A 117,201-nucleotide genomic window follows, 5' to 3' on the forward strand; every position below is an offset into this window, starting at 1 on the left:
TGTTGTTTTAGTAAATAACCTTGAACACATTTTTCCGTTGTGATTCTGACATAGCGTGACATACCGCTGCTGGCTAGCAAATACACTGCTTCTCACACATTCCTCGTTCTATTTTCATTCGTGATTGAGTTAACTGAGATCTAAAACAAATATTATTTACATTCATAGACTGTGAGTGCGAATACCCCATACCTTGTTTTGGATTATACCACTGGAGCGTTCGTCGACACGTTTAAAAATTACCCAGTATTTATAATTGTGGATTTATTGTACCAGACTAAGGCTGAACACGCATCATTTTGGGCGAACTTAAGTAAAGTCCCGTTTTCATTGTATTTGTAACATTTAACTGGTATATATTAATATTACTAATGACTTTTATTAACTTTGTTGATACTTTTTGCGTTTATATATCGTCTGGTCCACCACAAGCTACTGTAAACTGGCTTATCTGTTTCAAGTCGCATCTTGTAGTAACCGTATGGTTAAAAATTTTCTGGTAGGTAGAATGACCGTTCAGTGGTATTACTCCAAGTGCATCCGACTGCTTTTCATGGTTAAGGATACCTTGAGTGTAAGGTGATGTGTTTGATTGCTGGGACAAGTAGCTAACATGTCACTGGAAGCTGACTGGATGGTTTCATGGTAAAAGTGTAAAACTCTAATGCAGATGACGAGTGGATAGACTCTAAAAACACAATCAATAAACTCGCCAAGCAAAAATACCATGACAACAAGGCTAAAGACAACATATCACGTCGAGCTTACCAATAAAGATGCCACAAGTATTCGGAGATTGACAACGCTTTTACACGTATCACCTTAATAATCAAAGGACAACAACCCAGTCAAATCAGAAGTCGGAAATGATGGGGTTCGAAGACATATTCCGAAATCTATCAATACGTTAGGGAGAGTTTGGTCTAAGCTGGCTAGTAGCTGCAAGGTACGCATAGTATGGATTACCCACTCGTGATCTAGTGAGGATGCGTCAGCAGGTGCGTTCGACTAAAGTGTGTCTGATAAAATTAGTGAATTGAACATTAATTTCAAACACGCACGGAACCTTTTCTTTTGAAAGTTTATTTATCGTCACTAATTCTACTCAGACCAAGCCATTAAATAGTGTATTGCAAGTTTTTAAATATAGTAGAAAGTGGAATTTTCCAGCATAATTCAACCTAATATATTGTGACTGAAGCTTTCAGAAGTTTAACTAATTGTTTTCTCTTTGGTTTGTGGTGATATTCAGCTTCGTATCCTCCTCTGTAGATTATCAGACAAATTCTACATGCTATTGTCCGATGAACTACCCATTAATGGGTTCTTTATCATACAGAATTTTTAAAATACAAGTGTACTCTAGTGGTTTCGGAGAAATTGATGAATTGGATGTATGTTGTTTCTGCTTAGTAACGACTCCTATGTACATTATTCGACGCCTAATTCGAAAACACAATATAAAATACGTGGAATCGTGAACATAATGTTCTGTCTGACTTGAGCCAGACAGCCCCGGAAATTTCTAGTTAGCGTGGCTACAAACAGCTGTATCGCATAAATACCCGACAGAACCAGAGTTCTTGAGTAATAATTCCGAGTTCGGACCTGGTATGCAACGTGTACGCGATGCTATTTTCGAAAAAAGACCATAAAAACTGCAATCATAATGCAATACTCGAACATAATCCGAATCATTAACCTTAGTGAATATCTGCATGAAAGTATTGTCCTTTATTTTTATCGATTTCGTTTATTTAACAACCGCACCTGGGAAGCATCTTATATGCAAATCAATGTTGTAAATCAAAGATCATGCTTGTAAAAATGTCGTGTACCCGCCTGGTCAGAAATATATCATAGTCAATTCGATTAATTATTGATACGACTGGATGACACAGTGGTTAGAAGATGTGAACGTAAAAGAGTGAATAGTGGGACGAATAATTGAATACTTTGGTCTCTGATTGTAGTGGCTTTTAAGGATATGATATAAAACATTTCTAAAAAACAAACGACCTAAAATGAATGAAGCTTGAGTCGCTTTGAGACTAGTTCGATCTGGAACCACGGAATATACGGATGACTGGAGGCACACTATTGGCTAATCACGCTGCAATAGGAACGTCACTCTCTTTTCTGTAAGAGCTCTTCTATGGGTCCTTCTAATATGGATTCTGAAAAATTCTCAAGCTTGTAAGTTTTTGATAGTTCATGAAAGATAAAAACTAAAAGAAAACAGAATTATTAGTGATGTTAGATCTCTAGACCTCATTTTGGCAATTTTATTCTGGAGGTTTGAATTTACTGTTTTCGTGCCAAAAGCTCTCCTTTTCATCTTCGTGTCGTATTTCGCATTCGGGAGGACCTTAAACGTCATTGATTTGTTACCGCTTTTAATATGTTGTTTTTCATCGTTTTCCTAGGACGTTTCTATACTGCATGTAGTCACTTGGATTGTGATTGTTGTTCGTACTTCTTACTGCTTGTAGAATACATTTTCCCGCTTCTGAACCTGTACTTCTGTTTCTGGTTAGCGGAGCTGGAACGTAATGGAACAGTTAGATTACTTGTCCATTTTGTCCTGAGACTTCGTTCCGTTTACAGATTAGGTGGACTCGTTATCTCTTCAAACATAACAAGAACATAACAAACATCCTACGATTTAATAGTTCTTTAAAATATTACCAAAAACATGTTAAAACAAAGCTGTCCCACTGTAAACAAAAGTCCTTATGAAAGATCTTGAATCGGTGCTGCATTTTTAGCTTACCGCCAAGGCATGGCAACAGAATTACAATGGACATTGAAAGGGTGAAAAATTAAATACACCTATAAGAGAACTCTCACTCTAAGAAACGCTGCACACAAAATTATGTCTACGAATTAAGCTGTGTCAATTGTTATGTGTCCTGTATTATAAATTTTTCCCATAACATCTCGACTCATGCCAAGGAACACTTAAGTTGCACAGAAAGACCTTATAATCCTGTAGAATTGAAGAATTTACAGGTTAAATTAGCATCAGTAGTACATGCTATATTCGATAACCACCAAAATGAGAATAAGCATATCAGAATATCAAAAGAATTCAGACAGGCTTTTCTAAATATAAAGAGAGGCAATAGTCGAAGCGCTTTATATAGTGCTAAATCTCTCTTCACTCAATAAGGAAGAAGGCCTGAATATTCACCCAACTTTGACAGATTATCCGAACAATCAAGTTTGTCCCTATTTCATTTCCACACAATTTACCCACACACTTGATTTCAACCCCACTACTTGATTTTACAATGCATGCATTTTTCATACCCACATCCTGAAGCACACGTCAACACAGTGATAGGTGATACAAATATATTATTTGGTTATATTGTTACTTCTGCTCGACTAGTGTTTAGCCTCTCCATTAGCTATTAAAATCAGAAGGGTTTAAGAATGGGTTTCATTCTTTATTATGCAATGCAGAGTACAAGTCGAATGTTGGATTTAACAAGTTTTAATATACAAGTGTTTCGCTACTCAACAGAGGAAAGTAGGAAAACATACAATGATTTATTTTGCTGGCATACCTCGTACAAACTGTCACCTTGGCGAGTGCACATCTCGCCAAAATTCACAATCGTGCGTTGAGATTTTGATGATACTAAATATTTGTTCAACGCAATTTTCTGATAACTTTCTGCTTTAAAGTAACGGATGGAAGGCGCTTTATATAAAGCGTGACCTTAACAAATAGGTTGCCAATCAAAGTATAGGCATCAAGGAGGGTATAATGCATGAGAGTTGTTTATTAAAGTAGGCGGAAAAGTAGGAGAATATATGAGTTATAGGTAAGGTAACGAGTGGTGAACTGAAACTAAGAGTAAGTAAACATAGTGCACAGGAAAGTGGAAAGCCGATGAAAAAAAGCAAGAAGGAACTCAGAATAACTTGTGGTTAATGTTGTTTTGTGCTATCCTAACCGGTCGATGGATAACAGGCTACATAGATGAAGGACCACTGGTAGTAGGCGGTTGATTGTGCAGTCCCCTTGACTTTCAGGGTAGTGGTGAGCGTCCCTTGGCGACTAACTTTAGTTGAGCAGCATCGATAAGTCCAGTGATTTACCTGTCCACTTCAAGTAAAAAATTAAGGAGGGAAGAGTGTCTGATACAATTGCAAAGTAGGAAAGTAATGCAAACTGAACTTATAGTTTAATCTGGGCTACACATGTAGAGAGCCTATAATATCTGAATGAAACGCAAATGTGTTCGATCAGTGCAAGTAAGTGCCTTTTCAGGAAGTCTTACAAACGTATATCATTTGTCTGCCATGTGTATTTCAAAAGAAAGACTGTTCCATACCAATGCGTACTTGATGAAGAAGAAGTTTTTCCAAGTCTTTGATCTGTATCACTCAACTTTGACCGTAGATACTTTGTCTGGAAGCTCGCATTCATATGAGTCCTGGGCAAGAACCATATTACATGTGGAGTAAGTAAGGTCGTTGAGGATTTTAAAGTAGAGAGTCAAATTAAACCTAAGCCTTCATTTCAAAGGGTTTCTAGACCTAAGATATGGTATCAGAAAATTTAGTTAATGAGTGAGTCAGTCGTAAGTATTTTGCGGGTGACATCCCTTTGTATTCCTTTCACCTTAAGTATATCGGACAGGTGTAATTTGAAAAATAAGAACAAACAGTATTCAACGATAGGTCTTACACATACCTTGTACAGAATGATTTTAGATTCATGTTGAAAGAAGTTACGAAGTATGAAGCCAAACAATTTCCTCATTTTGGATGCTTTGTTTGAGATATGTTCAGAGAAGTTAGAACTGTGTGAATAATGTGCCCCTAAATCAGTTACTAATGCGAGTTTGGTCAGTACGTTCTTATTAAGAATTAGTTTTATTTTAGGTATTACAAAACTAATTTGAGTGAGACAACGATATCAAAACAGAACTTAAGATAACAAGTGAGAACTTTAACGGTGTTTCCAAATAAGTCATTTGTAAACAGGTTTTGGTTCTCATGACGAAACTTGTTTGGACATCATCTGAGTAGTTCCTGTATTCAACTTTCTTTGTCTGATGTAAGTGCGTAGTATTATGTTTATGCATTCAGTACTTTTTTTAAAACATGAATACAACGCTCATACATCAAGAGCAGAAGTTCTGAGGAGGTTTGGTTAACATAATATTATAGACTACCACTTTTTGCTAATGTTATTGCTGTTGTTAGTGAAATAAAATATACGAAACGGTATGAGAAACGTTTTTTTAATAAACACATTTTAGGCTGCAGCCAAAACTGTGCATATTCTTGACTGGCTAATCTGCTCTGCCCATCTAACCTTTTTAGCCACCTGTGCAGATTTCTCGTTCTTACTTATCGATTCCGTAATTATCTTGTTAAGCAAACGTTCTAACAACAAATATGGCGGTTCATGATAGAAATAGGCCGGTTTTAGCCTATCATTACTTACGGAGTCCATGTTTCCGTGTTTTTCTACCACGAAATATTTAGATTTCCTTAAGACGACTTTCAAATGGAGGGCTAAGAGGTGCTTTTATTTTGTCACATCTTATCCAGACGTGCGTGCAGTTGCTTAGATTCTTAAGTACATATATGGCTCGCGATTGTTCACGAGCATTAACTGACTTGAATTTTGACACGTGGTTCCGCATTTGGTCTACGTAATTTTCTGAATTAGGCTTTTTTACTGTCGGTATGAGGGTTGATAAACTCACCCGGTAGTCTCAGAGTCGTTCAGAAAACTACTTTCACTGTTGAACACCGTGCGTCAGTTTTGACAGATGCTCGTATTACCAACATAACTAATGGTAAAAATTCTGTCCACCAATTGGTGTTTGAGTGCGATATAAAGGCAGACTTTAGTTGCCAGTGGAAACGTTAGCCTGAGGGTGATATTCGGTGCAGCTTATCCTATTAGAGTCCAAAAGTTTAGCTAAGTTTTTAAATAGTTCAGATTGTACTTTTCTATCCGTCCTTACTGTTATAGGTGTACCGATAATGGCAACGCAGTTCTGCATGAAAAATTTAGCCACTGTTTCAGCTGTGATGTCCATTATCGGTATGGCTACAGGGAATTTCGTCAATCGATCTATACATGTAAACAGATAATTAAAACCGTTAAAACGAGGTAAAGGAAATACTAAATCCATATATACATGGACGAAACGTGAATCTGGTTGTAAGAAAACGCCAATGGGTTAATTTGTGTGTTGATTAGCTTTTGATTGTTGAAACAACGAAAACTCTCTAACCCATTTGTGTACATTTTTTTGTAAATTTGGCCATACATATCTGGCGTCGATTAGTCTAGTCGAAGGTTTTGCATCAGGATGAGACAAAGAATGCAAGTTATTAAATATTAATTTTTTCACAATTTTTGGGACGAAAGGTCGCGCAATTGCCTTCGTCGTGTCACAGTAAATTAAAATACCGTCAATAAGCGATGGTAACTGCTTTAGTTCAAGACTCAACTTGTTTGTTGTGAGTAGTTTTCGTAGTTCTTGAGCCCCTTCTTGTCTGTCTCTCAATGTCTCGGAATTTACCGTAGATTGTTGTGTCACATCCATTTATAGCCGAGATAATGCATATGCTACCTGGTTGTTTTACCTTTAACACGTCAGATATCACTTGTGGACTGTATTATATGGCCAAGGTATCGGACTTTCCGAGGTGAGTATTTGTCATATCCCGCTTTTGGTGCACTGACCAGTGGTTTGTGATCCGTAAAAACTATGAAATTCCTACCTCCGATCACGTGTCGGAAATGCTTAATGGTCAGGTAGATTGCAAGAAGCTGTAGCCCGAAGGTAGAACGCCTTTGCTGAAGCGGATCTTTTTGAGAAGAAAGCAATTGATTTCCAGGAGTTTTTTACTAGTTGGTTAAGGGAACCGTTTACTGCTTTATCTGGAGCATCCACCATCAAAGCAACTGAGGAAAATGAATTCGGATACATCAACGAAGATGCTTGATCCAGTTTATCCTTTAGCTGTTTAATAGCCTCAACAGCCTCAGAGGTTCGCTTGAACTCTTTTGGTTTCCCTTTGAGTGAATTCGTCAAATGTTGAATTAATTTTGCACAACCGGGTATGAATCTACGATAAAATTTAGGTGGATTTATAAAACATATAATTTGTGTTAGAGAACCAGATATGGGGCATTGTTTGATGGTGTCCACCTCTTATTTGATCCGTGAAGAGGGATCAGTATCATCAGCACCTAAACCGTGTTGAACGAAACATGGGAGAGCTTGTCCCATCCTTGTTTTAGGAATGCTCCACACACTGTGTTGTCATACATTAAGACTTGGAGGTGACGTAAAAACTCTGACGGCGACCTATCACCTGATGTTTCTCCCCGGAAAAACCTTTGGATTCTCTGACGGTCTGACAGTCACAAACGGTCCATTATCCCTCGTCTCAAGGTGATGTATGGCTGTGGGGATGTCAGACCTAAAATGAAGTCACGGACGTCTTTGGCGACTGAAGAAGAGAGGACATAAGTCTCCATAGCGAATTCCTCCAGATTTGATCTTGTGTCCCATGGAATAATGGTCTAGTTGTGCAAACCACAACTTAGGGTCACTACGACCAAACTCTGGAAGTTGGGCCTTCGCAGTCATAACAGTGTCTAACTCCACTGGTGATAAATCTCTCAGGTTTTGGGTTTGTATTGAGTTTGATATAGAGTATAGGACAATATAGTAATGTAATAGGAGCGAAAAATGGTTACTAAAATTCGAAAACCTTGGTACAAAAATCTGTATATATATAGCTTTGGTTAAGGATAATCAGAAGGTCTAACTTTACAACTAAGTTAAAAAACTGTTACTAAATTAAATTAAATTCGTGTTCAACACAGAGCTCACCAGTTTCCTGCCTACTGGTAACCCTCGTTCTATTGCTAGAAGAAACCAGACTAGCAGTGAATAGTCCTTTATTTAGATCTTGGCACAGTCACAGATGAGCGGGGGATAACCTTTTCAAACACATAAAGCTTTTCCACATTCAGTATAAGATAATAGGAAATATATTGCTTATACAAAATAAGGAAGTGAATGAATACTTGAAGTCTATTGTTTTAACGTATACTTGGTCGTTTGAGAACAATTCTTAACCAATCAACTTAGGCTGTTACAAATCTACGGATATGACACCAGTAAGTACATGACTATTATTATTATTATTATTCACAAACATCTTATGGGTACATAAGCGTTGTGAAGAAACCATTTCGGGTTTCTCCAAAAAATGCAGTAATACACAATTTTCAATAATGTTAGCATTATACTTGCCATATTAAAAAAAGGTAATAATAGTAGGATATTAATAATAATAAATCGGGTCTGTGTAATTGAGGAGAATATTGAATCGAGTTTAAAGAAGGAAATGGAGAAAATAAGGGAATAGAAATAAAGGAGACGTGAAATACCCAAACAGTTTAATAAACGTGTTTATGAACACAGAACAAGAATAAACGACTATGTGTGTATCGTCAAATTAGTAACAGAAAATAATTAAGAAAAAACTACTTACTATCGCAGTAAGGTATGAGGCTAGAATAAATGTTTGTGCAGTTATAGTTTGGAGTGATGCTATGAAAGTCTCAATTATTAAGTGAAAAGGATAACCAAATATCAATATGTATGAGTCATATATGCATAGTGAAGATAAAACGAGTCTGAGAAGTTAAGTTTAGCACAAGTTATTGTCTTAATTACAAACTTCGTAATCTTAAGAATAATATTTATTTAGAGGGGAAAACGAGAGGGAGAAAAGAAGTGAACACCTAGTGAAAAGGTTAATCCATTTTAAGAATAATAATTGTGTAATGAATATCGACCTCAGAAGTAAACCAGCAATTGAGAAAAATGAAATAAAAACCCTTTAGTGCACTCGGATGAATACATTTAGATTTATGTAATAGTATACAGAGTGAAACCGGATATTAATATAAATATCTGTGCAATAATAATTAAGAATGATGCTATGAAAGTCAAAATCGACTTCAAAGGACAATCTGGCTGCTTTCCAGTCTTGTTTCGCAATAAATGAGTTGGTTGGGATAAATGCTGATTCCGAATCCCATGTTGACTGAGAGTTATTATAATAAGGATTTATCCCCAAATAATAGTCTGTTACATGATGCGCGACAGTTTGCAGGCAAGATGAAATTGTTACAATAGATACAGTCTTCACCTTGGCGGGTTACTCAGTTAGTTTGATAGTTTATAAAGTACATTTATCATAAAAGTATGGAGGATAACACTTCTGACATATGATTGCAAATAATATTAGTAACATCCGTATTGCCACTATAACAGTTGGTGTGCTTCGTGGAGGCTGCGTTACTACGTACAACTGATAGTCGGGAGTAAGTTCACGTAAATTTGAGACCTTCTATAAACCGTGACCTCATATCCCTCTGGAACATCTGAGGCATTAATGATGGCGTGAAACAAAGTCAACCGTTCCGTATGCATTATCGGTGGCATATATTGAGAGGGCTTAAAAAAGGGTAAGAAAAAGAAAGGACGAGATGCAAAACATACACATGCATATTGAAATTGTGTCATTTGAGGTGAAATAGTGAAGGTATGACTACTTAGTCAAATTTTCTATTATTAAGGTAGGTTAAAAAGGACAAGCGTAAATATGGTATGAATAGACAAAAAAACTGTACGAATGGAGATGGTTCAAAAAGAAGCTGAAGGTATAGGATTATGTGAAGTTTAAAAATATAGTACTGAAAACAGTATTCTGATACATAAATATCTGTCTAAATTTGTTTCAAAGCTATTTCAGCTCATTTTTATCTTTGTAGATTTTATAGGGATATGAGAACGTTTCGTCATTAGCGAATTGTATAGTTTTCCTTGTAATATTATTATTGATAGGATTACTCGGTAGGAAGTGAAACCATTTTGACCTCTTTTAAACGATTTTATGCGGCTTATTAACTTAAACCGAATTTTTAACGTAACTTATCCCCTAGTCAGGTTAGACTGAAAGGCTTGTGATTAAAGACGATCCGTCTCTTTCCATACACAAATAAAGGGCTAACTATAACATCCTTTCAATTCCTAGGGAAAGACATGTCGAACATCATGATAAAGGGCACTGAAATAGCGTCGGTGAGAGATAGACGTAACAGTAAATGTTGCCCATTAGGTGTGTAGTTATGAGAAGTGTTGCAAACAATACCCTCATTGTAGACTGCGATGGAATGGTTTGAATAAAGTCTCAGCCTTGACGAAATCTAACCCAGCTAATATATCTGAATTTCCGCTCAACAGTAGTTGATGAATTCCATCACTGCGTTTTGTTCTTCGTTGAATGTGCGGAAACCATCGTTTTTGAAAATTTAAAATTTCTGATGGTAATCGTTTCATAAGTGGCCGAAGTATAATTATGGTCTTTTGATATATATTCCGAATTTTTCAGATGGTAATCAAATAGTTCGTGGCATGTTAACAGGAACAATTCTCAGAAGTGTTTCCCACGCCTCAACATTTTTCGTGTTCGCTTATCTATCCATAAAGAGCAATAGCCTACTTGTTGACCATATGATGAACGGCAATGTTATGGACCTGAATATAGCTCTAAACCCATTTCATTCGTCTTCAATCAGTCCAAATATATTGACTGACCAATCTTTTGTAGTAGTTCATCTCCTAGTCAAACATATGTCACGGTTTTACTCTTGTGATTTGTTGCATGTTGTAGTTTAAATCGCCGTCCTGGTATAACGTATCCGCGACCAGTTAGTCGCTATTGGGCATTTAGCAAAATGAGGGATCCTCATCAATACACAGTCGATCCACTCCCATTGATACGAACAGGAGGACAAGGACCTGACGGTAAAATTCAACTAAAACACGTCACAACTGGATTAAATCGTCCATGGTTTATGGTAGATCACAATCGTTCCAGACAAGTTTTAACTAAAACTATCCATGAAGAATTAGTATTACAGGTCAAAAAACATGGTGGAGACATCCGTTTATTGCTTTAGTAGCCTCAGGTGAAGTGAAAAGATGGATTATTGCAACTGCTAGTATGAAACCTGGAGATATTATATGTTCACATGTAGATATCCCTACTATTCCAGTTGATCCAAAAGGTGATGCTTATCCAATCGGTGCATTACCAGTTGGCACAATTATCAGTCAATTTGAAATAAAACCTGGTAAAGGTGCTTTATTTTGTCGGACAGCAGAATCTAGTGCAACAATATTTCGACGTGGAAAATATGTTGGTTCAAAATTAAATGAAGAATTAAATTTCACATCTTTAACTGATGAACTAGGAGATGAATATGTTGTGTTTGTTAGATATGTCGGTTTTGCGATGTATGCACAGAAGCACACTAAATAATTGTTGGCAGCAGGATGACCCTGAACATATATTTGAAGCTGTAAGCTCTATCCAGTTGATGTGAGAAGCGTTGAATCTTTCAAAGGTGAGACAACAATAAGGTTTACTTCAGGAACAGATGTGATTTGAGACAAGATCTCCAGTAAATCACCGTAAGCAACGGCAAATTTCTTCTATATTCACTAATTCGTGTATAGATTCAACTGTAAGACAAACTACTTCACATGTACCGCTATATTGCGCATCTGATGTAATCAATTGTATACGGAAGTGGTTTATTACATATAATATTATCCCTCCTACCCTGCAAATTATAACCCCATCACTTTTAATACAGATATATACTATTACAAATAGAGAATAGCCTAGAGTCACACGAGCCACGTTTTCTTGACAACAACTATATCAGGACTTAATTCGTCAACCATCATACTTAGCTCAGAAAACATATTTGTGAGACTACAATTGTTTGTATAGCACATTTTACTGCGTGGTTTGGGGATCATTCCTTCCACCCCTAGTTCACAGGACTTATTTCTTGGATGACGAGTATTTGTACAAAAAAATCGCCTCAGATACGTTGGATGCTCATTCAAATATCGTATTACAAAATGAGTATCCATTTATGTACATTTAACATGTCTGAATTAAATACCGAAATCTTTCAAAATTTTCAAACCTTATCACATAAGAGACCATTCTTTTCTCGGACGACAATGAGCTGTTTAAAAACGCTTTACTCCCTCAACCCAAAGAACCAGCTAGTGATAATTTTCTAAACTCCTGACATATCGAGAGCACATAAAAACTCTGTAGGACGAAACTGGTGTTTATGTATTCCGTTAAAGGACTCAGCTCAAACGGTTTTTAGTCGTAAATATTTGATCAGAATGGAGTATTATGAGTCCTGAAAATGTTGTAGAATTAAGTCAGTAAGTTGGAAATAACCCCAAGAAGATTCATAAAGTTTTTGACTCGTTGTTTCATAACGCAACGTGAGTTAATTAAACATGGTAAAAAATGCAGTGGTAGGCACCTTCTCAAGACATAATACCTAGGTAACATTTAAACATCTGACAGACCTTCGGCTATTAGTAATTTAGAAGAGAAAGCAATATAGGCTGAACGTGAAACGGAAATGGGGTTTTAGGCCGACAGGTTTTGGACGTATGAATGTCTCGACTGCTTTTATTCATATACATTCAACTAGTTATCTACAAAATCGCTGACGTCAATTTGTGACCGACTATTGAAGTATTGATGTTTATCGGGGTTATTCACCATTAGAATGTTAATAATGAATAAATTAACAACCACGGTTTTCAAGCATATTTTTGTATATGCAAAATGAGATCTGTGAACCGATTTTTAGATTGTATTGTTCACATCAATCACTCACACATTTACCCATATTATATTGTGTCGGTTTGTTATAATGCGCTAGCCATATTTGTACTCTCGATCCAAGACCGGTGCGGCGTTTTATATGATGTACGTTTTATGTTTTCGAATCCAAAATCATTCTGTTTCATTTACGATTACTCGACTTTTTAGTTGTTGTTTTAAACCTATTTCTGTCTTTTGTCTGTTACAGTAGTGATACTTTTTTATTCGTTTTAGATTCATCGAACTGTTAGAGCTGAAATCACACAACTTTGTAATTTGTGTTTCGACGAAATTATCACCAGGCAGACTGAAGCTCATTTGAGGCCCAAAATTACATTCGATGAAAGATGAATCCCGCAAACTTGCTATCAGCCGCAAAGTCTGGAACCACTAGCAGTATATTGGATTTTCTACGGAAACCTGTCAGCATTCTGAGGCTTGTCTCAATCGTAAGCACTTTATTTTACTCGAACGCGTTTAATAACAGTTGGATGCAGTTGATATTTTAAAATGCATTTTTACATCTCATAATTGCTATATTATTGTCAGCACTAAAACTTAATATCAGCAATGTTTTTGAGTCTCGCAAGCGAATCCGTTGGTGCTTTTACGAAAGCCCTTCACATACGGAACTTGCAAAAAAAAACAATTGTGAGAGTGGTAGTGGTTTAATGGGGGACTATATTTGATAGTAGCTAGGGTTGGGTGGACGTCATAATAAAGAGCCGAACTTCTAGAGAAAAAACGGCGAGACTCTAATTTAAGGACGACCTTTGAACGAATTTTAAGTGACCTTGACAATTATTAGCCAATCAGAAGACAGTTAGTATAAAGTGAGAATATATTGTAAGTAAGTAATGAATTACAGTGGATATTCTTCTTTTACATGATTTAAAAACTTGTTAAGGTTTGATAAAGGTTCAGAGGCTCTGAATTCATAATGCATATTGTATAGAAACTCGTCCATAGGGTTAGTGGTTAGGGTTGTAGCCTGTAAGTAGACACATCTCTAAAATCCGATGTAAACCGATCGCATGTTAGCACCCTAATCCTAACCTAACCCTAACCTTAACCTAACCCTAATCTAACCCTAACCTTAACCTAACCCTAAACCCTAACCTTAACCTAACCCTAATCTAACCCTAACCTTAACCTAACCCTAAACCCTAATCTAACCCTAACCTTAACCTAACCCTAAACCCTAATCTAACCCTAACCTTAACCTAACCCTAAATCCTAATCTAACCCTAACCCTAACCTTAACCTAACCCTTAACCCTAATTTTAACCCCAGACCCTAACCCTATGGACGAGTTTCTATACAATATGCATTATGAATTCAGAATTTCTGAGTCTTTATCAAACCTCAACAGGTTTTTAAATCATGTAAAAGAAGAATATCCACTGTAATTCATTACTTTCTTGTAATATATTTTTACTTTATACTGTCTTCTGATTGGCTAATAATTGAAATTGCTCAAACGCTTCTCATTGGCTCGTCCCTAAAATAGAGTTTCGCCGTCCCATCCGTTGTAACCTCTCATTAATCACCTACAATCTAAAATCCGCTGTGAACCGATCGTATGTTAGCAGCGCGTGTTGAACTTGGCTCCGTGACCTTGAAATTGCTCAAACGCTTCTGATTGGCTCGTCCCTAAATTAGAGTCTCGCCGAAAAAACAATCACGTCCTTATTGGAATGTTTCAGAACACGGTCTCGAATTTTGATCGCGCACATCCAGATTTCAGTTCTCGTTAAAACGAGAGATTTTTGTCATTGTTGAGTATCTGCAAAGCTATTTTTATTCGGATGTTGATAAATGCTACACTTTTAATTAAGGTTGATTTCATGAAGCTTATTAGTAATGCTGGAAATGATAACTTCACAGAAACACAGATTTCAGCAAGCCAGTAGCTTGCTTCTTAGAGTTTTTTCCTTCAATATTTCTCTGGATAATGTCAAGTCCTTACTTCAACACTTGTCGATTTAAGTAATTAGTCATTTATTACCATTCTTAGTTTTGAATAACGTAAACTTAGATTGTATGGATACGGTTCCTTTATCGGGACATCAGAAGTCAATAATAGAAATTAAATTCATCATATGTTCCACGCGGTGTTCTCATTTCATACCTAAAATACAATCCAATATTTGGAGGTGTAAGTTTGCTTGGAATTTAGCACATTTTAATTATTTTGCTTTTCGTAGTACTTTGACTAACCTGTACTTATGAAGGTGAAGAAAATCTACGTCTTTATTATCTATTAAGAATCAAGAATGTCAGTTGTACTTGATCTTTAACTAGCTTGCTATATACCTTATCTCCCCTTTAGTGTGTTTGAATAATCCAATTTCGGAAATTGATTTAATTGATAACCTCTTCAGTTTTAATTTAAATTGATTGCCATAAAATTACTGCCGTTTTCATTCCACTTGGTAGTAGGTCGTGTGTAGTTGATCCAGTTTTGAGAGAAACGGATTCTCTATTGTTGTATGCAACTTCATATTGTTTGTAGAAAAACATTTATGTACCATATAATGTACTCGAGCGTTAGACGATTGACGTTCAAGTCACAATGTCAGTATTTACTTGCATGTTAAACATTTCTCACCAACAGGTACATTTATGACTTTTCATTTCAGCTAGTGTCTGTGATAGTCTTTGGTTCTATATCATCAGGTTGTTATACGCATCAAGGTATTTGCATTTTTGGCACAACGTCTAGTGCTTGTAATCTCCCCGTTGCAATCGGCGTCTTTGCCTTTCTTGGAGAAATTCTTTTTCTCATTACCGATTTTATGTTTGATTCAATTTCCAACATTAAAAGACGGAAACATATTATAATTGGTGATTTGGGTTTCTCAGGTACGTCCTCTGGGCAAAATTAAATTTAAAAATTATTTTAGAAGTTCATATAAAATATAATATTCGTTTCTTGGATGTATGTACCTGATTGATGACTAAATTAAGAAAGACAGAGATTTTAAAAGGGGAATATTTTTTTAAAATAATAAATGAAAGACTTGAAATCATATTTTCCTACTAAATGACAGCTACGTACCCACAACAGATATAAGAGTAGCTATTGATTAACCCGACTTGTTCTGATAAAAGATGATGCTGGATACCAGTTCTGTGAAACACTTTGACCCCATATGATATCCAAAATCTTTATTATTAGCTTGTATAAACCATTTGATTTTGCTCTCACTTCTTGTTGTTTCGGTACGGTCCCAGGTATTTTGTTATGTATAATGGGTGGTAGTTTAGCCACTTGACTGCACTAATTATAACCAATTTGACTAATCTTGACTAGTATAAAAAATTATCATTAGAATGCGTGTTTTTGGAAGTTGTGGTGACTTTTTAGTAGTTTAATTCATACCACAAGCCACTATTCTAATAATAATCATCATGTGCTCACTAGTGACTGGCTTTAAGATGAATTTCCTGGAGTTCTAATGAGAAGCCGTGACTAGTGAAGTCTGATCCGTGTCGAGTAGAGACAATTATCTACCTCAGACAATAGATGAATGGTTGCGCAAGATCACGGATTGATTGAAGTTAGACATAAACGCCGTCAGATGCCGGCTCAGTGGTCCAGTGGTTAAGCGTTCCCGCGTGGGACTGAAGGATCTTGGTCCGAGTCCCACATACTGGATGGTAAGTCTACACTTCTGAGTCCCATACTAGGGCGGAAAGCCGGTCCAGTGCTTCTAGGTTTCCAATGGTGGTGTAGCTTAAGTCGACTGATGAATTCAACTAATATTAAAGAAATGCTTATGTAATCAGTCTAGAGTTTTAGATAGTTTGAAGTAATGTAATTCTAACGACCCTTCATCTTATAAGTATAACTGATTGGACAGTAAATCTACACAAGTCCTTCAGTTGTATGTTTATAAAGTGTTTTATGCGTAATAAAATAGGTAGTTTGAGATACTTTGGCGTAAATACTAGGTTTATATTTTTGATTCTCATTCGTCTAATAGATCAATTAGTCAAATTATCATCCAGTTATGTGTGTAAATTGTTATTATTATTATTATCAGCGGAAGTATTATTATTATTATTATTATTATTATTATTATTATTATTATTATTATTATTATTATTATTATTATTATTATTATTAGATTCACTCTGAAAGTAAAATTCAGACATAAAACTCGTTCGGTGATTAGTAAATAGAAAGTACTCTGCGGACAGTATTAGTTCAAGTGGATGTTCATATTATTACTGAAGAAACTTAAAGTGGCCATCTTGATGTTTTAAACATTTCAATCTTCATGAAGGTGAATTCAGTACCATCATCTTTACTAGGTTTTTCCAATATAAAAGAAATTCTGCGACAAATGTACTAAACCTTTTAACATTCTTGAAGTAATCAAAAAAGTTACTTACTAAGGGTTATTTATAAACTAAAAGATATAAAAATCAACTCTAAAATTTTCGAGTAAAGACAATAAGTCATATTATTCATTTATTTGGATGAAAACTATGTGCTAGGTACAAGCTAGTAGACTAAAGCTGTTCAACGAGATTAATTGTTTTAAATCAGAATCTTCAATCCAAATGCATAGAGTAACATGTATATTGTGGGAAACTTAAAGCAAAGAATATTAGTAACTCTTGAAAATCTTAAGGTAATCAATCATGACATATTATTAAAGACAACTATAATCGAATACCTCTAAAAGGAATTTTCACTTGTCACTGACCTTTAGAGATGTCTTTTAAATCAACGTAGAATCCTAACCTTCAGCTAAACAATGTGAGAGTACATAGCAAGAAGTGGCAAAGTATATTTATTAATGTATATCTCATTCGATTATACTAATGGGTACCTAAATTCGTGTAATACTGTTGTCATAACTTTTAAATCACTTAGCAAATGAATATGTGACCAAATTATTTTAAACTTGATATCCGAATATTAATTAAATCTTGCATGAATAATGTCAGCTGAAAAATCCATACTGGGTCCCTGTATTGACGCCGAGAATCTATCATTAACTACGTCAAAAATTTACTCCACAGCTTATATAGATCACTGTTATTTACGCTAGAATCTTTCTATTCCAGTCACACCATGTACAAACACCAGTCAGGCTTTAGGTAATAAGTTGTTTTTGATGCTCCTCTGATTGGTACTGATAATTTGCACGATTTGATCAGGTTTTCAGAAATGCTATTCTCTTGATTAGGTACTGAGATTTATTAGATCATGTTCCCAAGTTGGAAATGTTGGACTTTCAAAATAACTATTTCCGTAAGATCTCACCAGATTATTGGTTAAAACTCCAATTCAACATTTAAATAACATATTTAACCGAATTACTTTCCATTTTCACTAGAAAACATCGGGACAGAAATGTTCTAGTAATAAGTAAAATAACGTAGTTAAATAGAACAACACGCTACGAGAGGGTAACGATATCTGTAAATTTAAACCTACAAGGAAATGGAAATTCGATCATTGGATGCATAAATTTTTAATTATCGTTTTTTGCAGTAAAGTTTTGATTGTAAAACTTTAGGAACTACGTTATTCAGTCTGATTTCCTTTTGCGAACCACGAAATATTGTTTTCTTTTACAAATCAGGTTAATCAACAGCTCCAGAAAATTAGATAGGACTGAATTTACATAGTTAATTTCAATTTTATTGAGGAGGCTTTAAGTGTTGGTTTATTTCCTGCAGGAGTAGTTTATAACAAATAACAGTCCACTGTTTATTGTTACACGTTGTTCACAGACTTAGAACTCAACATCAACAAGCAAATATTTCAACGTGAAACGTAATGAAGGGCTTCCACAAACTCTACGCTGGAAAATGTTTTTCCTCAAGACATGTGAATATATGATGACTGCTATTATTCCTTCATATTTTTATTTATCTGTCCTTAGTTCTATGTTTACTAAGTAATGCCAAAGTTTATATAATGATGACATTCATGTAGATGTACATTCATCAGATAGTTTTAAATAGATATCTCATAATTTACTGGTTTTATTTAATCATAGTCAAAATTTACCAAGTGCCTATACTTATACGTGAAGATCAGGTTCAATATTAAGATCATTCTACAAACTAAGTTGTCTGATTGAAAAGTACAAATTGTTTGGCTGAAGAAACTTTTCTTTTAATGGAATCAATATCATTTACTGAGTAGTCATGATATTTGTCTCTTTAGTTATGCAAAGGATTTTTCTTCCTCGTTTTACATTTAAATTTTTATCTTTCGATAGTGTAACAAGAATACGAAGATTATCAGAACTATCGGGATTTATCAAAGGAACTAATTGCTTTAAATTTTTATCGCTTTGCCCCCTTGCTTAATTTAATATCATATTTATTAGTAATATGTTTCGTAAAGACAAATAATATGCATTTCGAATAAATAGGTTTGTGGACATTTCTATGGTTTGTGAGCTTTTGTCTACTTGCTAACAAATGGACAAACACTTCTGACGAATGGCTTGGGCAACACAAAGTAGAAGGATGGCAGGAAAGTAATGCTCGCTCAGCGATTGTCTTCTCCTTCTTGTCCATTGCAATTTGGGTAGGTTTTATCTATTTATTCATAAAGTTTATTTTAATTTAAGGTTACTTTTTAGGGATATTCAAACAGCTATTTAGTTGAATGAGTCATAATACACTTTATTACTTGTTAAAATCAAAATTGTTCTCGAGGCTGTTGTTTGCAAACCCGCATAATTTTAGTCAATTGTTATATTTCATAGTTTACATCACAGATTGATCTTAGTTAGATAACCATTGAAAACCAAGAAGCACTAAACATGTTTTGTCTTAGTATAGGATACCTCAGCAGTTCACATTTACAACCACACCAGTGAGCGTTTCCTTGAATTTTGGGTCTTGTAGCAAGCGCATAACCATTGGATGCTGACTCAGTGGTTTAAATGTTAAACCTACGCCATGAGAATTGAAAGTTCTGAAACTCGATTCTCGATAGAGTCTAGAATAAGGACTCCTGAAGTATGCCATTCTACGAAAAAACAGCTGTCCTTATTTTTCAATGGTTATCTAAAACTGATCAATCCGTGATATAAATTATGAAATTTTATGATCTCCACCCACCCACTGTGATAATTTCTCGCAATAAGTTTACTTTCATTCACCTATTAATAATAATGGAAATAGTAGTCTAAAATTAAAAGAAAATATTTTTCAATGAGATGCATGGAAATCAAACATTTTACTCCGTTTTAATTACTAGAGAATTTGCTGACGAAGAACCAGTTTCTAAATACGAACAGAATAGTTCGTATTAACGTTTAACATTTTAAGATTATCAATCTTGAACTTGCTTCTACTTTGACTGATATGTTCATTCTATAGGAAATAGTCGGAAAACATTTTTAAAAAAGGAAACTTATAACAAAGATTTTTAGAATACAAGAGCTTTAATTGGTATTGATTAAAAATATGTCTAATTCTTATCATCAAAACAAAATTACACATATCCAAGAACACTAGACTAGAAAGTGTTGAACGCATGATTTTATTAATGAACAATCAATGAGATATAGAAGCATGGGGATTAAATTAAACATACTGAAACAAACTTAAACAATTGAGTGCTACAACCCAAATGTACAGTCTAATTGTATGGTTCATGAATAACTTTTCCACAATAGAATCATTTGTAGAAATGAACAACCGGATATTATAGAGTGAAATCCTTGTTCTGTCTGTTAACAATATCATTTTGATTTTATAGTCTAATCAATTGCAAGTTTCAATTTACCACCGAACACCAATTTCGATTGACTTACGTGATTGTTTATTAGAATATTCTCATCGTATAGTAGTTAAATAATTTTTATTTGACAAGAAATAGAGGAAATCTAACTAAGAGAATCTTACTCAATGGATTTATTTGGTTGTTTATTATTTGTCGATTTTAATTTCATTTGAATTAAGGGTGGAATCACATTTTTCGCATTGCAACGATTTCGAATAGGCCAAGCTGGTCTCACTCCAGAAGAAGGACTAGGTGAACCTGGTTCAACTATGGATCCAAATACTGGTATTCCAGGTCAGCCATATCCTGGTATGATGTCTGACCCGATGAGCCAGCAGCAGCAACAACCTTATGGTGGAAATATTCAACAGCCACCTGTAGGTGGTGTCAGCGGTCAATATTACGGACCAACCTATTAACAAACTAAAGGGCGTCCTAATCTAGAAGTTTAACAGCAATGATACTATTATTTGATTTTATGGTTTTGAGTTGAAACGTGGTTGAATCTTGACTTCTTATGTGTAGTTGATGTCGTTATTGTTATTTATCATTCCATTGGTTATTATTATTCTGAGTTCTTTTTATACCATTGACTTGATTTCATTTTTTATTTATATATTGCTCTACTTCTTTTATGACTGAAAATGGGGTCAGGGATGGGAGGGCACGAGTCAAACAATCGCAGAGACAAATCCATATCGTTAGTTTAAAATGTTTCTCCTCCGTTCTGTCAGACATTCCATTAAACCGTGATACATTATCTTGTGAATTTATATTTAAAGCATTTTTCAAACATATATATACATATACTTATATTTCTTGTTTCAGTGATGTTGTCCTTTTTATGTTCAGTTGCTTTTAGTCGTATTTAGCATAATATTTGAATATATAAACAAATATGCATAAAAAATGTATATCACCAACAGTAAATAAACAAGACTTCTATTAAATTTTATGCTTTCTATATACAATAATGGCGACAAACATGTTGGTTCCAGTGGTTGTTAACTGGAGTTATTGATTATATATATACATATATTCAAACCAGCAATGTTGACTATCCAGTAGCTTCTTGAGCTTCATATTGTGTTATGGCTTTAAGTTGAGGTCGATTTCTACCCTGTGTTATCGATCGATTACAGTGACACGTAAACACGTACGGACGGCCTAGAGTCTCGATTGGTCCCACTTCCCTGTCTAGCACAGTTAGTTGAGTCCAGAACACAAGTCACAGCCTCGGAGATATGAATCATTATATTTCAAACATACTTTGTTTATATACCAATCAAGCACACCACATCGTACCATAAAATAGAAAACAACATTTTGTACAATATTCAACAAGTGAACAGATATCGACTAATAGGAAATGTCCATTTAAAGTCTAAGGACACCATTGGACTTAACATGATAAATATTGGTCTATTCCTCTGCATCCACAACATATTGCAAACAAAATATTTATATCGTCAGTCCAGTAGTTTACTATTTAACAGTGCGAGTTAATTCATCACTTCATCATCCTTTCTGCATAACTGGGCAAAGGGAGAATTGACTGAAGATCTTTAGAAACTCGTGAAATGAACTTAAAAACTAAGACCAACTTATAGCCAGTCGGAATGCAGGTGATATAATTAAGTAGTTAGTTATGTAATATCCCCCAGAAACGCAAGAATTTAAGGTCAGAAGTTAGGCTTACCAGCTTGGATTGGGAAAGAGAAGTGGTCAGGAATACCGTGTAGCCATATGGATGAACAAATATGCATCTAGTTTTGTGGTTGTAGATAACAATCTTTATGTTCCCTCAGAAGAATCACAAATTATTATCCTAAAACTTCAGTCTTCATAAGTTGTCGATACAAACCATTTTGATGGAGTTTTGTTCTATGAGCTGGTAGACTTGTACCTGAAGTTTGTACTGAAAATGTCGTTCAGAACAACGATGAAAGCCCCACGACCAAACCATCCAGCTCAGAGAACAAAACTTTGTCAAAATCATCCACCTGAGCTACAAATCATCTTCATCATCTCAAAAAACCATCCTAATAACTTCACTTGGTGTTGTTTTACTTGTATCTTCCCATTGTTATTAAGGACTGCAATTGATCAGTCTTATGTTGGCATATGTGCGGATTGCCTCGATATAGCCTTAAGTCACAAGCTTTTTACGCATCCTAATAACTGATTATTGGTCATTTTTATTTAACTTTTAGTAAGGTACGAGTATCCACCACTAGATTTTGAAATCCGTGAGAAAATTTAATAGCCGATATCCTTAATCTGATTGGTTTGTTAGTAAAGTATACTTTTGGAAAATAAATGATTTATTTATTTCAACACATAGATATTGGTACAAAGAGGCACCAAATGCATATGCGCCACACAAATCTCATTCGATATGTGTGAGGGCTATGATACTGCCCGGGTGCCCAGACCGAAACAGACGGTTTTCTTAGGGGGCCACACCCCGAGCCTTTGACCTAAAGGTCTGACTCACAAGGCAGTGGAGCACCGTAAGGAGATGCAGTCACATGGTAGTCGGTGATCAATGATTGGTTCATACGCCATTTGTTCCTTCAAGACACTGGAGCCCATGTGCACCATTGGTTTGGGTCCGGTTAGAGCGCTGGATATTCGCTTTTCGTCCTCTCATTTTCGTAAACAACACCCCCGCCACGAGAAGGCAGTGAGTAGGACTTCCCTGGCAGAGGCTATATACACGTGGCCGTGTGAGAGCATTTCGAGAGGGAGAGCGGACTCTCCCCACTGTCGGCCGTACCAGGGTATTCGGGGGCGGAAAATAAATGAACTCAATAATCGTCCCATTTGTTTAATTATCAATTCACAACAACTAATTATACACATTTATTTGTGTAGAGCCATTATGACAAATTAATTTATTAATGAATCAAGCTGCTAGTCAAGGTTTCAGCCTACGTGTCCTCGTCTGGATCATATGTACAAATTTATGTATACTAATGATTTGTATACCTAAATATTCGGCTCTGCCAATTATAGCATTCTAGTTGTTTCTCAGTTTCTTCACTTACATGGGCAGTTGAGTAAACATATAAGAACCAAAGGTCGTTGATCATAATAGAAAGTTAGTGGTACTATCCTACTATCTAACTTGAATTGGTGTTAGAACATGAAATATATTGGTTTCATGGTTGAGTACAGCAATTATTAAACCATCATCGAGAATTAATACACGGAATTATTTCAAATGTAACCACTTTTTAATTCAAATATTTAAATTTTCATGTAATTTTCTTATAATTCGTAAATATATTGAACGAAAAACTAACAAGGGTGAAACAAAATGAAATCACTCTATTAACAAAAATAATGCATGTATATTTTGTAGTTATTTTTCTTTGAAAAGATCAAGAATGATACAAAACTGAAAGTTTGAAATAAAATATCCACAAATCTATCTATAAATATCCCATACAAGTAAACTACCTAATGCTCCACCATTTGCTGGAACAGATGTAATTAGAAAATGAGATTGTTTTGTAAATGTACATGATCGAATTAGTCTGGATTGTTGATCGATATTAGGTCCATGTGGTTGAGTCAGTGTTGTAGAACTCCACTCACCAATTAAACTCCCTTCATTTAAACTACCTAAACTAGATAGATAACCTAAAGATTTGATTTTAAGTAGATTATTTTTGAAATGCACGTCAATTAAACGTATTTTACCATCCCATTGACCAACTGCTAACAGACGACCATCATCACGCCATGCAAAACATGAAATACCAGTAATACAATCATTAAGTGATTTATGAATTTTAGACAATTTAAAATAATTTGACATTTGAGAATCGAATTCCAATTGTACAAAGGCTATGTTTCCATCGACCGATGTGTCTGTATCACAACTATCCACACTAGGTCCGCCCAAAACAACGAATTTGACATTTGTTTCCATTCGATTGGTACTTTCCTTACATAATTGTTGTTTAAAAACAGGTTGAATAGAAAGTGTCATAATGGGGATAGATTGGCCCAAAGGATAATTAAGCACACTTAACACTCGACCATCACCTAGTAAAATTAAGTGCCCAGATTCGAAGCCGGCCAATAGAATAGAATGTATTTGATTTATGGGGTAAGTTTTTTCAATTCCTTTTAATGTCATACACATGCCTAGATTTGTAACATTTTGACAAGAAGTTTGAATAGAATTAATTGACTGCTGACAAATAAATACAAATTGAGGCAACTGGATTATTTCGATAGACGGTTCTTTATTAGATGTTGAAGAATTATTATTATCATCATCATCTGTTTCTTCTTGACACAAATGGGCCAAGAAATAAACATCCGCTGAATTGTTGCTGTTACTACTACTCGTTGTAGTATATGCACGCCATAAATCGGAATTGCAAAATGAGATATCATATGTATGAATTTCACCAAAAACTGTAACACAATACAAAAAGAAAGCAAAACAAAACATATACAGTTTGACAAAGAAAATCATTTTGGGGGGAGTAGGAAGAAATTATGAAAACTCACAACATAACGACAATGTACAAACCTGGTGTGCGATGTTGAGTCACAACAATGAATGACGATAAACACTATAACCAACAGTTAATATTTGTTTTATTTATTTATTTGAACACATATATACTGGCACAGGAGTGCGCCAAATATATATGCGCCACACAAAACAATGAGAATTTAAGAAGAAAAAGAAAAAAAAGTGGGGAACGTACAAAAAAAACAATAACGAAGAGATTGGTGTAAGGTAGTGTAATAATAATAGTAATAGTAGGGGAACAGAAGGGTACAATCAGGAGAAATCTTTCAGTTAAGGAAGATACAACCACGTTTTATGAAGAAAGTAAAAGAAGGTTACAGCACGATCGCCACTGGCTTCTATTCTGAGCCATATCTGATAACGTCTCTAGCCACTGTGTTGTACCATCTCTCGGACACCAACCAAAGAGTCGTGAAGGACCGACAAAAGCCAGTCCTTTTCAGCTTTCTTTCATACCACGACACCATGTCATGCACTGACCACCTCTCCGCTTCTTCCAACCAGTCCCAGAGTCGGCAAATAATGCACGACGTGGAATTCTCTGGGACGACATTCGGAGAACATGTCCAAGCCACCGAAGTCGGTGTTTCAAGATGGTGACACCAATTGCATTATCGCCTCTGTGCCCGAACACACGATGCCGAACCTCTGCATTACTAACATGGTGTTGCTACTGGATGTCAGCAATCCTTCGGAGACAGCGATGATCGAACACAGAGAGTCGTCTAACGTCCTCAACTCGGAGAGACCAGGTTTCACAAGCATAGAGCAAAACTGCTCTCACCGACGCGTTGTAAATCCGACCTTTTACGGCCAGACTAACATCACGAAGGCGCCAAAGATGGCCCAGATTGGCATAAACCGCTCTGGCTTTCACTATACGTGCATTGATCTCATCACTCACACCCCCACCAGCACTTATGCAGCTACCCAGATACACAAACTTCTCGACTACTTCTATCTGCTCACTATCCAGGGTGAGTACAGGTTTGGAATCCTGACAGTCTTGTAGAAGTACTTTGCACTTCGAAGGTGCAAAGCACATACCATACCTACGGACACTGATTGCCAACTGATTAAGTGCGGATTGCATGCCTTGGGCATTATCGCACAGTAAGACAATATCATCCGCATACTCAAGGTCGAGAAGTCTTTCTCCAGGCAACAGATCCACACCGCCATTACTTACGTTCATCAGAGTTGTTTCCAGAATGTCATCGATGGCAAAGTTGAAGAGGAATGGTGAGATTAGGCAACCCTGCCTAACCCCACTGCTCGAATAGAACAATGGAGAAAGGTGGTTGTATGCCCTCACTCTGCCTGAGGTGTTTGTATTTAGGGCCTTTAGGATGTTAATAAACTTCTCAGGCACACCCTTCTTCAATAGACAATCTCAGAGAACAGTCCTATCCAACGAATCGAAGGCAGCTCTGATGTCAAGAAACACTACGATTGTTGGCCTTTGAAAAGTATGACGGTGTTCTAACATTTGGCGGAGGGTGAAGATATGATCAATACATCCTCGACCAGAACGAAACCCAGCCTGCTCCTCGCGAGCCAATCTTTCTCGGGTTTTGAACAATCTACGAAGTATGACGGAAGCCAATAGTTTGGACGCAATCTGAAGTAGAATTATCCCCCGATAGTTGTTACAGGAACGACGTGAACCCTTTTTAAAGATAGGGACAACTATCGACTCATTCCATGACGTTGGTACACTCTCTAGTTCCCAAACCTTTGTAAACAACGTCGTCAATTCCTTAGTCAAAAAGTCACCACCATCTTTAAAAAGAGCCGGAGGTAAGTCATCTGGGCAAGGTGATTTGTAACGCTTCAAGAGTTGGAGTTCCTTGAGGACTTCCTCCTCGTTTGGTGGATCAGTCGTCACCGGCCATGGAGGGCAGCACAGTCTGACCGATGTTGCCGGAGCAGCAGGCCAGTTGAACTGCCCTTCGAAAAATTCTGCCCATCGTCCAAGACGTCGATGGATGTTAGTGATTGGCATCCCATCATCCTCGCAGATTGTTTCACTCACACCAGACTTCTTGCTGCCAGTGGCTCGGATGAGTTGGAAGAGCTTCCGGTAATTACCAGATGCAGCTGCTGCTTCCAGCTCATTAGCACGCTTCGACCACCAGGCTTCTCGGTCCTTACGCAAGCTTTGCCCAATTTCATTACGTAACATCCTTCGTTTGTGGTCAAACTCACGGTCACCCGGAGTAGACCGACGGGCTTCAATGAGTTGTAAGGAACCTGCAGAAACCCAGTGCTTAAAAGCGGGACGTTTCGCGAACCCACAACTGACTGTACCCGCCATTTTCATGGCGTCATGCAATTGCAACCAATGCTCATCTATACTTTTCGGTGGAATGGTAGCTAGCTTAGAAGCTAGCTCGTTTCGATACTTACTAGCAACAGAAGTTGCAACCAACTTGCTGACATCAATCCCTTGGTGACGGTCACTTCGTTGTTCACTGAAAAGGCAAGATTGGCGCAGACCAAGGCATGGTCAGAGTCCAGATAGGTACTCCAAAAGGAGCGGCAGTCTTGTACACAACCACGCCGGCGGTAGCTGATCGCGATGTGATCAATCTGAGTCCAGGCTTGAGATGCAGAGGGAGGACGCCAGGTGGCACATCGGCGATGACTGTGCCGAAAGTTAGTGCTAGCCAGAAACAGGTTGTAGTCTGTGCACAGTTGCAGTAGACGGTCCCCGTTATCTGTCCTGTGACTAACAAGTCCCCATCGGCCACCTAAACGACCCTCTTCTGTGCCTAGACGCCCGACCTGAGCATTCAAGTCTCCGGCTAGTACTACAATATCTGTCGAACGCACTTTCTGGAGAAGAACAGATAACTGGTGGTAAAACTCATCCTTGATTGCATCCGGGCTGCAATCTGTCGAGGCATAGGCGGAGATGACGAAGAGACATCGTTTCTCACGCCGATTTCTTCTCACTTTGACGGAACTTTCTAATCTAACAGCACATAGCCGACTGTTAATGGGGATCCAATCGATTAGTGCTGCCTCAGATCTAGCGCTTAGTGCGACACCAACGCCGGCGAGACCAGACGAAGATGCCACAGGGTCCCCGGATAAGCGCACGTAAAACAAGCTTTTTGAAGCGACAGATGTACAGCGAATTTGTAGTACTTCACCAGAGTCTTGAATACGGGTCTCGGATAGACAACAGACATCAATATTAAGACTTTCTAAAGACATAGCCAGCCCTATCTGTTGTCCGACCTGCATAAATGTGCGAACGTTGAAGGCAGCCAGTTTGAATGGTGCACGTGGTTTCAGATAAACTGCTTCAGTACTCATATTCGGTGGTAACGTACAATTTTCAACCGGACAGTGACTCGAGAACGTTTAGATACAGTCGAATTCCCACCATAGACGAGCTGCTGTATAAGTCGAAAAAAATAAGTATAGACAGAGTAAGAATAAAAGAGGGTGAATAATGGCGTAGTAAATAATAATAATAATAATAATAATAATAATAATAATAATAATAATAATAACAATAATAATAATAATAGCAATAATAATAATTGAATCATTTGAATGTTCGTCGAAGAAAGAGAATTAGTTTCCATGATCATAGACAGTTCAGTTCATTAATTGCGTGTGGGCTGCTATACTGCCCGGGTGCCCAGACCGAAGCAGGTGGTTATCTTAGGGGGCCACACCCCGAGCCTTCGACCTGAAGGTCTGATCCACAAGGTAGTAGAGCATCGTAAGGAGATGCAGTCCCATGGAAGCCGGTGACCAACAATTGGTTCATACGCCATTTGTTCCCGCAGGATACTGGAGCCCATGTGCACCATAGATTTGGAATTCGGTTAAAGCACCGGGCATTCGCTTTCCGTCCTCTCATTTTCGTAAACAACACCCCCGCCACGAGAAGGCAGTGAGTAGGACTTCCCTGGCAGAGGCTGTATACGCGTATGCAAACAATCAGATCATAATGTTACGTAGGGATTACACTCTATTTATGTAGTAACTAACGAAAATACTCGATTATTTATCAGAAAGGTGGAGTGACCTGCACATATAATATTCAAAGCCTTTATAAAAAGGAATTATTGCTAACGGTAGAATCTAAAATCCACGTTTCATCCTATTTACGACTGGTCAGTCCGATGTACCTAGATCCCAGTGTGTTGACGTCTACACTGAAACTAGGACTCAGTACTTTTCGTATCAAGGTGATTAATAAACAATCGAATTTCAATCATTAGAGGTTTGCTGAAGCTTTGTCGAACAAACGTCTGAAATTAGATTTATATATTCAAAAAGAAACAATAATGAATTTTTCTTTACTTTAGTATTATTACATTTGTTTTATTGCATCATTCTTTACTTCAACTCTTCCTCAATTTTTGATTAAATCATTTTTATTTGTCCTAAATTCACAATTTTAATTCTAATTGACTGAATTCAGAACTAATATTATTCTTTACTACCATTTATCTGTTGTTTTTTTGTTTAGTTACTTCATTAAGCAACCATCTAAAGTTTCATACACATAGTTCCCTTTATCATTTTGAAAAGAGCAAGAACAAATATTCTAGCAGAATAGCATGAATTCATTTTATTTCGTAGGTCCTCGTCAGCTGCTTACAACCTGTGATATTTAAAAATCATAATTACATAATGGGTTTAAATTGCTTACATGAGAGGATTTGTTTGGAAGTTAAATTGAAGATATATTCGTAAAGTATTCCTATCAACGTTTATTCATTATGTAATCAATTGTTTCTAACCCCCTTTTGAACATCTAAAATTTATTAAATTTATTTGAATGTTAATCACTATTTTTTGATGTTTCGGAACTTTCTCTCTTATATTTTTATTTAGCTGAAACGATCTTATTATTAACATTATTGAAATCTTTGAAATATATTCATTTTTAATCACCTTCGTATTTATATGTATGTCAATTTCTATGACAATTTTAAAATATTATATAAGATGTTAGCAACTAATGAGAACCTAACAACATAAAATCATTTCATATTATTTTGTACTAATCTTTATTTTTACTCTCTTCGATACTCAAAATAGTAAATCACAGTCGGATAGCTTCTAATTTTATAAAATGGATTTATTCAAACCAGTTAACCTGAAAGTAGAATAATAGATCTAGTTAAGAAATCATTAACATTATTCATTGAAATATGTATATAGTTTAATGATAGAGAAAAAAACTGAAGAAGACAAATAACAGTAAGTGATTTACTCACCTTGATCAAAAGGTTTAAACACTTCGGTCGTATCAAATTGTAAATTGCTTAAATCCCAGAAACGTATAAAGCCATCACGACCATGAGATATTATCACACCATAATTATTATTTCGAGGCCAAAAATGCAAACTTGTAATTTGGTATCCATTATGCCCAATCCATTGACGTAAAGGACGATATTTTTTAATTGACCAAATAACTAACCAGCCATTTAAGTGACCAGATATTAAATAATTATCAGAGATTGATAAAATATATGTACATGGACCAATAGAATATGAAGTGATAGGATTATTATTTATATTAGAATTTGGTTGTGTAGGTATTAATATATGAACTGGTTCCTAATTATAACAGGGAAATAGGAAATAAATATAAAAGCATTAACGGATATAGTATCAGAATATATTAACAAATTATCTGAGTCTCATACAGGTGTTTCTTTTCGCTTATATAATATTTAGGATAAGATAATGGCTACTAAATTGGAGATAAAGTATAATTTAAGAGAGGATTTAAAAGACAGCAATTGAAAACCTACAGTAACCGAACGATATAAGCTTATATGTTATTCAATTTTCCTAGATTCTGCAGTTCATATCCATGAGTTAGGAATAAATGTCTTTTCATAATTAATAGCAGTTAGACATTAATATTCATTAGGAAATCTTGATCAGCTGACAATTTTCTTTCTTTCTTAACTAATACATAAAGAGGAATAGGTCTGACGGATTTTTATTGTATACAGTCACCTAAACTGCATCACGTCTGAATTCATTAACATTTTTAAAATCAACTCAGACTTATTAGCTGGTTGGTATAGGCAGGTGAAATTCGGAGGTCAATGACGTCGATGATCATTAGTGAACCGGATGTTCCTTATTCATTCCCTGGATTAGATCCGAATATTTCCAGATGGTTAATCATTAGTGTTTGAGATAGTTGAAGGTATACGAGAGAGAACCTTGAAGATGAAGTCTCAACATAGTGCTTTCGAGTCACTCACGTTAGTAGCGGAATCGCAACTTGACAAATATAATTAGCTCAACATTTAAAAGGACGAGACAAACATGATATTGATCACTACTCAGTCATTAATCAGTAGTAAATATATTCGTCCAACAGCAAGTCAGTCCCAACTTGAATACCTTACTAGCAAAATCTCAGGATGTAAAGGTGGGTGACTTGGGTTAAAAAAAACTCAATGGATCTTCAGTTTCCTTAAGATTGCAAGTACACATTGCCGACGAGTACCGGCTAGCAAGAAACCTATATTTACAGTCCTCTTACAATTACCTCCAGCCGCTTAGCATGGTCTCTGTCTATCTCAAGCTATCATTGGATCGAAGATGAATTTTGTTGTCAAAATGATGGATGAATCGACGTCCACGAGTTAAGCTCCAGGTTGATCCGAGACATGTGAAGTACAAATGTTTAAAAGGATACGTTGAGTAAACCCGTTATATAACTTTTGTTTTCAAAATACGTTTGCTGGACACTAGTAATCTGATGTTGTCAGTATATAAACATTTCAAAACATGTAGTGAGATTTTTAAAATAGAAGAGTATGAAGGAATGATTAATAAGACTCTCTATGAATAGCCCATGTAGCGGAGTTCCACTATAATGGGGCAGTTATTAACTAATTCTAAAATGGTTGAGAAATATCGAGAATTGATTGAAGTTAAACAAATAAATCATTGGATAACAACCCAATATTTTAAAGGTTAAGTACTTGCCGAGAGATGTTAAAGCCACAGGTTCGATCCATAGTGTGGTTATGGACACGTCCATACTAGAGCAAAAGATACTCGTTCAGCACTCCTTCGTTCTTGGTTGTTGTGCAACTAAGGCTAGTTTGTGATGTTAACTATGAAATTAAACAATCTCCAGAAATCCCTGATAATAATGGCCATTTGTATCTACTACCCAATGCGTTGTAACAAGTTACTGAATATTAACACTAATGAAAATCATTTACTGAACGGTGGTTATCGATTTTAAATGTAAACTATCTATCGTAATTAAAAAGATGAGAATTTTGAATTGTTCACCGAACGGAAAAAAAGCTCGTTATTTCAACTTAAAATTTGTCAAAACAAACACGTACACACGAGACCAGAAAAAATAGGTGCATAGTAAACCATAATATAATTTGCTATCTCCAATGGAAACTGCAACTTAACAACAAAATTCATTCAATATTAATAATAATGTATACAAGATATATGGCAAAATAGAGAATATTATAACAGTAGAGATGAAGGTGAGTATATGCTAACAAGTCAGATTACTAAAAGATTAGTAAGTATTGAGTTTCATATAAGTGTTATAGAGAAGCAATAACAATTGTAGTAAAATACGACCCAATTTTTAATAAATAAACAAATTCAACATGTGAAGAAAACAATCCTGTCTTAATGTTTAATAACTGTTATATCTGGCATTCTTCAGTTTGTTTAGTATGTCAGTGTTACATGTAAGAGTCTAAATTACACTTTAGACTTCATTTTAATAATTTATAGCTATCTATGTGTGTCTCATATGAACAGATTACTGAAGCACATCCCAACTTATCAGATGAATAAAGCAAATACAATGCACACATTTTGAACATTAAGAGGAAGATGCGCTGCGAATTCATGGAAACATGTCACATACCAATTCCACTGATAATGTCAAATTAAAGAAAGAATCAAGACGTACGTTGATGAAATATATTTGAGATGTTTAATTTATGTAAGTGTTTACTAGTAGAATAAATCAAAGCATGACACTCTTCCTTTTATCGCGAACACAACATATTACCCTACGAAACACATCTAATGATTTCGGATTTGTTTTTGGCATATGCTCTGTAAAAATACGGATATTTCACTGTATAAATAAATGGCATGCGAAGTGGAAAACCAGGCTTTCGCATTACTCTTGAAACATTCAAATACTTTCGAAATATTTACATCTTTTCGATGTTTTTCATTAGCAATACTGTGTAAGATGCATAACATAACATAAACAAAAACACATTTAACATAATGAGCTAATATATATATATATATATATATATATATATATATATATATATATATATATATATATATAATTCCGGTCGAAGCATTCAAGCCGATATGTATCATGATTTCGGAAAGAAATGATCGCAAATAAAACAAATAGAAAACGAAATATAATGTCATTATATGCCGCATAAACAAATTTGGAGCATGCAATTTCACAGCCCGCTAAGTGCTAATTTTTTTATTGTGGTAACCAGAACACTTTCCTAAAACACGCAGCAACTAAGCTGTCATGGTAACTTGTAGGATCGACAAAGAATGAATTGTCTAAGGCATTATGGTTGGAAAAACCTAATTATATGACGGACGTAATATTATCACCATCAATATGACATAGTTTGTTTAAACAAAATAAGAGATTGATATTACAGTAAACTATTTAACCTAAAAACACAAGTGAAATTATCAACAGAATCGTTAAAGAAAACAAAAATGTATGATAGCCTTCAACAGGATTAGTACATTACTGAGTTCACTGATAAGCAATTCACTTTAGATCAATAAGATAAATGGTATATACTTAAACAATAACACACATGGCCACTACCTATGAGTGAATAGCCTAACATTTATTGGTCCATGTAGCTCCTTCTATCACAAGTAGTTAATCAGAACACGAAAGGAGGCAACTAGCCCATTTATTTCCTTGTACTACGACTTAAAAAATCTTATGAAAAACTAAATCAATTATAAAATCACAACGCATCATAAATAGGAGATCTATATCACTTACGATAAAAAAGCTGGGTGATAGGTGCTTCGCTAATCGCTAACGACAACTTATGAACGGTAGAATATCTAGAAACAGTTAATGGCTTAAATGAAAGCTTATGAACAAACAATGATTATTTACACATATCTAAAACCATATCACAAAAGTAAATGAAAAAAGAAATATAGATTCCTACGAACGACTCCATAATCGGTTTGTTTTGCCTTCCTCTAACAAGATACATTTACAAGTGACTGGCTGAATAATCAGTTACACAATATGTTATTCATTTGGCTAACAAAGTATTGCCCAGTCTCGTAATTTTGTGAAATTAAACGATCTCTCTTGAATATTAGGTAAAATATTAAAAAAATAATCAAAGGTAATTATATAACAGTAATAATACAGGAATACAACAAAATAAAAAAAGAAAACTATAATTTCAACATATAATGGATATTTTTATTTGAAATGATTATTAAGAAAACAAGGTGAGAGAAAGTACATGTTTAAAAAAATATCCTAATTATTTGGTCAAAGAGAATAAAGAAAAAAATAAAACAAAGAATATAACACAGAATTACTATTAGTATTATTATTATTATTATGAACTCATCAACCACGTGTAGATTTATCTACTTGAGTATCAACTACACTCTAAGTATGAGGATTAGTGATATTACTACCAGGCTGACCAAAATGAAGTACTTTGAGCAAGGTTCGAATCCGTGACAAGATGAATCTCTTAACCATTGAGTCACTACTCCAAATTATAACTGGATCAGTTGAATATTATAACACCAAAGTACACATGGAATAAAAAAATGGCAAATTTTACTTGAGTTAAGATATTCATAATAATAATAGTAATAATAATAATAATAATAAATTATGCTATTCAATAGTAATAGTAACAATAATATTCAAATGGTTAGTTATAAACAGATGTATGGGGAATAATGTATCTTCTTTACAATTTAATTTTTGTCTATTTGCATATATAAAAGAGAATATCTTTAGATTTTCCATCACATAATAACGATAATAAGTTCAATGGTTGCAAATTCGTTTATTTCTTTATGAGTTCTTCTTTCACCGAACATCCTTTTTACCGAATGAAAATCCTGATTTACCTAAAAGAAAATAACAATGATAATAATAATAATAATAATAATAAAACACACAATGTTAGAAACAAACAAATGGTTTACTGAAACCAAAATGCATTATCATGTTAATTAGTGTGGTGTAGAGTAGAATAGGAGTATCTCATTGAATAAATAATTGATAATAAATGAAAGACGTTTCTCCGACCAAATTGAGATCACTAATCGATTAAAGTTACACAACCAATGAAAGCCTGGAAGCACTGAATAATCATTTCATCTTAATATGAGACTCTTCATCAGCCTGCATTTACGACTCTGAAACCAGGAACTAAACCCAAAACCTTCGGACACTTGGACCATTGGGCTGAAATAGAAAGTACTCGACTTCCATTGTCCTTGGTGTGTAACTTCCTCAAATATGATACGGTCTATTTGTCAGCACTGTTCACTAGAACTCTGTAAATTTCCTTACAAAGCTAGTCATTAGTGAGTGCAATTTCCAAAATCCCATAGTGATGATTATTACTAGCTCACTACTATTCTGCGAGCTGATCGACTTCATAAATTTAAGATTTTACTATAAGTGAAAGCATTAAAATACAGTCAGTTGTAAACAACGTAAAGTTTGATACAAGTTTGTTGATCCAAGTAGTAATATTACATCTGCACAACCAAATGAAACTAATAAAAGTAATAGTAAAAGAAATCGAAACAATCATAAAAAGAAGGACTAAACATTGGTATATGTTTTGAAGAGATGTAATGGAAAGGTATACATGAAAGGATTATGCGATTGAAGTTCCAGAGGAAGTCCTAACCATTTCAGTCGGTGGAAATTCACAACTTTAACATTGCTTACCCTAGGTTGAAACTGAACACAAATTTCTGTGCTGTTAATATCTGACAATGGTGATGAAATGATCAAAATTAATTATCACTAGGCATACTACCGAAGGACTCTTTAGATGAATCCATGTTTAATTCGTAATAAAACACTTTTCCATATTCACGAGTATTTGATTGTGATTTATTCGATTACAACGAAGATCACTAAATTGCTTATTTGGATGATGTTTTGTTTATGTAATTATCCTTTAAATTAAAAACCACTGAAACTAATTTAAACAAAAAATTCTAACTTCTAGTACATAGTTTTCTGATGAAAACTTAATTATGACAACTTCGAAGATAAGCTTTTTTCTTAGCTTTTATGCATTCAATTCGATAAAATATATATTGATACTATTTAAAGACAAAACACTGAACTATTGTTTAGTAGAAAACTCTGTGTTGGGTATTCACAAATATCCCTCAATGAAGTGTCTAGAAGCCTAGAAAAGATTAGAAATGTTTTATTCAATCAGCATTGAATGGAAGCATCTCAGAAACATAGAGAAAAATGAGAGATTATGCTCTGTTTAAATTGAATAACTATTTATGATATATTTAGTATATTAATAGATGCTTCAAGATTATAAAGCTCATACCAAAACCTATACATAAAATCAATTTTCTGTACAGAGCATAACTTTAAAGCAAAGCTTTCACTCATATTTCGTAACTTTTCTCTATTATTCGAGTTCAAATGTAAAAGTGCTATGGGTATATAGGAAAAGGTTTCGGTAGTCAGTAACAAGCGTTCAAGTAGAAAACTTATCATTCAGAAATTTATGAAACATAATGACTCATCCTAATAACATGCAACATTATTTAGGTTGAAATAAAACTAATTATTATCCTGAATGAAGGCCTGTACACGTCCAGATATCATGTCAAGTAGACAAAATTTCTGAAAATGATCTCAAATCATCTCATTTTTGACAAATTTATAGGAAATCTCATCTAAATGATCACACGGACTGTAATTTTCCCGAAAGTAACAACAAGGAAATAAATTCAGAGATGAAGTTACTTTACACTCTTCCATGTGGTTATCAATAATTATTATTAACACCATCCAAGTAAAATTTACATTTATCGTCACAAATATACCATGGATCCAAGATAGAATGATATCAAATAAAATCATCATACACAGAATTATATAAGTTTTAAGAGGAACCTTGAAAAAATAACAATAAAAGGCTTCAGAGGCGTAAAAAGCTTGACAAAAATGACTACTAAAAACTTTGAGAAAAAAACGCAAAATTTATCGATTTACGAACATTTCTACATTGTAAATTGATTCAGAACGAGATAATTAGAATGATTAGGACTGAATGGACTTAAATGTCATCTTATTCTTCTCACCACGGGAGTATGAGTTTAAAAACAGTCATGGAAATGCTACAACTCATCTTAACCTATCGATCCTTATCTTTAAAGATGTGATCTTAGAAGTGCTGAGCTAGCACATCAACAACCACTCAGAAAGTTGCCGTAAGTCGCCGGCTTCAAACAGTTGTCTTTTAACTATATGGTTACGAACCCAGGTTGTCAAGGCTATCCTTTACCCGATTTTTCCTCAGATACCTCAAGAAGTATTCTTCGACGTTTTGGGCAACCGGGAAATGACGACCTCTCTTATGTTTTTAACATCACTCAATATTATTCCTTTCATAATCATCATTTTTTCAAAAAGAAAAAAACGGAATGCACTTCAACATGCGAAACAAAAAACACAACAGCACATGACACAGCAAGAATAAATGCAAAACCTTTAGCCTTATGTAATAAAGCACAAAAAGGAAAATAGATATTATTCCATAGTACATATATACACATAAGTGCAATCTCCTTAGGTATGAAAATAATCATTGGAAAAAAAAAGGAAATACATTCCCAGTGTCTCTATAAACACAAAAGGACACACATCGAGAGCGGAACAGTCGTCATCAGTAAGATCTGATGATCACCGCACTATATCAGAAATTAGTTGACGTTGAAATTGTACCAACGAACACCAATGTAGTAGTTCTAACGGTTAAGGGTTTGTCATGACACCTATAGGCGTTAAGTTCTACTCCTCAACCATTAAGTTTACAAGACTGAATGATTGTAAGCTTAGTATTGTAAATGTATTGCCGTCAGAAATATCTTAGCTTCATAATTGCAATTTATACGTTTTCTCGTCGAAAATATGTGATGTAAGTAAACACTGTAATCCCCAATCTCAATCATTATTTATTCTCAGTTGTCAAATAGTTTGGATTTTATTGTTGTTTTGTTCTATTTTAAACAGATTCATTATGTAATGAAATTTGCTATATCTACAGCTATCCAAAACTTTCTTGAGGAAAAAACCCTGTTTTCCTCCTATTTATTGAGTTCAGTTACACAACTGAAGTGTTACTAGATTGCATTTTCATCAAGCCCTTGACTGGTATACTAGGCTTGTAACAAAAATACAACAAGCGCCCAATTACTATCTTATCAAGTGTGGGGCTCAATAATTATGCACTATTGAAATGAACATCTACGATGTCAGATACACAAATTTGCAACTATGAATTTCTGTTCATTAAATTACTACGAGTACTAAAACGATGATTCATTTATTTAAATATGTTGATTCGCTTGTACACAATCTCTCACTGCAACTCAAAGATGAATCAAGTGGTGATGAAATAACACCACTAGCCTTCAAACACAAATAATCGGTTTGTACCATTCCATTAATAATCTGTATGTAGTTGTTCCAGATAAAACATATTTTAAAGTGTGTATAATAGAAGATAACGGTTTCATTTATACAGATTGAAACATAAAGACAACCTAATCATAATGGTTATATTGCTTGTTGTGTAAAGCCGAGACTATGTTTTGTATTTGAACTGGTATGAGATACAGAAAGCATTTCAACCTTTAGAAAAATGATAGTTAGAATTACAAACATTGATTTGTTGAAAAATTCAGTGAAGCATTTGGGCATCACTGTTTACCAGAGTTAGAAATTAGATGAATATCAATAAAATAAAATGATCCCAAGGATATTACTCATTACATAAAGTAGTAGTGAAAATGACAGGATAAATTTCGAGTTACATTTTGCCTCATAATAGTTTCTATGAAAATTCAATAATATTCAGTATCATAATTTGATGTCAGGATTTCAAAAAATTAATATTTTCTCTACGAATTCATTTAGTAGAGAGGGTTTGAGGAAAGTGTTGAATTATATAGTTAACGTCACGTACTTAACTTAGTTAGACAACCAGTGAAAACCTCGGCGCAGTGGACGGCTGTGTTCAGTTCCAGTATGAGACTCAACAGTGGTGCGCATTTACAAACCCACTTAAGATCAAACCCAAGACCTTAATGTCTTGGAGTGAATAGGTAAATTTAAATCACTAAGTTAGGATAGGATAATTCACATTTCATATTATAATTAATTCATGACACAGCCTCAATTTCTTCAATGATGACTGGTTCATTATGAGTTATACCGGTCAAAAACTAGCACTATTAAAAAAATGCTGACTGATTTCAAGTGATAATTCATGTGACCACTGGAGATCGACCATGCCGGGAATGGGGCGGTTACTAACTAATTCTAAAATGGTTGAGCAATATCGAGAATTAAGTGAAATTAAACAAACAAACAAGCCATTGGATAATAACTTAGTATTTTATAGGTTAAGCACTGGTCAACAGACCTGAAGCCCATAGAGTCAGTTCGAAATAGGCTTATGAATGGATACTATGAGTCCCATACTAGGGCAAAATATCCCCGTCCAATGTCCCTTGGTCTTCAGTGGTTGTCTGACTAAGACCGGATTGTTATGTAAATTATAAAATCTACAAACCCTTCATACTAAAAACACAGTGTCCATGAATCTCCCACAAACTGAACACAAGCTTCAAAACCGGTGAGTAGTAAATTACCCGCTGGATATTCCAGTCTAAACTTAATATTAAAACGTAACCTGACTCGTCCTTACGGATAATGAACACTTCAGTTCCGGTAAGAAAGTACACGGATCTCTACAATAACTGTAAACCTTTACATAAAATATTAAATCAAACCTTAATCTATAATTAAAGCAGATTTTCGAAATTGCAATGATGTAAAATTACCAAGGAGAATCAATGGCTCCATGCGAAATAAAAAGAAATATAAACTTCACTCGTAAAATACAAAGCAAACATATTTAGAAAACAAACATATGTTAGCAAAATGAAATATCTTTAATAAATAAAAACTTCGAATAATTAATACTTTTATACGTAAGTCGTCTGTTGTCTAAAAAAAGTAAAAAATATTTCCGAATAGTTAATGCTCAAAGTGTTTGATTCTTTAAAAAGAGAAAAAAACTACGATTATGAATCAAAATAAGGTCTTAAGCAACCATAGATTGCTATTAAATAATTATATTTTATATGGATTAAGTTCAGTTATCGATTCATTCAACATGCAGAGAATACTACATAACAGCCTATTCAATATCCCTAACTATTCTACATTTCATTTGGATTGCGTGACATAATATAACAGACTGGATGATAGGCTGGGCGAACGCACGCAAATCCTGTGCCTGAGCTGACAACCTGTCTCAAGGTCAAGCATCAGATAGGTGATGAGTAAGGAATGCTAATGCATAAAGCCGACGATGCACTATTTAAAATTTTAAGCTTACATATCTGAGGGGTATATATATATATGCCGAGTTATGTACACTATTATTTGATTGCCAATTACAACTTAGCCTTGTCATCCAATCACCATGTTGGGTTAGTGCATAGCAAGCGTGTATATCAGTGTTTGAGCTGGATAACTTAGGGGTGAAACACTTGATTAACATGTTTAATATACAACATCAGTTATTTTTATAAACATGATACCTTTGTTGTTCACTGACTAGCTTGTTCAATGTCATTAGAATTAATAATTAGCTGATAAAATATATTTCACTAGGCAATAACAGTCATTTAGAATACTGTGCACAAATGTGATCCAAGACTAGGTTATAATTCACTTCAATGATACAAAGAAAAGACTTTTGTGGTTCCCTGTTTGATCATCATTGTATTCGAGGCACTGTTTACACCCGGTGACAATACCATGTTGGTAATTCTGAGGTTCAGTGATGTATTGTCTTGGGGCAGTAATGTTAATTTAGTTGCTAGTACCTCATTAAAACGCTGAATTCGGTTCCCTGTTCTTATTTTACGAATGTTATCTCTATAGTTTCCATATCAACTAATTAAAGAATATAGTAACTTGGTGAATGAAGCAAACAGGGTGCTCAGTTTATATGATGCCGTTGTGGGGAAGATAATGTATATGGTTACTATCTGTTAGTTCATCATGACTCTCTAGTTGGAGTCTTAGAAATCATGCAACTTAGTGGCTTGAGATTTTAACAGATATGGGTTGGGATAGAACCCAGAGGTGATCCTGTTGCAGTTTTCATCACAATGTGAACTGTCTTAACTGAAAGTCTTTTCGGGTATATTGTTAACTGAATTGTGTCTACTATCAAATACTCTTCTTATCCGTCAGTTAACTAATTGTTTAGCCCTTCAATCCTTTTTTCAAAACATTACCATTTTATTAGTTTTGCTTTTTTAGTGGCCTACTGTATTCGAATTCATGTGCTATAGAAAGTAGAAACAATTATCCCTAAAACATCTATGCAAGCAGAGAAAGGCCTAAAATATGTAAAACCAAACAGAGCCAGTAAATTTACAGTTTCTCCTGATTTCACTTGTCATACATATTAATTTTCTCAAAGGTTTTGACGGTTTTTCCGGAACTCTAAAGTTTCATGTAACCGAATGATTTATGTGTAAGAACCAAATTTGAGGTAAAGCTTCAGTCAATGTACCACGTTTTAATTTGTTTAGCATTTATCGACTGGTAAGAATCTATTTATCAGTTTAGTAAGCCGTAATCAAGCGTTCGTTAAAGAAACTCAACACTAAGATGTTTAAAAATGCTGAAAATAAGATATACGATCCAAGAAAAAAGAAAATGATAGCCATCAATGAAAATGAGTGAAGTTAAAAGATGAAAAAAGAGATAAATAAAACTAACCGCAATAATTTTTACATTTAAAAAAGTATAAAAGAGTAATTTCACCGTGTATGAATAATCATCCTTATCGATGTTTGATAAAGGTGTCATATCTAGCATTATTCTGTTCATTTAGTATATTACTTCAGCACATAAGAGTGTCATTCCACTAAAGATTTTATTTCAATCATTTAAAGCTATTTACATATGTCTTCTGTGAACAAGCTATTGCAGAGCATTCCAACTTGGCAGATCAAAAAAGCAAATAAACTGAAAGTTAGAATTTGAAATAAAATCCTCAATGAACAGAAAAATACTAGATATTACCCACATACTGAATACTTGAGAAGCAAATTCATTACAAATCCATAGACACATATCCCATTCCATTTTAACTATTTGAAAATTTCAAATTATTTTTTATGTATATAAAGACTAGAAATAATTACACGTTTTTTAAATGTATGTTTATCATCAATTACACAAGCATAAAACGATAGGTGTACATTGTTTATATACATCAAACATCAAACAAATAACTCAAAGAAAGAAATGATGTCGTTTTCTTAAAAGAAATAGACACGTAGTATTATTATTGTATCATCTTAATTAGTAATAGCATTTACAAAAGGATTTATCGATTGTAATTACCGTGTTCTGAGAAAAATTTGGGTCTTTTTTCGTTTAGACAACAAATTAAAAACAAGACATAACAGCCTACTTGTTTGTAAAACATCTCCAACTATGTGTGTATTATCGTGTATAATGAAACGGATAGATATGATATCACAACTGATATAATTATCGAACTGATTAATTTGAAGACAATTCTCAGCACAAAACTAATAACATGTGGAGAATTATAGATAATTGGGGAAAAATAGTTGAACACTTAAATTTATCTGGGATTAAACAAACAGACAATAATATTGTGAAAGAAGTATATCATTGTCAATGAAACTGGGAGTACTTTCGATACATCAGGAAGAGATATAGCTTGTCATATAAAGTTATTAATTTCTACAGTGTTGATTATTCTTCTAGCTAGAAGCTTTTCGCCTAACTCCGGCACGACTTACACTATACATCTTTTTGGAAATATGAGGAGATTTATTCAATCAACGCTTCACAACAGAGCAGGTGGCATTTTATTTTATGAAAATAATGAATTCAACGCGACTAATCACTTCAACTAGTGTTATCAAACTACGTAACATGAGAACTGACTAAATACTACCATCTTAAATTATCAAATTTAGCGAACTACTCGTCAGTTAGTTTTGTATTTCAAATGGTATCCAAAGAAACTCAGACACCTGTCGAACTTTTCTATCAAAAGGGTTATTGCATGTGTTCATCGAGGGACTTTTGAGAAAACAACGTCGTTCAGTATGGTTGTCAAAACAGCAAAGATGTGGTGAAAATGGTAGTCACCTGTGCATATCATTCAATGCCGTCAGCTGACATAACAACTAAATCCAAAAAAGGATAACGTGGTATAACTGTTCATTGCTTGCGTCATAAACAGTTAGATTTTTTTATGCCGGATACTGTCTAACGCTTAGAGTAGTGAATTATATTAGGTTGTCGTTAGGTATATGTGTATTCCAGATTTTGGCCAACGGTTACTTCATTTTCACCAGAAAATATTGGTTATTGGATTTTAGTCAGGTAAAACACCAACATCAAATTTAATGGATGCTAAGAAAATCTTGATTTTGAACAATCAAGTAATGTCAATTGCATTGCTTTAAAAGAAAAATTAACTAAGCTGGAAAAACTTCGGAACTCCTTTTCATTAACATTTTAAATGGTTTCAGTTTATGTTTAACTGTTGTTCTGAAAATGAATAGTATTTTAAATGTTGTATCTATGGGTTAAAAAGAGTTAAATATCAGGTTAATAAAGAGCTATGATATGTTTGTTATATTTTTACGTAACCGACTCACTTTGGGACTGAGTGATACGGGAAACAGTCCATGTGAATAAATTCATGAGTGATTGGCGGTCATACACAGTTGTTTCAAATATATTTGCCACTGAATTGAAAAAAAAAAGAGTGGAAAGTATCACTTTTGAAGTTCCAACAATCAAAAATACAACGTTTGGTGTAAATTGATTAGCAGAAAAAAGAAAACTTGTCCCCCTGGACAAATTAGTTATCAACAAACTCACTATACTAATAATGTAGCTACATGAAATTTAAAGAATGATTACAAAAAAATTAAAGAAGCTTGAATGATCTTAATTATCACAACACGAAACTTACTTGTTATTTATGTTTTAAGAGTAGTTAGGTTAAATGACTTTCAAAACGATGACAATATCAAGACTGACAGATATTTAGACCGAAAAAACCCACATAACAGCTAATAATCCTAAAACATTCTTTTTCTATGATTGACTAAAACATAGTATATATACAAATGCTTTGAATTAAGTAAAATTACTTTAAGAAATCAATCTATTAGTAAAAGAAGTGTGAAATTTGTATTCTTAGGACTTTAGAAATCTTTTACTATCTTAGCTTATGACTGACTTCTATCCAATGAGAATAAAGCTCTAAGTAGATGCCAAGAATGCGAAGACAAGTCGACTTCATGTTACTTTTTGTTGAAAGCATTCAATCAATTATTATCGGATAGTAGTAGAGACTCAGAGTCCTATATGTGTAAAATAGTTGAACCAATATGTAAACAAATAACTATTAATCATCCAGTTGGACAGATAATTAGGCACTACCCAAACAAGTCATTTGTAGCCTCTTGCTGTTATACAAGGTGATATATGTTTGAATCTATAGAAAAGACCTTATTTCTTTCAAAACCAATCTATTCTTATCTTTGTTACCACTTAGGAGCAAGAAAGTGATGCCCAAGGTTATTTGACAACTTTTTAACCGGTCAATTTTGTATCTACCTCTATGAACTTAACATTTACAAAAAATAAAGGTGCTTACTAAAAAAACAGTAAACTATCGAGATAAAAAAATTATTAATGTTTCAAGAATTTCTTTTATTATAATGGTTTTTAATCTATCGAATGAATGAACAGAGAATCATATCTTACAGTCTTAAGAAATGTTGTTATTTATTTACTTGATGAAAAAGAGTATACAAATCAATCAATAAATTTCGACTAATTTTCAGGAAAATTATAGATCGATAGAAGATGAAGTAGATTGATGTGATGAACAATATAATAATTATATTTTCTAATTATGTAAATTTCCTTTAGTGACAGTGAGAAGATAGATAGACATACTAATATAAAGCTAATCACTGAAGAGCAGGGATATTTTAGCTTTTGTTATTTGCCCAGAGAATCAAAACTAAAAAGAGCGTTTTCGAATTTTTGTAAAACACACGCTAGAAAAGAAGCTTGTTTACAGTTTCCGTCCAGATAACTCAGGTGAACAGAACAATTTAGCTAATAGTGTATACCTTATACAAAAAGGTAACTGCATTTTTTTTATCCTCGTTTACTCAATGAACTGATAAAACAGCTTACTTAATTACTTACGCCTGTTACTCCCAATGGAGCATAGGCCGCCGACCAGCATTCTCTAACCCACTCTGTCCTGGACCTTCTTTTCTAGTTACATCCAATTCTTGTTCATTTTTCTCATGTCTATCTCTATTTCCCGGCGTAATGTGTTCTTTGGTCTTCCTCTTCACATTTTGGCCTTGAGGGTTCCATATGAGGGCTTGTCTTGTGACGCAGTTGGGTGCTTTCCTCAATGTGTGTCCTATCCACTTCCAGCGCTTCTTCCTGACTTCTTCCTCTGTTGGGATCTGGTTTGTTCTCTCCCACAGTAGGTTGTTGCTAATAGTGTCCGGCCGACGGATCCAAAGTATTTTGCGTAGACAACTGTTAATAAACACCTGTATTTTCTGGATGATGGCTTTCGTAGTTCTCCAGGTTTCAGCCCCATACAGTAGAACTGTCTTGACATTTGTATTGAAAATCCTGACCTTGGTGTTGGTTGACAGTTGCTTTGAGTTCCAGATATTCTTCGGTTGTAAATATGCTGCTCTTGCTTTGCCGATCCGCGCCCTCACATCTGCATCAGATCCACCCTGTTCATCAATGATGCTACCCAGATAATGTAAAGGTTTTTACATCTTCCAAATCTTCGCCGTTAATTGTGATTGGATTGTTGCAACTTAATTTAAAGAAACTGGTTTCGTTAAACATCAAATCAGTATACTGAATAGGGATTATTTTTCTAGTCGATCATTTTGAGGTATGTACATTAAAACGGTGTATCGCCTCTGAATAATTGCTCACGCACCAAATAAATAATTCGGTATTTGTTCTTATAAATGTTAAACAAGTGCTTCGCAAAAATTATTTTATAAACAAAAGTGTGAAAAACAAAATTCCACTTTTCATTTATACTACACCTACACGCTGTACCTCTTGTTATCCAAGAAGCCAAGATAGAAGCTAGTACACAAAAACACAAACCACGTGGATTAATATACAAAACTAAGTTACCAGACAATTAATAGTGAGCAATGCCTGACTTTGAAATAGAGTATTAGGTAAAGATGGCAAACAGAATGATGAAGTAGTAAATCTTCATCAACTGAAATGGTTAAGACATGTTACGCATGCCCTATAATCGCCTACCTCCTCGATGGGTGATGTTTGCCGGTATAGGAGTAGCCCCCAAATGCCCTGGTACGGCCGAGAGTGGGGAGGGTCCGCTCTCCCTCTCGAAATGCTCTCACACGGCCACGCGTATATAGCCTCTGCCAGGGAAGTCCTACTCACTGCCTTCTCGTGGCGGGGGTGTTGTTTACGAAAATGAGAGGACGAAAAGCGAATGTCCGGTGCTTTAACCGGATTCCAAATCTATGGTGCACATGGGCTCCAGTATCCTGCGGGAACAAATGGCGTATGAACCAATTGTTGGTCACCGGCTTCCATGGGACTGCATCTCCTTACGATGCTCCACTGCCTTGTGGATCAGACCTTCAGGTCGAAGGCTCGGGGTGTGGCCCCCCAAGAAAACCACCTGCTTCGGTCTGGGCATCCTAGCAGTATCACAGCCCTCACACATATCGAATGAGATTTGTGTGGCGCATATGTATTTGGTGCCTCTTTGTACCATTATCTATGTGTTGAAATAAATAAATAATAATAATAGGAGTAGGGTGGAAGAAAGTTAGTGGCAGCCAAAACAAAATATGGCATCATTCCATCAAGTCATAGACGATTAAACTGAGCCATCTTAGGTGTAGTCTACCTGGTTAGGTTCTGTGTAATTATTAAAACAGACGTTCAAGGACTTTGAACAGCATGGCTCAAAATCGTTTGCAGTGGCGCAGGTGCATACACTCTTTGTGTTCTACGAAATTCTAATCTTCTGAATTCTTCACGTCCTTTATTTCTCTTTCGAAATTCATTTCACTGGATTATACTCCTTGAATAAAATCTTCAAATCCTAATCTTTCCGATTACCGCTTATAATTTTACTACCTCTACCACTACGGGATTTGAATCGACAGTTGTATCTCTGTGATAATGTGGTATGGCAACTTGAACTTATGTACGTACGTACGAAGTTCTACGTTGTCGCTGGCCGTTTGCAGTTGCTATTCATATATGTGTCTGCCTCCAATTACCAACACAATGTGTTCTTTGGTCTTCCTCTTTTTTTTCCATTCAGGACTCCAAGTGAGGACTTGCCTCGTGATATAGTCCGATGTTTTCCGTAATATATGTCCTATCCACTTCCATCGTCTTTCCCTAATTTCCTCTTCAGTTAGAAGCTGGTTTGTCCTTTCCCACAGGCTCTGACCCAAAAAATTAAATAAGGTTATAAGGAATTTGGGAAACAAATGGAAAGGAATGTCCAGGACAGAATTGGGTGGAGAATGCTGGTGGGTAGCCTATGCTCCTCCACGAGGGGTAACAGGGCCTAATTTATTTACTTTTTCTTCACTAATTATATTTCCTTCTCAAATCTCATTTTCGATGCCTTATCTTTTCCACTACCATTGAAACTGTTACTATCTCTACTACTCTGGGATTTGGTCTGACAATTTCATCTTTCTGCACTAATGGGGTATGGCACCTTGAACCGATGAGTGTACGTACCATATTTAACGTTGTGACTGACTGATTAGGCATCCACTCAACTCTCGAACAAGACATCGATTTTTTTGCTGCTGAGTTGGTCTATGGAAGGACGCTATATTTGCTTGGTGATTTTTTTAACCGTGCAACAAATATTCCAACAGACATAAGCAGAAATTAAGAAAACAGATTGAACCCATTAGATCTGTCAACCCGCAAACCCAGAAAGCAAGACCATTCGTGCTTATCGAATTAGAAAAATGCTCATATAAATTCGTCAGAAATGAAAAAGTATGACAGCCCTCTTAAAATCATCAAGAAAGACGGTAAAACAGTCAAAGCTGAAAGAGTATGTAAGACACTGTTAGCACCGATCGAGTTAAATCAACATTTCTAGAAAGTACTGAGCAACAAGCGATAAAATCACTAAAATCTACAGCAGGACAAGCAATAAATAAGCTAACTGCAACAAACGCTACCCTACACCAAAGTTCGACAACCACAGAAACCATGATAAGATCAGAAAGAAGAGGGAATTAGTTTGAAAGAGATGTGGCAACCACCATATTTACCTAAATCAAACCCTCGCATTATTATATAACTTTTATGTACATTTTCTTTTGTGTTATGATTGTTTTTGTTACTATTCTTAATTGGTACTACGGAATTTTATTATCTTTACATCTTAACCTTTCAGTTTTTTGGGACGTTAAGCATGTACACACTTCCCACATTCTGAAAATCATTATTTTGATAAGAATCACATCTGGACAGTAAGTCGAAGCGGTGTAGATATTCCTAGAAATGGGAAATGTTTGGAATTGACTACCTAATCGGTAGCGAACGAGATGTCCTAGTCATGTCAGTTTTCGAATACCTGCCAAATAAATGTGGCGAATTTGATTACGGTCAGACTTTTGAGACTTGTATATTTGAAAATCTGAAAGAAAACTCAAAGTAAATGAAGGTGAGGAACTGAAAACAGAGCTAAATACATCCAGATCACCGATAACTTGATGAGCTATACCTAATATTAACATGGATGAAAGATAATTAGCACCGATGGAAAGCTTTAAATCGTGTTTATTTGGATTAAGAATTCTATTTATCGAGAAACATCTTAGAAACACCACCCCAGCTATCTACGTCAAGCGTTTTTGAAAACACTAAAAACATAGCCTGTTACTAACAGTCAGTTTGACTGACGGGACATTTGACAAACCACTCTTCCACTAGTCATTCAAAGGAGACTATTGTCTTATGCGTCTAACCCTTCATCTTAATATTTGTGGAGCATCTCTTAGTGTTTCAAGTAGATTCCTTTCTGTAAAAAGTGGACACTTAACACCATGTATTACAACACATAGGACACAATTAGATTACCTTTCTCCGATTGAGACCATCGAGAAACTTCTGTAGAATCTAAAGTTGCATCTTTAGGTTTATCAACTTTGTGACAGCTAAGTACAATACATAAATCACGTTTCTCGCGATATCTGTCAATCTACGGAAACAAAAGTTATAGGATTTAGTAGGACAGATTTACGTCTTGTTTTAAACTTTGAACAGAGCTGAAAGATTTGGAATCGCTTATATCATATACCAAAATGAATGCATCAGCACAATTCACAAAATGTTTTTCCAATTTAGTCATCCCTCCAAGATCGTAAATTCGAACTTTTTCTTTAAAACCACGATCTGTCTCGACAACGGCATTATAAGTGTCTTCATAAGTCGAAATCTGGTAATTAAAATATATTCTTAAATGAATGATTATCATTTATACATAAGGAAATTATAAAGAAATTTTCAATATTTAGAGATAAGACTCATAAAACATTGATTTAATGTTTCGAAAAATGTAGTGATTTTGAAATAAGCTGTTGCTAGTCCAAACGACTAAAACTCAAAACATATTTGTTAGCTGCTTCATTTGAGCTTTGAACACCTTACGCAGTTTGTACCAACGATCTTCGCAATTCGTAGGAAACAAGATGGTATAGTCAGTAGGATAATATGGATTCATCGTACAAGTTCACAGTATGGGGCTATTACACAAAATCTGGTCACCCTAAGCGAATTTAAAATGAAAAAAACTAATGTCATAAGAAGTACACTTAGCCACCTTCGACAGGCCATACAGACAAAAGTTCCACAAGCAATATCTCATTTTCTTCGTTTTAAAGTCTTGTACACCTCACCTATGGTTCTCTTATCGATAAGGAAGGTCTAAGTAGATAGTACAGTCGCTCGATTTAAAAGGACAATGGTATTGTTTCTCGTTGAGTTAATTAGCTGTTTTGATCGTAAATTACGCATCAAAACTACTGTTTACACTTTAATCGCATCTACTCCAGTTAAAGTGATATTGTATTGAGTGTTTTGATTTTGCTTTTGTGTATTTATTGCATCGAAGCATACTTGGTCGACTTTTACTTGATTTATTTAGTTGAGGTTTGAGAATCCTTTTACATATCCTGTTTTTGTCACCGTTCTAGTTGTTTTTCAAGATGGCTAGATCTGCACATAAATGTGGACAACCATATTGCTTATTTCCCGGGGAGGAAGGGATGCAATGTGATGAGTGAAATAAGTGGTTCCATAAGATGTGCACCCGATTAAGCCTCACTGCATATAAAAGGTGCTCAAAGTCCAACTCTCATTGGCTTTGTAGTTTTTGTTGCTCGAGCAAAACACTACTCATCCAGGAAGCAGTTAGCCTCCTGATGTTGGCTAATAAGAAGGTTGATGAGGGCCGTACTGGTAACATTGGTACTGATGGCGAAGATTGCGTTAGTGTTGTAAGTGCTGTCACGGCGCAAGCCAGACATCTACCTGTGCAACCCGCAGTTAAACGTTCTCCCCCGAAACGATCAGTGAGTGACACCTCATTAAACGTTGGTGGCCATATTGCTACAGCAGCAACCGGTGACCCAGATAAAACAATTACTGTCCCGAGTTGTTCTAATGTAGATGTTTCGGCTGATGGAAAATGGATTACGCGAAAACGCAGAAGAGTAGGAAAGACAGCTAAAACTAATGACTGTTTACCTGATAAGTACTTGGTGGACTCTCAGATCAATCCACCAAAGCTCCAAAGTAAAGCTTCGTCTAACACTGTTGTGAGTCACTCACAGGACTCGGTTACAATAAAACCTAATCATAAGATACCAGTAGTTAATATGCAGGATCTATCGTCACGGTCGAAAGCTGTTAACACAATTTCAAAGGAAGCTAAACCCCTTCTTAGTTTAATTATTTGGAATCTAGAGGAGTCGAAAGATAACGACCCTGCTAGAAGACATACGCATGACCTGCGGTTAATGGAGTCTGTGGTAAGAAATGTACTACCTGAAGAGGTTTCAGGGGTACATATTACAAAGGTAATACGACTTGGTAAATGGGTTGGAGGCGAGACCCAACCAAGAAAAATCCTGAAGCTGGTTCTCGGGAGTTTCGAAGAAAGAGACATATTATTGAAAAACGCACCAAAAACTCGTGACTCAAATATCCGTATTCGACCAGATTGGCCGCTTGAGGATCGAATCAAGTGGAAGAATGCTCTTACGGAGTTGAGGACTCGCAAATTAAATGGCGAAAATAACCTTACCATTAAGGGTTTTCGGGTAGTCAGGTCTTGGAAGCCAATGCTTCCGAGGCCTGTATGGGTAGAATGATTGATTGCCAAAACACCTTAAGTGTGCGCTACACGAACGCTCGTAGTCTTAGAAATAAAACGTCCGAGCTAAGTCTGATGGTGGAAGAATTATGTCCCGATATAATCGTTGTTACAGAAACTTGGTTCACAGTAGATATAGACTGTTCTCCTTTCATTGCAGGCTATATCTGTATTAGAAGTGATAGAGTTTCAAGTCGCAAGGGGGGAGGTATAATATTATACGTTAAGGATCACTTTCGTATATAATCAACCATATCGGAGGCTCATATTAGTGGCAAATGTGAGGTTGCATGTTGAAAGATTAAATCTAGAAATGGGTTAGTGACTATAGGGGGAATATACCGTAGTCCGTTTTCTCTTGCTGACGACTTTATCCTAAGACACATATATTCTTGGAGTATGGCAGAATGTTGTCCGATCATTAGGGACTTCAACGCACCGCATATTAACCGGATAGAGCTTACAATTCGTATCTGCTCCACCCCGTCCCAATATCTGGCGAGCCAATATTCCGGAAATCAGAAACTGTGCTATCTCGACTGATTGGTCGGTCGACGCGGATGGATTGATCGAAGATGAATGGAATAAGTTTAAGGCTACATTCGAGTCCGTAACGTCGCCGTTTATCCCATGGTCAGCACGTAAGCTATCACATTGCCCTCCATGGATTAATAAGGAAACCCGGAAGCTGTTAAAGCGTAGGAAACATTTCTGGGACTTATTTTTGTTGACAGGTCATGCACCATTTAAGCGTGAGCACCAAAAAGTCCGTAATATCTGTAAGAAAACCGTAGCCAAATCCCGTACCACGTACGAACGACGTAGTGATGGTATTTCCCCGTTACTGTTACACGAAAATTCAGATTTACTGGCTGAATCAGATAGAGCAAAAGCTGAGACTATTTCAAACTATTTTAGCGAAGTCTACTCTACGTTTATTGTAGCAAATACTTGTCCTACTCACACCGAGATACTAACCATTGAATCTGTACAGGTGACTGAGGAAACTGTCCTACCGTTGATAACTAACCTCAAACCTAGTAAGATACCGGGCCCTGACGGGTTACATCCACGGTTGTTGTCATCTCTTGCAGACATTATTTCAAAACCGCTCGCGACACTCTTCAACATGTCCCTCTCACTCGCTCAACTCCCTAGAGATTGGAAGTACGCTATAGTCGGTCCTATATTTAAGGACGGTCAGACAGATAGTATCTAACTACCGGCCTGTCAGTCTAACTAGTATAGTCGTTAAGTTACTTTAAAAGATAATTCGGGTTAGGTTGCTAAGCCACATAGATTTACACAATCTGTTAGCTCCTAAGCAGCACAGATTTCGTAACAAGCGTTCATGCTTGATTAACTTGCTTATTGCGAGGGAGGATTGGACAGCAGCCCTAGATAACGGTCTGTCTGTCGATGTGATATTCATAGATTTTAGCAAAGCATTTGACAAGGTTTCACACGTAGGTCTTATGCAGAAGCTCACGAGCTTCGGAATAATAGGTACTGTACATGAGTGGATAGGAAATTTCTTACGTGACCGCAGACAGAGAGTGAGGGTCAACGGAACGCTATCCGATTGGAAGCCGGTCAAAAGTGGTGTACCCCAAGGCACCATCTTAGGCCCTCTGCTCTTCCTTCTCTACGTTAATGAGTTACCGCTGTTGCTTAGGTCGTCGACATTATTGTTTGCGGATGATGTAAAAATCTGGAGAATAAAAAGTGAGGCTGATCATCTAGATCTTCAAGCTGACTTAGACGATTTAGTTAGATGGGCTCGAGAGTAGGGCTTAGAAATCAATGCTAGGAAGAGTGTTCTAATGCACACCGGTCACGGTAATAGTTACCGTTACACTATTGAGGGTAAACCTCTTCCATGAGTTCAAGAGCATAAAGATTTAGGAGTAGTATTGTCATGATTTAAAAACAACTACGCATTGCAAAGCAGCTGCTGTCAAAGGTTTTCGTGCGTTATGGTCACTTCACTGAGCGTCCAAACCTTTTGACGAGGAAACGTTCCGAATTTTATATCCCACCTACATAATACCACATTTAGAGTACTGTATCCAAGCAGCTAGCCCATGTCTTGTAAAGGATACTAACTCACTAAAGCGTGTCCAGCGTGTGGGAACAAGACTAATGAAGGGTCTTTATAAACTCCCTTACGATGAGTGTTTAAAACGCCTAAACTTTTCCCCTTTGTCGTATCGTAGGACGCGAGGTGACCTTACGCTAGCATTTCGTATCTTTAATTATGATTTGGGTGTTAATATGTCTTATCTTTGTGCTCCCTCCAGAACTAATAATCTCCGAGGTCATAGCAAGAAATTTCACAAACCGCCATCTAGTAAACTCAAAGTAGGATCCCGTTTTTCTCATCGAGTAGTCAATGATTGGAACGCCTTACCCGAACAAGTGCTATCAGCCCCATCAGTGAATACTTTCAAAGAGAAGCTGGACCTTCACTGGAAAGCAGTGTGTCACGATTAATACAGGTTCACCAACCTACTATCCTTATTACTGAAGACAAGACAAGACAAGCTTGCCCAACCTCCCAATTTTGGGGAAAATTTGATCCATTTTGGGGGAGCCGCTGTTTAAAATTTTGAGGATTAAGGTGCAAAGCACTTTATTTCCAGATTATTTAAATAAAAAAGGCAGTTGGAGCTCTTAATAGTCACTGCACACTTGTCTTGAGATTGATTGTCGATAATGAACTCTGTTGCATTAGAAAATAGAACCAAGGTTAAAATCCTGAGAATGCTAGCATAACGATATAACTTACAAAGTCTTCCGGTTGCCTTTCAAAATAGTTCCCATATATGCAGTGTTCAATCAGAGAAGTTTTCCCAGAACCAGTCGGTCCACAAACAACCAACTTCGTAATCTTACCCATGAAAAATGTGGGTTAGACAGACCGGTTTCCTGAAGGTCGTCCCACCAATATACAATATCTTCATCATGAGATGGTAAAATCTTGTCTTTGCATTGAAGAATAGTTGAGGATTTCTGATAGCATCCGACTATGGACGAATAAACATCTATTTGATGACGAAAAGAAGAACTAGGGAAAAACCACAAAAAGAACTGTAGTACGTTTATAATAACTGTGAATATCATCCATACCCTCGATAGAATCAGCAGAAAGTATGCACTGTGTAAGAAGTAATTTCCTATAGACGTAATTCTGAACTATTCGATAGACTATCTAGAACAAAGTCTTCGTTCAGCCAAAGTCAGAACAAGTAAGCTATTTGACTTGGTAAACCTTACCTATTTTTAAATCGTAAATTAACACTGTTGATGTGGAAAATAAACAATTAATACAATCTATTAAACAGGAAAAAAGAGTGGCGTAAATAACATGCCGAATAGTAACTATAGGGTAGGAAAAATGAGACGATGAACTTAATACCCTTCATGATAATCATGAAATAATGATTGGTGAGATCAAAAGGATTTGATGTGTTGGTGAGCGTTTCGTGTTGTCATACCTTTCTTAACAAATGAAGCGTTTGTAGTAAACAACTGCTCATTCCATTTCAGTTACGGTACAACTACTTAGCACGTGTACGTTGTATTCTCCCTTTAACGCTACGCTGACACGTTCTTTTTTTACTTGTGCATACCAATGGCAGAGGCAAGAAGTTATAGTATACACACTATGTTTAGTACCTTCACTTATCACAAATTTCCACGAACATTTCCCTTGGGATTCTGAATTCACGGTCTCATGTGCATGCTCTAATGCAGTACGTATTGCAGATGGCTCAGTATGAAGTGGCTCATGACCAACAGTAATCATTTCTCTTGAAATATTTCTGCACCATATGCACGAGTTTATGGACCTTTGAAATCAAAAAAAAACTACTTCAGTATTGGCACTACCATAGTAATAGACCTGATCCTAAAATTGCAGACATCTCACGATGTGACTGCCTAATCTATAAGATCTTACGTGGAAGTCACATAATTGACTATTCTGACTAATCGTACCGTAAGAATCAGGTATATAATGTCTAGAATTCCCTAAGGACGCATTTCGGCGGGGTAGAAAATAATGTATTTAATACAAGATCAAAGAGGTTTTACATAGAGTGACCACGTTGTATGACCGAGCCATGCCATCGTAGAACTATGTTCTACGTCGTTATCAGTATTATTATAATAATGAGCATAATCCTAAAGTTGTCGATTTGTCATGGTGTAACTGTCTGATTAATAAGAACTTACGTGGAAGTGAAATCGCTGTCTACAATGACTTGTATCATCACAACTAACAATTTGATGTCCGGAGTTTCTAAAGAACACATTTAGGCTAAAAATAGAACAAAAAATTTAATCTGAGCAAAGATAAGTTATATAGAATGAGGACGCCTGATTGAATTCAATTAATTCCCCACGCCTTGTCCATCGTTGGTCTTCTCCCCGCGTTAAATATTGAATATCGATTATCCCAGCCACTTTGTGTTCATCTTTGAGGATTACGTGGCTAGAACCAATACCGCTACACCCTTTTGAACCCTTGTTCCAACGTTTGTCATTGTTGACCTTCTCTTAGCTTTACATGTTGGAAGTGGATCTTTTTGATAATTCTATGTTCAGCTTCGAAGATCGTGTGATTAGGGACCAATAACACTACAGACCCTTATTTCCTAACTTATAAGTATCTCGTTGGTTATTTTTCTGCGAAACTGTCATAAGACAGCAATAAGTTTCTCAATACTTTCCTGTTACTTTCTATAGAGTCATACATAATCATTGTAACCTGTTCCGTTAGATTGACGGTCAGATAGCCTAGACTTCTGGAGAGAAACAACATGATGACATATGCTTTGTCTACCTCAATTTAACAGATATGACGGCTGGAATACTTGGTAGATGTAATACGATCCGCTTTCTAAAATGGGAAACATGTAATGACGTGCATGAAATACTCATGATCCTCAAACAAACTTATTCTATGAACATGTGTTAGTTCTTATCCAATGTTTACGCGTCGACCTTGAGTGTCTTTTTGTATGAGCTTCCTATCCTCATATATAACTTAATTGAATGCCTACCTACACACTGTACCTCAAACTAGTTACTATCATTATTATTCACAAACATTTTATGGGTACATAAGTGCTGTGAAGAAAGCATTTCGGGTTTCGTTACAGTTTTAATTATGTTAGCACTAAACTTGCCGTACTTGAAATAAAGAGGAATTAATAAGAGAATGGAGTAATAATAATAAATCAGGCTCTGTATAATTGAGAAGAATATTGAGTTGACTTCAAATAAGGAAAGGGCGAAATACACAAATAGTTTAATAAGCCTGTTTATGAACACGACTGAGTAACAAAAATAAAATAGAATAAATAAATATGAGAAATAACTTGCTAATGCAGTAAAATATGACGTCGGAATAAGTGTTTGTGTAGTCATAGTTTGAAGTGATGCTATAAAAGTCTCGATTAAGTGCTAAGGACAACCAAATATCAATATGTATGAGTCATATATGCATAGTGAAGACCGAAAGAGTTTGAGAAATTAATTTAAGTGTAACACAAGTTATTGTCTCAATTACAAACTTCGAAATCTTAGAAATATTATTTATTTAGGAAGAGAAAAGGGATAGAAAAGGAATGAATACCTCGTGAGTGTGTTCGATCATGGTAATAAGAAGGTGATGAATATCGACTTCTGAAGCAAACCATTAATTTTGTTAGTTTTTTAGTGCACTCGGAAGAATATATGTAAAGTTATGCAATAGAACTCTGAGTTAAACTTGATACTTATATGAATATTCGTGCAATAACAATTAGGAATGATGGTATGAAAGTCACAGTTAATTGCAAGGGATAATCAAATATAAAGTTCTGTTTTATATATATGAGGTGAAGATGATATGAATCTGAGTACTTGATTTGCTTAAGTATAACATAAGATGATTTGTTTTTAGTTATAGATTTTGGATGTTTGAGAATAAAATATGTTTAGAAGGGAAAGAAGAGGCGAAAAAATATCTACTGTGTCGAGTTACCAATAATGATAATCAATTAAAAAAGAACAGTGTATTCGTCAAGATGTGCCAGCTATTTAGTAGTCAGGCTTATGCGTCAGTGTTGCACGATCAGTACAGACTTTATAATGTTTCAGAACTGGTGTCGCATTCATTTTGTGAATTCGGTAAACGCACAGCAGGTTCAAACTTGACATTAGTGTGTTAGAATTGTGGTAGTGCTATGTATTTATGCAATATAAATATCGACGATGTTTAAAGATATAATAAGGTCAGTATTAGGGCGCTTGATATGTGCTGTGACCTTAAAAGACATATACATTAAGTTCTTTTAACTTTATTCCTGGAGTAAGAAGCTCCATATCTGTACACTGAGAACGCGACGCTAAAAAATAACAAGACATGGGAAATATAAGGGGCACGGTATTTAGATATAAGCTCTCAATAATACTCAACAATTTGTAATGGAACAGACAAGGATATGTAAATTGGTAGATAGAAATAAAACAGGCTGCCGTTACTAGATTGAAATATGATCAAGTCTTGATATTAGAGAGTACGGTCATAAATAGCAGTGAGTTTTGATGTGTTATAAAATGGAATGGTTTCAAATGATAGAGGCGATTTCGGGGTTAATCAGAAAGGCTATTTTTTAAAATGGAAAGAGAACCAAAAGACAATGAAGTGCTAAGGAACGCTAACAACTACACCTTTTACGATGATATTTTTTTACTCTCACTTTTTATCTAATATCAGTCACTGGGGCATAATATTAAAGCCTGACTTAGAGTGTCATAGGTAATTATAGTGGGATAGAAAATCCAGCATAAGATTGAAAACATAAGTATGAATTGCGAGAGTAAGAGAACAACGATAGTATCACTGATTGATTGGCTCGTCCTTGGTCGTAAAAGGCCTGATACAAGCGGAATTTTCAACTCTGAAATCATTAGTAGATTAAAGTTATCGCCCTAACCCTCGACGCTTGCTTGTCAGCAACTCAATGGACCACCCTTAATTAGAATAAGTAGACTAATGTGTCAAATTCGTGCTACGTCTGCTTGCCCGTCGCTCATATACTTGTGTTTTTAGTTGCTTGTGTAAATAGAACGCATCGTCAATACATTTCGCAGTCCACTTTTTCCATTCAACATTATATTTACGTGACATACTAGTGGTTATTTGGATACGAGATACTCAGACAGTAAACTGAAATCAGTTGTAGTGCTATGAAAGTGATGATAGAGTTAATCCTAAAGAATGGCTTGACTACATCACTTTTGTCCACAAATGACATCCATCATTGACCGCTTTTAGTGGAAACAAGTTCTTAAAGTCTGGCCAATTATTATTCAATTGAATCCCAATTGATGGGCATCGATACTTACCGAAATCTTTATCTCACTAGACCTTAAGATTTTCTGCACACAGAAAGCATTGGGTTGATCATTGATAACCACTAAGAAAACTGGCCCAATGAAGTAACATTGTGTTGATCTACTCAAACATTCATAAATGTACAGGTTCAGACAGTGTTACAGTAGGTACTCCAAGTAGTTAACTTACCATGAACTGGTATTGTGAATATCATTTGTTAGTATTTTTCACATAATTGTATTACCGTAGCTTTGAACTTGGTTTGGACGCAATTTTAACCCTGAATGTTTGTTTGAAAACCAACTTTGGTCTGTTATCTTGCATTTTTGCCCTCGATACCTACAAATCAAAGATGTATATTGAGAATTACTATTATAATTACTTTTTAGAACTACACACCGATAATACTCAATTTATGAGTAAAACATAAATATTTTGAACTTAAATATTTAGACTGAAAGATACCAGTTATCAGTCAACCTTTTTTCAAGGACTGACAAAAGTGGAAATTTCAGGTGCAAAAATGAACTTCTGTTGTGGCGTCTAACTCTGTAGCTCTTGTTTCTCCAGCGAACATGTGTTAAATTCAAAAGTAAGTAACCCTGCAGTTTATTATGGGGATTTATGTGATATTAGTAATCCTGAACACCCACTAGATTGTAAGATGTTCACAATATTAGTTGTGATTCCATCATAACTAATTCTACTACTATATTCACGTGAAATCTGTACAACTATAATCTGAGTAAAAAATCTTAGGTGAAAGGGATGTATGAGTGTTAAGTCTAATTGAGTTCAAAAGATAATCTTCAAGTTGCACAACTTAATTGCTGAAAACATAAAGCGGTCAAAAAGTATGTTTGTTAGACTACCTGGTAAACTGAACATCATTATTTAGTTTCTGATTATATTAGAAAGTGTGAAGCTGTTGCCTTTGGAGAAGGAATAAAATTATCTCGACCGCTTCTCTGAAACCTTGTATAAATAAATGATTCGGGCTACTCTGGCCTCCAAACTGTCTATGCAATGCTCGTACCGTCAGTCTTAACAAGATTGCGGGTTCATCACTGGAATGTGCATCAGTTTGTGTATGAATTGACTATCCAGTATTGAACTGAGCCTGTTGTGGATCCCAGTGAAAAAACCTATTCAAGATATAACAACACAGTAATTAGTGATGTACTGAAAAAGACTCACACTACAGGCCAAAGTGTCTGTTTATGAGTAAAGAAAAACAGCAACTAATGGCATTTACGACTAAGTGGTATATTGAATAAAAAAGCTAACTATTGCTATGAATTGAGGGTTACTTGTAAGCTTCTTCTGAGACAACAACGACGAATGAGTTTGTTTGACTAGCAAACGTTCCTTTGCACGTGTTGGAACCGATGGAGTGACGAGATAGATAAGGCCAGTAGTATTATTAATCAATAATCCAGGTCAACGTTTCAGTGTAGTGTAAAACTGCCTAAAAGGATGCTGTAACACTATTATAATCTCCAATTAAGGACCTTGTTCAATAAAGTAAAAGAATAAACGACAGGGATATGGTGCATTTGAATAGCAACGCAAGCGTGTGTGTTGAGATCTTCCAAATAATCACATCTGTCTTACAGATGATACAGAGAAACTATAGATATTGCATATAAATGTGATTACATGTAGTGTCACGAATAAAAAATGTGGTCTGTTATGTCCCTATGACTCACTAACTAGCACATGACTAAATCGGCAATTAAAAACACCGAATTATACGTCCAGACCAATGACGTCTAAACCAGTACGAACAGTCTAGGGCCAACTCTGAGTTCATATTGGTCCCCAAAGACAGTAGCTTCTCGCCCAACCCGGCCGGTTTAGTCCACAACACCAAAACCAACCTCCACTATATGAATCATGTATTTCAAACATACATATTATATACAAGCAAATTAGACCCTATCGTGTCGTGAAATAGAAACTTACAATTATACAAGATCAGACCGAAAGTTTCTGTGGTTGTGAGAGACTGTGGCTAATAAATTTCGAATAACCTGAAAATGGTAAATCGTATAATAATGGTCAGTAGGTGAAACGGAAGCTCATTCTAAGAGAAATATGAATATACATATAATATAGTTATTTATTATTTATACGATAAGAATATGTATACATATATAGTAAAAATCCATAAATAGATCCGGACAGTTAACATTCACTTATTGTTCGTCCGCAAATAAAATGATTTTCATTTTTTCGTCAAAAAACCATCGAATATACATCTGAAGATAAGCTGAACACGCTGACCAACTAAATTCTACTTAATCTAATCCTTCACAATGCTCTTTAAGTTGATTTGTACTCAGTCTGTTATGATCAACCTCTTTTTTGAAGGAAAATACTTTGCCATGTGAACTAGATGTGCCTGTATGTTTGACCGTAAAGAAATGTGGATTATAGGTACTTTTAGTTTAATAATCTGAAGTCACTGCCATCCCACTACCGAGCTTAACTATTTAGATTCCTGGTCACCGTTGATTAACTTATGAAATTGATGTCTTCACAACTGATCATTCAGGTCAAAATAAGTAACTAGTCCTTTCGGCTGCATAGTACGAAGTATAATCGTGAGATTACGGAGAGATATGCTCTGAATTTGTAGCGGCTGGTACTAGTTTAAGCCCACGTAGGTTATTCGAGCTTCTGGACAGATCAATCTACTCATTCTTTTCAAGTCACATTTTTACCCTGTCGCTTATTCTCTTATCAACCTTGACCGTTTGTATGTAGACGTGTGTGTGGACTTCTTATCGGACTCATTACATGTTTGTAACTTATTTGTGGCTTATGCATAACGTTCCACGAGCGCATGAAAGCGTTCGGAACTGTTTCTAGACATCAGTAAGCCAGAGGAGAGAAAAAACTGTTTAAAATTACGACTAGGCTGCAGCTCAATCATTTTATTCAGTAAACTAGCGGCGTTCATATATAATCACTTGTACCTTCAGTTTGAAACGCGTGAGCCTCCAAGTCCTGTTTATCCGTATGAGCCTTATGCGAATAGACAGGTAATCTACCTACACAGGGTTTTCCAAGTTGGTACCCCCTTCCCTTTCTACGATGTTCTCATGGTCTTTACAGTCTATGAGTGGAATAGTCCGCTCTAATTCATTTTTATGCTTAATCCTTGCATCACGCCACCTATACGAATGCATGAGGAACCGACGTCTGTTGACACGCAATACTTAAGAAGTTGCAGCCACCATCTTAGCCATTGGATATTGAATGACCTTAGGTTTAAAGCGGCTCGCGCGCGGAGTAGTTGGGATCATTTTAATCAGGATGGAGTCACCTCAAGTTGCGGACAGTGATGGTTCTCTAGACAAAGTGGACGATAGTCATAGCGAATCTCCTCATAAAGAACGTAAGTTTGAAAGCCGAGTATTCTGTTCACGTTCGCTGATGGTAGCATGAATGTTCTCATCTCTAAAATGATAAGTATAATCTAAGCAGTAAGAATGTTCTTTCCGGTTCGTATGATATTTTTGTATTTACTTACCTGTCACTAGTGACGGTTTCATATTTTGATATCCAGGATCACGTCATTTTCTCGTGGCCTTGTTATTTCTTACCTAATCAGTCTAGTTCCTAAAGATATTGTAACATCAGTATGGTTCAGCGTATTAGACGGCACAACGAGTTAAATAATCGCACGGTAATTTGAGAGTGTGCATCAAATTTGTTTAAACCTATCTTGTATATTCCCAATTTCTAGAGCTTCACAGGTAATCACGGTGAGACTATAATTTGTGAACGACATTTGAGAGACGCTGAAGTGGCCTTGGGAATGTCCACCTAATATCCAGAACCAAATGAGAGTTATGAACCTGTGTGAAGAAGAGGAGTTATAATTTACAGTTCATGGTTTGGATTAGGAATATTTAAAGTTTTCATTACGAACTGACATCAGCGAAAGTCCCCAAACGCTTTTTATCCAAGTGGATGGGAGAATTTCGCGCCAAAATCCAATACATGTTTTAAACCGGATTGGTTCGTCCATAAATTATAGTCGCTAATGGACTTTAATTTTCGTAGTCTCTATAATGTGTCGTTCTAAAATTGGTTTTTCCTCATGAATGTAATTGATCGTTAGATGTATAAGTGCGCAAAACACTAAGAATTGTGTAGCGTTGATGTGCTTCTTCCTGGGTGAATCTCGCCGAGTTACTGACTATTTCGATAAGACGAAATTACATTTTAAAGAAACTAGCTCACGAAGATTTGTAACTATCATATTTACTTTCATCTGTGGAAATGCCAATAAGTTGTCCAATTAGATATGTCTAAATGTAATTTATTACCACTCGGATTCTTTCCATATTCTACTTTTGTATATCTTCAGAGTCCATCCTTGCAATATGGCAAACAACTACAGGTATACACTTCGCCCTATTTTATGGATTTCTGGTAGGGTAGCCTGAAGTTTGCAAAACTAATACAGCAGAGGCTACCTATTAAAATATCATATGTGATTGGCATTAAGCTGCTACTCTTTAGACCTAACCCTCTCACTTTTAGGTTGACATGACATTCACTTAATCTGGTTTCTTTTCTTGGTTTTAAGAATAAATACGTCTCCATAGCATCATATGGAAAACAACAATCACAACAATCAAGTTAATCCTATTCACAGTCGGATTTTCAGCTCAACCCATATTTTTCATGTTTGTTATCATTCCTCTTGCATCATTTTTGCACATACCACCCATGTTTCTGACCTTTTTATTTCAGAACCACTTAGGAATACGTACTGAAGCTGTTAGTAGTTAACATCAAGACTGTAGACTCTCATTCCGCTGATCTATACTGTGCTGAAACCCACATCCAGAATTATCTAACTATACCTATTCAATGTAGATAACCAGCACTATCTACCTTTCTAGTATCTGGTTATCCCCTATAGTTACTTCTGGTTCCTCGGACGCGGGCGTGTCACCGAGTTTGAAAGTGTAACAAGCATTCATGGCTGAATTTCAGTTGGACTTATCTTATACATTGTCCAGCTATGTGGTACAGTGATGTCAGTCAGCAACAACATAGAACTTCGTACGTACGAACATAAGTTCAAGTTGCCATACCACATTATCACAGAGATACAATTGTCGATTCAAATCCCATAGTGGTAGGGGTAGTCAAAGTATAAGTAGTAATCGGAAAGATTAAGATTTGACGATGTTATTTAAGGAATATAATCCAGTGGTACAGTGAAAACTTGGAGAAATAGGAATACACGCTGTTACGTGTTCGTAGTCTCTATCTACATCCCTGTTGGCTAACACCACCCTCAAGAACGTTGGGTACTCATCCCTGGTTAAAAACGTTGAGTAAAATAGCTCAAATTAGGTCCCAGTAACACAAATACTATGATCTTTCGTTTTTTAAATCCTAAGTGTAGATATAATCTCACTTTATTTATCTCCTCCCCATTTCACTCTTTCGAAACTATATTTGCCTTATTCAGTCTTCCCTTCTGTAATGTCGAAATGTTGTAGCGCTTCACTTGGTATATATGAACTGACCCTTATGAACTATTTTAATTAGCCGATCAATGGATTACCTATTGACATCCGTTCGTGTGGACATACTTTGTCGATTCATAGAACTCTTTTGAGAGTGTACCCCTTGGTCACTACCACTGGTGTTTCCAATCCAATAGATTTTCATATCCCTACATATCACCATAAGTCATTGACTGTCTATTTTTCTATTTCGTTCATTTCCAAGCCTTGTGGTTTGATTGTGAAGCCTTCGTTGTCTTTTTAGACAATATCACAAGTAAAAACCTTAAATAGGAAAAGTCTTTTAGAATCTTCATAACCAAAAAATTCGTTTTGTCGCATTACATCAAACAAACTGTCTGTTCGGATAAACATCAATTATCTATCAAATACGACGACATAAAGAATACAACGAAAACCAAATTTTTTTAGAAGTGTAGTACTTATGTCAATCAACAATCAATAGATATATAAATTAATCCAGTTTATCGGTCACTTAGATAAATGATGAGCAACTATAATCTCAAGAATTAGGTTCGTGAGGAAAGCAATCATAATAAATGTGCATCCGATGATAAGACAGATGAAAGCAACCAACTAAGTTTAATGTTAACAAAATATGTTAGTTATATATTTGGATATCCTAATTGGTGTTTTCTGTTTGAAGTTTGAACCGGTGATATCGTATGGAAGAATAATGAAAGCCTTACGATTAAAGCACCTAGTTCAGTAAACTCTACTCGTAACATTTTATCTAGTCTTTTATTTTTTAATTTGTTTCGGAACATGATGGGTCGAAATGGCACACTTTTTTCAAAGACTCCTCGTCTATTTACCTGTTAGTAAGTTAACCTCATTTTCAAATAGTCTTGCGGTAAAAAAACTTTCCAGAAGTGGGAAATCGTAAGTTCAAATTAGTATAAGCATTATTTTATCCATATTGTAACCGACTATTCAAGACAGGCTCTTCTCATTTTATTTTAAGATACTTCATCACGTTTACTTCTGATTTCACATATTTCCTGCCATATGATGCGTCTTATTCTTCTCTTGTTCACAATTTGATTTATATTATCTGAAGAAGGTATCTCAGTCTCTGAAGAAGAGGTTAAACAGCTCGAACCCATAAATGGACATGAAGTTGATACTGGTGAGAAAAGACAACGTAAGAAGGTTCAGAGATTATCTGAAACATGGAATCGAGCCCATGAGGCCAAGGAAGAGGAACGGATCAAAGCAGTCCAAGCAGTCTCAGCAGCATTTGAGGGGGCTACAGGGACGGCACTCGGTGAGATCCCACTCATTGAAGCTTCCATACGAAAAGCAAAACCTGCTAGCCTCAAATCACTGCATTTAATAATATATGGTAGACCTGGCTCTGCAAGCAAAATACGTAGCAATCTACGCAAATTTCGAGGTTTCGGTTTCGAAATGGGTTCTGAACCGTACGAAAAAAAATCAACATATATTCAACAGTAAGCTAGCTATTTGCTTATTTCAGCCCTATGTTAGTTGTGTCTGTCGTCTCATAGTTAAGGTATTATTAGCGCTAGAAGTAGTGGGTAATTCATCTAGGTAAATAGGAAAAAATATTGCACTTTTTTTTTAAATTTTCGATTTGCTTAACCAACCGTACGAAATTTATTTATTTATTTTAAACACACAAAAACCGGTACAAGAAGGCACCAAACTGATATGCGCCACATAAATCATTCGATTGGTGTGAGGGCTGGGATACTGCCTGCGTGCCCCTACGGAAGCAGGTGTTTTCTTAGGAGGCCAAACCCCGAGCCTTTGACACAAAGGTCCAATCCACAAAGCAGGGGAGCAACGTCAGGAGATGCAGTCCCATGGTAGCCGGTAACCAACACTAGGTTCATACGCCGTTTGTTTCCTCAGGATCCTGGAGCCCATGTGCACCAGTGGTTTGGAACCAGGGTTTTCCAACTCCCCTAGGTAGATCCTCCGTATCTATCAACCCGATTAAAGCACCGGACATTTGCTTTTCGTTTTCTCAATTTCGTAAACAACACCTCCGCTACGAGAAGGCAGTGAGTAAGACTTCTCCAGCAGTGGTTGTATTCACGTGACCACTTGAGAACATTTCGAGAGGGAGAGTTGACTCTCCCCACTCTCGACCGTACCAGGACTGCATTGTTGATATCTCAGCAGCCGTTGACATTGGTAACTGGAAATAAGCTCCTGTCGGTCAGAATCAATTGTAACGTAATAGTTTTATCAATATATCTTTGCTATGGATCTTATTTTATTATCCTTTCTGCCAATTGGCTTTCGATATCGAAAATCACTTATTAAATAGACTAATAGTAATTCAAATATTTACCCGAAAGAAATTTGTTGCATGACGATGTAATTTTTCGTAATATATCATTAAAAAGTCTACATTTGGAATCAAACAATCATGAGATGCATTCCCATTTCATTTTCTTAAGCCGTATTCTAAGTATCCTAAAAACATTTGTTGAGTTCAAAAACTTCATTCCTTAGTAACCTACCTACAGCTCAGTGAATTTATTTACACTCATAAACAAGGGTCGTCAAGACTTTTGGACATCCGTTTACACTACAAGAGCTTAAATTCTTATCGCTGGTTATCTCAATTAGAAATGTTGCTATCAGGCTATCCCAGAAGTGACTGATTTTCTGTAAGATATCAAACAATATTCATTGCGAAAACAAATCATTTAGATTCACTGATACATTATGAGCTTGACTGATATGTCGGGATCATCATCGAAAGCTAAATAACATGGCACCACTTCCCACCCACATAGTAATATTAACTTATCTGGTAAAGCGATGTAGGTCTTGTAACTTTCAGTACATTCATTTTCGTTGAAGTTCTGGTTAGGTCTCTAAACATCCCTATATATATATGAGAAGTTTAGTGATTGTAAATATGTTTGTATTGATTTATCTTTTGGAGAGGAAAAACTTGTTTTATCATTTTACTGTGGGTTCTTTTTGACAGACGTCCTGCTTGTGATCTACGCGAAGTTCTCCGCATCTTAAACCTAGAAGTTACAGGTACTCGAGAACAGTTGGCCTCTCGCTTACTGGAATTCCTACTCAAACCAACCGCTAATTCTGTGAAATGTAAAGGAAAGATCGTTAAAAAATATAAACAAAAAAATAAATCTAAAGATATTACCTCTAAAAAATCGAGATCAAAACCATCGAAAAAGAACACTATCTCAAATGAACCTAGCATAGATAATTCAAGTCAGCAGGATATTGATGAACCTGATGATATGTCGTCTGAATCTGAGAACTCAGAAAGTGATATATCAGATGCAGCTGAATCAATCGAAAAAAAGCAGCCACCAAAGAAACGTGCTTTAAGTCAACGACAAAAACAAAAACCTGTTAAACCTAGTATTAAACGAGCTAAAAAACATGAACTTAGTGATACAGAAGATGAAAATGATCATAAACATATTCCGACTAAAATGAAAAAAGAACTTGATTCTGATGAAGAAAATGTTCCTCTGTCTAATTTAACATCCACAAAAGTAACTACTCCAACTGATTCTGAATTAAAGAAAAATATAATTGATCTACTTAAAACAGTTAATTTAGAAGAGACATCTCTTAAAGTTGTTCGAGAAAAGGTAATCAAAGTATAATGCGTTATTAAAACGGATCTTTTCTCCTTATATAACATAATCTATTGATATTTTGTTGTATCACGATATGCTTTCGCATTGGACGCTTACTTTTTTTGTTAGCTCGTAGCTTACTGTTTCAAACTTTATTTTTGGTAAATCGGTCATAAGCAATGTAGAACATAGGATATACGTGTACGTATCGGTTCAAGTTGCCACGCTACATCTGGACCATGAGATAAAATTACTGGGACACATTTCAGAGTAGTAGAAGTAACAGTGGAACCAGTGGTGGTAGGAAAACGGAGATATAAGCAATATGATTCAGGTTGAATGGATGAATTTGGGGAGTTATAAGTTTGAAATAACTCTCGAATTCAAAATCTAAAAGAAAATCAAAGGTGAATGCATTTGCATAGTTGCTATCAATTCTAAACCATACCATCCAAAGACTCCAGCAATTGATCACAATGTTCACGAGGAAACCAATCATCAGTAATTCTGTAGACTATTACCACATCTTGGTTTGGTCGTTCTCATACTTTATTTTTCACAAATCCATGGTTTAAGTTACTAAATACTAATTTGTTTAGTTTTGGGCATCTTATCCCTAACTTTCTGACTGTTTTATCAAGGTCTCCCACGAATAACTGGATCAAATATACAATATACCATTTTATGTCATCAAGATCCTGAGCGTTAACGAGGTCATCAAAATGAATATGTTGTAAAACAATGTAAACTTAAAAACAGACTGATAGATCTCAACTATTTTATGGCCAATATCCACTAGTCTGTCAACATTCGTTTTCCTTCTCCGGAGAACTATTCAAGTAGCTATTACTTATGTAGAAATAGTAGTTTTTTTCTGCTTCCACAAAAAACAATGATATTTTACAATATGTTTTTTGACGTTTTGAATATGGCGTTAATTGCAGAAAAACAGTAAAAGACAATGTAAACAAAGGGAGTGGATTAAAGGTCACTATTGTAAGTACTTATTCTAAGCCTATAGGGTGATTTTGGAATAAAGTAGTAAGAATTCAAACTGGATAAATTTAAAACAATATTTTTGACTTAATAACAGTTGTAAAAAAATTCGACGGTCAACATAACACTTTCAGTATCAAGATTCAATTATACGAAAAATGGTTGGTGTATGAAACTAGTTTGTGTAGTACAATTTGACTTAGAAATGATATCAACTGTACAAGGTGGTTGTTTGCATTTCTCGGATGTTTTTCGTCTTTAAGTATGATTGTTTTTTAATGCTTAGATCAAGTGTTTAGCGAACTTGATTCGAATAACCTCATTCATCATAAAATAAAACGGCCTTTTTTGTAACAAAGGAGTTATGGTTTATTGTCGATCCTCTTGATAATGAAATTTTACTAATGGTTATTATAAATGTTAGTATAGAGCGTTGATTATTGTGTTCGTGTCCCGGGATCTATAACACACCGGTAAACGTTTATTGAAATGAATTTTTAATAGAATGTTATTTGTATATATGTGTTAATGTATTATACTAGTGTAAATAGTTATTGCATATACATTTCAATAAATAACGGAAGATACAGTCATGAAAACATATGAGGGTGCATAACATTCATTGAAAATACTTCTAACACGTTCTCAATCCATTAACCATCACCGACTGGTTGAAAATAAGTCAATCACTGTACTCTTAAACCTGATCCGGGCGTCAGATTGTCTGAACTGTATCCTATTAACACTTCTCTTTTTTGAATTTCGTTTCCAGTGCTATCACAAAGTTTAAAAGCTCGAACCAACGCATTCTGTGCAATGTTCTATGCTATTGTGTTTTATTGTACATAAGTTTATGCATGCTCCATGTCATGATTATTTCAGTTTTGTTATATGAATTTAGTAATGTAATTGATATTTTGAGTCTTAATTTTTGTTTCTTCCTGAATCTATCTCATCAAATCAATCATATACTTGTTTATTATTTCATACATTTTAGATTTTTGCTAATTATCCTAATATTGACTTATCTGATCGCAAGGATTTCATTAATTCCACTGTTAAAGAGGTAAGTTAATACAAATAACATCTTGATGGGTTTCACATTAAGTTATTATCATTCTATTATTTTTTTAAAATAACGACATAACATATTCAAAACGTCACCTGTAGCAATTGTTCATCTGTCCATTCTATCTCATTTCTGTATATGGATACATTCTGTTGTAAAGTGTGTGTTCATAGGATCAATTTTTTTCTATAGATAACATAAAAATGACACAATAGATCGTTATGGGTGATAGCTGCACACACGAATATAATTTACATTAGGTTATTTAGGACAATAATGTCGATGATATTTATCAGTTCACTTGGTACTATCATGCCAACTTTCATCTTGTAAATAACTCTATAAAGCGTATCATCTGAAGTATTTGGTACGTCAGATTACGTAGTAGTTTTTAATGACCGGGACTATCTGGTTTAAGACCCTGGACCTACATTTTATATTTCATGGGATATGCCAAAAAACTTGCTCACCAAACTACATTGAGAAAGCCGATATTCTTTGTACATTCTAACCTACCTTAAAGCTACGGAGGTTACTACAATTATTCAAACTTTTTTCTCTTTTATTTAGGTCATCTTTAACACTACTACATTTTAGTCATTAACATTAATGATTCATCTGTAATATCTTATGGTATTGATACGTTATCACCATAGCGTACTAAAGATTTTGCCGGATTCAATATTCTGTTTAGTTTCATCTTTAGTGCTTCCACAGAGTTCAGTATAGTTTCTACGCTAAATTTCCCATGTTATAACCGTCAGAAATAGTAATCGTATGACTAAGCAGAGTGGGTCCTGTCACCAAAGGATTAACAAAAATTTCTGAGCTCAATGTATGAAATAAAAATTCTCATACCAGATAAGTATATAACCGTAAAGAAAACGTATAAGGTATATTGACCACTGTCATTTGATATTTATTGTAAAATGGTTAACTAAACTTAAATAAGTAAAGTTAGATTTACACTCGCTACCTATTAATTGATAGTTGAGTTTTCAGACCGTGGAATGAGTGCTATGGGAAATTCTCATGTTTAAAGAATCGACTAACCTCAGAATGCTCTTACAGGGTTGTGCTTATTTACCTACTGCTAGCAAAGTTATTCGCTTAGTACTTTTGCATTTTTAGACGTTCTTATAAAGAATGAGGAAGAGTATAGATATCTGATACTTAAGATACTACAATGTGAACGATAGGATCATATGGTCTCCGGTACCACAAAAGAGCTTGTTACAACAAAGTTCCATATAATTGAATCTCCTGACTCTCTTCATTGCCTCATATATTGAACCCTTGGATTAAAGAGGTCAAGAGGGTTTATCGAATAATTTGCCAGTTTACTTTAATTTTCTTTTTTGCGTTACACTCCTAACTAAATCTATGCCACACTACCTTTTCGTTTTCAAGAAAGGCTAGGTGTAAATAATATTGTAATCTTGTTGGGGATGTTAGATCGCCAGAACTCACTTGGAAAATGTCTAATTTTCCAATTCTATTTTAAAATGTTGGATTTCTTGTTTTCGCACCAAGGGCGCCCATTTTCACTTTCATGTCGTATTTCCCACCTGGGAGGACCCTAAATGTTATTGGTTCGTTGTCTCTTTTAATATGCTATTTTGTAAAGTTTCTCAAGGACATTTTTATGTTGTATATATGCGCTTGAGTTGTGCTTATTGTTGTTGTTTGTGCTTCTGAACCTGGACTTCTCCCTTTAGTTAGCATCGGAATAGCTTATTGGTCTTCGTTCCGTTCACAGATTAGGTGAACTCGTAATCTCTTCAAACGTAGCAAGCCTACAGAATAAATGCTTTGTTTATAGGAATGAAATACAAACATACATTTCTTGTTATTTTGATCTGGTCATCTTCGTAGTATTAAATCCCAGTATTGACTCGAACTGAGTGTTTAATATCAGCAGTAGAATGTAATTGTGTCCATTTGACGAGTCCCAAATAGAACGAAGCACGTATCTCGTTTCCCAGTGTAAACCGTGAATCACCTTTTCTAAAAACATGATAAAATGCACATATATCTATATCCCGCTCAGGATACACACATATCAAACAACTAAGATTGATCAAAGTTCAATCTCTAGCATCAATAACTGTATAGTTCAAACACTTTATAATAATCATAATAAAATTATAGTCTAACATGAATATTCTGTTAGGACTCATAGGTTACATTAGAGTAATTTAATATAAATAATTCACATTTAGGGATCGGACGATATTATTTTAAAGAAATGAATTGATAAAACTGTAAAGTTTCTATTATTCTACAGTATATTATCTACAAATTTTTATCTATTTTTTCTTCCTAGTTCTTGGCTCATTCTTGATTTGATTTATTATTCGTCGTAGAAGATGTGAATTGTGAATGTACGCCAATTTTTTGTTAAATAGTATTGGATTACATATATACATAACGACGATCATGGTGTTCATTCACACACATCATTTATTCTCTAATATTAATACCGGCAGCTGTATTTTCTAACCGTTGATCTACACACACACACACATTTTGTTTTACCCTTTTGTTCCTAAATTTTATAGCCTCCCATAAGATACCGTACTGGTGTTAACATCATTCTTCCGTACCCATTTGGATATATATATATATATATATATATATATATCTGCTAACTTGTAAATTTTGTTTTTCCTTTCACATTAAAATAAAATAGACAAACAATGCATTTCTCTACGCTTTTTTATTTGTATGTTTTATTCATTCTCATATAAGTAACACCACTCGTTGTCGCACTATCCATTCTTCTTTATTTTCGGAAAATCATTACCATTACTATTGTTATCGTTATTCTTCATATTATTATTATTATTATCATCATCATTATCATCTTTTTTATATTATTGTAAGTGTATGTGTATATGTTTATGTATGAGTGTACCAGCCTATAATGTGAAGATTTTCTCAATTCATTAATCAAGAAAAAATAAACAACAACAATTCTACTACAATGTCGTACTTTACTTTAAAATAAGAACTCACTACCATTATTATTACTACTACTAATTATGATATTATTGTTTTTAATAAACTGATATTATATATGTACAGATTTTTTTCCCAATATGATTGTTTTGTTTCGATAGAATGAAGTGTTGTTGTTGGTTTTTTTTGCATCTTATCGAATGGTATTGACTGTATTAAAACGCAATTTTATATGTTTAGTATCATATTGACATCATTTTTCTTAGTATTCACATTAGTTAGTGGATGCGCACTGCTGAGGAGTCCCATACTAGGACGAAACGGCCGTCTTCTGCTTCCAGGTTTTCCATGGTAGTCTAGCTTCAATTGACTCATGATTTCAACCAGTGATATTCACATTAGTGTTGTATTGAATTCACTAGATATAGCATCAAAATTAATCGATAACAAATATTAATGTCTTTATGATAGCGTGGTTTAGAACAATCTGTACAGAATTTACCTGTACTATAACAAAGGTTGGTCATAATTTGGTTATTAAATATTAACAACGGCCTAATTCAAATCCTTACTAATATTGACATAAACAACATACCTGCAAAATAAATTGTTGATTTCATGAACTACTCATTAGCATAGTGGATAATGCATTGGGTATTTGAAGCGAAAGATACTCGGTTCGAATTCCAGTGTGAATATCAACACATACAGGTACATCTAGCTCACAAGTACTTAAGCATGACAAAAAAGATGCATGTGTTGAATCCCGCTACTAGTTAAAATCTATCTATTCTATGGAATATGTAATTCAATATTTCAGATATAGAGTTCACAACTATCGAGTTAACGATTTTAGATATTTGTTTTCTATTCAAACCAACTTTTATTACATTTTGGTATTTGACCAAATTGTAATGACGTCAAATAAAAAGTTGTTCTGTATATTAAACATTATTGTGTACATTTAATTTGTTACGTATTTCTCAATAAATGAGGGCGACTAAATTTATGGGATAATGTTGACATTTGTTTATGTCATGAGGCTTCAAGAGTATTCAGAATCTAGTCAAAAATAAAATTGTCCGCATATATCTTATTTAGTTCCAATTCGTGATATGTTTGTGACCTAAAGTTTCAAGTTGATCTGGAGCTTTCTACACAAATTGTTATCAATCAAAACTTTTATAATATACACAGATCTGTCCGTATTTTTACTTCTCTTACCAATTTCCTAAATGACCCTATTCTTATGTCAATGTTAGTCGCTAGCGGATACTCTTACCTTATCACCTTGAAAATAGAAAAATGTTTAAGTTGAAGAGGTTTTGTGGAGTTTGGTCTAATTCATAGGTTATGTTTATCGCAGATTGATCTAATTTGAAGTACTGTCGAGAACTAGGAAGTACTTAGACCAATCCCTGACGAATACCACCTACTAAGTAAGTCGGTCTTTACAAAACCCCTTCAACATATTCCAGAAGTCCTTGTGATAAGTGGATGAAGTTCAATTAAATCGAGAGTGAAACAGCTATTATCAGTGACGTCGTATGATCGTCGATCTATGACGCATATTAATCGAAGTTGGAATTGTTGTCCTAGTAGTTAAGCGTTCGTCATGAATTGATTGAGATAGGAAATGTATATCATTAATTTCTTAGTCAATGATCCAAAAGTATCACATACGCTTGAGAACCTGATAGCTTTGAGTCTTATCCGTGATGTGGCTGTACGTGCACACTGCTGAAGAGTTGCTTATTAGGACGGAATAACTGTCCAGTTTTCCTTGGTTTTTATTGGTACCCCATCTGATAAATGCAACCTAAAAGAGAAATTTGGATATTGTATTGCAAGCTATGCTGCTCATCAACCTTAAAATACTTCCGACATCTTAGTTGGACCATAAGTATATCTTTTTCTATAGCGTAAGAAAAGACATGTGTAGTTATTGTTAGGTATATTGTATTGAAGCATCGCTATGTAGTTTAATACAAATTTCGCTGAGAGGGTTGGATTTCACACAACTTGAAGTGACAATGAGTAATCGGATACTATTTCTCCTTTTTGAAATGTGATAATCATTTAATTGTATTGAAAATCATTATAGTAAATCTCGTCCTTGCGGTGTATAAACTATTTGTGGTTCTAGTTATTCCCGTCGTTTACCCTCATCTAATCAAATCTGTACAGAGCTCTGGGTCGAGATCACATTTCGTCAAAACAGATTAGTGGAAACTACAATCCCGTGTTTTGATTGGATAGTTTGATTCCTGTAATCCCCGCCGGTTTCAAGTTAGCTGTCCGCGCTAGACCATGGGAATACAACCGCCTGAAACAACGTAGCAGAAGTCTTCGCGCATCACTCAGCTGAAACTTCAGAGTCCAACAACATCACAATGCAACAGACAAACCAACCTTGCGACTGGACCAACACATCTAATCTCATCCTGTTTGATACAATTCTCACAGTCAACCCTTCTCCTGAAGTTTCAGATTCCGTTCGCCGACTTTTCTCATCTGTATTGTTTAATTACCAAAGGTTATTTTCCTAGATGACCTGCTATGGATATGAATACAGCCTTCCATGCTATCTTATTTGGTTACTGTTAGACATAATTTTTTATCTTCAGTAGAGAACTACTCAGTATTAGCATGAAGATGACATCTGAGCGTTTATTCATTTGTTATTAAGACAATCGACTTTTAGGTTATTGGCAATATAATCTAGTAATCTTTTGGTCCAGTACTATATTACTCCTTAAAATTGGTTAATACAGGAATTGTATTCTTTCTTTTAGAAATATTGTAACTATATTATACAATGACCTTTTAATGATCATTTTTACTCTTTGCCTGGTATACAATGTTGTCCACACCTAATAGTCTTTGTTTTATTTTAGAGTTTCACAATATGGAATTAAGCCATCGTGTCCCGTTTTTATCCAAGGTCAGTTATTTAATATTTTATACGCTTAAATCTATGTATATAAGTAAAGTTTATATTTCACTCTATTCTACATAGTCACCTCCAATTTCTTCCTAAAATTAGTAACAATATTTGCATGTTTATTTGGTTTTTTTTGTACGAAATTTTAGGTTTCTGAAGTTTATAGTCGAAATACAAATGGTGATAAGTCATTCTTGAAACGCAATATTGTAAATGGGCAGTCAAAACTTCAATGGATTTTACTATCCATTATTGTAGTTGCTTTCTCAACATTACTACTAATTAGTGTGTATTATTTCTTTTTCCGTTCATTTTCTTTTGGGAACATGAGTTTGGACATTGATATGTTGGAGGTGAAAAAATGTCCTGGATGTGCTGGACAATCTATTTGTCCACATTTTTATCGTGGAGAAATTCGATTCACTAGTAGTCAAACTAATATTTTTCAATCTACCAAAGATAGGTTATCCTTTCCTGTTGTTGGATACAAAGCTACTATGGGTAAGTTTGTTTTGAGTTTGAATTATCTCATCATTGATCTCCTTGGCTGAATTAGTTCGCATATATGGGCATCTGGTACGGATTGCTTTGATATAGAAGAGATGGATTGTGCCTAACTATGGAATCTAGGTTGCTCGTTTTGTTCTATTTATGATTCATCAGCTGGATGTTTCTGAATAAATTAAACTTTCAAATTACAGAAACAGTTCTTTGAAACTTACCTCAAGAATTCCAATATTATGTATGAGAATATTATCGTTTTCAATCAGATCCCCATCAGGCTTTGTTCTAATATACGCTAATAATATTTATATGCAGATATAAAAATATTATACCAATCAAGGCAGTTTATGAGCCAGTGATAACAATAGGATAGGTTATAAAAAAACTTAATACGTAAAATGTACAAATTAGTAGTCTGACGACGGGTGTACTAGTTGTAATAAGAATAATAAAGGCTTGGATCAATGTTTCGTAATAGAGGTCAACAACTTAGAAAAATAAACAATGAAATAACACATTCAGAATAATTAGACAATGAAGCGTGTATTTGTAGAAAGAGGTAACGAAAAATAAACAAGCGAAGGTTATCGAAAATAATAATTATAAGTAAAATTGTTTGTCAAACTTAATTTGGCCGATGCAAAATGACGAGTGTTTCAAATTTCTTATGAATTCAAAGACTTGGATTGTTAGCTCAGGTCCTTAAAGCTCCACGATCGAACCCTCCATATTCGATATTCATGATATAAGATGCCAACTGTTGCACTACGCCACCTTTTATCAATATCAGTGAATTTTAAATTTAGTGCATATTGATTAGTATCCTATCTAATTTCTGTAGTTTCAAGCTGCTGAAATAACCCTCAGCATCAAACAATCGATGTAAGCATTATACTACAGAAACAGTGTGGATCTTTTGGTCTCGGTTTTTGTAGGATTCACTTGGAATCAGAAATAAATACACCGCATCCTATTTTTTCGATACATTTTTATTTGGAATTTACGTATGAACCTCTAGACAAACATGAACGTGTAAAATCCATTTCCATGTCAAAATGAATATAAACAAACTAGAAACATGTCCCTCTCTACCTACTTCAATCTGGTCACTATCTTTCACACTTAGTATTTGTATTAAAAGCAAGTACTTGAATATTTTTTCGGTAAATGGATTACATCACCTATCATTAAGTTTAGAAGCTAACTTTTTTGAAAGTCTCCTCCAAATTGTAATAGTTGTGAATGTTATGTTTTTTTTCCCATTAACTTTCTCTCTGTTCATCTTACTGTAATTAGAAAAAGCAGGCAAAATCAGGAAAAGCTTTTCTGTTAGATACAATCGTTGCCTCCTTCTTCATTACAAACGCCTAATGTGATGTATGACAAATGGACATTTATTAAGGATAATTTGATTAGTTTATTTACTATACTGCACAGTAGAATGATAATATATATGAATACAAGATTGGAAGTGCCTTCCTGACAAACGTTGTTGTATCATACCTATTATCCCCATCATATATTTCCACAATTAAATTAAATTACTGCCTATGATTATATTGAAAGCGAGTGTAAAGATGACAAATAATTTATGGTATAGTAAGACAATACCTAACAAAAACTTATTTATATCCATATATTAGCGTTTCTTGTAGGTGAAAATATGTCTAAATGAAAACGTTTGACAATTTTGAAAATAAACAAATATTTGTATGTTGGTTGTTATTTAAATTGTATTTGACAGTGATTCAAACGGAACAAATGATAGTATGGTGTATGCTACTTATGTTGGCAGATATAAGTAGTATGTAACACCGTTCGGAAGTGTAATGACTGTGAGCAAAAGATTTAAATGAAGAGAAGAGAGAAGAAAACTGGAAGTAATCGAAATAAAAATAGGAATGAAGGAACGATGATGTTTGTAAGAGACATCTCAATGATGTTGTGCAAATGATGTATTTAATGTATGGTTTTCACACTTTATTAAGTTACTGTGTGATTTCTCATCAACGATAAATCGGTTCTCTACGATAATCGCGTGTTTTGTAATTGGTATGTAGTACATATTCGTATCTAATCTGCTGTCTAAAGTTTTACATGGATCAATCTAAATTTTTTGATCGGTTCTTGTAATTTGTTAAAGGTGTTAATAAAAATTCCAGTGCTTTGATTTATTCAACCACTTCAGTTATTACTCCATATCGATAATTCCCTCTATTGTCTCTTTTGTCGTTCCACTTTTCCTAACTTCATCATATAATTCATTTTCGAGGTAATTTACTGTTTGTATTCATTTTGTGTAATTGTTTACATAATTGAAGTATTTATATTGTTGTTAATATTCATCACGTTTTTAGGTCTTTACGAAAATACTAGATATGTTCTTCTTCGCCGTCTTGGAAGTCCAGCCACGCCATATGCCGTTGATGAAGCTGTTTGTCGACGAGGTTTGAGACAAGGTTCTCATATGTTCTCACAGTCTCTTCTAGCTAATCTTTCTTGTATACCACATCTTTCGATTTGGCGCTGGCGCCCAACAAATGCTGATAATCATGATCCATTTAGTAACTCAGTAGAATCTCCGCTTGGCAGAGAAGTTCTGGCAGTTCCAATTTCTTCAGTAAATCAAAAAAGTGTGGAAAATAAAAGTGTTGTAAAATCAAGTTTTGCTCCAGCCACACGGTGTTCTAGCGATCGTTTGTTTGAACATCTTCAAAAGAGGTATTGAAAATATCTGTACTAAACTAATATTACTGATTTTGTACTAATGTCTTTCACGCAAGCAGAATGTAATTTGTTTGGTTGGTAGCAGAAGGAATAGCTATCGAACACCTTCAAGTGACAGGCAGATATTTTGTGTTATCAGAGGGGCCTTAACAATATCTTATTAACCAATAGAACACAGACTGAACGAATGATTAACATTCTAATTATTATAAAACTCACTATTGTACTTATTTTATGCAAACATAGTTTGAGCAAACGGCTACAACAATAAGCGAATGCATTTCTAACTAATAAATAAGCATATTTACGCTATTATATTTTAGATTTTTAGAACGAACAAGCTTTGGAGCTGAAACTCGTTGGTTACGTTTTGATGAATTGATGTTCCTTTTTAATTTGGCAATCGATCCTCAAAGTGTAATCATACAATCGTTTCCACGCAAAGAAAATTGGCCTTTTCCAAGTTATTTAGGCTCTTGTGGACGCTGGTCTGTTGAAGAATATCATGGTGTACCACTTAGCTATTTCTGTTTGGTACTGTTTCTGCTTTTTTCCCCATTTCTATATAATTCCCTACTTGCTTTCACAGTTTCCTAGCTAATTTCAATAAATTGGTATCGACAAACAATTATCTATGTCATTTGATATATTAAAATCGTATATTGGTAATAATGTGAATCTAGTTGCTCAGACTTCATTGAAACAATCTTTTTAGTACTCTTGTCAATTGACTTTCTGTTAATACTGTTGCCACCTGATTTTCTCACTACGATTCAACAACCTTCCCTGACTGAATTCATATACATATAGATCTAAATAGTTAGTTTGTATAAGAAAAAACTTCATAATTACAGAGAAGCCTTGAAACAATGATTACTGGTCAAGAAAGTTTTATGCAGTACAGCTGTCATTACCATTTAGAACTTCTCATGCATTCCAGATCCAAGTTCTAGATGGATCTGCACGTTTTTATACCATCCTTCAGCCATATATATGTACTTCAGAGGAAAATGCTATCTTCGAAAAAGGCAGTGAAATAAAGTTTAAAGTATTATTCTAATTAAGTAATTAGATTATGCTTCACAGGCTTTATAGTTTATCTATGTTGACAATGATGAGATGGTATTTCTTGATGTAAATGATGGTGAAGTAAAATATTTAAATTCTTCGATATATAGAGTAAATGAATACTGATAACATTATTTTGTATACCTACAAAAGGCGATGATTAGTGAGAGTTGGTTTTTTAAAATATGAAATTCCTGCTTATATTCTTATTCTTCTATTAATGTAGATGTGTGTCTTGTGAAAGCTGTTCTTGATGACGACGTGATTTTTACTTATTTATACTTTTAATTACCCATCTGACAACCAAAGGATGAGCATACTGCTCAATAGTTACTGTGTTTTATTCTATGGCTTTGAAACGACCTATGAAAGGAGTGGACGTTAGTAAGCTGTACGTATCTATTTATAAGTGTCTTCGGTGCAATACTCACGTAGCATTTAGTATTACTACATGATTTTTTCTAACATTTAGTCATATGAGGTGTACTCTGATCTATCCAGTCATTGTTATTTTTATATATGAACTTGACATATGTGTATGAAAAGGTATATATGTCTACATACTCAGGTTCAGGATCTTCAGTCTTGCGCGAACATTGCTGCGGAGTCTCATACTATCCGTCTAACTCTTCCACGTTTTCAATGGTGGTCGAACATTGATCTCAATTAAAACTTAACAATCTCCACAACTCCTCACTGACAATTTCTTTTTCTTCTATTTAGGCTCCTTTATGGATAAGATTACAGATTTTGTTAAATATTCTCAGTCTACCAGAGAAATTAGAGCATCAATCTGCTGATGAAATGAATCATGGTAGTTTTATTCATGATATGCATAAACATAATTCATCTGATGGTTATACAATATACCTTGGAGATTTTGATTTAAACTCATTATTTCTAGTAGATCCTACAACATATGATGTAACCATTTCGAATTTAAGACATGCAATTATTGTTGACACAAAAACCGTAAGTATCCAATAGTTTGTTATTACATTATTAATTTTAAATGGTTTTATATGGTTATTCATATTAAATTTATAATTGAAATGTTGATTTAGTCATCATTTTCTTAAAATTATCTTATATATATATATACGAATCCATCCTAGTTACAATCACCTCTAACTTGTTTTTTTTCAACTCTGCCCCATTCATATCCAGCATAAGATAGAAATATTTATAAAGTTATTCCCCTTTACCATTTTACTGCGTTTGATTTAATTTCTTGATTTTAAGTATCAGGAGAGCAAGAAAACTGATCAATCTAGATATTATATGATTGTTTCAAAGCTTTTTTTCCCCGTGTAATGTATAGGATGAGTTTGGTTACGATCCTTTCACCATTGTTCAAAGCCTTATACTTCTTATTGTTCCAATCACGAACTGACCTTAGTTAACTAACCATTAAAAGCCAGAAAGCAGTGAACAACTGTTTCATCCTTTTCAGTAGTGGTCTAGCTCAGATCGACTCTTCATTTCAGCTGTTAAAATACTACCATATTCACCAATTCCCATAGTAGTATATGACGGTAATCTACACAGTCAAAAGTATCAAAAATGGTATAATTCGAATGCTCACCAATACTGACTTCAGAATAACAACTGTGTTTAAAGAGTAGAAAGAATGAAGATTCAGAAATAAATGTTGAATAGCATTAGTAAATAAAGTTAATGCAGTCTCATGACTGATATTTGTTATCTGTGCATATATGATATTATTTCATCAAAATATTTTAGTTTACCCAATTAGTCATTCACATGATCACTAGTTTTTCGTATTAGTTATGAAATACTGTATATAGTTACTCTTTGTATGTAATGAATTGTAATCCTGATGGTTCGTGTTGCACTAATCTACACAGTTTTGTATAAATTACTTAGATCTTATTGACATCAAATCAAATTGGGATAGATAGTAAAACAAATCACAAGATTTATATATATATATGCCCCCAAGTGCCCTGGTACGGCCGACGGTGGGGGGAGTCCGATCTCCCTCTCGAAATGCTTTCACATGGCCATGCATATATAGCCACTGATAAGAAAGTTCTACTCACTGCCTTCTCGCTGTGAGTGTCGGTTAACGAAGTTGTGAAAACAAAAAGCGAATGTCCGGCGCTTTGGCCGGGTTTGTGGGTATGAAGGATCCACCTAAAGGAGTTGGTAAACCCTGATTCCAAACCACTGGTACACATGGGCTCCAGGATCCTGAGGAAACGAATGGCGTATGAACCTATTGTTGGTCACCGGCTACTACTGGACTGCATCTCCTAGAGGTGTTCCACTGCTTTGTGGATTAGGTCTCTAAGCCGAAGGCTAATGGAGTGACCCCCTAAGAAAACCACTTGCTTCGGTTTGGACGCTAGGGCAGGATGTCAGCGCTTACACAAATTAGATGACGAAGTGCGGTGTACATATATTCGTTGCCTTGTACCAATATTTGTGTTCAAATAAATAAGTTTTTTACAACCTCAATTTTGTCATCACTCAGAATAGCAGTTTGTGCGGATGTACCATATACCATAAGCCCTATTTTCATGTAGGGTAATAGACTTGTTCAACTCTATGCCATAGAAGTTTTATAGCAGCTTAACTTAAGGGATATTGATAAAAAACATCAACCAAAATTATATTGTGGATATAGAACTTATCCATTTCTTCTTCTTATAAAGCCTTCTCAACAGGATTCGTTTTATGACGAAATAGATCATTATTGACCAAGTCAATATCCAATTTCGTCTAGGTACTTCAACTCAATGTATGGTTTACACATACATAGTTATTCCTATGCTTAAATTTTCAGTAATTATAATTCTTTATTTAATATCATTTTTAAATTCAATAAATTTTAATTTTAATTAATTTTTTAGTTAATTAACTTTCATTTTAAATCGATCATTGAAAAAGAACATACTGTACCAACTAATGCTTTAGTGAAAGTACTCAATGGTTTACAATTACACAATTGTTTTGGTAATATATCTACTTCAGGTGATACAGATGGTGATACACCACCATGTTTACATACTAATCATGTTGATAATTTATGCTCATATCAAAAATCGGATCATAATATCTGGGTTATATGTACTAGTTTATTATATGGTGTTAATAGTAAAGATAATAATCATTGTAATAATTTTCTTTATCAAATGCCAAATGAATTATATACACTTATTGAACGTTGTGTTCATGAATCGGGAATTGGTGTAAGACGTCAATTAATTGAAAAAGCTCGTCATTTAATCAAACAAAATATTTGACATGTTAACTTGTCTCTTCTTCAATTAATTTAGTTAATATAAAATTAAGTCATTCACCGCGTGTGTGTGTGTGTGTTTGACTGTTTTTTATTCGTTTATTTAGTTACTAGGTGGTAGACGAGTTGTTTAGTGCATTTTTTAAAATAAAAAAACGTAACTAATTATTTTTGCATTTTAAACTAATTGGCCTATATTAGTCTGTTTTTTTTCCTTATCATATTTACGATTAGTTTGTTTAATCTCTCTTTTTTTCTGGCTGTGATAATCAGTTTAATCATTCCCCCCACTTTTTTTTACACAATTCTTAAAGTTTTTACAAAATGGAATCATATTTTTATTCCTAAATGTTTCGTGGTTTTGGTAGTTGTTTGACATTTTATTGTAAAATGTTTTATGCATATCAGTACGTTAAAAATGGTTGGATTTGTGATTTAGCTTTTGTGATGATTGAGACTTGTCAACAAGATGTGTACCTGTAATCGTGAAAGAACTGATACTTTTGTGATGTATTTCAGCCAGGATCATTTAGCTTTACGCTATACTTCTGGGTTATTTGAGCAGTGACGAACTTCCTATAAAGTTGAAATATTTTCGATTGACTGATTACTGTCTATTCAGTTGTAGATCTCCATGTTTAATTTATAAGTATTTTCCGTTATCCGGATACTATCGAAGTCAACATAGAAATCTGGGAGGTTGATATCAAGAAGTATTGTATGCGTATTCATGTTGTTTACGTTGATCCTGTTTCAATTTCTCAATATCATTATATGAATTATCCTAATCTCTGTAAACGAGTAGTAGCTAGGTTATTTTAGCTTTGGTTAGATCCGAGTTAACCAAACCGTGATTCATCATTTGCTCCTACACTACAGTTAATCAGTCATAATCAACATAGAGCCTAGCATAAATATATGTTAACCCAGGTCACTATACCACGTCAGCAGGACTAGATTATCAAGATGAGTAATAAAGCAGTCGAAATAATCATAATAGCAGTAATAATGAAAAAGTCTGAACATCGAGAATATGATTAGGGAAGACTTAGTAAAAAAAAATATGTATGAATGAATACTAAGATTCAAGTGTAAGGTAAATATCAATTGAAGTTGTCTACTGTGACTGATTCTGAATGAAGATTCAATGTTTGAATCTGCTGATGGCATGGGGTCCAACCACCTGTGTGATTCGTCATTTCACTTAGATTTATCCATTACCGAGTCCACAAGTCAGATAATCTTAAGTTATTTAAGCAGTTCGCCACTTTATATTGTAATTCTCAAAAGTCTTGTTGGGAAATAAACTTTGTTACTTCAGGAACGTGACTACTCTCATTTCCCGGCATCGACACAAGAAATCTCACTGCTCAGCAATACAGATTTTATCGCTTAATAAACTGACTTGAGTATTCATAGATTTCAAAGTTGATCTTTATACGAAGCACACTGACCAATAGCTGACAATTGTGTGAATGAATATTTCACATATTCAACACTAATAGAGTATAATTTACACATTATTTGAAAACTAGTTCTCATAAGCAAAATTCTAAATATATTAATTAATAAACGTATAAAAAATTTGGAAATTGGCTTTGTATTCGTTATTTTGAGTCGATAATATTCATCATAAAAACGAGATCGGTTCAGCCAGTCATTCTCTTTTCAGTGTATTTATTCTGAAGTATGTACATATATGCTTCTTTTACTACAGAGAAGACCGATGGTATGTATTTTAAATACTGATTTACTTAGTAACAAAAATCAAGGAGAAATGTTATTTTTATTAATAAACTAGATACATAGCTGTTGAGGCTTTGAATATTTATCAACAATGCTATATATATTAGAAAAAGAATAATGATAAAAACAGGTTGCCTAACAATATGATAAAATGTTGAAATTAAACAAATGTAATCAGAAATGGTTTGGAAATAAATAAGTCGGTTAGGGGTAACAAATCAACAGAACATTAGAAGAACAGGGTACTGACTTTGGGAAATTAGCTGGACAAAATTATTCTTTTATGGGTACGTCCAGCTTTTTTAAATGTACGGTAAAGACCAGCGATGTTAAGTAACAGTAATAATAATCATACGGTCCAGATTTGTCTATTCACATTTAGGGATCCAAAACCGGAACTAGAAATAGGGTCACAAGATGTAGATCTTGTTCACATAGGTTGAGGATTAATCAAATTTGATTGTAGGAGATCACCGTTCGGATTTCATCAACCGGGGTCAATCTATGACGAAAACCATCTCGAAATCTAAGGATGTTTCTTATTTGATTCAAGTCGAGATTTGCGTACTGAGGATAGAAGGCCTACGGCCTGTGTTAGTCCTATTTTAGTAACCTTTTGAGATTGTCTGGTCTACTCGTGAATGAGTCATTTGAAGGGGTGGACGCCACTTCTTCGGATAACAGGTTCCAAGAATTGATCACTCGAGGTGGAAACCTGTATGCCACGGGCATCTTGTTCATTCTTGGCTTGTATGCTCGCTTGGTATGTCCCCTAAGTTTTCCTGGTGTAGTAAGAAGGAAAAGAGGTTATATCTGGTCCAAAATCATTTCTTACTATTCTATACATCAAAGCCATATCACATCTTAATCTGTGGTAGGACAGAGTAAAGAGGTCTAGCTTCTCAACCCACACTTTGTATCGTAAACCCAGGAGTTCTGGGATTGCGCGGGTAGCTGCCCTCTGTACGTTTTCCGAGGTATCAATGTCGTACAAACAAAGGCTTGCAGTCCGAGCGCAATTTTCAAGTTTGGATTTAAGGCTGTGTATACTGTAGTAAGCACATTGCTATCTTACTTGGTCAATATCCATCTTAGAGGCCATAGGGTTCTAAACCCTTTAGTTGCGACTTCGCGGCTGTGGGCCGAGGTCTTAAGATCATGGTCTACTGTCATCCCAAGATCCTTATCAAACCGGACTGCGGGTACGGGCATTTCCTCCATGCTGTACCTGCTTCCCTTTGTATCCCTGAAATACATATATACATACTTGGCCCCGTTGATAGGCATCAGGCAACTATACTTTGAATTTCATTTACATACAGTATAAAAATTAAAGGACCTAGGGCAGAGGCTTATGGTGCTCCAATAAGTACTGGTTTTCGATAGAAGTATTTGGGATTTGTTCTTACTTTCTGTCTACAATCTACTAAGAAATCCCTGATACACTTTAGGTGAGGTCCGGTAGTTCCTAGATTTTTCAGCCTCAAGAGTAGTATATCCTCCGGCCCATTATAAATGCTTTGCTGAGGTCTATGTAGACTTTGTATTTGCGTCTAGTCCTTCGTCGAGAAGAGGCTCCTGAGTGAAAACTGTCCCGAAAAAGTTCGCCCATGGACTCTGCTTTGTCTTCCTCCATCATTTGAGATCCACTCCCTTAAGCAATTAAGTTGGGAATCTAATGATGCGTTCTTGTTCTGTAATTTATGTGCGAGAATAGTCTTATCGGCCGCTTGATTACAGATGGGGTCAACCGTTTTCTATATTTTCGCTGAGCTGCCCTCATTGTACTTATACACTTAATTCGGACCTGTCTTTAGCGCTCCGTCGTATTTGTTGATCCAGGGCTGATGATGACGTCCCAAAATTTCTTTCGTCTTAGTGACTGTCGAATAACAAGTGTTTATATTCTGGTTTCGTTGAGTGCAGACTGCTTGTAACCGTATTGAATAAAGTATTACTAGTCTTATAATTTGGTTCTCTATTTTTGGTGGTGAATTATGTACCTGGTATAAAGTGATTTGAGCTATGTATCGCATATTAATCGAGGATCTAGGCCAGAAGTATAACTAGGAAAACAGAAAATATTTTTATTCTCCCGTTATATTAAGATCTACGGTTCCGGATTCAATCCCATGTGGGGTCGTTGGTACTCGCTACCCATGGGACTAATATTAGGACGAAACAGCTTTTCAGTGCTTTCTAGTTCTTAATGGTTATTTGAATAGATCAGTCTGTGGAAAAACTATGTAAACTCAACAATCTTCACGACCTTCCCTCCATTAATTCGGTCTTTTATTTCTTTATACTCAACAATCTTTAGTGTGTTCCTTTGTATTACTCAGTGGTAATTAGTAGTTAATTCCCTTTTAATCATTTGTGAATGTATGATACCATAACTCGTGTATCACTCTTAAGCATTTACGCAAATTCGTATATATATATATATATATATATATATATATATATATATATATATATATATATATATATATATAGATAGATAGATAGATAGATATAGATGGGACATGACTAGCAATGGAATCCAGGACGCGCGTTTCACTCTAATTAAAACTCGTCAACTGGATTTTGATTTCAGATTTTCCACTGATTTGTACTTTTCTTAAGTGTGACAGTATCCGCATTTTGTGTTCTTACTCTCCATTTTGATTGATGACAGTTACTGTTAACTTTAGACATAGTTGCTAGCTGTTATTTCACAATTGTTGTTATAACTTGTGGCCTGTGTGCCCTGTTAATGTACAACGTAATGATACCGCCAATTAGAGAACAGTAATTTATCGATCGGACCAATGACGCATAAGACACGTACGAGTAGCCTAGAGTCCTTATCGGTCCTGCTTCCCACTTATCACAGCCTGTTAAGTTCAGAACAGCAATCTTAGCCTCTGCTACATGAATCATTTATTTCAAACATACTCAGTTCATATACCAACCAGACAGAAACATCGTACCATAAAATACGAAACAACATTTGTACAAGATTTAGCCAAATGTGGCTGTGAATGTCGGAGGTAGTAATCGATAGACAGGGCATAACTCAAGAATGGTAAATCGTATAATAATAGTTCATAGGTCAAAATAAAGCTTATGATAAGAGGAAAACGAATATGAATAGTTTAATTATTTAACAATTGTACGATAAAAATATACGCATAATACTGGTCCATAAATGGGTCCCCAAAGTTACCACTCATTATTCTCATCGGGATATAACAACTGCATACTACAAATGATCGTTGTATTGTCATTTCAGGAAGTAATATTTCCCCTCAAATAAACTTACTCGTTAGACATCTTAAACACTTCACAGACTAATGTCTGGAATTATTTTGAGTTTATTTTGATAATAGTAATACTTCCTTTTAGATAAATTCTTTTTTTTTATTCTCAATTTTGTGCATGATTTAGTAGTTTTTTAAACGTCTCGATTGAGTCAAAAACCTTTTAATTATGAAACCGAGTACGTTTGCTATCTCTAAGACAATATCTCATGGAGAGACGGAATATCAGAAAGCAAAGCCATCCTCACCTAGTATGGCGCTCCTCAGCAGTGTGCACCGACGAGTTCGCACGCTGGGATCGAGTCTAATACCTTCGGATACGCGCATTAACTCTTAACGTCTAGACCGTTGATCTAGGATCTAAACAAAATGGATATGAAAAAGTTATGAAATAGTCCGTGTTGACTGGTCCAACAGCAGAGTACTGATAAGTTTTGCTAGTTGAACGCTAGATTTGGTTCCTAGGCTCTTCTAGTAACCCCCAGGCTAGGTCTATACAGCGACTTGAACACGAGAGAAAAGGTGCGAAATATATAAGAAACACTTTACTCCAAAGTTCGTTTACGTACAGGAAATATAGGGTTTTTATAATATTTTAGATGTCCTTGGGTTTGCCAAAAATTCTGGAATGCTACTGAACATAGTAACAGTATAAGTAATCATCCAATCAGAAAACCTACATGCGATTTTTCACGTTTTTGACGTTTCTGGCAAAATTTCTAGTGAATGCTGATTGTATGAGATGCTTCTCAGTGTTTTCAGAGCCTTTCTTGGCTTTTTTCGAGGAGTTATTTGAATCTCCCAAACAAGTACATAAACCAATATAATTTTTGAGACCATGCAGCAGAACGGGTCAAAATCTGGAGTAGTTATAATTTCCCCTGTATAGACTCTTTTTAGATTAAACAATATACAACACTTAGCATTAAGTAATATGAATATCATGAAACTAATGTAATAAATAGACTTAGTTTTATCATTTATTTGTATTATTTAGGATTTTGTAAAATAATTGCCATTCATTTCGTTATAAAATCAATTGGGACAAGCGTTTATCATGTAGTAGTAGAATGATGACTGTTTTGTAACCCAGGATATCTTGCGCGTGTTAAATACTTGTACTAAATCAATCTAAAATTATAAGAATAGGGATTTGTGGAGATTGCAGTAATTTCAGTAGTTGAATTCATGAGTCGATCTAAGCTAAACCACCATTGAAAACCTGGGAGTACTGAATGGAAGGGTTGTTCAAGATCATGGATCGATTGAAGTTAGACATTAACACCGTTGGATGCCGGATCAGTGGTCTAGAGTTTAAGCGTTCGCTGGCGAAACTAAAGGTTATGGGTTCGATTTCCTCGCGAGTGAACGTGTGTGAGCATTGCCGAGGGGCTCCATACTAGGACTAAATGACCGTCCAGTACTTCCAGATTTCTCACTGGTAGTCTAGCTTATGTCGACTCGTGAATTCAACGACCCAAAATTACCTAACGTTACGAGTCGCTATTTTTGTGGTAATTTTTATGCTACTTATATCATGTAAGTACATACTAGTATTATCGTTAAAATCTGAAACGGTTCAAACACTTGGAAAAATTATTTGATCAGTTCATTTTTAATTCAACAAAATTAAACTGACTTATTTTCATAGATACTAGAAATAAGGGGACAAGTCTTTACTTCTCGATTTCATTCACATCAATTTAGTTCTTTGGCATAGACTGAATCTTCTCATAGTGAATACTCAATAGAAGCCCAAATGACCCAAGTCTATATGAGTCTGCATTAGCGATAAAACGGGTCTTGATTCGAACCATAAACTAATATATTACTAAACTAATTAGTTGTCATTTCAGATATTTTAAGCTCAATTTACTTGATAATATACATAGATTATTTACAGATTACAATGAAATCACTACTTCTTTCAACTTAATTCTAATTAATAGTTGACTTATCCAGTTTACTAAGGATACAGTAAAGTGTATTTATTTACCATTTTCAAATACTATGATTTCAAAAGCAAAACATTTAGCTTTATGACTAACTATTGAAAGGACAGCAAAGGAACAAATCTGGAATGACAGCTTTATATACCTTTGCCAATTAAGTTAACTTTGAGACGATAGATATAAAAAGCCTCAGAAATACGAAAAACGCACAATTTATTTGATGTAGCAAATAAGATTGTCTAGTACCCATGTACTGAAACTGGATGATACGGGATCGAGTCTGTCAGGGAGCATCAACTCCCTCAAGATGACAGGTACACCTTGCTGATGAGTGCCAAGTAGCACGAAACCCGCGTCCAGGGTTTCCTGTCGACTACCTCCAACCACCATCTAAAAGTCATGAGTGAATATCTGTAGATCGTTTAAAATATTAATTATGGAGATGATGTATTACACAAATATTGGATCACTATGTTTATTTTACTAATGTTAATGATAAATTTCGCACGCTTAACTTTTGTTTATGAAGATCAGGTAGAAAGCCCCTCATAGCAATAGTTTCTGCATAATGGCGTTCACTACATTTTAATTATTTCTTACTCCTTTCTTGTTATCCATGTTATATTCATCATCCATTGTCTAGTGATCACACTTTTGGATATCTTTGTTTTAAACACGGTGAACATAATAAGGATATTATCAAAACTTTTAAAATTTGTCTTACAAGATTAATATTACATCGAGTTTCCGTGCTAAATGTTCATCATTTTATTTATTTGAACTCATAAATATTGGTAAAAGGGGCAACGACTACAAATGCGCCAAACAAGTCACTTGATTTGTGTGTGTGGGCTGTGATACTGTTCCGGTGCCCAAACCGAAGCAGGTGTTTTTTTTAGGGGGCCACACACGGAGCCTTCGACCCAAAAGTCTGATACATAAGGCAGTGGAGCAACATCAGGAGATGCAGTCCTATGGTAGCTGATGACTAATAATTGGTTCATACTCCATTTGCTCACTCACGATCCTGTAGTCAATGTGTACCATCGGTTTGGAAGCAGAGTTTTCCAACCCTTATAGGTGAACCCTCCGTGTCCACCAATCCTGTTAAGGCGCCGAAAATTCTCTTTTCATTCTTACGACTTCGTTAAAAAAAACGCTCTCACCGTGAGAAGGCATTGAGTAGGACTTTCCTGACAGTGGTTATATACACGTGGCAAAACACAAATAATGAAATTGTTCGATTTATATATTAATTAAAACCATTTATTTATAATTATTCATTGATATTTCATTGATTTTATACAAGAAATAGATAAACATATTTAACATATCTAGTAATAATAGTAGTAATCTTTTCTTGGCTTTGATTTACTATGAAATTAAAACTTCCATATGAACATATCATTATTATCATTGATAATCAATAAACATTATAGAATTAATCAATTAAAGACGATCCATTTGAATTGGTTTTGTATAAAGAATACATAAACCAAATGGTATACATGTAACACTTATCCATAATGATGCAAATATCCAAAATGCAAAAGAATGATTCACTTGAGTAAACATGTATACAATTGATGCACAGAGAAAGCCAACTAAAATGATGGAGAAGCAAAGAATAAAGAAAAGAAAGTAGAAATCACGAATAAGTAGATAAAACTATAATAGAACGGAAAACAGCCATAGATTCATAATTATGGTTAATAATATAGTAAACTATTGGTTGGAGACATTGGATGATATGTTTCAAAATTGATCGTAACTTGTATTACTGCATTCAATCATTGTATCGGAATCGTCGATACGCACTATTGAGTAGACCCACAATAGGATGAAACAACTGTTTAATGCTCTTTTAATCATTTTACTGATGACCGGTTCATTTTAGTGTAAATATTCGGATAAATCTACAAGATGACTGACGTGAATAGGGAAACAAAAAGCCCTGACAAACTACGAAAGCTATTTTTCGAGACGTTATTCCATTTTATTCAAAGCTTGTAAAACACTTACATTTGTTTTTGTCTCTAATCTATTCTACAGAACATAAGCTTTCGTTCGATGTATGATTCATTGCCATACTCTTTTCTGTTCCGAAGCTATTGTAATTTAAACATAATATTTTGCACCCTATTTTATACTCTAATTCCCAGCTTTGGACATAATTGTATTTTTCTTATTTATTGTAAGTTGTGGTCGCGTTATTCACTTATTTATTCATGTACCTTTTTACACTAATCCGAACTGAACTGAAATCACGATATCGGGAATAGATCGAGTAGTGTTCCAGTTGTCTTGTTTTCTCTCATTCGCGTGCTTGTCAGCCAACCAGGTGATAGAATAGTTTTCTTCTCTCTACCCCACTTCGAACTCACGCGTACTAGCCTCAAGGTTAAGTCGGTCAGCCTATCGCACCAAGGTCTTAATGTGGATTAGATGATAAGTATCTTCAGCACCAAAAGTCGGTAAACAGACCAAAGGACATAACAATGACATTTAGAAATTCTATAATTTTAAACAGTATTACATGTTATGAATGTATTATTTTCACATTGTGAATGACCTCAGTAAATTTTCTATTCTTAAATTATTGCTTATAACATTTATGTAGAGTTACTTTCATCAGTAAATAATAAATAAGTCGTAACAACAATAATGAATATAAAATTGAACATGTAAATTCATATCCATTGAAATACAATAAAATGCAAATGAGTGTATGCATACATTGTGGAAGACCTATTCATCTCATTTGCACAAACAATAGATATCCGTATAGTGCGATCAAGATGTTCATACATCCATGTGAGTATATATGTATATTTGTGTTCTCACTTAAAATGATCTACTTGTTTTGGTCTCTTTCTTAAAATAAATGTAAATGAGAATTCTTATTTTTATAAATAATATCAATAATATTAATAATGGTTTATTTTAAAGAAACAAATCGATTAAGAATACTCTCTCTTAACTTCAATCAAACTATGTAAATACGATTGAATCTCTGTAACATTGAATGATTTCATTGAATAGTGATCAATATCATCTTTGATAGAGTTTTGTTCTCTAAAAACTGGATGATTTGATCATGGAGCTTTCGTTGTTCTTCTGAACGACATCATCAATACAAATTTCTATCAAACTATCTAGCTCAGAGAACAAAACTCTATCAAAATCATTTACATGAGATACGAATATTCACCATCATCTCATTATAATGTTTGTCTAATTTAATTCAGTGTTCACCTAGTCTATGAACCGAACAAGACTCTGTGACCAAAGACCAATAAGCTAGCTATTCTGATGTATCTCAACCCTGCTAACTATAGAGAGATGTCCAAGTTCGAACGGGGACATATATTCTGCAAACAGCCAGAAGCACGAGCAATAACAGGCACAAATCAAACGTATTTATATAGCATAAAATTGTCCTTGGGAAGCGTTACAAAATAGCATACTAAAAGATACAACGAACCAATAGTGTTTAAGATTCTCCTAAATGGGACATACGACATGAAAGTGAATATGAGCGTTTTTGACGAGAAAAGAAGAAAATTCGAAATTTTAAAATAAAATTACAAAAATAAGGTATTTACCAAGTGAGTTCTAAGGATCTAACATCCCTAACAATTTTGTAGATCAAGTTTTCTGTAGTATATACTTTAATATCATTAACTAAATATTTTATATAAACAGGAATAATTTGAAGTTAGTTATCACTGTTAAACCAATATCAGATGGTTGTGTGCGTTTTTTCTTCCTTTGTTTTAAACTTATCACCTATGTGAAACTGAAATGACATATGGGATTGAGCAATAGTATGTTCAGGTTTTGAGTATAAAATAATTCAGATAATAAGTCAAAATCTAATGGTTCATATTTAGAATGCTGTCCTATTCTCATGCGATGTATTTTGTAATGAAAAAAAACACATTTAAACTGACCAAATAGACTCTACAGATCACAAATTTCCATTAGAACTTTCAGAAACCTATCATGATATCAGGCTCTAGTGAGCTATCTAATGTTTTCTTAGTTTTCAGTGTTTACTGGACGATGGCAGTTTATAACAAAAGACTCTCTATAAATTACGTAGTATTTACTTACTTTCGCTTGTTATTCCCAATGGGACATAGGCCGCCGACCAGCATTCTCCAACCCACTCTGTCCTCCGCCTTCTTTTCTAGTTCCATCCAATTCTTGTTCATTTTTCTCATATCTATCTCCATTTCTCGGCGTAATGTGTTCTTTGGTCTTCCTCTCCTCCTTTGACCTTGCGAATTCCATATGAGGGCTAGCCTTGTAACGCAGTTAGATGTTTTCTTCAATGTGTGTCCTATCCACTTCCAGCGCTTCTTCCTGATTTCTTCCTCTAGTGAGATCTGGCTTGTTCTCTCCCACAGTTGGTTGTTGCTAATAGTGTCCGGAAAACGGATCCGAAGTATTTTGCGTAGACAACTGTTAATAAACACCTATATTTTCTGGATGATGGCTTTCGTAGTTCTCCAGGTTTCTGGCCCATACAGTAGAACTGTCTTGACATTTGTATTGAAAATCCTGACCTTGGTGTTGGTTGACAGTTGCTTTGAGTTCCAGATGTTCCTCAGTTGTAAATATGCTGCTCTTGCTTTGCCGATCTGCGCCTTCACATCTGCATCAGATCCACCCTGTTCATCTATGATGCTGCCCACATATGTAAAGGTTTTCACATCTCCCAAATCTTCTCCGTCAATTATGATTGGATTGGTGCATGCTGTGTTGTATCGGAGAATCTTCCTTGTCCATTTATGTATATTGAGATCTACTGCTGCTAAGGCTGCTGCTACATTAGTCGTCTTCTCCTTTATTTGTTGTTGCGTTTGCGATAGGAGGGCCAGATCATCTGCGAAGTCTAGATCGTCCAGCTGCATCCTAACTGTCCACTATATCCCACGCTTTCCCTCAGATATTAACGTCTTCATACATAGTACTAATGAATCTTAATAATTTAAATGTTAAATATTATAATAAAACAATGAAGTAATAGACCTTTTCATTGTTTCATTTCAACTTAATAAACATTATAATGATAGTGAAAAATAGTTAAAACTAAACAAAATATACCTTAAACTTACTAGTTAAAATAAGTAATATCATTGTAATAATAATTATTTTCTTTGTTCTACCTGGTCCAGATACAATAGAGACAAGAATTAAAAGACCTGATGCACCAAGAAAAAGTATCGATATTAAACTTAATGATAAATGAATTTTAGCTTCTCTTGGTGGTTCTTCATTATCTATAAATTATAGAAACAGATAAAATATAATTATCAGTTTTAGGGGTTGTGGAGATTGTTAAGTTTTTGATTGAGATCATGAACCGATCGGTGTTAGACCACCACTGAAAGCCTGGAAGCACTGGATGGCCGTTTCGTCCTATTGTGGGACTCTTCATCAGTGCGCATGCACGATCCAACCCCGTGGGATTCTAACCCAGGGCTTTCAGCCTCGCGCGCGAACGCTTAACCTACTAGACCACTGAGCCGGCATCCAATGGTGTTAATGTCTAACCCCAACCAATCCACGAAATTGCGCGACCATCTTCCATTGTACTGAGGCAGACACCTGTTTCTACCCGACACGGATTGTCAAATTGAATTTTCAATATAATTTATTATTTAACATTCTAGTTTGTAATGTTGTTGATTGTTGGCAACAAACTAAAAATATATTTCACTAGTTGGAATCATGAGTCAATCGAAGCTAGATCACCACCATGGAAAACCTGGAAGCACTGAACACCCGTTTCGTTCCAGTATGGGGCTCCTCAGCAGTGCGCATCCACGAACTATAATTTTGTACATGTTAATAATCATCAGTAAATTGTATTAGATCTAATAATGGTATTTGTTAATTGAATAGATAGATTGTCTTAGGTAAAGAAGTTGATCAGTTTTAGAAATTGAATATGTGACCAAGATAGTTCAAAACTTTGGAATTTTACTTAATCAATTACTCATTTAAATTTAGTCTGATCAACTGTATCATATTTTCAGTCTTTACAAAGGAACTTGGCACAAGTCCATGAAGTCACTGACAAGTGGACTGAGCCATGTTGGTAGGTGTAGACTAACTGGTTGGGGACCGCGAAATGGCAACCGATGGTTAGAGACTTTGAATGACGTGGCTCAAAATCGTTTGGAATGGCTCAGGTACATCCACTCTTTATGTTCCCCGAAATTCTGATCTTCTGAATTTTTCATGCCCCTTTTTTCTCTTTCTAAGTCTATTTCACTGGACTATACTACTTGAATAACATCTTCAAACCCTAATCTTTCCGTTTACTGCTTATACTCTTACTACCTCTACCACTATGGGATTTGAATCGGTAACTGCATCTCTGTGCTAATGTGGTATGGCAACTCGAACTGATGTATGTACGTACAAAGTTCTATGTTTTTACTGAGTGACTGACTTTACAAAGGAAATATTGTTCGAATCTCAATAGTTCAATTAATTAATCAAGTGATATTACGACAGAAACATTATAATTGGGTGAATATTGAAAAGGTAGTAAGTTTTGAAATCATTTTACAAGCAATGATTATTTATATTTTTATGGTAATAATTACTAGATATTCGGGTTATTTTATTCTCATATTCTTGTATTTTTAATTTCTCATTTGGTATATAAATGATTGTTGAATGTTCAACCGTTCTTGTATTATTATAAATTCATTATCTATCTGTTGTTTAGTTCCCTTTCACTTATGTCGTAAATATGAACACAATGTAATTTCTTATTTATATGGTGCCGAAATTACCTTATATTACTATATGAGTTTGAGACTCATGATATTGCTACACAGCTGAGAAAGTAACAGTTCATTGACTTTGTCTTTTTATTGAATGATGGATTGAGAGTCGCTCGAGAACCAACAAACGTTAAGGTCTCAATTATCGTTCATTGATTGCTGACATTGGAAAAATAAGTCATCAATCCTACAGGTAATATAGATGAGTAAATCGTTGGTCAAATGGGATACTACAACTTTTCTCATAATAAACAGCCTGATCACATAAGCTTCAATAAAATTCTAGAATATAGTCTTCTTGAAGTTGATGACAAAAAAGTATCACAATAAATTAACATAATGAACTAAATGTAATATGGCCTTTTGAGTAATCTAACTTAAATAGATTCATTAAACTCAACTATTGAAATCGCTGCAATCTCTACAAACCTATATTCTAATAATAGTTATCATACGCCAACTAGTGACTGGTGGATTTCCAGGAATTCTAATAAGTCCAATCTGTGTCGGGTGGAAACAATCATCCCCTTCAGATAATTAATGAAGGCTAACACAAGATTATGGATCGATTGAAGTTAGACATTCACACCATTATATCCCAGATCAGTGGTCTAAAGGCTAGGCGTTCGCGTGCGAGACCACAGGCCATGTGTTCGAGTTCCGCGTGCGGAATCATGGATACGCACTGCTGAGGAATCCTATACTAGGTCGAAACGGCTTTCAGATTTTCAATGGTAACTTAGCTTATAATAACTCATGAATTCAACTATTAAAATTATTACAATCTCTACAAATTCCCATTCTAATAAGAAATATTCAGGTTAACTAAAACTATACTAAGTATATTATATCTACATTAAACATTTATTTATCTCAACTCTATAATCCACTGAATTTTTTTAAAACTTAACTCATTACACATAATAACATGTAAACTATGAATAACGAATCATTAATAAATCAACTGTAATTCTTTGCTTTACCTACTGAATTCATGCCAAAAATATTCAAAAAAAAATTTCATAGCAAATACTCTATGTATCTACAATGGATTGATCACTGGGTGGTGAGCAATGTCATATGTGTCATGTCCTTCTAAGTTCAGATCGAATTCTGTTAACCAAGTTGTATTGTGGCCACTAGTCTAAGTGACTCGACATTACGTGTACTATATTGAGATGAGATGGTGATTCGAGTTAGTCTACATGAAACCTTGGATCTAGATTTCGTGCTATTTGGCACTTAACACATTACACATAATAACATGTGAAATATAAATAAATAATCATTAATAAATCAACTGTAATTCTTTCCTTTACTAACACAATTCATGCCAAAATTATTTTGAAAAAGGAAACAAACAAAAAAGAATATTTCATAACTTACCTTTCCAATATGGTGATAAAATTAAACCAACCCCTAATGTACAAATTGCCAATATAATTGTAATTAAAAAACATAATAATCGAAAAATTGACATGGTATGTATGTATGTTTTGTTTCTTTTTTCTTTTTTTCTTTTTTTTTGAGAAACAATATGTAACAAAATCAAAAGAATTAAATTTCTTGTCGTTTTTTCTTTCTTTTTACTTTTCTTTCTTTTTTCTTTTTATTTCCCTCCCTTTCCTATCATAAATTTATAGAATATTGAAAATTGTTTAATGAAATTCAAATTTTGAAAATGTTTAGCCAGAGTTCATGGAAATTATGATTTGTTTAGTTTCACTTCTTTTTTCTCTTTTTTCTTTTCTTTGTTTTTACAACAGATCCTATGGATATTTAACCTCCATTGAAATATATATATATATATATATTTACTATGCAAAATTTATGCAAAACAGTTGTCAACGATGTTCTTTTAAAAAAAGAAAAAAAATTAATGGTTGTCTGTGTTGTTTGTTTTTCTATTGGTGAAAAACTAAATGAGTAGTTGAGTGCATCTGACCTTGAGGGGAAAAATCGAAATGCTTTTTGTGTAAAAAAATATATACATAGACGATATTCATTGATTATTTTCGAAATAAATTGTGACTTGAAATTTGACCTTTGGTTGCATGATTTGCACTACTGTTTTCGATATAATAAGTAGTGCTGAAACATACCTCGGATATATTCAAATACTGATAGCTAGCAAATACTCTATGTATCCATAATGGATTGATCACCAGGTGCTGATCAATGTCATGTGTCATGTCCTTAAACGTTCAGATTGAATTCTATCGACCAAGTAACATTGTGGTCACTAGTTTAAGTGACTCGACATCATATGTACTATATTGAGATGAGATGATGATTAGAATTAGTCTACAGGAAACCTTGGATCTAGGTTTCGTGCTATTTGGCACTCGTCAGCAAAGTGCAACTGTCATCTTATGGGAATTGATGCTCCCTGACAGACTCGATCCTGTATCACCCAGTATCACAATCGGAGACTTTAACACTGAGTTATCCGGACTACGACTGACGTCCTGTAGCACTGAGATGTATTTACAATTGATTGATCAGTGGATCGGACCTGACACACATGACATTGATCACTTTTTCCTTCAAACAAATGAAAATTTGGAAGCAAACCAAACTTATTTGAGTTACGCGTATTTTGTAAATTCATCGTTTTGTAGTGATAGAGAAGTTATCATACTCTAGAATTGCAGTATGCAGAAGTAAAGCTTCTGTGTGTGAAAGCAAGTCATGCTACTAACTAGTGTGTAGACAGAAACGGATTTCGGTTGTATGCTGACACACGACTGGCAACGAATTAATCATTGCAATATCCCATTCCTCAACGGACACTCCGGTCACACAGGAATAAAACGCGGAAATCAAAAGACATCAAGACTTAGCCTGACATTTGATGGATTATTATTTGGAAAAGATAATTTCACTTCAATACAAATATACAAATTAGACGATTTTCACCGGTGTACAGTAGTGATATGTGATATGTGAAATGTTAAAAAAGACAGTTGCAAAAATGATTGATTTCGGAAGCCAACTATTCCTCATGCTGTTCTGTACGGTGAGCGTCCAACGTAATTGCCGCTGAAATCGGGTAAGAAAAATAAAACGTTAGTAAGTTCATTAAGACGATGAAACAAATTTCATCAGTGATTTTCTCATGTTCATTTATTATTATCATTGAAGTTGGAACATCGACACGTATTCACATTCCTTACAGTGAAAATCAACCATTGTTGATGATATTCATGAAACTACTTGTGGATATCAGTAGTCAGATTACACGTAGAAATTTGAAAAGAGATATTCATCATGTCAAAGTCTGTGTAATACTAGTAATGAAAAATCCATCCTGATATTCCTGCGAATTCAAGTGTTTGTAAAATATAGTGAAATTCATATTCAAATGAGTTGGTTTTGTTCACGATGAGTACATTGTTGATGAGCACTGATTAATCGTCGATTCCGTTACTATTCGGTTACATGGCAAACGTAACTACAACACATGAAATGTGATTTACGTTGAATTAAACATTCAACAGTGATCTATATTGATCGTCACGAAAGTAGGCATTTGTTGTCACGGAGTTAAAAATGCCAGGCAATAATTTTCAGAATAGCAAGTGTTTATTTAGGTAGCAACGAGAGTTTGAGCTGATGAATAGAAAATAGAGCGTATCAGTAATATTGGCAAACAACAGCCAAATTGAACTCCACTATAAACAACATCCGGTCATGAAGAAAGTATGCAGGACGGAGTCATAATGGAAGAGCATGTCACAAATCATTTAAGTAAATGAAAATGATCTTATTAATGACTTACCCGGGACCATAGTTACACACGATGCTGAGTCCGTATGGGAAATTCGGACAGTTCGTGACACCACATCCAACATCCGTAGTGTCTTCCCAGACAAGCTGAAATGAACCAAGGGACAGTGAGCTATTGAATAGTGTATTGGAAGAGGACACATTCAGATAAATCTTTCACTTAAATTAACAACAGTCTAAGATCACAACGATGTGGAAGACGTGATTCGTTGGGCAGAGTGTAAACCATTCTAACACAGACAAGAAGCGTGCTGACGAGGACTGGAACATTTCCAATTTGTGTGTATGTGACAACGGATAGTTGGATACTACATGTAGCCATGTTAGACGGTTTCATGAATCCACCACAATATCACTAGTCAGTGTCTATACGACTTTGTCTGAAGTAGTTATTTTAACAAGAATGCTTTGTAATCGTTCTAATGCTTACCTGAGTATAATGACCACACTGACCCATACGACATGTTCTCGTGTAGAAGTCGTAATTCTTGTATTCATCCAACCATAATTGGAATCCGCTTGATAGAAATGAACAAACAATAGCAATCAATCGAAACATGAATCCGAACATTTGGAAAACTGAACAGTCAATTACAAGAGTATTATCACATGTTTAATTGAGGGGAGAAGAAAGATCTCACTGCACAGGTGTAGGTGTGAACGTCGATGAATATCACGAAGAAACCACACACTGATTGACTGTGGTGATGCTCATCGACTGTGAATATCTGATTAAGTAATATATGGTAAATGAGATATTTGACTATTAACAGTTTCTCGATTGCACACAGATGTGGGTGCATCTTCGACAAGCATGTGAACATGTGGATGAGAGATCCAGCCTATCTCAACACACTAACCACATCATTGCAGTGTTTAGTTGAAGTGAATTTTCGATGAGTTGAACTGAGTGACATCGGTCTGTGGTTACACTCGTTACAATCAGTTCAAGATTCCGATGCAACCACTTGTTGAGTTTCACACTAATCACTTCTGTTCATCTCATAATCGTCCTCAATATTTCCTCACTCATCTATCATCGACAAACAGACCTTCCAAACCACATCGTCGAGCGTGGAGTGACAGGCGGCATGGTTCACAAATGTGTGTTCCTAAAATTTTGTGGTATTTGGAGTGACGTTTCGTAGTTGGTTTGCATCAGTATGCGTTCACAGATTGGTTAAAAAGCAACAGTCTGAAAAGAAGTGGGTGTGCATCTGATGACGGTGTATGTCGATTAGATCGATATAACACTTCTGCGAATGCAGACCACATGCTTGAAAGTCTACGAGTTGAACAAATTCATATATTTAACACAATGCACATGACACTTACGTGTTTATGTCTTTCGCACCGGCCCAATTCTGTCCAACATATTGGAATGCCGGTATTTTACGATCATCATTTGTATCGTGTCCAACACGACATTGATCAGACAGAATTTGTGCTTTCGTTTCCAATTCCACATTCCATTTCTGTAAACATGTGGTTAGTCAATGAGCAAATCAAACGGTTAATTGATCAATTAATAATGTGACTATTGCTTTATTTACTTAAAATCGATTAGGCGAATAAAGTGGTATCGAATGTCACTCGTTGTCATCAGTGCCGTCACGTCGACGTGATATAATTAGGAGATTTTTAGTTTTTCCACTAGTTAGTCAGAACCTGCGAAAAATTCTTCATCTCTTATGAAACATGTGAACGAAGTTCGTTCGTCTATACGCACCATACTCATCAACCTACACATCACTAACCACACTCACTCAAAACAAACAAATGCACAGTTAAGAACACTGTCTACAATCACACAATGATTTCAACCAGTGAGCTATCTACTCTACAACACATTACACCGATAACCTCATTTGAGTGGCCAAGAACTGCTACCTGCAGTCAGCCACAATCAACCAATCAACCGAACAACTTCTCCCTCCCTCCCTCCTTCTCTCTCTCTCTCTCTCATCATCACACCATGTTCACAGTGAGACCAGCTGAAACGTACACTGAAATCAATTTGTCTCAATCAAAACATAATTGTGCTGAACACTCAAGTTAAACAATCATTCTTCTTACCAGTGGTTTTATGGAGACTGCTATCGGTTGCCCAACAAGCTGACCATTTTGAACAGATTGTCTTGCCTTATTGTGAAGAGCTAACAACTCATTCCTCATCGCATCATCCAACTGCGCATGAACACAGCAACAGACAAGTGAACACACCAACAACACGACTGATGAAAACTCGGAATTAGAAGACATTTCGATGAGACCAGAATTTCACAGTCTGTCTGACTTACGAACAATCACTTGTTGGCTTTTACATATATATACACACCATGAGATCAGGTTAATCAACATAAGTCATGGTGATTAAACCAACCACTCATAAGTGTCAATTTGTCTTATGAATGTGGGATTATATTTGTACAGAATAATAATCAGTCGTGTAATCAGTTATGAATGAGTAGGGCTAAAGGGCGGTGTCTACACAAGACGATGGTATTGAAAAATTGTGATTGAAGTTTACTCACAGCGTTTTTACACTGTGAGTGGAAATGACTATCGGTTTGTGGGATCATGATTCACGAGTGACTCATGCTTCTGGAAAAAATACAACAATGTCTGATAATTTCATGAAGTTGTAATCAGATTTTGCTATATTGTAATTAAGGCTGCATAGTGTGTGAGACGAGCGTTTGTTTGGAGTGACGTGTTCTGTCGTTTGTAGTCGATATCAGGTGATAACATGTGTAGTTCGCGTTGATGACTGCTGGCTGACTCGTCTAGTTCGATGCATGGATCGTGATGCGATTTGGGAGCCTCACCAACCACCTTTCTCTCAGTGACGTCGATCGAATGAGACGTGTTGAAGTGAATTGGTGTCCTCGTGGATGAATGGAGAGTGAAATCGATCAACACGATTGCATGTGAACATGAGATCGTCCCCATGCATATGGTGATTGAGGGAATGAGTTGTGATTCAACTTCCAATTTTTAGTGTTCGTTTCACATGTTATAAATTTCCGATGAGATGTGGCATCGGAATTCGATGATGATTTCCGCTGAATATGTGTTGATTGCAGTACGTGTTGAAGATATTGCTTTCAGACATTATGAGTGTTAAGGGATTGCAAACCGATGATATGTATTGGTGATACGGAAGTGATTTTCTGTCACATTTCGCCGCGTTGTGTAATCGATAATTCAACATTCAACTGCCTCGTAATTCTACGAATTAGCAGATTGTAAATAATGTGTACTTGTACTTGTCCGCTGGAGTCCATACTGCTACTGAATTTACTGAAAACCATCTAATTAATATGCTTCCGAACTTGATCAACTTTTGTCGGTAGGCTCAATTGTGATGACACAGTCGGTTGTTACAGTGAAGATAGAAGTTTAGGACAATTTTTCATGGAATTCTCATCGAAATGAACTGTTAGCGGGAAACAAAATGTAAAACAATCGTTTGTTGAATTATTATTTCATTAACACTTGAAACGTTGGAATGATTATTATGTTATGAATTATTTTGTACTTAGAAATATCATACATTCAAATTTATATTACAGTTTTCCAATGGATGCAGAATGTAACTTGTTTTCTGTCATGATCAGGTTGATGCGAATCAGTGAGCAATAACAAGAGAACAAGTGCACACATACTGAGAAGCCGTGATTTGTAGATTACAAAGAACGAATTATGTTAACCAGTGTTTAATAATGTATATATCAATTATATGTACAACAAATAAACATAAGTAGAAACATTTACACGCACGATACTGAATGAATGTAAATCAGGAAATTAGGAATTCTTTCCGTTTCCATTCTTGAACTAAATCAAGTTCTAATAGATTTCGAGGTACTGCATCAACTATCGGTATACTCGCACCGTGACTAAGAAAAATAAATGCCGTCCACCAGTGCATATCACACTGGTATACACCCAATGATATGTTACAATTATTCAGTTCAGTTCAGTTCAGCCCAGTCAGACAGACAGCACATAACAGCACACTATCCATCTCAGACACGTGTTAGCTTATGTACACGAACTATCAGATGCTTTTTCTGTGACCATCTTAGTAAAATCTTATTACCACCATAAAGTATACGTGAATGGATGATAAATCAGCGAACTTATTTTCAAAAGAATTCATCTTATATTTCCATATTGTTGGAACTTTAATTAAGGCAAAGTTACGTGGAGCAACTGACTTCAAAATCTATCTCCGATGTTATTACAGACTATAACTGTAGTATAAATGATCAACTTAGTTATCATAACATTTATTCATCAATCCACTTCCTCCACTTTCATACTGATATGACGGGATGAAAAGACTAAATTACACTCTCATCTCATTGACATTCCACTTCAACATTACTTCTGTTTCAATTCAATGTGATGAATATTCAGTGTAATGTTTGGTTGATTTCTGATGTGATTTTTCATTCAGCATCAAGTTGATTTATTCAGTATGATGTTGATTCAAGTCATGGTATACATCGAACTGAATCAAAGAGAACTATGTTCAGCATATCATGCAACATTCAATTTCATTATAATTCCATCAATATGAAATTTTTCCAACTAAAAATAAAATTTGTGTGAAAATCATTGTATATATCAAGGAGTGCATATTGGACAACGGTCGTCTAGCGTGTTTTATGGTGAAGAGATAATCGACTATACAAGTATTTGTGACCTTACTTCGAGTCTCTAAAATAACAGTTGCTCATCTTTTCTCCATTGTAAGTAGTAAACCAGGAGACTGTCACAATTATAAAATACAAAGTGAATTATCGATTAAACGAGATGGCTTAATGGTAAAGAAAATCACTTCCATATCAGTTTGCAATCCATTAACAATCAAAATGCCTGAAAGCAATATCTTCAACACGTACTGCAATCAACACATATTCAGTGGAAATCATCATCGAATTCCGATGCCACATCTCATCGGAAATTTATAACATGTGAAACGAACACTAAAAATTGGAAGTTGAATCACAACTCATTCCCTCAATCACCATATGCATGGGGACGATCTCATGTTCACATGCAATCGTGTTGATCGATTTCACTCTCCATTCATCCACGAGGACACCAATTCACTTCAACACGTCTCATTCGATCGACGTCACTGAGAGAAAGGTGGTTGGTGAGGCTCCCAAATCGCATCACGATCCATGCATCGAACTAGACGAGTCAGCCAGCAGTCATCAACGCGAACTACACATGTTATCACCTGATATCGACTACAAACGACAGAACACGTCACTCCAAACAAACGCTCGTCTCACACACTATGCAGCCTTAATTACAATATAGCAAAATCTGATTACAACTTCATGAAATTATCAGACATTGTTGTATTTTTTCCAGAAGCATGAGTCACTCGTGAATCATGATCCCACAAACCGATAGTCATTTCCACTCACAGTGTAAAAACGCTGTGAGTAAACTTCAATCACAATTTTTCAATACCATCGTCTTGTGTAGACACCGCCCTTTAGCCCTACTCATTCATAACTGATTACACGACTGATTATTATTCTGTACAAATATAATCCCACATTCATAAGACAAATTGACACTTATGAGTGGTTGGTTTAATCACCATGACTTATGTTGATTAACCTGATCTCATGGTGTGTATATATATGTAAAAGCCAACAAGTGATTGTTCGTAAGTCAGACAGACTGTGAAATTCTGGTCTCATCGAAATGTCTTCTAATTCCGAGTTTTCATCAGTCGTGTTGTTGGTGTGTTCACTTGTCTGTTGCTGTGTTCATGCGCAGTTGGATGATGCGATGAGGAATGAGTTGTTAGCTCTTCACAATAAGGCAAGACAATCTGTTCAAAATGGTCAGCTTGTTGGGCAACCGATAGCAGTCTCCATAAAACCACTGGTAAGAAGAATGATTGTTTAACTTGAGTGTTCAGCACAATTATGTTTTGATTGAGACAAATTGATTTCAGTGTACGTTTCAGCTGGTCTCACTGTGAACATGGTGTGATGATGAGAGAGAGAGAGAGAGAAGGAGGGAGGGAGGGAGAAGTTGTTCGGTTGATTGGTTGATTGTGGCTGACTGCAGGTAGCAGTTCTTGGCCACTCAAATGAGGTTATCGGTGTAATGTGTTGTAGAGTAGATAGCTCACTGGTTGAAATCATTGTGTGATTGTAGACAGTGTTCTTAACTGTGCATTTGTTTGTTTTGAGTGAGTGTGGTTAGTGATGTGTAGGTTGATGAGTATGGTGCGTATAGACGAACGAACTTCGTTCACATGTTTCATAAGAGATGAAGAATTTTTCGCAGGTTCTGACTAACTAGTGGAAAAACTAAAAATCTCCTAATTATATCACGTCGACGTGACGGCACTGATGACAACGAGTGACATTCGATACCACTTTATTCGCCTAATCGATTTTAAGTAAATAAAGCAATAGTCACATTATTAATTGATCAATTAACCGTTTGATTTGCTCATTGACTAACCACATGTTTACAGAAATGGAATGTGGAATTGGAAACGAAAGCACAAATTCTGTCTGATCAATGTCGTGTTGGACACGATACAAATGATGATCGTAAAATACCGGCATTCCAATATGTTGGACAGAATTGGGCCGGTGCGAAAGACATAAACACGTAAGTGTCATGTGCATTGTGTTAAATATATGAATTTGTTCAACTCGTAGACTTTCAAGCATGTGGTCTGCATTCGCAGAAGTGTTATATCGATCTAATCGACATACACCGTCATCAGATGCACACCCACTTCTTTTCAGACTGTTGCTTTTTAACCAATCTGTGAACGCATACTCGATGCAAACCAACTACGAAACGTCACTCCAAATACCACAAAATTTTAGGAACACACATTTGTGAACCATGCCGCCTGTCACTCCACGCTCGACGATGTGGTTTGGAAGGTCTGTTTGTCGATGATAGATGAGTGAGGAAATATTGAGGACGATTATGAGATGAACAGAAGTGATTAGTGTGAAACTCAACAAGTGGTTGCATCGGAATCTTGAACTGATTGTAACGAGTGTAACCACAGACCGATGTCACTCAGTTCAACTCATCGAAAATTCACTTCAACTAAACACTGCAATGATGTGGTTAGTGTGTTGAGATAGGCTGGATCTCTCATCCACATGTTCACATGCTTGTCGAAGATGCACCCACATCTGTGTGCAATCGAGAAACTGTTAATAGTCAAATATCTCATTTACCATATATTACTTAATCAGATATTCACAGTCGATGAGCATCACCACAGTCAATCAGTGTGTGGTTTCTTCGTGATATTCATCGACGTTCACACCTACACCTGTGCAGTGAGATCTTTCTTCTCCCCTCAATTAAACATGTGATAATACTCTTGTAATTGACTGTTCAGTTTTCCAAATGTTCGGATTCATGTTTCGATTGATTGCTATTGTTTGTTCATTTCTATCAAGCGGATTCCAATTATGGTTGGATGAATACAAGAATTACGACTTCTACACGAGAACATGTCGTATGGGTCAGTGTGGTCATTATACTCAGGTAAGCATTAGAACGATTACAAAGCATTCTTGTTAAAATAACTACTTCAGACAAAGTCGTATAGACACTGACTAGTGATATTGTGGTGGATTCATGAAACCGTCTAACATGGCTACATGTAGTATCCAACTATCCGTTGTCACATACACACAAATTGGAAATGTTCCAGTCCTCGTCAGCACGCTTCTTGTCTGTGTTAGAATGGTTTACACTCTGCCCAACGAATCACGTCTTCCACATCGTTGTGATCTTAGACTGTTGTTAATTTAAGTGAAAGATTTATCTGAATGTGTCCTCTTCCAATACACTATTCAATAGCTCACTGTCCCTTGGTTCATTTCAGCTTGTCTGGGAAGACACTACGGATGTTGGATGTGGTGTCACGAACTGTCCGAATTTCCCATACGGACTCAGCATCGTGTGTAACTATGGTCCCGGGTAAGTCATTAATAAGATCATTTTCATTTACTTAAATGATTTGTGACATGCTCTTCCATTATGACTCCGTCCTGCATACTTTCTTCATGACCGGATGTTGTTTATAGTGGAGTTCAATTTGGCTGTTGTTTGCCAATATTACTGATACGCTCTATTTTCTATTCATCAGCTCAAACTCTCGTTGCTACCTAAATAAACACTTGCTATTCTGAAAATTATTGCCTGGCATTTTTAACTCCGTGACAACAAATGCCTACTTTCGTGACGATCAATATAGATCACTGTTGAATGTTTAATTCAACGTAAATCACATTTCATGTGTTGTAGTTACGTTTGCCATGTAACCGAATAGTAACGGAATCGACGATTAATCAGTGCTCATCAACAATGTACTCATCGTGAACAAAACCAACTCATTTGAATATGAATTTCACTATATTTTACAAACACTTGAATTCGCAGGAATATCAGGATGGATTTTTCATTACTAGTATTACACAGACTTTGACATGATGAATATCTCTTTTCAAATTTCTACGTGTAATCTGACTACTGATATCCACAAGTAGTTTCATGAATATCATCAACAATGGTTGATTTTCACTGTAAGGAATGTGAATACGTGTCGATGTTCCAACTTCAATGATAATAATAAATGAACATGAGAAAATCACTGATGAAATTTGTTTCATCGTCTTAATGAACTTACTAACGTTTTATTTTTCTTACCCGATTTCAGCGGCAATTACGTTGGACGCTCACCGTACAGAACAGCATGAGGAATAGTTGGCTTCCGAAATCAATCATTTTTGCAACTGTCTTTTTTAACATTTCACATATCACATATCACTACTGTACACCGGTGAAAATCGTCTAATTTGTATATTTGTATTGAAGTGAAATTATCTTTTCCAAATAATAATCCATCAAATGTCAGGCTAAGTCTTGATGTCTTTTGATTTCCGCGTTTTATTCCTGTGTGACCGGAGTGTCCGTTGAGGAATGGGATATTGCAATGATTAATTCGTTGCCAGTCGTGTGTCAGCATACAACCGAAATCCGTTTCTGTCTACACACTAGTTAGTAGCATGACTTGCTTTCACACACAGAAGCTTTACTTCTGCATACTGCAATTCTAGAGTATGATAACTTCTCTATCACTACAAAACGATGAATTTACAAAATACGCGTAACTCAAATAAGTTTGGTTTGCTTCCAAATTTTCATTTGTTTGAAGGAAAAAGTGATCAATGTCATGTGTGTCAGGTCCGATCCACTGATCAATCAATTGTAAATACATCTCAGTGCTACAGGACGTCAGTCGTAGTCCGGATAACTCAGTGTTAAAGTCTCCGATTGTGATACTGGGTGATACAGGATCGAGTCTGTCAGGGAGCATCAATTCCCATAAGATGACAGTTGCACTTTGCTGACGAGTGCCAAATAGCACGAAACCTAGATCCGAGGTTTCCCGTCGACTATCTTCAATCACTATCCTATCTCAACATATGGAGATTGATTTCTTTTATTGATCATTATACATGAACAGTGTATTTCAAAATATCTTCAGAGGTCCTGTCAGCTTAGGATAGTCGCATTTTACATTGGATAGGACACTGATGACATAGATAACTTAAGTGAAAAATTGTTTTTACTTTCAATGAAATCTGAAAGTAAACAAGTTGAGGGAATTAGTGTTTTTTATGATTAGTGGAGTTTATTACTAGTAATGTTTTAATAACGGCTTTGCACCTTATCGACGTGAAGGTTATAACGTTTACTGATTAAATTTTATCAATAGTAACTGAACTTTGACAAAACTTTGTGATTGTCAGTAAATTCTTTACAATATACGATTGTGCATATTTTAGTAAAAAGATGTCTCAACTTTGGGATTCAGATTCCTCCTGTTAATCAGACCCAAATAGGAAATAAACTCATGTCGTGCTTTTTATCACTAATAACGGTCCCGATTTACTATAGCACACTGCCTTAGAAACTCTGTAGTTTTATAATCAGTAGTATACAAACTACTGTCTGTTAAGCATCGCTTTGAAACACAACAAATTAGAGAGGTTGTATTTTCAAACTGCCATCAATTGTTTATCAACAAGTTTATACGTCAGCATTAACTAACTCGGGTTTAGTCTGTAGTGTCGTTAGTATGTTAAGCCCATATAGCTTGTTCTAGCTTCTGGACAGGCCAATTTATCCATTCTTCTGGAGTCACGTTTTGACCTTGTTAATTATTCACTTATCAACTCTTACTGCTTTTATATGGGCGTATGCTTGTGTACATCTTACTCTATTAATCACATACCTGTAGCTTATTTTTGTGTGACTATAAATATTGATTAACGCTTGATTAAATGGAGATGGCTTACACGCCTTCTCCACCGCGAATCATTTTGCTTCACTGTCTTCTCTTTTCTCTTCGTTCCTTTGTTTATCTGTCCAGATCAATGAGTGTACAAAATATATATATTCGAAATTCATTCTGGTATGTGACTTATTTAATTCCGTTATCCACTAACGCGATAATTTTATACGAGGATTAGTGATATGTATATCTCATTAGCAATCAGAAACGATCAAACTGGATTCAGTTCCCATGCCACAAAAAGTCAACGGATTACTGCCAATAAATTGTAATCAAAATATTCTGAGTTTTGTTGACATTCATTTTCACTTAGTGTATATTTTTTAATCATGTCAATGATTAATTTAAGTTAATTCACGATCTAAATTATCATAAGCGTGAAGTACCTAAGTGCAAATGATAATAATGATCTAGTATTTATCATTAAATAAACTTTGGCTAATTTGACTAAACAAGAAAATGTATTTTACGCAGATTTTTCATTCGAACTATTCATAAAATCAATGTTTTAACTATTCAATATGTACAAAGTAGAATGAAATGAGTAAAGATTAATCACTGCCTTTTTGAAGTATTTCGTGAAATATATGTGCTACACATAAAATGATTCTGCTTCAAAAAGAAGAACAAATTTGATATTCTCCAAATTATCATAATCAGTTCACTTCTAACTTTATGAGATCTAGAACATTTTATGTTATTTAACAGTAAGAATTCCAGTTGACAAAGTTTGTCTCAATGTTATTGTTGGAGACGTTAGATCCCCAGAACTCACTTGGGAAAGGACCTGTAGTAGTTTTATTTAGAAAATTTGAATTTCTTTGTTTTCGCACCAAAGGTGCTCTTGTCACCTTCATGTAGTATTTCCCACTGGGAAGTATCTTAAATGATATTGACCCGTTTCGTCTTTTAGTATGCTATTTAGTAACTCTCCCCAAGGACGGTTTTGTGCTGTATATATATATTTTGAATTGTTTTTGTCATTATCGCTCGTTTCTGGCTGTTTGCAGAATATACTTGCCCATTCGAAGCTTGGACTTCTCCCTCTAGTTAGCGGGGATGGGACGCATCAAATAGTTGGCTTACTGGTCTTTGGTCACTGAGTCTTTGTTCTCGTTCGCAGATTAAGTGAACTTGTAGTGACTCACCATTTATCACGAGAACACGACTGGTTTAATAGAAACAATTCTTATTATAACCAACCGTACCAGTGTTTGTTTTAATGTGCTTTTGTTTAACTGTGTTAATGACAGCTATTTTGTGCTTCCATTCTTATACTCACACTTTGATTGTAACTTCGCACGAATTCGGTTACGTTCTGTAACCAAGCTTGTATCCTGGCACGATCTCGGTATCCTTTTGATACCACGAGATCGCCAGCAAATATATATCTCGATTTGGTTCATTAATTATATTCTGATATTTGGCTTCTCGGAGATTTTATGGGTTTCTTTGGTTACGTTCAGCCTACGCCTTCTGATTTATTTGGCACGTGTTTCTTGGTAGCGGTGTTCATAGTTAATCTCGACTGGACACCACGATACAAACTCATGATAGCTTCAACCCTAGCAGTTATTGATTATAAATCCAAGTTCAAGTAAGCAACAATAATATGTTAGTAAAGTTCGTAGGGGTTGGTAACATATCAAGCCCATGTAGATTATTCTAGCTTCTTAACAGGCCAATTTATTCATTCTTCTCAAGCTACATTTTTACCTTGTCACTTATTCGCTTATTAACCCTGACTGCTTTTTACATGATTGTATATGTGTTAATTACTTACTTTACTCATTACGTGTGTGTAACTTATTTTCGTTTGACTATAAATATCGAATCATGCTTGATTAAATCGAGTTGGCTCATACGCCATCTTTACTGTACGTCACTTTCCATCGTTTCGTTTCGTTCTCTCCCCTTCGTTTACTTTGCTTCTTCTCCCTGATTGTCTGCCTAGAAGGAGGATTGTATGAAATATATGTATTCGGAATTCATTCTCGCATATGTATATTAACTACTATTTCAAGTGTAATGTTTAGTTTTGTACGAATATTAAGGTTCTGAGAAGTTCTATTCATTTCAGATGACTAAATGATGAAATATTACGTAACTTGTGTTACTGTCAGTTGTAGTTGTTTGTTTCTAGTTCATTGTAGTATGACTGTAATAATTTAAATCATTCTAGCAATATGAATAATTGAACCCATTTAAGAGCAGAAATGTTGAATTCCATTTGTGAAAACTGTTTATGAAATCGGAAGAGTGTATTTGGCGATTACCAATATATCGGAATTCTCTGACCTAATCTGGCTAGCGATTGCGGTTGATGTTGAGCACGGCGTTACCACACGTGATCAGGTGCGGATGCTTGACCGAGGGCCTTCAGCTAGATGAGTCCACTAAAACATATGGTCAGCATCCAATGTCGAAAACGTACAGGGCTATTTATTTTGGGGATTTATTTACCGCTACAATATAAATATATGTCTTAAAACATTTTTGAAAGACTATTATATTCGGTTAAACTAAATTTATTTTGTTTCAGAAATTTTTCATTACGGATAAGTAAATATGATGGCTCATTAAACTGAAATTAATCTGTTAATCAATGAGATGTCTCAGAGGGGTTGATTTGAACCATCGTAAAGCAATGAATCGTAAAAAAATTACATCACACAGCTCCTTCTACATGTATTAAGCCAGTGTGCTCATATCAAGGAAATTAGATATATGATAATTGTAAGGGCGTTTTTGAATATTCTTGAGTGAATGTGTGAAATTCCCTCGTGTAAGGTTAGCACATTGTCTCACTCTTAAACGTAGAGTAGTTATTTGTGACACCTATGTATTCATCTTCTGTTTATACTTAGGATACGGAAGAAACTGCCACTCATTCTACTTACAGGTTTGGTTTTTTGTGTATTGTTTCATTGATTATTCTTTAGACGCTATGTAAATTTTGTTTTAATTTCCAATGAATTGTGCTGAGGCTACATTAAATCCTTTGGCTTTTTTGTGCCGATTGAATTAAACTACCGTGTAACGGTAAGATAGTCATGTTAAGTGGTTAGAGGTGCACCTTGTATTCAACTTGAAACTAATTTATATGCCTTACAGGCTTAGTTACTTTATGTTCTCTAGATTTTGATTTCACTACACTTTCTTAGATAATTCTCTCCTGGGTATATCATGATAATGTCATTCTTTGATCTGTTTTGTATAGTTCATGTCCATAATCTTTATGGTTGGAACCTTACCTAATCGAGCTATAATGTTTCGGATTTATCTGTAGAAAAGAACAGATGTCCAAGATTTTACTAGAGGCCGAGAGAATTCAAACAGCATCAGTTTGAACACAATAATACTACGGATTAATATTGGTCAAATGGGGATTCACTCACTTGGCATACATATCGTCATTTTCGCAGGACCGGAATTGTGTTATTACATGAAGAATTAAAATCAAATTAACCAGTTGATTTACAATAGCTTATTACTAGCCTATCGAATATCAGATATCTTTGCAGTGGCTATACATAGCTACACCATATGTAAGTGTTCGAAAATGCAAATCATAAGTGTCTTAGATATCAGTCGTTCGCGTATCGTTTAAAAATTTTATAATGACAATAACGATTAAAAGTCTGCTGCCCTACTCATTACCAACCACTTCTGTCGTCAAATTGTAGTGCTCAAGCTGTCAGTGATTGTTCTTCCGTAAAGAGGTTCAGTTTTCTGATGCCTACTCTTCCACGCTGGTCTATTCATTTGCGCCGCATCTCACTGACTAGTGCGTACATATATAGTGGCTAAGGTGAAACACATCGGATACATACTGTAACGGAAAGAAAACGCTGAAAATCCCTCCACAGCATGATTAACGCACAGGATTGGTGGTAGTTTGTAATTATTATCAATATGACAATATCCTCTGTGGTCGACTATCTTCTGATTCCGCACTCGAAGGATAAGTTTCCGGACGCTGTTCTGGATACCGGTTCTCAGTTGCTAGCACAAAAGCCGTTAAGGTTCCTTCATCAGTGTTCGGTAGGGAATTGCTGTAAGCAGTCAAGCCTCTCATTGTTCTTACGAAGAAAGGTGAGCTTTTCTCTGTATTTCGACTTTGTGAATTCGTTTTTAATACCAGTGGTTAACTTCATAATGACTGAATAATAATAATGCCAAGTAAAAGTTAATCCTGTTTACTTCATGTAAAGTCTGTAGAGAAATGACGTTTATACAACGTAGATAACAAAAGTGTGCCAAGTATTGTGTTTCGGATACGTACATTGGACGTACTAATGATGAACGTCAGGCAAGCAAATGGAAGATGCGTCAATTACATGAAGTTTTTGAGGTCAGTAGTTTACGAACTCAGATAATAATGGTATGACAGCTATTATAAGTCATGTAAAAAGTACAGGAAGAGGATAGACATTATTACTGCCATACATGCATATATAAGGCCCGTTTAGGTCCATAAGTACGCAACTGACAAGGCAAAATCTGTGTTTGATTTAACAAATGTAAGAATGGAAATAGTAATTCGTTAGAAAGTCAGAAAATATCATATGTGTGTAGCATTGTTGACACGTACAAGGCTGCCTTGTAAAAAATTCGATATTGATTTGGAAACATCCGTTTTCGAAAATTACCTATTCGGATAAGGCACTCGAAACCTTGAGCTATCAACGTTTGGTCTCTACTTTCAGACCGCCTTGATATTATGCTTGTATTGTTTCTTTTTATTATCGATTATTCAGATAAATTAATGTAATTGGGTTTCGTGCGATTACTGAGTCGTCGGCTTAGAGTTATATAACTCTGCTTTCCCAGAACCTAACGTATCTTCAGACTGAACACTAACTTCTACGCTCAAGGGGTATTCTGAGAACGTGTGTAAATATGCAACGAAGAGAGAAATACTTTGAGTACATTTAGTGACACTTTAGGGATACCTGTGAGAATGTAAGTAAAAATGTTAGCATGTGGTTAATAGCAACTCAATAATTGTATAAAAATATAACTTTAATTTGTGGCACGAAATTACCTGCAAAAAAACATATTACAATGAATAACAAGGAATACTGTGAAAGCCAGGTGTAATAGATCTTTCATAGTTCATTTATCCTTTAGTATAATAGGACACGTACGGTAGGCTGTGTTGAGTGATG

At 35.1% G+C, this 117,201-nt stretch overlaps 5 protein-coding genes across 7 annotated transcripts; 3 read left to right on the forward strand and 2 right to left on the reverse strand.

Moving 5' to 3' along the window:
- Positions 1-11,073: 11,073 nt before the first annotated feature.
- On the forward strand, positions 11,074-11,391 carry MRPL2 (54S ribosomal protein L2 mitochondrial; the record flags this gene model as incomplete). Its single annotated transcript, XM_051219451.1, has 1 exon — positions 11,074-11,391. The coding sequence occupies one exon, from the start codon at positions 11,074-11,076 to the stop codon at positions 11,389-11,391; it is 318 nt and encodes a 105-aa protein (XP_051065469.1).
- Positions 11,392-12,462: 1,071 nt separating this feature from the next.
- On the forward strand, positions 12,463-21,520 carry SYNGR2 (Synaptogyrin-2). Its single transcript, XM_012943189.3, has 5 exons — positions 12,463-12,882; positions 13,012-13,226; positions 15,420-15,642; positions 19,182-19,339; positions 20,725-21,520. The coding sequence occupies exons 2-5, from the start codon at positions 13,125-13,127 to the stop codon at positions 20,962-20,964; spliced, it is 723 nt and encodes a 240-aa protein (XP_012798643.1). The 5' UTR covers positions 12,463-12,882; positions 13,012-13,124; the 3' UTR covers positions 20,965-21,520.
- Positions 21,521-23,978: 2,458 nt separating this feature from the next.
- NKIRAS2_1 (NF-kappa-B inhibitor-interacting Ras-like protein 2) lies at positions 23,979-54,910 on the reverse strand (the record flags this gene model as incomplete). 2 transcript variants are annotated; one of them, XM_012943188.3, is made up of 7 exons in its annotated part: positions 54,759-54,910; positions 49,838-50,032; positions 49,675-49,795; positions 44,154-44,243; positions 33,163-33,209; positions 30,353-30,698; positions 23,979-24,979 (listed from the first exon to the last, which is right to left on the reverse strand). In XM_012943188.3, exons 1-7 carry the CDS (start codon positions 54,867-54,869, stop codon positions 23,979-23,981), a joined length of 1,911 nt encoding a protein of 636 aa, XP_012798642.2. In that variant the 5' UTR covers positions 54,870-54,910. The 2 variants fall into 2 exon arrangements, with proteins under 2 accessions (XP_012798642.2, XP_051065470.1); XM_051216850.1 differs by lacking the exons at positions 23,979-24,979; positions 30,353-30,698; positions 33,163-33,209 and adding an exon at positions 33,554-35,273 and having other exon boundaries at positions 49,838-54,727.
- Positions 54,911-62,678: 7,768 nt separating this feature from the next.
- Positions 62,679-99,742, forward strand: MS3_00011045 (uncharacterized protein; the record flags this gene model as incomplete). Of its 2 annotated transcripts, none has more annotated exons than XM_051219452.1 (10): positions 62,679-62,760; positions 65,976-66,369; positions 67,887-68,526; positions 70,508-70,576; positions 76,440-76,484; positions 76,634-76,985; positions 79,346-79,709; positions 80,039-80,249; positions 81,507-81,755; positions 99,621-99,742. In XM_051219452.1, the coding sequence occupies 10 exons, from the start codon at positions 62,679-62,681 to the stop codon at positions 99,645-99,647; spliced, it is 2,433 nt and encodes an 810-aa protein (XP_051065472.1). In that variant the 3' UTR covers positions 99,648-99,742. The 2 variants fall into 2 exon arrangements, with proteins under 2 accessions (XP_051065472.1, XP_051065471.1); XM_051219453.1 differs by lacking the exon at positions 99,621-99,742 and adding an exon at positions 83,660-84,481.
- On the reverse strand, positions 92,498-99,635 carry MS3_00008525 (uncharacterized protein; the record flags this gene model as incomplete). The annotated part of the gene is made up of 3 exons (XM_012943184.3): positions 99,241-99,635; positions 96,172-96,336; positions 92,498-92,652 (listed from the first exon to the last, which is right to left on the reverse strand). Exons 1-3 carry the CDS (start codon positions 99,332-99,334, stop codon positions 92,498-92,500), a joined length of 414 nt encoding a protein of 137 aa, XP_012798638.2. The 5' UTR covers positions 99,335-99,635.
- Positions 99,743-117,201: the final 17,459 nt, after the last annotated feature.

Source organism: Schistosoma haematobium, chromosome 6, assembly GCF_000699445.3.
Source record: "Schistosoma haematobium chromosome 6, whole genome shotgun sequence".
Taxonomy (NCBI): domain Eukaryota; kingdom Metazoa; phylum Platyhelminthes; class Trematoda; order Strigeidida; family Schistosomatidae; genus Schistosoma; species Schistosoma haematobium.

Excerpts from the sequence above, each read along its gene's own strand:
- SYNGR2 (XM_012943189.3), top strand. The coding sequence starts at position 13,125 with ATGAATCCCGCAAACTTGCTATCAGCCGCAAAGTCTGGAACCACTAGC. Across the intron at positions 13,227-15,419 it reads TTCTGAGGCTTGTCTCAATC|CTAGTGTCTGTGATAGTCTT; the intron begins GTAAGCACTTTA and ends TTTTCATTTCAG. Across the intron at positions 19,340-20,724 it reads TCTTGTCCATTGCAATTTGG|GGTGGAATCACATTTTTCGC; the intron begins GTAGGTTTTATC and ends ATTTGAATTAAG.